Source organism: Callionymus lyra, chromosome 12 (genome assembly GCF_982586985.1).
Source record: "Callionymus lyra chromosome 12, fCalLyr1.hap1.1, whole genome shotgun sequence".
Lineage (NCBI taxonomy): Eukaryota > Metazoa > Chordata > Actinopteri > Syngnathiformes > Callionymidae > Callionymus > Callionymus lyra.
In genome coordinates, this window is record NC_141829.1 from 25,416,380 (window position 1) to 25,548,998 (window position 132,619).

At 44.8% G+C, this 132,619-nt stretch overlaps 5 protein-coding genes and 1 pseudogene across 7 annotated transcripts in view; all 6 read right to left on the bottom strand.

The window, feature by feature from the left end:
- Positions 1–1,161: 1,161 nt before the first annotated feature.
- Positions 1,162–8,730, bottom strand: chaf1b (chromatin assembly factor 1, subunit B). Its single transcript, XM_087804873.1, has 14 exons — positions 8,673–8,730; positions 6,171–6,330; positions 5,975–6,107; positions 5,793–5,913; positions 5,311–5,414; positions 5,153–5,249; positions 5,007–5,091; positions 4,737–4,830; positions 3,818–3,887; positions 3,663–3,754; positions 3,430–3,589; positions 2,682–3,194; positions 2,026–2,108; positions 1,162–1,675 (listed from the first exon to the last, which is right to left on the bottom strand). The coding sequence occupies exons 2-14, from the start codon at positions 6,288–6,290 to the stop codon at positions 1,584–1,586; spliced, it is 1,764 nt and encodes a 587-aa protein (XP_087660999.1). The 5' UTR covers positions 6,291–6,330; positions 8,673–8,730; the 3' UTR covers positions 1,162–1,583.
- A 198-nt stretch (positions 8,731–8,928) lies between these two features.
- LOC148068773 (MORC family CW-type zinc finger protein 3-like) lies at positions 8,929–26,619 on the bottom strand. 2 transcript variants are annotated; one of them, XM_087804867.1, is made up of 19 exons: positions 26,570–26,619; positions 22,987–23,059; positions 22,732–22,864; positions 22,446–22,666; positions 22,218–22,374; positions 21,883–22,030; positions 21,310–21,438; positions 21,109–21,228; positions 20,936–21,033; positions 20,769–20,876; positions 20,575–20,703; positions 20,328–20,399; positions 18,800–18,833; positions 13,702–13,740; positions 13,513–13,633; positions 13,383–13,452; positions 11,171–11,966; positions 10,950–11,086; positions 8,929–9,659 (listed from the first exon to the last, which is right to left on the bottom strand). In XM_087804867.1, exons 1-19 carry the CDS (start codon positions 26,606–26,608, stop codon positions 9,530–9,532), a joined length of 2,754 nt encoding a protein of 917 aa, XP_087660993.1. In that variant the 5' UTR covers positions 26,609–26,619; the 3' UTR covers positions 8,929–9,529. The 2 variants fall into 2 exon arrangements, with proteins under 2 accessions (XP_087660993.1, XP_087660992.1); XM_087804866.1 differs by having other exon boundaries at positions 22,218–22,377.
- Positions 26,620–31,816: 5,197 nt separating this feature from the next.
- Positions 31,817–33,876, bottom strand: LOC148068774 (chromatin assembly factor 1 subunit B-like; annotated as a pseudogene).
- A 22,950-nt stretch (positions 33,877–56,826) lies between these two features.
- Positions 56,827–79,261, bottom strand: LOC148068775 (MORC family CW-type zinc finger protein 3-like). Its single transcript, XM_087804868.1, has 18 exons — positions 79,223–79,261; positions 77,216–77,288; positions 76,915–77,047; positions 76,629–76,849; positions 76,401–76,557; positions 76,001–76,148; positions 75,432–75,560; positions 75,232–75,351; positions 75,059–75,156; positions 74,888–74,995; positions 74,694–74,822; positions 74,449–74,520; positions 72,358–72,391; positions 68,783–68,903; positions 68,653–68,722; positions 59,149–59,776; positions 58,937–59,064; positions 56,827–57,254 (listed from the first exon to the last, which is right to left on the bottom strand). The coding sequence occupies exons 1-18, from the start codon at positions 79,259–79,261 to the stop codon at positions 57,125–57,127; spliced, it is 2,538 nt and encodes an 845-aa protein (XP_087660994.1). The 3' UTR covers positions 56,827–57,124.
- A 2,327-nt stretch (positions 79,262–81,588) lies between these two features.
- Positions 81,589–95,590, bottom strand: LOC148068776 (chromatin assembly factor 1 subunit B-like). Its single transcript, XM_087803452.1, has 7 exons — positions 95,513–95,590; positions 95,164–95,290; positions 94,940–95,066; positions 82,469–82,572; positions 82,311–82,407; positions 82,165–82,249; positions 81,589–81,603 (listed from the first exon to the last, which is right to left on the bottom strand). The coding sequence occupies exons 1-7, from the start codon at positions 95,588–95,590 to the stop codon at positions 81,589–81,591; spliced, it is 633 nt and encodes a 210-aa protein (XP_087659578.1).
- A 32,279-nt stretch (positions 95,591–127,869) lies between these two features.
- The window catches only part of LOC148068777 (MORC family CW-type zinc finger protein 3-like), an 8,296-nt gene continuing 3,546 nt past the window's right edge, over positions 127,870–132,619 (bottom strand). For both annotated transcript variants that reach the window (XM_087804870.1, XM_087804869.1), the window contains exons 7-15: positions 132,587–132,619; positions 132,384–132,506; positions 132,211–132,308; positions 132,044–132,151; positions 131,850–131,978; positions 131,603–131,674; positions 129,663–130,116; positions 129,449–129,576; positions 127,870–128,342 (exon numbers count right to left, since the gene is read on the bottom strand). The exon at positions 132,587–132,619 is cut by the window's right edge and continues 96 nt beyond it. In XM_087804870.1, the coding sequence (XP_087660996.1) occupies positions 128,213–128,342; positions 129,449–129,576; positions 129,663–130,116; positions 131,603–131,674; positions 131,850–131,978; positions 132,044–132,151; positions 132,211–132,308; positions 132,384–132,506; positions 132,587–132,619 (1,275 nt within the window). In that variant the 3' untranslated portion in view covers positions 127,870–128,212. The remainder of the gene's footprint in view (positions 128,343–129,448; positions 129,577–129,662; positions 130,117–131,602; positions 131,675–131,849; positions 131,979–132,043; positions 132,152–132,210; positions 132,309–132,383; positions 132,507–132,586) is intronic.

A 132,619-nucleotide genomic window follows, 5' to 3' on the forward strand; every position in this document is an offset into this window, starting at 1 on the left:
TCTTTACAGATCTTCTCCAGTTCAGTCAGGTTTGATGGTTTCCGAGCATGGACTGCCCGCTTTAAATCACACCATAAATTTTCAATAATATTCAGGTCTGGGGACTGAGATGGCCATTCCAGAACGTTATACTTGTTGAAAGATCCAGCCCCGGCGCAACTTCAACTTTGTTACTGACTCCTGGACATTGTTCTCCAGAATCTGCTGATATTGAGAGGAATCCATGCGCCCCTCAACTTTAACAAGATTCCTTGTCCCTGCACTGGCCACACAGCCCCACAGCATGATGGAACCAACACCAAATTTCACTCTAGGCAGCAAGTTATTTTCTTGGAATCTTGTGTTCTTTTTCCGCCATGCATAACGCCCCTGGTTATGCCCAAATAACTATTTTAGTTTCATCAGTCCACAGCACCTTATTCCAAAATGAAGTTGGCTTGTCCAAATGTGCTTTAGCATACTTCAAGCAACCCCGTTTGTGGCGTGTGCAGAGAAAAGGCTTTTCCGCATTATTCTTCCATAAAGCATCTCCTTGTGTAAAGTACGCGGAATAGTTGAACGATGCACAGTGACACCATCTGCAGCAAGTTGATGTTGCAGGTCTTTGGAGCTGGTCTGTGGGTTGACTGTGACTGTTCTCACCATCCTGCGCCTGTTTATCTGAGATTTTTCTTGGTCTGCCAATCCGGGCCTTAACTAGAACTGTGCCTGTTGTCTTCCATTTCCTCACAATGTTCCTCAGAGTTGAAACTGAGAGCTTCAATCTCTGAGATAGCTTTCTATATCCTTCCCCTAAACCATGATGTTGAACAATTATTGTTTTCAGGTCATTTGAGAGTTGTTTTGAGGCTCCTATGTTGCCACTCTTCAGAGAAGATGCAAAGAGGAGAAACACTTGGCCTCCTTAAATACCATTTCTCATGATTGGACTCACCTGTGAGTGGAGTTCAAGGGTCACTGAGGTTACCAAACCAATTTTGAGTTCCAATAATTAGTGCTAAAGGTATTAAAATCAATAAGATATAAGGGTGCCTACATTTATGCAATTGCCTAATTTTGTTTAAATAATTCTTGCACACTTTCTGTAAATCATATAAACTTTATTTCACTTATCAAATATCACTGTGTTGTGTCTCCTATAAGATATATTTAACAGGATGACAACAACCAATGATTTATAAAGGAAAATCATGAAAATGTACAGGGGTGCCCAAACTTTTTCATACCACTTTATAATAAACACTACTTCCAATAAGCAATCGAAGATGGACAGACGGATAATGCCACCAAATGAAATCTCGGTCTGTAGAAATGAAAGAAAAACAAGAGACAATTCCATCACCTCTTCCTTTCAAAATATTATTTTAGTTTTGTAGCAAAAGACTGTATTCTGAGTGAGAATCAAATTAACTGTTGCATTTATCAAGACACACAGCTGCCCTCATGGCTGTTTAATAAGAATTTGAACATTACATTTATGTTTTCAACATCAAAAACTTTCCTAAAAAGATTTCCATTTTCACAATAATACATGACGGATATTGTGCATCTGAAAAGGTCACGAGGCTCAACAAGGGTTTGACTCAATCGCTGCTCTTCACGGCGGCGTCACTGGTCTTGGGTCTTTTAGACTCTGGAGGCTGGAGGACCGGGTCAGAGGGAGGAGACGGTCGCTCTGGAGGGAAAGAGAGAGTTTATCTTGGTGCAGAGTCGATCAAGGTCACGAATGTCAAGATTCAGACACCAGATGATTGTGGTGAAAGACAGAATCTGACAAGGTCAGTGGCAACAGTCCAGACATAAACATGGCTGAGCTTCTATAGAGACTATGCAGAAAAAAATTAAAGTGTCTCCGCTGTATCTATCTGTTGTTCTCAAGTCACTACAAAGCGGCAGGTGGAGTGTTTTGTCTTCTTGCTCAGCTCTTTCTTCAGAGTCTTGATGACTGAAGTGAACTGTTTTTTTTTTGTCTGCCGTCACACTCACACAAACATGTTGAAAAAAAACATGTTTTCAGTGACTGACCGTGCTTAGCCTTCTCTGTGGAGGAGGGCGTCTTGAAGAGGGACGCCACAGAGTGGGGGGCAATAGGAGTCAGAGACATTCGCCTGGAAGCGAAGACAACATTGATTAGCAGTGACAAAACATGAGCAGATGAGTTAGAGACTCAGAGGCAGGACAAAGGCTGTGCTCGTGTCACACGGATTAGTATTTAGGTGCCAGTGGGGGGTCCAACGAACGCGAAACACCAGACCAGCCTTTGTCCTGCAGCAGCAGAATTCTTAGCAGCATCTTCTCAATCACAGTGAGTGAAACTAAAGCAAAAGCTAATGTTTCAAGAAATTTACCAAACACTTAATCTGTGAATCTCTTCATGTAAAGACCCACTAAAGATGTCCAGCCAATCCACTAAAGATTGTGCCAGACGTTTTACGCTGGAGCCAATATAAACTCATCCAGCACAAAACATCGAGTTAATGCAGTAGAAGTATTTTTACTATGGCAACATTTCTCTATCAACCTCTAGTCCAGTAGTTCCCACACCATGTTATCAACATGTCATTATACAGTAAATACAAACATGTTATTTCATTATAACATTTCTTCCATATCTTTTTTAATAAGTCTAACTATGATTTATTCCGTTTTTTGTAATTTTCTACTTTACTCTGCTGCTTCACCTTGGTACTGGTCCTTTCGGCGTATTCTTGGGAGTTCTGGGTTCTGCATTACTGGAGCTGTTGTTGGGGTTTTTAGGGATTAAGGGCGTGAGAGGGGTTATCCGTGGCAGAGTTTTGTTGACGCTGTTGTTTGGTGTCAGTGACTGTGGCGTTGAGGGGGCGCTGCTGCTCTGAGCTGTGTTTTTGGGCGTGGTTGGTTTGCCCCAAGCCTCAAGGGTGTTGAGGGCAACCTTGCGAGGCTGAGGTTTAGCTTTAGAGCTCGGCGTCTTCTTCTCCTCGGGTGTCGTTATGGTGTTGACAGGGCTGGGGCGGGACGTGTTAGGGGACTGAGACAAAGACGGGGAGGTTTTGGGGCCCCTTTTGGTGCCCTTCTTCTCAACAGCAGTGGTTGATGTGAAGACCTCCAAAGTGGGAGGCTCCTTCAGTGGAGTTCCCAGCTCACCGGAGGTGAAGGACAGGAAGGAGCAATAGCCATCTGTGGACGACACCGCCAGGAAGGAGCCGTCTCCAGACCTGGAAAAGAATTGATTGGGTTAGTTTCTGCTACTAACCAGAAATAAGAGGCGTCACAAAGAAGTGCATAAACTACTGGGTACAGTAGTAAACAAGTTAATCTTTTGTTCAAAATCACATTCTCACAGACTGAAACAAATGAATTAAAATCATCTTTAATTTTCTATCAGTAACACAATCTTTGAGAGATGCGAGTTCCATAATGCAGCTTACAGTATATAGGCTGTGTACTCACCAGGTGAGGTCACTGAGTGTGTGGTAGTGGATGTTGGATACTAGGCCGAACGGAAGTGTCTGCTGAGTGTCGTAGAGAAGCACAGAGTCTTCCGAAGCCACAGCAAACACCATCCTGTACGGGAGCTGGAACACGTTGGGCAGGGGCTGGGTAGAACCGTCTGGGACGAATAAAGGTCATCAAGGAATGTGTACAATAATCAAAGAACATCAGCACTTGTGTGTTCGGCACACCTTCTCCTGTCTTGGTCCTCAGCTCGTAGTAGACAGGACAGCAGCGAACCGCCAGAGTGACTTTACTGGGACACGGCAGGTGAGCAATTGGCCTGCGAGGAGAAGAGTTAAAACAACATACTTCCTCGGAAATTACCTCACTGACCCCTCATTACCTTCTAAGGCTCTTCCTCGAGAAGACGTAAGTTGTGTTGATTATGTTCTCCCCGACCTCAACACATCCAGCTAATATGAAGATACAAAACATTTATTAACTCAATAAAAACCACTTTTAACTTTTTAAAGACCAAATTATAATCATTTGACAAGTCAGGTCCAGGTGTTTTAAGCTGCTATGGTAGGACATCCCTGAACTGAAACACAAGTAATATTATTTTGTCCCTTGTGTTGTCTCTGGGTCAAGGGGAAAAACCTCCCAGGTTTGTTTTGACCCGATGCAATGAAACTGGGGTGTACATGGAAAATAAAGGGTGACGGAGGGTTAAGATGGATCTGAGTGAGACTCAACGTGTGAACTAGTCTTTTAATTCATATAAAATCACACACTCAAAATAGGTATTGCACACACTAATTATCTCACTCCCTCTCAGCGAAATCATCACTGCAGCTGTAACGACATCATTTGAAAGCTACTGTCAGAAAGTTTTTCTTTTTTAAATGACACTGATAATTACGGATTTGACTGCCCAACTCTAGTCATGTACAGGTGATTCGGGTCTGTGTTAGTCACATGTTTCAAATGTTAAAGACTTCCTCTCCTATATGCAGTAAGTCTCTCATTATGATCATGTTTTGAAGTCATTACTTTATAGTTATAAGAAATCTCGGCGAACGAGAGGTTACGAGTGAGGAGCTAACCTCAAGTACAACAGAACCCCTAATGTAATCATTTAACTAAATGACTTATCCATTGTGGTACATGAAGCACAGAGTTCTTAGAAAGGATCAATTCACCCATTACTGGTGTTCAATCTTTTCATTTCTACATTTTGTTCATATTGTTGACGCATTGTGTCCTTTTAGATTCCGATAAACAGTTGACAATTCTAAGTGTGTGTGTGTGTGTGTCTGTACCTGGAGCGAGCAGGAAGGAACCGTCTGGTGTGAAGGAGAGACGTCGGAAAAACGAACGCATGCTGTCATCGTGGAACATCCTGTTCTGCTTGACCTGCAACGAATCACAATACTTGATTTAACTTGAGGAATCTGTCAATAAAACATGGATCGACTTCATGATTAAGAAATGATTGTATTGTATTTTTTATTGTTATCCTCGCCAGCATTGTATTCACGAGATTGTTTGGAATTTTAATTTTTATTAAAAGTGTACATGGCAGACGTTACCTCTCCCTCCGCAGGCGAGCCGGACGACAGCTTGCTGACACTGACAGCTTTCTTCTTAGTGTGAGCACTGTACACACGCATGACTCTGAGGACGACAAAGAGACCGGGTCAACAACAGAGCGTCCAATAGTCCCAACGTGCCTCACCTGTCGCAGCCGAGCGTGGCCACGTACTGTCCCAGCGGGTCCCAGCTGACACCCTGCACGTAGCTCTTGTGGTCGTTCAGGATGGACAACTTCTGTCCTGTCACACCAGCAGACAACCATCAGTCAGGTCAAAAGAATTCACTTTTTGTCTCACATACCTTTGGCAACGTCCCACAAGATGGCAGTGTTGTCTACCGAACCGGACACCATCTGGTTTCCATCCCGGCTCCAGCAGATGTCATATACATCCTCGATGTGGCCCCTGAAGAATCAAAGCCGTTTTCACAAAAACAAAAGCCAACAGACAAAGAAGAACTCTTTGGTTTCTCTAGTGATGATTGAAATAAAATAAAAAAATCAATTGTTACGCAGACACATGAATGTATAAAGAAATGTGTGTTTCTATGTACACAACGTTTGTAAACAACTGGCATAACTAGGGTATCTGCTACATAACTATATTTGGCTGCTGTGCCTAATTGTCGACAAGTTGTGGCAGTTAAATATGACACTTGGGAGGCAGAATCTCTCTTATTGTGGTCAACCAATCGGTCGCCATGCAGAGATGTGTGCCAATACTTGGGACCATGATGGTAGAAGCAGCAGCAGCAACAACAATACCCCCCCACGCCTTACTCACCTGAGCGTCTTCACTACAGTCCAGCTCTCTTTGTTCAGCTGAGAATCTTCCTCTTCCTGGAAAGCCATCGTCTGCTCCGGCTCTTTTGAGTCGTTGAGCTTCCACAGGAGAATGGCCGCATCTACATAGACCCACATTTTATTGAACACAGACGTCAGACCAGCACGGACCATGTGACATACCGTCTCCTCCCGAGGCCAGCAGCTCTCCGCTCGGGCTGAAGCGAACAACGTTGACGGCTTTGGTGTGTCGCGCCAGGTTGGACAGGAAGTCAACGGCAGCTTTTCCGTCAGACCCAACTTCCACCCGCCACATCTGCAGACACAACAGTGTTCAGTAACGAGACACACACACACAGACACACTAATTGTCACTTACCCTCACTGTGGTGTCCACACCGGCCGTGGCCAGACGACGCAGGCGTCCATCGTGTTGGAAGTCCAAGCTGTAGACAGGTTCCTTGTTGTGCCAAGCGATCTCACATGTGACCACCTTCATCTTCAGTCTTGACTGCTTCAACTCCAGATGATGGCGTGTTCTGTAAAAAAGGAGAGGGTAAGTAAGTAATTTATATTTATAGAGCGCTTTTCTAGACAAGGGTCACAAAGTGCTTAAAAAATGAAAACAAAACTCAAAAAATATACACTAAGAAGATCAAGATAACACAGAGAACAACACAGGAGTCCCAGAAAATCAGGGAAAAGCCTGCACTAATAAGTAAGTAAGTCATTTTTATTTGTATAGCGCTTTTCCAGACCAGATAAGAAAGTCGTAAGATGTTTCTTTAAGGAGTCACTAGACTCCATCAAGCGCAAAGGGAGAGGAAGATCGTTCCAAAGCTAAGGAGCAACAGCCTGGAAGGATTTCTCTCCTCTGGTCCTGAACCGTGTGCGTGGAACCATCAGTAGATTCTGATCCACAGACCTCAGATACCGAGCTGGGGTGTAAAGCTGGATGAGATCAGTGATGTAAGGAGGAGCCTGACCATGAATAGCTCTGAAAGTAAGAACCAGAATTTTAAAATGGATCCTGAAAGAAACTTGCAGCCAGTGAAGAGTTTTAAGGATCGGAGAAATGCGAGTTCTTCTACTTGAGCAGGTCAGAATTCTCGCTGCAGAGTTCTGTATCAACTGCAGGCGAGACAGCTTCTTCTTGTTAAGACATGAAAACAGACTCTTGCAATAGTCCAGGCGAGAAGACACAAATGGATTACAAGCTCCAGATCATGTTGGGACAACATTTTCTTAAGTTTAGAGATTTTTCTCAGTTAAAGGAAACAGTTTCTGGTGTGTTGAACTAGAGACATGTCCTTGTCCAATACAACACCCAGGTTTCTCAGGCTCAGTTTGACAGACTGACCTAAGTCACCCCACTACTGACTCAACCCTGGGACCTTATCATCAGGAGCAATAACCAGAGTTTCAGTTTTGTCCACATTTAGCTTCAAAGTGTTTTGCTGTGCCCAGAAAGGTATGATGAGAACCACTGTAACACAGACCCAGAACGTCCCACTTCATCCCTCAGTCTTCTCAGCAGGATCTGGTGATCAACTGTGTCAAAGGCTGAAGACAGATCCAAGAGAACCAGAACAGTGTGTTGACCCTAGTCTGCGGACATCATGATGTCACTGGACACTTTCAGTAAGGCTGTCTCAGTAGAGTGATGTTTGCGGAAGCCAAAGAGAGCAGAGCTTTGTTAAACAAACAAACCAAAATGTACTTTTTATTTCCATTAAATTAGCTAGTGGACAGGCATTTATTGTTACTGTCTGAGAAACGCACACGCACACACCCCCTTAGCAAAAGAAGTATATATTTTAGTCAATGAGTATACTTATTTCATTCTTAAATTAAAATCATATACTGGAAGTTTGCTTTTGGCACACTATACTTAAAATGAGTACACTGATGTATACTTATACTTGGGTATAATATATGAAATGTATTTTTAATATAGTTCACTTTTTTTGTTGAACAACTGTATTATTGTGGTGGTCATCCAGAAGCAAACACTTGACATGAAACATGACCAGGTCCTCGTCTCTCTCGCCTTTGAGGCATCTATTGTGACAAAAATATGTTATGCATATCAAAACACTGGAATCTACAGGTGAAATAAGTTGGCGTAGTGGTCAGACCATATGTCAGGGTAACTCAACTTGAAAGTATACTTCTGTAAACTTCCAATTTAGTCCCATAAATTAAATTAGTATACAATTAGTAAAAAAGTACACATACCTTAGTATCCTTACTATACTATACAAATATACTTGATAAAATGAATTGCAAGTTTACTACTTAAATGCTACACTAAATAAGCCTTGTTTTGCTAAAAATAATTGGAAGCAAAAACACTGACGAATATATTCACATTTACATGTAGGAGATTCGTCTGAAACAATATGCGCATTTCAAGTGGGGAACTTTTTCCAGGTCAGCTTTAGTATTCAATTTAAAAACAAGAAGCGACAGAAAGTCATGTATGGCATTTTTAATGCAATAGTCTGTTGTTTAGTGTTTCAAAGAAATAAATAAAGAAACTCTGTCGTGTGAGTTTAACGTTTATCATTTAATAGATAAAAGTTCTTCGTTTTTTTTTAGGAGAATACAACTTTAATTTAGCTCTTGCGATATTAACATGAGCACAGATATACATTATACGAAAACAACTACATATAAAATAACTAGTGTAAATATTAGACAATTCTAGAGAAGTACAGAAGAGTTTAAAGTCGCTGCCACAAAACTACGTATTAATGATAGCTGGTTATCGTCGAACACAAACACGGCTTAAGCATCTAAAGTATTGACAATGCAGTTAAAATCATCTTAAATAAATAGGTGCATCTTATATATCGTTCAAATCTTTTAGCGGTTTTACCTTCCGTGTTGTTCAGCCGGAGCCTTGAGTGGATTCCCGCGTACGACTCTGTTCAAAACTTCCGGTTGGTAACCGACGCTGATTGGTCAGAAAGTCGGAAAAGGCGGACACTTTGAAGATAGTGGTGTTACGTTCTAGTTGTTCCCGCGAAAATCAAGTGGTTTTATGATATTCAATATTTTCAATTGACACGTAGCAACTTCCAGAATGAGACAAACAACGTCCCTTTACTGCACAAACAACACGAACACACAACTATTCTACAAAAGTCTTTATTAAGGGAGATAAATATCCATTATGAAAACCAGTCTCTGATTGGTGACAGCCCCTTGCAAAGTGATCCAATAGTAAGAAAATATTATTTATTGTAAAACAGTGTAAGAACAATATAAAACACACATTTACACACATTATCTTAAGCTGCAGCAGTGAAATATTATTATTTGACTCTTACATGTTGCTCCTAAGATTTGGAACGATCTTCCTCTCTCTTTGCGCTTGATGGAGTCTACTGACTCCTTTAAGAAACATCTTACGACTTTCTTATTTGTGCATTTTGCAAGCAAGTGCTTTTCTGGGACTCCTGTGTTGTTCTCTGTGTTATCTTGATCTTCTTAGTATATATTTTTTGAGTTTTGTTTTGATTGTTTAAGCGCTTTGTGACCCTGGTCTGGAAAAGCGCTATATAAATACAAATTACTTACTTACTTACTTACATTGTTTTTGTTTCCGTCAATCATGTTTATAATAGATATGGACACACATGTATGTTTAAATAAACAATTTCAGAGTTTGTCATTTAGACGGAAAGGCACACGTTTGTCCTCAGAAGTCAGATTTATGTCCCACAGCCCACTCTATCCCAGATATTGTTCCAGGATCTCATCGATGACGTTACATTCATAGTTGACTTGGTCCAGGTCCAGGTCCAGGTCAGGCACGTGTTGGACGAGCAGACGTCCAATGTTGTGGCGAAGCTCAACCAGACTAAGAGAGCAGAGAAGACGAAACTTAAAACGGCAAGTATATACACACACTACATTAACAGATTCCTGACATTTGTCAATAAAGACTAATTAAATTAAATTGAATTTTAATCCTCAGATCTTAATATTAAATGTAAAAGTTTTATTTAAGTTTTCCAAATCCCACGGAAGACAAATAAAACATACATTAAATGTGTTGACGAAATATGGTTAGGGAACAAAACGTTTGCAGATTAAAGTACAGGGGGCTGTTCAACCAATCAATGCTTTAAAAAATGCTGTTTAAACTTCCTGAAGATGAAGAATTTAGAGGAGAATAGTAATATAGCCAAAGCTTCACCACAGATCTTTTGAAGATGCCCCGCCAACTCATCAGGAACTCTCCTTTAAAAATCGTGACTCATGAAAGATTTGAGAATCTCTCATGCTTCAAGGATGCGTAAACTAGACATGAGCTCCTTTACTTCCTTCTCTATGTTCCTATATCATGAGCTGTTTCATGTTGTTGCAGGAGACGCTGCTCTGCTACAAACTCTGCTTTATTAGGTTCATTAAAACCTTCTCTGTTCAATACACTGAGTGCAATTAAGCTTTTTAAATATCATGTTTGTTGGTTATCTTAATTATGTAGATGTTTCACTTCTTTATTTATTTGCTGTTATATTCCATATTTGCTAACGTACAGATGACAGCTGTATGCTGATTCACTCTGATGAGACAAATATCTGACTCTGAGTTATTATGATTTAGTTTGTTATCAGCATATATTTATTTAAAAGTCCTCTATAAGTCAATCATGTCAATGGAGTATGAAAATAGTCTGAGTCAGAACTTACAACTATTGTTAAACCACATTAAACTTCCTTCTGTTGTATGAAAACAGATCCATACGTGTTGTCAAATTCTGAGTATGTGTAAGTATTCCATAATAATTTATGACGATTAAAAAATTGTTTTGAAGATGTTGTTGGACCTTTCTGCTCGAGTTAGTCAGATTCTCATCTATATAGGGCTTATTTCAGTTGCAAATCTCTACAATCACATTGTTTCATTATCCACGACTCACTCCAAGAGAAAAGATCTCTAAGACACACTTGTTTTCCTTTCATCTTTACAAAGGAAGTCTAAGGAATGATTGGCAACTTCACCTGAAGACATCACATGTGTTACCAAAGATCATCAAAATATTTAAAAAATATACCAAAATTCAAATATAGCGCAAAATATATACATTTCCATAAACACCAGGCAAAACTATAATTTATATTATTTAAAAAAGTGTCTGATCAACCTCTGAAATGAGTTGGAAGGATGTGACTCTGTGGACGTGCTAGGCTTTGGACTGGATGCACAAGTCAGCTGCAGAAGGGACTCAAGCTCTTCACACTTCAGAACCAAACCAGCCTTCTCCTCCTTCAGTCGCTCCACCTGTGCGAGTAGATTCGTTAGTTATGAACACCATCTCAAGTCTAGAATTTTCATGGCAACTTTTGTCAGAGAAAAACCACTGACCTGAGCCTGCAGTTCTTCTCGCTCTGAAGTATTTTGCCGCAGCTGACGAGCCAACTGCTCGACTGAGATCCCAGTTGAGTCTGTCCTGTGAGACGTGCTGGGCTGCTCATACAGAGCCTCTGACGGCTCCACCTTCACCTTGACAGAGTCCTGCAGGTCCTGCAGCTGACACGTCACTCGGTGCAGTTCTTCTTTGTATTGGTCCCTCTCTTCTGCTGTTGCCGTCATCAGCTCGATCAGCTGGGCCTGCTGTGTATTCAGCTCTTCCACGGGATCCAAACATATAGGTTGCTTCTCATTTACATGACTGGAACCATTCAGGAGAGTCTGCTTCTCCTCTGGTCTTCTTTCTTCAACTTTAAACTCACGCCTGTCACAAGAAGTTCCAACTTCCCGTCTGGACAAACTCTCACTTACATCTGCTTGAAGCTTTCTCTCAGCTGATGTCACTTTCTTCTCAGTCTTTATTCTGGGCACCTCAGTCTGAGCAGCAGTGCTGTAGACTTGATGGGACGCGGTCTCCTTTGAGACCACGGTGCTGTTGAAGTCCACGGTAGCATCGTCACTGCAGTCCAGCTGCAGGACCGGACCTTTTTGACACGGCTCCGTCACTCTCTTCAAGCCCAAATCTTTTTTATTGACCAGGGGGCTGGATTCTTCCATTAAGAAGATGTCGTCATCAGTATCGTCATTGTCGTCCAGAGCAACGACCAGGGACAAGGATTTTGAGTCAACTCCGTTCTCTTTCAGCCTCTTTGTCTCTGGCGTTTGACCGACGTCTAGCTTTCTTTTTGGTCTGAAGACAAACCACAAAGAGACATGAAAACAGCTCAGAGCTTAAATATTCTGCTGAACGGCTTCAGCAGAACCACTTGGTACACTGAAAATCAGAAATCTAGTAATTGTTTGTCTTATCTTGACATAAACATATGAGAAATGTCTAATATGACCTAAGTCCCAAAATGGTCTTGGTGGCAAGGTCTTTTAAGATAAGAGAAAAATTAAGTTTGGATTTCATTAATGGTTACAAAATTCTTCCAAACCCCAGGTTCAAACCAAGCTGAGTTGTGGAGCCATGGATCAGAATGAATGACAACCAGGCGAGAGTGATCATTAAGTGTGGAATAAAATATATCTTTGATCAACATGATTGACCACATCTGAACACTAGGATCAGTGCAGCCGTGATTGCCCGTTTTCCATGTCCGCGGCTACACGGCATAGCATTCCATCTCTGTCTTTTGGGATTATTTTTTAATGATTGAAGGAAGGTTTACAAGCATGTATTTTTAATGGAAAGGCTTTGCTGTAATGAGATTAGGTCGGAGGTTTTTGAATGGAGACAGAAACCCCTAGTGGTTTATATACAGTGACTTGCAAAAGTATTCCTACCCGTTGAACTTTTCTACATTTTGTCACATTACACATTTAATGTAAAAGACCAACACAAAGTGTCACACAATTGTGAAGAAAATTATACATGATTTTCAAAAATCTTCACGAATAAAAAACTGATAAGTGCAGTGTGCAAAATTATTAATTTATTTTATTATTCACTAATGTAATCTAATCTCAGTACAAATGCCCTAAACATAAAGCCTACAATGGAATGGTTTAAAACAAAACATATTCATGCGTTAGAATGGCCCAGGCAAAGTCTAGACCTAAATTCAGAGAATCTGTGGCAAGATCTGAAAACTGCCGTTTACAAACACTCTCCATCTAATCTGACTGACCTTGAGCCATTTTTTAAAGAAGAATGGGCAAAAATCCCAGTCTCTAGATGTACAAAGCTGGTAGAGACATACACCAAAAGACTTGCAGCTGTAATTCCAGCAAAAGGCAGTTCCACAAAGTATTTACTCAGGGGGGCTGAATACTTTTGCACACTGCACTTTTCAAATTTTTTATTTGTGAAAAAAAATAATTAAAATCATGTATAATTTTCTTTGTACTTCACAATTGTGTGACACTTTGTAATGGTTAAGATTCTGTTACACATAAAATGGTAAACATTGACATCTCTAGTAGTTTTACTCATTGAGGTATCTGACCTTGGCTTTGTAGTTTTCAACATTTGAACAGATTTTAGAGCACCTCTAATCTAAAATAGTAAACTTTGTAGTACTTACAGGTTTAAATGTACTCTTCCTGTGATGACGGGAAAAGGTCTGTATGACACAGAATGAATTTAAACAAAAGAGCTCCTCACCTTGGTTTGCTAGACAGCGAGTAGTAGCTGGTGATAACCGGGTGGCTTTTGCTGCTGGACGGACTGCAAGCTGCATAGATGATATTAACTGTGTTATTTCACCATTTTGAACACTAAAACACTCACTTGCCTGACTGTAAAGTGGTGGGAGGAGTTTGGGGAGAGTTCTCTGCCCTCACGGAAACTACTCCTCTGAAATCAGATCTGATCCTGCTCTGCGGTGTCACTGGTGGACTTAGCATCGGACTTGTCTGTGCAGCACCAGCAAAACATTTAAAATAAACTTCCAGAGAGAGATAGTGCTTTCAGGTAAACTTACCGATTGTAGATGTTGCTGATGTATCTGAGCTATAATATGCTGCCCAAACCAAACACAAACATCACAGAAGAGTCAGAGACATCAACACACAGATAACTTTTGTATTACATTTTCTGATTCAAAATTAAATTATTAAACATGTGAGGTTACCAGGACTATATTAATATTTGACAACATAAAAAAAACTAAGGCATAAAAGTTTAAATTTAGAATATTTGTTTTGTATTTGTTTAACCAAGATCCTTAAAATAAATCTACTTCATTCATGCTCTGTCCTACAGGCTCTAAAGGCTGTTATGGATTACCAGAGAAAGATAAATGCACTTGCCACCCAGCAGGGGGAAGTAGGCTTGCCTTCCTCAAAATGGCCGCAATTCTCTATTCAGTTTAGATTAAAGGTTGTGTTGCACTGCTCGTTGAAAATCCTTGTCTTTGAAATTGATGCAGTGAACAATTTTCAAATCTTCCAGAGGACTGACATGAGGCCTCAAGCATGTCCTAGCACAGGTATATAAAGCACGATCACGGCTGATATTTTTTAGAAACCCTTATTAGTCCCGCGAGGGGAAATTCAGCCATACTGATGGGAGTAGGCTGCACACTTGCGCCAAGTTCACCATCAGGAGCAATCAGGGAAGCTGGGATTGAACCTGCAACCTTTTGGACTGCAGGCAACCACTCTACCATCTGAGCTATGTCGCCCCTTATATATATGAGTAACCTAGGATATGGCTGAACCTAGGTTACTTGGCGGTGCCGAGCATAGAACATGGAAGCTTTTTCCTGACTTTTAATTTCAGTGGAGACTTGAATTGGTGTCTGGCTTCCTTTTGGTTCCTGACGTCACCAGTAGTGGAGAGGACTGATCTAGTCAATTGTGGCATGTCCCAAGACTGTCAACCAGCTGAGCTGTTGGAAACCCAGTTTAGTGCTTGCCTGCTGTGTGAGGAGCCTGAAGGAGATCTGACACAGTTTGCTGGTGTGTTTAAAGTGCATGTTACGTAGGAAGTAGGTTGTCTTTAAAGGGCAACTAGTGTAAAAACCCAACTCTCCTGACTTACTCACATGTAATGAAATGTTGAAGTCTGCCTCTCTAAGATGCAGTAAGTCCCTCATCATGACAATGCTCTCTTTTAAAGTTATTACTTTATAAAGTTCTCCCCGAGTGAAGTCTTGCAGAACGAGAGGTTACGAGAACTGAGCCCATTATGACGTGATGCCTTTTCTCACGTTGGTTAAAGTGTGACACGCCGGCCACTGACACCGAGGTTCAATTGGTCCACACACTGGAGAATTCCCAGGCCCCCCGTCTGTGCTCTCTCCTTTAGTCCAATTGACAATATAGTTGCTGGAAGCTTGACGTCATGTGACGTCAGCAGGCGCTGTTGTGTCCCTCCTGAGGCTCATGGCAGTAGCTCACATGGCGGTGCAGCCTGGCTTGCTGCAAATGAGGAACATTTTGTATTTTAAGGTTTCACTCTTTCTGGTCCGGACATCCACGAAGAGAGCAAGTAAGCTTTGTGCTCTCCCCATTAGCCCCGAGTGTCTTTCCTTTTGAGTCGAGGAGTCATCAGTGTTATTGCGTCTGAACCCAGCATACCGTCATCCAAAGGTTCTCAAATCCTCCTTCTGTGCAACAACTCTCACACTGCGGGCCTTCTAACCGCCGCCCCACTTGGACCCGGGTCAAGATTGTTTTCACCGGTTGTCCTGTGAGGGTTTTGTCTAGCTGGGGGTACAGCTACACCTTGGGTTTAAACCAATGACGTAGAACCTGGGTTATGATCATAATCCCAGGTTCTACGAAATGGTGCGAAGCCCTCTAACCTAGCCTTTCTCGCTGAGTTTTTCAGTTGGAGGAAGTACGGCGGGTATTTCCCGCCTTTATAGGAAGTGGACTGCACCCAGCTGGGTGGCAAGTTCATTAAGCTTTCTCAGAGACAAGGCAGGGCCCCAATAGCGAAGCGGTTAGAGGGCTTTGCACCAATTCGTAGAACCTGAGATTATGATCATAACTCAGGAGTTTTATGCCCAAAGAGAAAATTTAACAACTTTTGATAGCAGGTTCTTATAATCGGGGCATGAAAGGGATACGCTTGACTTAATTGCACCACTAACAAAAAAGGCTGTTAACAGAAGTAGTCTTGCTCCCTGGTATACTCAGGAAACACGTAAATTAAAACAGGTTTGTAGACGACTAGAGAAGAAATGGCGTTCATCAAAACATAATGAATTCTACCAGGACTGGCAGGATAAGTTAAAAATATACAAGGCATCTCTTCGGAAAGCCAGAGCCAGCTACTACTCATCACTTATAGAAGCAAATAAGAATAACCCCAAGTTCTTATTCAGTACTGTAGCCAGGCTGACACGGAGCCATCAGTCCATTGAGCAGTCCATCCCTCCTCATCTCAGTAGCAATGACTTTATGAACTTTTTTAATGAAAAAATTGTAACTATTAGAGGAAAGATTCAAGACCTCCTAGATTCGTCTAATTCAACCAGTGCAGCCTCACCGGTCACAGACACTATGACTGATACATACTTTGACTCCTTTCTACCAGTGAGTCCTCGACAGCTGTCCCAGGTTGTTTCCTCCTCAAAGTCCACAACATGTCTTCTCGATCCTATTCCCACATGGCTACTTAAAGAACTGTTCCCCTTACTTAGCACTTTCATACTTGACATTATTAACCTGTCAATAACATCCGGCTATGTGCCTCAGGTTTTTAAAGTTGCAGTAATTAAACCTCTGCTTAAAAAACTCACTCTCGATCCAGAGGTCCTCACTAACTACAGGCCTATCTCTAATCTAGTATTCATTTCAAAACTTCTGGAGAAAGTGGTAACGAGTCAGCTCTGTGATTATCTCCAGGACAATGATCAATTTGAGGTGTTTCAGTCTGGTTTTAGGGAACACCACAGCACAGAGACCGCCCTGGTAAAAGTAAGTAACGATCTACTGATGGCCTCTGATCAGGGCCATGTTTCAGTTCTTGTTCTTCTAGATCTCAGTGCTGCATTTGACACTGTCGACCACCAAATCCTTCTACAGAGGCTAGAAAACCATTTAGGCATTCGTGGAACTGCTCTTAACTGGTTTAAATCTTACCTGTCGGATAGAACGCACTATGTACATGTCAACCACCTCTCATCGACACACACTAAGGTCAGCTATGGTGTCCCACAAGGTTCTGTTCTTGGTCCAATACTATTCACAATCTATATGCTCCCACTAGGGGACTTGATTAGAAGACACTCTATACATTTTCACTGTTATGCTGATGACACCCAACTTTACCTGTCCATGAAGCCAGATGAAAGAATTCAGCACAACACAATTACAGTCCTGTATCACAGATATCAAGTCATGGATGACCAAAAACTTCCTCCTACTGAACTCGGAAAAGACTGAGGTTTTACTAGTTGGTCCGCAACATCTCAGACAATTATTAACTAATGATCTAGCTTTACAAAATGGACTTGCTCCTGCTACTAGCACCACTTTAAAGAATCTGGGTGTATGCTTTGACGAGGACTTATCATTTAACTCACACATAAAACAAATCTCACGGACTGCTTATTTCCACCTTCGTAACATTTCAAAAATTAAGCTTGCGCTGGGGGCGGTGCTGGGGCTGGGGGGTTGCTGGTCCCGACGGGGTCGGCGGGTGAGCCGTCGGGGGTGGGGCTGGGGCTGGCCGGGTGTTCTGGATGACCTTCCGGCCCCGATGGCTTCGCCTGGTCTGTGGTGGGGGGCCTGTCTTGGGGTGGGTGTCTGCTGCAGCGGTGGCTGTGGTCCTCTACCCGCCCTTTGTGGCATGTGCCGTGGTCGGGGGGTTTGTCGCCCTTGGTCCTGGGGGTTCGTGGCCGGGCTGGTCGGTCTTTCGGGGGCTTCCCGGGTGGGGGGGGGGCGCATTGGGGGGACGGCGGAGGCATTCGGCGGACCCATGTTACCGTAGTGACCATGTACCGCCCATGCAAGTGCTGCTGTCCCCCTGGGTGATGCATGGTGGGTGGGGGCGGTGGCTGGGGGTCAGTACGTGTGATGGGCGGGGCCTCGGCACCTTAGAGACCGTGGACTGCCCATCGAATACTGCTGGCCCCCCAAACTTCCCTCATGGGGAGGTGGGCTGCGGCTGTTGGGGACGGTCTACAGTTCAAAGACTGGGGGCCGTTCCCGGACGGCTGCGGCCCCATTGCCCCCGCCCTGCCCGCACAACCGTGGCCCCCCTGTGACCCGGGGGACCTGGGCCGGTGCCTGGCCATTGCTCCCCCGGGCTCATGCGGTAGCACTCAACCCGGCTACTGGCCGTGTCCGCAGGGTATTGGGGGGGGTTCCGCCGCCGCTGCTGTGGTGGGTCCCCATCTCCTTGACTCGGTCCCCTGCTATGGACTTGTTGGCGGCCTGACGGTCTGGGGGTCCTCCGTCGCCCGGCCTGGCCCCGGGGCCCTATCCCCTGACTGGTTCTTCTGGCTGCCCCTCTGCCCCGGTGCCTGCGCCTGGTGCCTCCCCCTCTCTGCTTCCTCGGTCGTCCTCGCCTGTGCTCGCCCTCTCGCGCCCCCGGTGGTGGTCCGCCTTCTCGCTGGTGTTTGGGGTCGGCTCTGGTGGTTATCTCGCCTGCCGGGTCCTGGTCTCCCGCGGGTTCCTGCCGCGGCTTGGGCTCCTGTGTCTGGATCTGCTGTGCTAGGTATGTGCCCTCTGGCCTGGCTATTTCTGGCTTTTCTCTCACTATATCCTCCCTCACTCCTCTCCTTATCCATCTGTCTACCCCCCCATCCTTCCTCCCAGCCGGTCAAAGTGGCAGGCCGTCAACAATGAGTCGGGTTCCGCTCAAGGTTTCTGCCTTCTAAAAGGAAGTTTTTCCTCGCCATTGCTCACTGTACAGCTCACTGTACAGTGTTTTGTTTCTTGCTCTTTGTTGAATTGCTGGGATCTATTTTTCCTTAATCAACTGTAGTCTTATTTCAACTGTATAGTGTCTTGAGATAACTTTGTTATGATAAGACACTTTAAATAAAATTGAATTGAATTGAATTGAATTGAAAGGGTTAAATTAGTTCTACTGTCACTAGCTGAAAGAGAGAAGTGGCTCACCTGTTTCTCTTGCATCTTCTTTTCTTCTCTCTCTCTGCAAGTAAAACAAGAATTAAAGATTTTAGGAAGACAAAATCCAGTAACAACAGAAACTTTTAAGATTTAAATGTCAGATGTATAGATGTACATACTTATAGCCTGGGCTGTAAGTATGTTTGTGTATGTATGTATAATAACACAAGGAATTGATTTTATATTGACATGACTAAACTTACTTTGAAATGTTACAGAATGTTTTTGACTTTGAGTGTTCCATGAAACTGTGAGTCGACTACAGATGTACAGTATTACTCTCTTAAAATTTGAGGAAAGTATCCACTTTTCCCTTAATGGGTGTTTTTTTTCATAGAGCGAAACAAACAAAAAGAAAAATTACATAATTCAGTATGTTCAGACAGATCACTCAAATTTATTTACAGAAGTTACATTGGAATTTTAGTACATAAATACGATTAGAAATCAAACATGTTTTAAACCTTTTATAACGTTTAACACTATAAACTTCAAAAGCTGCAGATTAAACAATACTCATTTCCCTCAACACCTATTACACAGCATGATCCATTTAATGTGACTCAGTGTCAAATTTTACTTGAGAAATTTTAACCGTAACTTCTGTGTCAGAGCCTACAGCCTACAGTTTAGGGTGCCTCGGAAATCGATGTTACTATTGCATTTGCCAATGCAAAAAGGCTAGAGCTGAAGAATCATGAATTTAAAAAAACAACAAATAAAATCCGATCCACCTTGAATCTGCAGCATCTTAGAACAAAGAAGTGAATCTCTACATCCCGAGAGGGGATGGAATCTCCTTCCCAAAACCGAACATGAAAATGTATTTTTTGTTGAGTGTTTCAGACTTTTATCAAACAATAATATGAAAGGCCATAACATAAAAAATAAAATGCCTTGTAATCTGTAGAAATCACTTTTCTACATCACAACTTTTTTTTGCACATGCTGCAAGATGCCATTCCAGTTTTGCAGTCACCAGGCTTTAACCAACTCCCAAATCTTTCATACTCAACCACTTCTGCTGTTGCTCAAATTTACCCAATGTTTTTCTCTACAGCACACAAAACACTTAACTTTTTGGACAATTTGGTTATGCCTGTCAAAAATCCAAATGTTTATATAATCAGAATTAAATGTAAAAAAACAAAAACAAATTTTGTTCAATCAAATTTAAATAATTTCTAATGTCTCTGAACATTGAATTTCATGCATTTGAATTCTGTTTCATGTCTTAATTTCCACAAAACTGACTAAATTACTTTTTTATTGACCTGTGGAAACCCTGGTAGAGTCCCTACACCTGGTTTAACTTTTTTTAAAAACAAATTATGATAATGAAAGACAAAGCAATGTGTCCTTGTGTGACCAGCAAGTTAGGAGACTTGGATGGATAACCATCCAAGTCTCCTAACTTAAACTTCCCATGACCTGAACTCAGAATAGAGATAGATAGAAGCCAATGCATTCATTTATGGGTATGGAATATTTGAACTCTGCTTCCACTGAGACTTACTGTTTTCTGTAGGTCTTGATATACGATTGTTCGTCATCTGAATCTTCAAGCTCTTGTGCTACCTGACAGCTCCTGGTTTTTTGAAAAATATGAATGAAAATTAGTTTTGTTTTCTCTTCAATAAAAGCCTGTGTCACATCCAGCAGGTTGAGGACAGAGGCTGGGTGACATGGCATCAAATAATAGATTTGGTATGATTAAACATGGTAAACAGGATTGGGAAGTATTTTAAAGTCATCCACCTCACCTGTATTGGGGGTCTGGATTCATGTTGCATGACCATTTTTCAGGAAGCTTGTTGATGTCGATACCATCAGGAAGTTTACGCCAGTTCATGCAGAAGTCACACCGGACCCAGTTCTGGTCAGGACGCTTCCTATAGAGCAAGGTTCAAGATTAGAATCAACTCAGGAGTGAAGACTGCTCAACAATGTCACTCACAATGTATCTTCCAAAGGTGTTGTATTTGTGGGGTTCTCGCTTTTTTTGCGGTGTCGTATCTCATTCCAGTATTCTTCCAGTTTGACTCCCAGACTGTTCATTGTTTTCCTGGATGAACAAAGAAAGTCACGACCACACAATATAGGTAAAAGCAGGTAGGACATTACCTGTATTTGTCGTTCTCCATGAAGCTCTGCTTGTTATGTGTAGGCTCCAGGAAGTTGCACTCGATGACGCCGATGACCCCGACTCCTTTGTTGTTTGCCTGTGACAGGGGAAGACTTTGTAAGAATCAGCCAAGGAAATAGAGATCTTTTTTGGCTTCAGAAGTCAGACTCACCTTGATCTGACATCCGACACGCTCGTATGCTTTGATGAGTCGATTCTTGTGATACATCATGACGCCATACTGGTCCTTTCTTTTGGTGTTGTATCCAAATGTGACAGGGACCTTCTTTGTCTGTAATGTAAATGAAGGACTAAATTGTGACCTCTTATTTTAGAAAAGCAACTGAAAATGAATTGAAAGAGCTTTACCAACCTCACTGGCAGGCTTGTAGTGGTCTTTTTGGGTGAAAGCCAAACTCTTAGCAATGAGCTCAGATTTTACTTTCTGGCCTCTTATGACGATTTGCAATCGAGGCTTCAGGTAGAGGATGCTGCAATACGCCTGCAAATGAAAAAAAGGAAAACCAACTTAAAACATTGTAATCATTTAAAAACGTATAATGAATTCAAGATAACAAGTTTCAACTATTTGACAGAATTACAATAACAAACACACACTCCTGGCACTTTCAGGAAGAAGGTGAAATCTTTGTTGCTGCTCACACCAGCCTCACCAAAATAGGTGATGAAGTCTGAGATCCCCAACAGAAAACTCAAAACTGCATAAAATAAATTCAGCAAAACTCCATTTCACTACTATGTGATGAAAAACACTCTGCTGGGGGCGAAAGTCCTTCACTTCAACTTTTCCGTAAAATATTTCCACTTCTTGGTACATAAGTTCCTGGGTGTTTTAAGCTGTTTTGATATAAATTGAAAGAGTGAACAGTTTAATTTAAACCTCTCATATCATGTGCCATGTTTTGTTCAGTTAGACCAGTCTTACCCTCAGAGAGAACACACACTCTGGTGTGTGTGGGTTTAGGCTGTCTTGGAGTTGAGGACGGTGGTTCATTGCCTCATAGACGTCGGACGGAATTCTGATGTCGTAGCGGTCCTTCTCGAAGTCCAACTCAGTCTTGCCGTTGGACATTCTGGCGAAAAACAAGAATCAAAGAAGTCTATTTAATGAACAAAGATACCTGTTGAAGAACTTAAGCCACAGATGCCTTAAATAATTAAGAAGGATAACATTGTCAGACAAGACCTAAAACATTAGTTAGAACACTCTACCGGCTCTGAGCTAAAGACCCTAGTTAAGTCACCTGGCAGGATACACACCTTCGTAGACTCCAGATGATGATCCGAGTTCCTGTGTTTCCAGTGAACAGCGCTGAACCGATTATGTTGATCTCATTGAGCAGCTCCGACTCCGACTTGAATGGAGAAAAGCATAAAATGTCTTCCAAACTGGCTTTCTGCTCTTCCGGTACACACAGTGGTAAACAAAGTCAAGACAAATAACAAACTGGAGCTGCATCAAAAGAGCCACACTTGAGTGAAGGATATAGCTGTTGGTCTGCTTGAAGCTGATGATCGGCACTTGAATTTGCTCCGCTTGAATTCCTTTCAGGTATGTCTGAGATAGCATTCCGACACACGAAGCATTCTTGGACTTGGAGAAAACAATGGCGTCGAGGCCAATGCGCATAGATCCAGATTTGAATCCATTGCCATAGATGCCGATCGGACTAATGCCTTTCACAGCCTTCTTGTCACTGTAGCCAAAACTGAGTCCAAAAGAAAAAAGGGATCAGAAAAAGACTCAACTTCAACTAGACGCCAGTGAAGGTACCTGAGCATCTTGTGCATGGTTTCATGGTTCAGACCGTTGCCATTGTCCATAAAGCTCAGGCACTCCTGGCCGTAGACCACGGTCTTGTCGATCCAGAACTGCTTAGCACTGACATCTGGGTCATACGCATTGTCTGGAAACAAAGTCAAACACTTTAGCTCAGACGAACAACATTTCTGTCACTTCAGGTTGTAGCTGAGGGAGTAAAAATGGAAACAAACAATGTAACCACAAACACACAACTGTCTTACTCACCAATTAGCTCTGCGATGGCGCTGAAGGGCCAGGTGTGGCTGGTGGAGTTAGAATGGAGAAACTTAGGGCAAAGCTGCAATAAAATGGTAGTCTAAGTCAAACGGGGACACTTTTGTTTAAATTTCAGCACATACTTCACATAGACAGTCCCTGACAAAGTCTTGTCGCTTATCTAAGTTGTAGGAACAACAAAAAATAACTTGACCTGTAGTTGATCAATTGGAATCAGAAATGGCTTATATGAAAGGCAAAGGCCTCTAGATTATGCTCATCATACCAAAACAAGGTTTTGTATTATTCAATTGGTTTTATCATTTAATTATGGCAGAAAGGTCAGATTTTGCTTAGACAAAAGTCTTGTCGTGGCTTTAATTGATTCAACCAATCACAGATTAGAGCTTCACCTGTGACAAATACTGTAATTAACACATTCCTAGGTGTGTTTAAAAAGAGCCCCAGCACACCAGACATTCATGTGAACTGCAACGTGGCCTATGTAAAAATGCAGTTCGACAGTCCAGGGACCAGCCCTTTTGTAAATGCACAGCTGCATGAGAACTGGTCAACAGTAACTACAACAGTTTGGCGAATTCCCTCACGGAGTGGTCTCCATGGCCGCATTAGGTCTCAAAAACTAGCAATAAACAATAGACAACTAAAAATTCGTGTTGCATTTGCCAAGGCCCACAGCTTGGAGAAAGGATGGACAAGTGGCACAAGGTTGATTTTTCTGATGAATCATCCATTGAACTGCATTCCAAATGCCGCAAACATTGCAGAAGACCTGTTGGAACCCCCATGGGCCCAAGATTCACCCGGAAAACACTAAAGTTTGGTGGAGGAAAAATCATGGTATGGGGTTAAATCCAGTAAGGGGGTGTGCGAGAGATCTGTACCAAGAGATTCTTGCTGCCCATTACATTCCAAACCACAACAAGGCACAAATTCTTCAGCAGGATGGTGCTCCGTCTCATACTTCTCAGCCTCTACATCAAAGTTCCTGAAAGCGAAGAAGGTCAAGGTGCTCCATGATTGGCCAGCCCAGTCACCAGAGAGATATGAACATTATTGAGCATGCATGTATGAGAATGTATCTTAATGAAATATTTAATATCGTGTATGACCCACATGAGCTTGGAGGACTTCATTAATAAATCATTTGAGTCATTGCCGAGATGTGTGGATGCAGTCCTCCAAGCTCATGGTAGTCATACACAATGTTATTTTTCCCAAGGTACCCTGACTTTATGTTCTGATGTTATAGTAGCATTTTTGTGTATTCAAAATAAAGTAAACAAAAAGTATAAGCAAGTTTTACCATACATTATTTTTGTATGCGACAAGACTTTTGTCGAAGTAAATTCTGACCTCTCTGCCCTAATTAAATGATAAAACCAATTGAATAATAAACATTATTTTGGTATGATGAGCATAATCATGAGGCCTTTGCCTTTCATATAAGCCATTTCTGATTCCAATTGATCAACTACAGGTCAAGTTATTATTTGTTGTTCCCTACAACTTAGATAAGTGACAAGACTTAGGTCAGGGACTGTAAGTAATATGAGGGTCAGAATTACGGTTCAGAAGCGTAAATGAGAGAGAGAGAGCGAGAGAGAGAGAGAGAGAGAGCAAGTAGTAAATTTACTTTTAGATGGAAAGATACAACTTTATTGATTGAAATTCATGAATTCAATAATGAAGTATATTTCAATGTTCCAACAATAATCTGTCATAATTCAGATGTATTTTGTCTTATTTATGCATCACATGAATACCAATGCTATATATTTCAGTTCACAAACTTGTTTAAAGGTTTGGGAATATGTATCATACGCTATCTTAAGTGAAGCAGAATTATAACTTAAAGAGTAACAAATGTACTTACTCACATGTTTCAAATGTTAAAGTCTTCCTCTCCGAGATGCAGTAAGTCCCTCATCATGACCATGTTTTGAATTTATTACTTTATAAAGTTCGACTGAAATCTTGGCGAACATGAGTGGTGTCCATAATGATGTTATAATGGACCTTGGAAGTGGAGACTTCCAGGAGACTTGGCGCGTGTGTGCAGCCTACTCCCATCAGTATGTGTGAATGGCTGTCAAAGCGCTTTGTGACCCTGGTCTAGAATAGAATAGAATAGAATAGAAAAGCTTTATTCATCCCCAGAGGGGAAACACACTTTCACAACAGCGCAGTTTAAAAAAATAAAGTGCAAGGAAAAAGAAATAATAAAAGAGATAATACAAAATAAAATAAAAACGATCTTAAGAATATACAATTATTTACAAAATTAGAAATTTAACACTATTAACAAAATAAAATATAATAAGAATAAAATAAAATAGAAAAAAAAAAGAAAAAAAAAAAAAGATAAAGAAAGGCCCTATATAAATAGAGATTATTATTATTATTATTATTATTGATAACGTCCTGTGACAACCCTTAATGCTCGAACATTCACAGGAGAGTGGGAGTGGTTGGGGTAAATGAGAGTTCATCTCCAGAGAAACTAACCGTTTGACTTCAAATTTAGTGGCGTGAAAACTATTAGCTACTGTCAGATTGAAAACTGAAGTAACACTTTAAACAATGATGAGAAATCAGATCTTGGTTCAAAGACACATTTAAATTGTAATTACAAGGGAAAGGACCAGTGGAGTTTTCAGTTCTGTGTCCCAATCCTTTCTGAAACAATGATTAGATTAGATTAGATAGACTTTATTAATCCCTATGGAGAGTATTGATGTGTTAGGTTGCTATTTTATGCCCCCTCCCAACTACACAAGCTGTAAATTATTTTATTCCAAATGTTCCATACAATAACACACTTGGGAAAATTTATACCAGCGAGGTCACAGGTTTGTTCCCTAGAAGCCAGTTCCTGGCACAGAAACATCTCCCCAAATTCTTTCTTACACATCAAGCAAACAAACAACACCAGCATTAATGTAATTATAATACTGTTATATGTGGTTAAGTAAATTTGATAAACATACTTATATTCAACACTTTCCATCAGCTACATACAGTATGTGAAAGGGTAAGAAGAACATGATTTAAATATGAATTCCACATTAAATAACCTACACATTCACAAAAGGTGAAATCCTGTTGGGTGTGTGGATATGTAAATGCTATAGCAAAATGAATGATAAAATATTGAATCCAGGAGAAACAGTAAAATGACTCTTGAACTACATCAAGTGTAAATAGGGGCCTGGTGCCGCTTTAAAACATGAGGCAAAATATAGGTTGAAACACATGAAATTTATAATTGAAATACCTCCATGCTGCCATAACCACACGCATCTCAACCTCGCGGACATGCGTGTCAAACCATGGTCATGTGCAGCCTTAAAGTTCCGTCTATTCGCTTACATTGTCGAACATCCAATATGAAACCAACTTTATAGTAATCGTCGGATAGGTTGACTCCCGTCTCTATACGCGTCAATATTTCCGTTTTCGAGAACACAAGATACTATTTTATTAGAAACTTACCACAGTGCTGACATATATCAAACAAGCAGACTGTTAAGTGAATTTAATTGAGTTATTGCTCTGTTATTCTACTCACAGTGCTCACTGGAACTCCGCGTTCAGCCTGCGCAGCCATGTTTTCGCAACACTGAGTCAAAAACGAAACTCACTACGATTGGTCAAAGCTAGAGGGTTTGTCATCAAATAACATCACGTTCCTCTTTCTGATTGGCTCAAAGGACACAGGAAGAAAAATGAGCCAATCACCTCAGAGGATAGTACCTCCCTCTGACGAACCCGCTTCAATCAGGTGACAAAACAAGGAAGAGTGCGCGAAAACAAGAAAGAAACAAAAACACATGTATTATTTTTAACTATCATAAATAAACTCTCGTTCGACCCGGACAGAAAAACGATGGGAGGCGAACACTTTACAACGAATACGAAACAGTTAACGGTGAAATGTACGGAACTTCAAAACAAAAGAAAGTGAAACAAGAAAATACAACGATTAAAATTGAGTGTCACAGTCACGCAATTTTATCCATTCTCACACCACGATTTTGGTTTCTATGTTAGTATTTATTTATTTATTTTTCCCGAAGGAAATCTCCAGAGGGATTAATAAAGTCAATTTATCTATTTAGTTATTTCCTTTAAATTTCCTAGTTCATATTGTGTGCAGCTAGCGGTGTAAAGTTGCAAATCTTAATTTCAATTCCAATAAATCAGAATGGAATATGAAAACGAAAATAATAGTCTTTCAAGTCTTGCTTCTTCTTGTGTAGTGAATACATCTAGCCTGGATATTTTCTTGTGTCTGGACCTTTATCCAAATATCCAAATAATAATAATAAAAATTATAAATAAAGGAAATTTCCTTTTAATTAATTCAAAGTTAACTCTTGAAATCTTAACTCCAAATGATTAAAAAAAATACAGCAACAGTTTGTTCTGAAACAATGATTAGATTAGATTATATAGACTTTATTAATCCCTATGGAGAGTATTGATGTGTTAGGTTTCTATTTTATCCCCCCTCCCAACTACACATTATGTAAATTATTTTATTCCAAAGGTTCCATACAATAACACACTTGGATCATTTATACCATCAAGGTCGCAGGTTTGCTCCCTAGAAGCCTGTTCTGGCATAGAAACATCTCCCCAAATTCCTTTCTTACACATGGAGCAAACAAACACCAGCATTAACGTAATTATAATACTGTTATATGTGGTTAAGTAAATTTGATAAACATACTTATATTCAACACTTTCCATCAGATACATACAGTATGTGAAAGGGTATGAAGAACATGATTTAAATATGAATTCCACATTAAATAACCTACACATTCACAAAAAGTTAAATCCCTTATTTGGTTTTCGGTGGTGTGGTCAGGTGATATCCAGGTGGCTTTGTGGATGGGTTTATAGGGGAAAACAGTCCCTCCTATGACTAGATTGTTGTCAGCACATACGTCTGCAAATTTCTCTCCATTTTCGTTCATGATGCCAAGTCCATGCTTTCCCATAGCCAGTTCGTATCCATTGTTGTTATTTCCCACCTTCGCATTCATGTCGCCCATGAGTAAGAGAAGGTCTTTTTCTTTTCTGGTCTGGAGTAGATGTTGTAACTGGTTGTAGAAGTTGTCCTTTAGTTCCTCATCAGTATTGCATAGCACTGTATGATTTGAAGGTTGTTTCTTTTATGGGTGGTTTGGAATCTTGCAGTGATGATTCTTGAATTGATGGGCTCCCAGCTAATGAGGGCCCTCTGTGCTTCTTTGGAGAGCATAAATGCCACTCCCTCCGTGTGTGGTGCTTTTTCATCTGCGTGTCCAGAGTAGAGTATGGACTCAGCATTGGCCAATTTGACTTCTCCTGACTGGAGCCATCTGGTTTCGCATAGGCCGAGGATAGAAACCCTGTATCTCCTACATCTCCTCTGCAATGACTGTCGTCTTCCCTGCTGTGAACATGGTCCTGATGTTCCAGGTTGCGATGTTGGTAGGGTGCCTAGGGGATAGAAGATTCCGACGCACCTTCTCCATATGGTTTTAAGTGTGCGTCTTCATTTTCTCTTTAGCTTGCATGCCCGAAGAGTCTTCATTTCCTAGGTTGTGGGGTTTCTTTTTCTTCATTAATGTTTCTGTAATCAGTTGAATCCTCTTCACGGGTGATGGCCCATGAGTTTTACCATTGCCCTATTAGCCAGCTTTACCTGTTCCCACCTCTCAAGACGGGGACGTTAGGGTTGGGTTTTTGAGAGGTTTGAGATGTAAATGCTAGAGTGAAATTAATAATAAAAGATTGAATCCAACAGAAACAGATGCTTGAATGATAGAAGGGTTTTTCTCTTACAGCCGAAGCGCATGGCAAAACTTGTGACTGATTTTATGACTTGTGACTGATCATGCTTCACCTGAAGAGCAGGAGAAGAGAATATAGTGAAAAAATGAGTGTGACTAATAGTCACTAATTGTTATCCTCGCCAGCAGAGCCAGCCGGTTCTACTTCATATTGGTGCTCCGCCCTCTAACCGCTTCACTATTGGTTTACCCCGAGGCACCGCCTCGTCTCTGAGAAAGCTTAATGAACTCGCCACCCAGCAGGGGGCAGTCCACTTCCTATAAAGGCGGGAAACACCCACCGCACATCCTCCTGAAGTGGAATGTGATGATGGCGAATGAATATTGAAGTGAACAAATGTGTGTGCATGAAGTGCTAAGACTCCCTGAAGAGGGTAGACACACATGTCTGCTTCGTTTGCCTAGGCCCAAATCACACGATGACTGATTATGTTGCCTGCCGAGCGCTTCCCACGGCTTTTGACAGTGATGGGAAGCGTTCGAGGCTTGTCGACCCAAGCCGCCTCAGCGATCATGATTATGATCAAGACAGGTTAACGCAATGTTGTTTAAGAAAAACTAACAACATGGCAGTCCTGTGCGGTGCACTCGACAAGCTCACGTTCCAACGTGATGAGAAGAAAAAGGTTGTTGGGCCCTGATGAGTCGAGCTGAGTCGTCCCTCGATTGTGAACAGACCGCGACGAGGAGAACGACTGGCTTGCTGCATGGAGTCGGCCATGAGGTATGCAAGAGCGATCCAGGTATGCATCTCTTGCAGGCCACATTGCCCTCCTGCAGCGCACTCGACGGGTTCACCTGAGAGAGATGTTAGTAGTGTGCATGTGTTTCTGCCTGTGAGTGTGACGTATTCACAGACATCATTAGAACCTTTGGCCGCTAATGCTAAGCTAACATGCTCCGCCGTTTATAGACGGCGAGAGTTTCTTCTCAGAACACAGTTCGAAGGAGGTTTTAAACCCCTTCATCCGGGTCATGCCGAGACTGTAATAACGGAGTCTGTCTACACGAATGAGGGGCCGACTCCAACCATGTGTGTTTTATTTCCAAACGAGCAGATGTCCGCGGGGCCGGATTCAGCGGTGTTTACTTCCGCGTCAACAAGCGCTCGTGCCCGACAGAGCTTGACAGCTGATGAGGTAAGTGGAACTAGTCCGGACATGTCTATGTTGACCGGAAGTTGTTTCTTCCCCCACAGTGCTGTCAACAAGCACTGGCACCGTGGAGGACGTCACGTATGGCGGCGGAAAAAAAGAAAACGGCATGGAACTGACGCAACATGGCGCCTTTACGCGTGGGTTTTCTCGCCGTTTTGATACCAGGCGAGAGGAGCTATCCCCCCTTCTGGTCGATCATCTGGAGAGGTGCGTGGCGGTTGGATCTCACGATTGATGAGCAGGTCAGGACGGCCAGCGGAGCTTGAGAATGTACTGGACGCGGTGAGTGATGCGGTGCCGACAAATTCTAGTGAATTCAGCTCGAGTACATGCTCTGTTGATTGAAGAGATAGAGAAGCGGCTTAAGTGATGCCCTTTCGTCTACGGGCCGGAGGACAACCCAAAGTTTGTCAGGGCTGCGGTTCTGACAGAACATTATTCGGCTTGGAGTCGCCTGGTTCTACTTTGTTCCAGATGGCAGAGGGAAGTAATCAGGCGGGGCTTTGCGCTCCAATTTGCCCGTCAACCCCCTCGTTTCTCAGGGATTCTCTGGACACGCGTGGCAGAGCAGGAAAAATTATCCTGTCTAAGAAAGAAGGTCTCTACTCTGCTGCAGTAGAGCTGGTTCCTGCAGCAGAGATGATGACAGGGTTTTACTCCCGGTACTTCCTTGTGCCAAAGAAGACCGGGGGTTGGAGGCCGATACTGGACCTCAGCTATTTGAACAAATTCATAGCTACCCGCCCGTTTCGCATGTTGACGGTCAAGAAACTGCTCACAGGTGTTAGTCCAGGAGATTGGATTACATCTATCGACCTGACCGACGCGTACTTTCACATCAAAAGTACTTGCTTTTTGCCCTCGAGAATCGTGTGTTTCAATACACTCGACTCCCGTTCGGCTACTCTCTGGCACCCAGGACCTTCACCCCGGGGGCGCTCTGGTTACCAGAGCTGGTGCGCATGGCGGTCAGGGACCCGTGGGCCATCCCTTGGGCCCCCGCTGCCCTGGGCCGGCCTCTCAAAGTGTAGCTCCTGCACGGTACGAGCTGACCAGCGTGTGGAGAACGCCTGGGCCCCGTCGACACGCAGGCTTTATGCCACAAAGTGGGGGATTTTCTCCTGCTGGTGTGCAGACAGGTACTTGGACCCCAGCTCCTGTTTGGTCTCAGATCGGCCATTATCCGGGCCTACCAAGCAGCGGGTGGATCTGCTCCTATTGGACTGAGGGCACATTCCACCCGTGGGGTGGCAGCCTCAGTGGCTCTTTTGCGGGGTGTGGCAGCAGAGGACTTCTGCTCAGCTGCTTCTTGGGCGTCCATGTCAACCTTTGCTAAGGCCTATCTCCTCGACGTGACGACAGGATCAGTAGCTCATACGGTTTTGAGGGCTGCTGTGCCCCCCTCGAGGCCCACTGCTCCAGTAGACTTGGATACTGGGCTAGCTGGGCCCTAGCGATGCTGCTTCAGGAGCGGCGTCCAGCTGGGGGTACATTTATCCCGTCAGGCTTCCTCTGGGTTTAAACCAATAGCGAAGCGGTTAGAGGGCGGAGCACCAATATGAAGTAGAACCCCTGAGTTATCTATCATAATCTCAGGTTCTATGAATTGGTGCTAAGCCCTCTAACCTCGTCGCCCAGCGGCCGCCCTTCTCGAGTTTTCAGTTGGTGGAAGTGATTATGATAGATAACTCAGGGGATTTTATTTTTTAATAAAATTGTACAAGGCAGATGTCACCTCTCCCTCAGCAGGCGACCCAGACGACAGCTTGCTGACACTGACAGCTTTCTTCTTAGTGTGAGCACTGTACACACGCATTACTCTGAGGACGACAAAGAGACCGGGTCAACAACAGAGCGTCCAATAGTCACACCGTTCCTCACCTGTCCGTCCGAGCGTGGCCACGTACTGTCCCAGCGGGTCCCAGCTGACACCCTGCCAGACCCTGCTGCAGAAAAACATTTAGGGGGGAGCATTACATTTTTTCAGGGGGGCAAACTTTTAAACCTAAAAACGTATTGGCTTCAGGCTGCACAATGGCTCTGGGACTACTCGCACAGTACGGAGAAATAATTCTCCCATTACTAAAAAGTGACGGTTGATCTCAAAATCTAAAAAAAAATAACAACCAACAACAAAGTTTAGTTCTGTGTCAATTTATTAAACTAAAGCACCATAGAGCTTCACTTCTACTAAAAACATAAGCACTGAAGTCAACCTGAACACTGGATTGAACCATCAAATAAGATTTCATCTTACTGAACAAAATCATGTTAGGTGTGATGTGTGATCTGTTTGACTACTTGATGAAGCCCAGTTGCTGAAAAATATGTTTTTTAAAGTTCCCCAAATGACCAACATGACAATACAGGCTCATTCTACAGGAGCCTTGTTTTTAAAAGGTACAATAAAAACAATACTGAACTTTCACCGAGCCCAAGTTCAAGGCAGGTGTCTTGGTGAGTTTAAGTAAAGGCTTTAGCTGCAGCTACTCTCTCAGTTTGAATGTTCACTCCAGTGTTCAGGTTGACTTCAGTGCTTGTGTTTTCAGTAGACATGGATGGTGCTGCTTCCATCTCGCTCTCCTTGTTACTTTTTCTTGTCAGGGTATTACGGATGTCCATACTAAAAACCAAAACCAATTACTGACTCTATCAGCAACTGTAACCATTAATGTCAAATGACAAAAAATAACTGCAGTGGAACCTAATTACCACTTGGGTATGCTGTTCTCTTGACATTGATGGATGTGTGTTGGGAGATCGGAGAAGATAATAAACAAACATATTTTGAATCCCTGATTGCTGTTAGCGTCGTTGTGTGTTCTCACATGAAAATAACTAAAGCGTTGAAATACAACATTGTACATTTACATCACCTGTAATAGGCCAGCGTTTTGGCTTCGTTCGGCAGGGCAGAGGGTTGACCACTCTTATGTAAAAAAAAACGACCTTCCTCCCAGGGCGGGCACGGCTGACCCTGGGGGCGGGCACGGCCCCCCAATTCTCGCCCATGCCGCCGGGTCTGCAACCTGCACGTAGCTCTTTTGGTCGTTCAGGATGGACAACTTCTGTCCTGTTACACCAGCAGACAACCATCAGTCAGGTCAAAAGAATGAACTTTTTGTCTCACTTACCTTTGCCAGCGTCCCACAAGATGGCAGTGTTGTCTACCGAACCGGACACCATCAGGTTTCCATCACGGCTACAGCAGATGCCATACACATCCTCAATGTGGCCCCTGAAGAATCAAAGCCGTTTTCACAAAAACAAAAGCCAATAAACAAAGAACTCGTGTTTGGTTTCTCTTATGATGATTGGAAAAAAAAAAATTATTACACAGACACATGTATGTATAAAGAAATGTGTGTTTCTATGTGCACAATGTTTGTAAACAACTGGCATAACTAAGGTATCTTCTACATAACTATATTTGGCTGCTGTGCCTAATTGCTGACAAGTTGTGGCAGTTAAATATGACACTTGTGAGGCAGAATTTCTCTTATTGTGGTCAACCAATCGGTCGCTATGCAGAGATGTGTGCCAATACTTGGGACCATGATGGTAGAAGCAGCAGCAACAACAATACCCCCCCCCACGCCTTACTCACCTGAGCGTCTTCACTACTGTTCAGCTGAGAATCTTGCTCTTCCTGGAAAGCCATGGTCTGCTCCAGCTCTTTTGAGTCGTTCAGCCTTCACAGGAGAATGGCCGCATATAGCACTACAGACACAACTGTGCTCAATAACGACACACACACACACCACTAATTGTCACTCACTCAAATGACAAAGGAGTCCATCGATGCCGCGTTGGAAGTCAAAGCTGTAGACAGGTTCCTTGTTGTGCCAAGCAATCTAACACGTTACCACCTTCATCTTCAGTCTTGGCTGCTTCAACTCTAGATGCTGGCGTTTTCTGTAAAAACAGAGAGAGAAGAGCTTTGTCCAAACTGACATTTAAACATCAAGAAGTGACTTTCATTTAAACAAACTAACTGAAATGTACTTTTTATTTCCATTAAAGTAGCGAGTGGACAGGCTATCATTTTTTGTATGTGTCTGAGAAAAAAAAAAAATATATATATACAGGTATATACACATATACACATTGGCGGGCCGTGCATTTCACACGCGATCATTATGACTCCACGGCTATAGAAACCATCAATATTACACAGAAATGCAGTATAACAGGGCGTTGCATCACAGAAAGGTATCTCATGTAGCAAGAAAGAATGTCATTACTAAAGCAAGAAACCCAATTAGGACAATTCAACAAGTCTCTTTTCACTGTAGCCACAGCTGCCATACATACATAATCTCTAGCAGAAACATCAATATTAACCTAATTAAATGACAAAAATATTAAAACGTTTAAATAAAATGCATTACTCATCAAAACTACTGATTTTTTGTAAGCAAAGTCCATCCTCCTTTCTTTCTTCAAGAAGAGTTCGATTACTCTGTTGTACAGTTTATCTGTGCGTTTCAGCTCCAACAATAAGTCCCTTTCTATCGCCATGGAGGTTAATGCTGAAAGTCAAGTCTGTCCAGTCGTGTTTCTGGAGTAAGTTTTTATTCGCTTCAGGGCGGAGAATGTCCGCTCGACAGAAGCATTGGACACCGGGATGGTCACCGCTCGTAGTTGCTGACTTGAAAGTGGCGGACAAACCCTTTTCCCGGCTGGGACAGACTTCGCTAGCTTAGAAGTCTGCCGACCGTTCATCACAATGTCCAGTTTTTCTGGAAAAGTCTGTCTTGAAAATGGTTTTGTGACCAAATCAATTTCTTCTCCTCCGTCAGCCATTGTGGGTTGTTAAAAAAGTTATGAAATCCACTCACAAAATATTTTAGTTTGTGCCGCTATGCATAGATGCTTTGCTGGCTCTGACTAGTATTTCTCTGACCATCCAATCAAAGGACGTGAAAATGCCGACGTCACTGGACGCCTGCTAGATGGCCTCGGTGTTGCCAACTAGAAATCTGATTGGTTAAAGCAACAGCGTCATTGCCACTTACTTCTAACTACAGACGCCAGCACTATGGATTCTGAAGGCGTCAAGGCAGATTTTTGACCCTGGCAACAAATGATGGCTGAAATATGATTGTATAAAAGCTCTAACATAAACATACACTAGTGGAAGCAGCGCAACCAAGAGAAAAGCTATGAAATGAAGAGAAAGACTCTTAGATTAAAAATTATTATACACTATACGTATACGCCATACTTGAATTAATGCTAAAAGATAATCAAAATATAAAGTACAAACTACTAGCTTAATCTTAGATCTTAAACGTTTGAATACACATTCACAATCAACATTTCACTCCAGACTGATACACTGTTTCAAGCAAAGCTTGGAACAGAATTAGAGTCATGACAGCGATTACTTTAACATCTGTCCGTCTGCCCGTTTCACACCTGGGGGTGTGAAACAAAGAGCGAAGCAGGACACACCCAGGAAAGGGGGGCTGGAAGACAAAGGCATAAACCCACGCAACAGGGAAGCAAGGAAGTTACTCTCCAGGTGACCGAGACATGGACAAACTTGAAAGAACCATCTGGCGACCCCCTGGACGGAGAACTTTCCCTTAAATATAGCGATGCTCTACAATACGGGACCATCTTTCCCGGAGCTGTTGACCTGTAGAGCTGCCGGCAAAGAGTATATCCGATCGATCGTAAAAGTTTGTATCTTTGTTTGACTTGAAGACTTGAAGCGGCGAATAAACGACCCGTTACACTCTGAATTGACCCTTTTTCTCCATTAAGCAAAGTATTAAGACCCGGATGTGACGTCGTGTTGGAGCGACGGAAACAGACTCCAGTTTTACCCGTTTTAAGACTATTGGAAATAATTTAATACATAACACATGAATCCTTCTTTGGCTATGGATCGTAATACTGAGTTTTTCGGACCGCTTCTGTTCTGACGTTGTCGGCATCCTAAGTTCCTAACGTGAGTTTTTCTTGATCTTCTTTTAGTTGTCGGCCAGCCGCACACCTGCCTCCGTCCTGAGTTCCTGTGTACCTGTTTTCTATTATGGATATGTTTTTTTTTTTGACACCTGTTCTTAGGCACGTTTTGGATTTGTACCTTTTTTTGTGATTGCGTTTTCTCACTTCTTACGTACTGTATTAAATCTCTCTGGATTTCTACCTGAAATCTCTGTACTGTTTCCGCTTCTGGGTCTCTCGACTTTGAACACCGGACAGAATACTCTGGCCAAGAAATGGACCCAGCGGAACTAAAGGAGCTCCGCAGAGGTCTCGGCTCTCAAGGTACAAGATGAGATGTGTTTTCGAAATGCCTTATCGTTCTTCCGCTGTTTTTACTCGTAATTTACTTTGCCTAAAACAAGGTGATGAATCTGTTGGGCAATATTCGATAAGTTTTCTGATCTTAGCTGCCGAGATTGGATGGAATGAGCCCGCTCTCATAACTGCTTTTACCCAGGGGTTAAATAACTCTGTCAAGGATCTGCTGGCCATTCGAGATGAACCTGATGGTTTAGAGGCTGTTGTTAGCCTATCCATTAAGATAGATAATAGGCTGAGGGAACGCTGCAGGGAACAAAGATGCTTTCTCTCCTCTTCCTTTCCTCTGTAACCGACCAGTTCCTCGGATGACTCCCATGACCTCTACGCCGCCACCTGACGAGCCAATGCAACTTGGTCGAACACGCTTGACTCCGGAACAGCGTTCACACAGGCTAACAAGGGGGTTACGCCTGTACTGTGGAGAGTCTGGTCACAGACTACATTTCTGTCCTAGTCGTCCTAATGTCAGTGCTCAGCTGGGAGACACCCTCTCTTCCCCTAAACCCTTCTCACTGTATCACTCTACCTGCACTCTTGACGTTCGACATGACTTCAACTTCTGAGACTGTTCTAATAGATTCTGCCGCTGACGACAACTTTATTGAAAAGGACTTCGCTCTTTCCCTTAACTTTCCCCTGCATGAGCTTGACGTTCTCCGACTGATCAGTGCCATTTATGGCAGACCCCCGACTGACTGTTACTCACGAGACTAGGCCCCTGTCCCTCTTTATTTCAGGTAACCATTCTGAAGTGATATGTTGAAGTTAGTTCTTGGTTTGCCTTGGCTTCGTCTTCACAACCCTCACTTTGACTGGGTGAATTCTTCTGTCTTGGTTTGGAGTTCTTCCTGTCATTCTCATTGTCTTCATGCTGCACCTCTAACCTGCCCTCAGCTTCCTGTGTCTTTCTCTCCTGACCTCTCCTGTGTTCCTTCTGAGTTTCACAATTTGTGTGAGGTTTTTAGTAAAGAAAGGGCTCTCTCTCTGCCACCACACCGCCCCTATGACTGCGCTATAGACTTGCTCACTGGCTCTCCTCAACCTTTCAGTAGGCTCTACAATGTATCTCTCCTGGAGAGACAGGCTCTTGAGACTTATATAGGGGAGACACTGGCAGCTGGGTTGTTTCGACCTTACTCATCTTCCCTAGGAGACTCTCAGACCTTGATTTAACTATTGGGGACTAAATAACATTACCATCAAGAATAGGTACCCCCGTCCACTAACTGACCCTTCTTTTGATCCCTTGAACAAGGCTTGGATCTTTATGAAGCTTGATCCATGAAATGCCTATCATTTAGTCCGCATTAGTGAGGGAGACGAGTGGAAGACCGTACTCAAGACCCCCTCTCGGCCATTTTGTATTTGGTAATGTCGTTCGGTCTGACTAACGCCCCCGCTGTTTTCAAAGGACTAATTAATGATGTTCTCAGAGATTTCCTGAATGACTTTGTCTACGTGCATCTTGACGATATTCTTATCTTTTCCAGAACCTCTGAGGAACATCTCTGCCATGTCCGTCACGTTCTACAACACCTATTAGAGAAGTGCGATTTTTGTGTATTGTCTGTATGTTTTCTGGGTTTCATTCTAGAGCAGGGCCAATTAAGGCCTGATCCTAAAGAGATTGAGTCAGTTACTGGCCCGTACCGGGTTCCCGTAAGCAGATTCAACAGTTCCTTGGTTTTGCATACGGGTATGGAGGATGTCACAGCTGTCCGGCGTTGCCTTCCCAGGATCGCCTAGGCCTGTGACAATGCAATGGTGGCTAAACCTAGCCACAGCGCTGCCGAGGAAGGATCGAAAGGCGCTCCTGGATTGAACCATTATGGAGGACTCTGTTTGGTCAGCAGCGGAAAAGCGCCATGGAATCGACGCACCATGGCGCCTTTATGCGCAAGTTTTCTCGACCTTTCTGAGACCATGCGAGGGCGCAGAGTTAGCGCCCCTGCTGGTCGGTCATCTGGAGAGGTGTGTGGCGGTCAGATCTCACAAGAGGGGTCCTTGGACCCCAGCTCCTGTTTGGTCTCTGCTGTCCTGTCTTTCCTGCAAAATTTGCTGGATAATGGACTGACTGTGGCAACACTGAGAGTGTTCGCATCCAACACGTCCTCACACCCAAGGCGTCATACCGTCCGACGCCGTGCAATGTCCCCCTGGCGTCACTAGGGTGACATTACAGGGGGGACAAAAACGTCTGTTTTCGCCTACCCGGGTTACCCAGTAATATACAGATCACTCCCCGACATCGGATTCAAACGACCCGGGTTACATTTGACGCGTCGCCCACCTCTTCGTTGCCATGGTAATTTGACATGACGTGTCGCTGTTGTCCTTTGGCTACCGTAATTCTAGAACTATGAAGCGCACTTGAAATGTCTAATGTCAACACTGCGATTCTAACTGATTGTGCTTAACGACCTCAAACCACTTTAAGGAGGTACACAGTGAACATAAATCGGAAAAAATGCTTAATTTTAATTTTTGAAGCTTGGATTGTTCACGCATCGCGGAAGTCAAGAGGCTCTCGCGGATTAATACATGCTTAAAAGGTCCTGTAAAAGTGACTATATTGTATATTTGTAGGTGTTTCAACTCCATAATGTTGACATTGTTTTATGAATGAATAAAATAAAGTCTGGATGTGCTATTTTGCTTGATCCTCTTTATAATCCGGTGCGCTTTTCTATGAAAATAGAACCTTTCATTGAGATTGCATTTATGGACATGTTTTCTTTTTATTTAGCTGCGATTATGAGCGTCTACGTGACGTTTGTCAACAGTAATCGCGATCCTGCAGCGGTGACGTCACACACGCTAATAAACTGATCGTGCAGGAATGTAGAGCCGTCACACCACAGGAATAAAATTAGATATTGTGCTTGTTTGTTTAAAAGCGCCATGGAATACAATTGTAGATCTGTGCTTGTATAAAGACCGACTTAAGTTTAGTTTAAGTTTAGTGTCAGCTAAAAAGTTTTCAAACTGCCGCACACGTAACTTCCACCAAACCTCCGGATGTTGACGTCACACTTGTTGACAAAGATCGATAGCATTTTGTCCTCACGTTTGTGCAGTAACTTGACGGAACCAGGTGCGCGTCACTCGTCTATTGAGGTAAGATATAATTATTGCTTTAAGTCGACTCAGAAATAATGTTTCATTGCGTGTAACTTTCTGTGGTGCGTTAACACGTGAGCTAGTATGTTAAAACTTAGCTTTTAAACTATAATGCAACTCACACACGTATTTTGTTTGTTATTTTGAAAGGACGAAAATATATTTATATTCAAATAAAAAGTTTGCTATATCGGTGGGTCATGGTAGGCGATTTATTTTATTAATATTCAAGATATTGATTTAATTTAACACTTCCACATATTAATACAGATAACATATTTATCGTATTTAAGTATATAAGTATAAGTTTATTTGAACCCTTTTGAATGAGGGATTTGATCTTTTGTTGTTTTCTTTAAATGAAAGAATATATATATAATAATAATGAAAAGTAATTTAAATTCCAGCATAAAGAGGTAAACCAGATGGAAACACCATCAAACAATGGATGAAGGAAACATGGAGAGCTTATCAGACCAGACCTGCTTGACATGAAACCTTTCTCTCTGTGGTTCCTGACAAATGATTTCAAATGTGAAGTAAGTGAGTAAGTAATATTTGTAACATAGTTAACACAAACTTGTAAACCTACAGCATATCCCATCATGGAAATAATCTAAACTGCAATTCTATGTTCTTTTCTAGGTGAGATGGAGTGCTGCATATCAGGTGCTGGACTAACCATCGGAGGTGGAAGGGGTCAACACATGTCAAAAGCAGGTGAGCTGGTTACATTATACACACTTTGGTCAATAAAATAGTATATAATATAATATATAATATAATAATATAATGATAAATACATTTCTGTGGCAGGACGCACTGACATACTGACACGCTTATGGTCAAGGTTTTCTGGCTTCTGTTGTTGGAAACACTTGGTCGTGCCCATCAAGGTGGAAGGGGTCTTTTTCAATAGATTTTACACTTCAAATTATCAGAATCATACGACTTCATTAATACAATGTTTTCCAGGTTCTGTTGACTTTCAGACAAAGAGGATTCGACGTTGTTATGGCAGTAAGGAGACGGCAGGAAGTGAAAGATTCTTGAGAAGGAGATGAACCAACACTGGTCTCTGTCAAGTCGTTGTGATTCCCTGAAAGAGTTGTTTCGCATGGCAGCGTCACAGCAAGGTAAGAGTTTATTTAGCAAGTGAAGAACAGAACTACAGCTGATCATTCTTATTGTCTTATTCTTTTAAGATGCACCATGGGCTTGACTGGTGAGGCTTTGAAGGATCTTCAGAGCATTTTAGGAGCAGCAGCAAGTCAGCATGATGTCACTCGAACCATGACTCGGACCAGAAACTACTACACACAAGTCTTGGCTGAGGACGAGACCATCAACATTGTGCAGATTGACTCTGATGGTTACTCGTGACATTTGTGACGATCTGTGAACATTAGTTTGATATGAAACCTGTAATAAAGCACAATTTGATATCATTTTGAATAATGCTCCCATAGTATTCATCATCACTGCAGGTCATTTGTAGTGAAAATGACTATTGGTGATTTAAAAGTTAGTGGGCGGAGCACCAATGAAGTAGAACCCCTGAGTTATCTATCATAACCTCAGGTTCTACGAATTGGTGCGAAGCCCTCTAACGGCTTCGCTATTGGTTTACCCCGAGGCACCGCCTCGTCTCTGAGAAAGCTTAATGAACTCGCCACCCAGCAGGGGGCAGTCCACTTCCTATAAAGGCGGGAAACACCCGCCGCACTTCCTCCAACTGAAAACTCAGCGAGAAGGGCGGCCGCTGGGCGACGAGGTTAGAGGGCTTCGCACCAATTCGTAGAACCTGAGGTTATGATAGATAACTCAGGGGTTCTACTTCATTGGTGCTCCGCCCTCTAACGGCTTCGCTATTGGTTTAAACCCAATGCGAAGCCTGACGGGATAAATGTACCCCCAGCTGGACGCCGCTCCTGAAGCAGCATCGCTAGGGCCTTGCCAGCCCAGGATCCAAGTCTACTGGGGCCGTGGGCCTCGAGGGGGCCCAGCAGCGCTCAAAACCGTATGAGCTATTGATCCCGGCGTCACGTCGAGGAGATTAGGCGTTAGCAAGGTTGACGTGGACGCCCAAGAAGCAGCTGAGCAGATGACCTCTGCTGCCACACCCAGTGAAGAGCCACTGAGGCTGTCACACCACGGGTGGAATGTGCCCTCAGTCCGCTAGGAGCAGATCCACCCGCTGCTTGGTAGGCCCGGATAATGGCCGATCTCACCCAAAGAGAAACCTCTGGGAGGAGATCGCCTCACCCCGTCGGCATCTACTGCGGCAGATGAATAGGGCATCAGAGCGCCTAACACAGCCACCCGCAGCAATGACACCGATGACTCCTCGACGCCAAGAAAAGACTCAGGGCTAGTGGAGAGAGCACAAGCTCACTCGCTCTCTTCGTCGTTATTAGTGTCAGAAGGAGCGATACCTTGAAGACAAGATGTTCAGTGGGACTTGGTCAAGAGGCTCGAAGGTCGGGCCTGTGAGAGAGTCCAGTACAAACTGGAGATCCCACAGAGAGCTGGAAGGCCTTGCAGGAAGTCGAAGCCTGCAGGCACCCCGTAAGAAAAAGGCGCCACCAGAGGGTGGGCGCGAGCCGAAGCACCCTCAACCCGAAATGCCTTGTTGCTATGACTGATGCGAACACTCTCAGTGTTGCCAAGTCCGTCCGCTATCCAGAAAAAGTTACAGGAAGACAGGACAGCAGAGACCAACAGGAGCTTGGGTCGAAGGACCGGTCTGCACACCAGCGGGAGAAAATCCCCCACTTCGAGGCATAAGCCTGCGTGTCGACGGGGCCCAGGCGTTCTCCAGCGTGTGGAGAACGCCCGGGTCCAAGTCCCGCTCAGCTCGTCCCGTGCAGGAGCCACACTTTGAGTGGCCGGCCCAGGGCAGTGGGGGCCTAAGTGATGGCCCACGGGTCCCTCATGCGCACCAGGGAGTCTGGCGCTACCAGTGTTAAGCTCAGCCCCTCCCGCCTCGTCCTCCGAACTAAGGGGAGGAGGAGCCGCGGAGGAGGGAAGGCGAACAATAGTCCGGCCGGCCAACTCAAGTGGGCTAAAGCGTCCACGCCTAGTGGGGGCAATCTGATGCCCTGAGGGAGAACCAGAGAGGACATCTGAAGTTCTACTTGCTGGCAAAGAGGTCTGCCACCGGGTGACCGAACCAAGACCATATCTCGGCTCTCCACTGCCTCGGACAGACCCTATTCGTCGTGGACGGCCCCCACCCGACAGTCTGTCCAGGGTGGCAATATGGCTCAACACCTTCTGTGTGTGAGCGAACTTTCTGCCTCTGACCTGGCAAGGATCAGCCAGTCGTCCAGATAGGTCAAGATCCTTACCCCATTCACTCTTAATGGCTCCAGTGCCGCCTCCACACACTTGGTGAAGGTCCCGGGTGCCAGAGAGTAGCCGAACGGAAGTCGAGTGTATTGAAACACACGATCCTCAAGGGCGAAACGCAAGTACTTTCGATGTCTCTTGACTATCGGTATGTGAAAGTCCTAGTAGTATTGACCGTCAACATGCGAAACGGGCGGGTAGCTATGAATTTGTTCAAATAGCTGAGGTCCAGAATGGGCCTCCAACCCCCGGTCTTCTTTGACACAAGGAAGTACCGGGAGTAAAACCCTGTCATCTCGGCTGCAGGAACCAGTTCTACGACCTCCTTCTGCAGCAGAGTAGACACCTCGTTTCTCAAACAGGATAATTTCTCCTGCTCCGCCACACGAGTCCAGAGAATCCCTGAAAAAACGCAGGGGTTGACGGGAAAATTGGAGCGCATAGCCCCGCATATTAATCCCCCCAGCCATTTGGAATGAAGTAAAACCAGGCGACTCCAAGCCGTATAATGTTCTGTCAGAACCACAGCCCTGGCGAACTTTGGGTTGTCCTTCGGCCCACCCCCGCGAACGTCCAAGAGCGGGCCGTAGACGAAAGGGCATCACACAAGCCGCGTCTCTATCTCTTGAATCAACAGAGCATGTACTCGAGTTGGATTCACTAGAACCCCCACTCTCATACATAAAATCCGGCTCTGTGGGAGAAACGCGCAAGGGCGCGTGAGAAACCTCAGATGCGTGTCGTGCGTGTTCCCTTTCCCCCCCGGAAGTCTTCCCAACTCCCTGAGCACTTCTTAGTGTCACCGGAGCTGACAAAACCCGCAATGTGGAGGAATGTGCTGGAGAATTAAACCGGAGCTGATGTGAGTTCAGAATAGGTCGCGCGCGCGTCGGCACCGCATCACTCACCAAGTCCAGTACATTCTCAAGCTCCTCTGGCGGTCCTGACCTGCTCATCACTCGTGAGATCCGACCGCCACGCACCTCTCCAGTTGATCGACCAGAAGGGGTGAAAGCTCCTTGCCCTCGCCTGGTCTCAGAACGGCGAGAAAACTCGCGCGTAAAAGCACCATGTTGCGTCAGTTCCATGGCGTTTTCTCTTTTCCGCCGCCATACGTGACGTCCTCCACGGTGCCAGTGCTTGTTGACAGCGCTGTGGGGGAAGGAACAACCTCCGGTCAACAGACATGTCCGTACTAGTTCCACTCACCTCAGCTGTCAAGCTCTGTCGGGCACGAGCGCTGGTCGACGCGGAAGTAAACACAGCTGACTAACATACCAGCCCCTAATTGCTTATTACACAGCAATTACCAAAATCATACATCATGGAGCCATTATAACCAAATATAGGACGTCTGTCCCATGCAAATTGCATACTTTAGTCCATGTGTTAAATACTCAAGTTCATATTTGTAAATCCAGCAAGATCCTGGGGTCTGGAACTTAAAGTCTAATCCGGAACATATCCGTAACATAAAGTCATATAGCCCCTCATCCAGCAGTCAGAGGTGCACCTGAAAGAAAGAAAGAAAGAAAGAAAGAAAGAAAGGGGCTTTGGTAGACTCAGTCAGCTGACTTCAGCAGCAGACAGAGCTTTGTGATTGGTCTTTGGATGATGTTGGTCTTCGTTTGAACCAAGACACTGCGTACAAGACCCTTTGCTCCTGGAAGGGCCTTGACCACACGTCCGAGTAGCCAAGAGTTCCTCGGTGCATTGTCATCAATTATGACGACATTATCTCCCGCGGTGAAATTCCTTCGGATTTTATTCCATTTGTGCCTTTCCTGCATTAGTGGAACGTATTCCCTGGTCCATCGTTTCCAGAACAGGTCTGCCAGGTATTGTACCTGTCTCCACCTCCTGCGTGTGTATAGATCCTCTCTCTGGAACAGTCCTGGGGGGATTATTGGACATGTTTTCAATTGGAGTAAATGATTCGGAGTGAGGGGTTCTAGGTCATTCGGGTCATTTGTCACCGTTGTGATTGGTCTATCATTCATGATTGCTTCGACCTCACACAAGGCTGTCTGTAGAGCTTCATCGTCCAATGTTTGTTCCTTTAAGATGGAGTACAGAATCTTTTTGACCAATCTTATGAGTCTCTCCCACACTCCGCCGTGGTGAGGTCCTGAAGGAGGGTTAAAGGTCCAGTCAATTCCTTCCTTGAGTAATGCTCTTTGGATTTTGCCATTGTCCAATAGCTTCACAGATTCCTCCAACTCCTTTTGTGCGACAATGAAGTTAGTGCCTTGATCTGACCTGATACTTTTTATTGATCCTCTGCGACAGATGAACCGGCGGATAGCATTGATGCATGCATCTGTGTTTAGGAAACTGGCCACTTCCAGATGGATAGCACGGCTTACCAGGCAAGTAAAGATTACTCCCCATCTTTTGACCTTAGCACGGCCACGTTTAACCTCAATAGGTCCAAAATAATCCACACCTACGTGGGTGAAGGGTGGAAGATCTGGTGTTATTCGATCAAGTGGGAGATCAGCCATTTTTTGGTCTCCTGCTTTGGCCTGCAGTCGTCTACAAAACACACAGTTTTTAATGATTCTTCTTGCCAAAGAGTTTTCACCTGACAGCCAATACCGCTGATGGAGTTTAGATAGCATGTGTCCTCTTCCTGAATGACCAACATGTAGGTGGATACTGGTAAGTATTACCTTTGAAACATGAGAATGTTTAGGAAGGATTATTGGGTGTTTAACCTCAAGGGGCATAGCCATTTTACTGGTTCTTCCTCCAACTCTAAGAATACCAGTGTCAATGATTGGATCCAGTTTGCACAGAGAGCTTCCTTTATTGCACTGTTTTCCCTTCTCCAGTGTGGCAATTTCTTCCATGAAATGCAGTCTCTGCTCATGCCCAATGATGGCCTTTTCTGCACTGTCCATGTCCTCTACGGTGAGAGTAAGTGCCTGATTTGAAGGCATTTTGAGCAGAAGCATCTTGTCTTTCAATGACTTTCCATTGTCATGATCAGCTTGCGGGCAAATCCCTTTTTTCTCTGCCATCTGAAAGAGGAGTTTCTTTAACTTCATCATCCAACCTACTGCTCTTTTTAAGCTGTTCCAGGATGAATAGTACTCAATGAGCATACATGTTGGAGTTTTCTCTGTCTGACTTGCAACAATGCTGGTGACAGTCACTTCCCTCCGTACTTCCGGGTAGGATGGAGCCCAGTTCTTTTGGCATTTTAAGTTCATTTTGCTTCAGTCTCTTTCAGGAACTCTGGTCCATGAAGCCAACTTCTTGAAGTCAGGAATGGTTCAATGCTCAGTCCTCGTGATGCATCATCAGCAGGGTTTTGTTTTAGAGTTTACAAACCTCCACTGGTTTACTTTTGACAGGTTTTGTATGACTGCGATTCTGTTGGCCACAACAGTGTGAAACCTTCTGGTCCTATTTCGGATATATTTCAGAACGTTCTGGCTGTCAGTCCAAAAGGTAGACCCTTGGAGGTCCATTTGCAGCTCTGTTTGAATCATTCTGTCCATTCGTGCAGCCAGTGTAGCAGCACTAAGTTCCAATCTGGGGATAGTCATCACTTTGAGTGGCGTGACTTGAGATTTCCCCATTACAAATGCAATATGAACTTCATCTGTTTCATTTGTGATCCTAAGGTAAGTCGCAGTGCCGTAGCCTTGTTCACTAGCATCACAAAAGGTATGCAATTGTGCAGTTTTCACTTGACCAAAATTCTTGGGCTTTAGGCATCTGTCAATGTGAAATCAATCCAGCTACTCTAGATCTTTAAGCCAGGCCTGCCATTGCTTTGAGATTTCCACAGGAATTACTTCATCCCATCCATGTTCAGCTTTGTATAGCTGTTGAAGGATTTGCTAAGCTTTGAGTATGAATGGGGAGAGAAGACCAAGAGGATCATAAACAGAGCTGACGATAGAGAGTATATTCCTTCTGGTATGGGATGCTCTTTTTACAGTCACACAAAAGCCGAAGATATCGCTCTCAATGTCCCAATACATCCCTAGTGCTCTCTCATTAGGCAGCTTCTCCCTGTCCAGATCCAAGTTCTTTACTTGTTTAGCCTTGTCTTCCTCAGGGATGGATGCCAGTACAGCTCGACTGTTATTAATCCATTTAGTCAACCTGAATCCACCAAGAGAACAGATTTCTCTTAGACTTTTGACAAGATCTATTGCTTGTTCCTCTGTTGGTACCGACTTCAAACAGTCATCAACGTAGAAGTTGGACTTAACTGTGCCAGCTACGTCTTCATCAAATGCATGACTGTTGTCCTCTGCAGTTTTTCGCAGTGCCAAGTTTGCACAGGTTGGAGAGGATACAGCACCAAAGAGATGGACCTTCATTCGGTATTCCTACAGATTCCTGCTAATGTCTCCATCTGTCCACCACAGAAATCTGAGCAGATTGGTGTCTTCATTGTGAACACGAGCTTGGTGAAACATGCTCTCAATATCTGCCATAATGGCAATGGGCTCTTGGCGGAATCTGAGCAGAACTCCAATGAGCGAGTTTGTCAAGTCTGGGCCCTGAAGTAGTACATTGTTCAATGAGGTGCCTTTATAGGATGATGCACAGTCGAAAACCACACGAATAGATTTTTTACGTTTATGGTATACACCATGATGTGGTATATACCATATCTTGCCGTTTTCCAGTTGGAGATCCTCTGGAGGAACCTTTTCAGCATATCCTTTGTTGATGATGTCACTCATGAAGCCCTTATACTCAGTAGCATAAACTTGATCTCGTTGGAATTTCCTTTTCAGGTGAACTGTTCGCTGCTCAGCCATTTGGCGGTTGTTTGGCATTATGATGTTTTGGTCACGAAGAGGTAAAGGTAAGTAATAGTGACCGTCTTTGAATGCAACAGAACCTGATTCAATCTGCATGAACATTCGTTCATCAGCTGACATTTCCCTCTTTTCCTCATATCCTTTCTCCGGGAAGTCGTGTACATATGTTTCTCCAGAAGCTGCTCGAGGTGAACAATTGAGATCCGATTCACTAAGGCCACAGGATGTTCATCGTCCATGATAGGGACCCTATGTGGACCATTAACCACCCATCCTAGCAGTGTTTTTACAGCATATGGACCATCCTGTTGGGAATTAACGATTTTCCATGGTTCCTTAGCCTTGGGTGCATTTACTCCTATTTCCTTTACCTTGATCTCCTTTAGATGAGGCCACTTGTCAAGGTCCAGCTGGGTAAGTATGTTTCTCTTTGTTACAGGGATCTTGTTCTGCGTATAAACTTTTGGCAGTTTCAGATATGCATCCTCTTCAATATTGCTGACTTCTAGACCCGTTATTTCATAGCTCTTGACTGTTTTTTCTGTTCCCATGGTCTGCAGAAGGACTTCAGTTCTGCGGCCGCCCGCGTTGAGGTTCCTCATTAGGTTCTCTGTACAAAATGTGTCTGTACTGCCCGGGTCCAGGAAGGCGTAGGTAAGTATACTTTTATTTCCATTGCACAGTTTAACTTGCACTTGCACAATTGCCAGTATACAGTCTTTACCAGCCCCAGTACTTTCACCCTCTCCCAGTGAGACAAGAGCACTGCTGATAGAGGTCTCTTCAGGTTTTGGTCTCCGCTCTGCATGTTGAGGTGAAGTAACATCGGTAGGTGGTTGAGAAGATCTTTTAATGTGCAGGTCATTCTTTTCATACAGTTTCTACTCATGTGACCCACTTTCAAACATCCAAAACAAAATCCATTCTTTTTCAGAAACTCAACTTTAGTTTCATGTGGCTGTGCATCCATCTTCTTGCACTCTGATAATGGATGCTTGCCAGCACAAAATGCACATACATCATAAGGAGCAGCGGACATGTTGTATTTAACAGGTGACCTCTCTGTTGCAGTTTTTTCAGCTGTGCTGTCAGACACCATTGCTACTGTGGTAGCAAAGCTGCTTCGCTTGCTCTTAAATGTGCTTGGTTTGGATTCAGCAAATGATCTTACGGGTTTTACTTTGGGAGGATCCAGAATGTCACCAAAGAGTGGATCTTGTAATAGTTTAGCTTGCCTTTCAATATATACTACAAGGTCCTGTAGTCTTGCCCTCCTTTGGCTTCGTTCTAGAATATCACAAGCTTTTATCCTCCATCTTTCTTTTATTTTATAAGGCAGTTTTGATATGATGAGCCTTAAGTTTGAGGGCAGGTCAAGCTCCCCCATATCCCGCAGATCCTGCATTGTGTTACAACAGCCTCTTAGAAAGAGTGCATAAGAATGCAGGGCTTTTCCATCCTCTGCCTTTATGTTATCCCAGGTAAGGGCCTTTTCCATATATGCATTAGCAATCCGTAATTAATCTCCAAAGTGAACCTTTAGCAGTCTCTTAGCCTCTGCAAAACCAACATCAGCATTCATATGCAGACAGCTTCTAACCAGTTCTCTGCAGGGCCCTGAGGTGAATTGCTCCAGGTAGTATAACCTGTCCTGATTACTACTGGTCTTGTCCTCAATGCCATGCTGGAATGCCCTTATAAATATTTGGTTGTTTAAAGGATTACCATCAAAGACTGGGATCTCCCTCGCAGGAAGAGATGTCTCTTTGTGCTGAAGGACCAATAGGTTGGCAATATCATTTTGTCTTTCCATTACCGTTAATACATGGGCATTGTTGGTCGCTTCAAATCGAGTTGTTGCATGGGCATGAGGTCTAGTAATATACAAAGGTTGAGGAGGCACAGGACTTGGGCTTTGTGTTGGGCTTACATTGTCTGCATGCTCTGGTGGCCTTGATTGTTGGAGTAACAGCCTCGGGGGTGGGGTTTTGGGCATGGCTCCAATCTCAGCAAATTTAATTGGAGATGGTTCTTCAATATCAATATTACTGTCAGGATTTTCCTCATCATTTTCCAAATATTCATTCATGCCATCATGTTGTGTTTGTGGTTGAATCAATTGTGGAGTTTTTGCATCAGGCTCCCCATTTTCCAGAACTCTCAATTTTGCAGTGGATTCTGCCAGGCTCATTTCCAGTTTCAATCTCTCCATCTTAGCTTTTAATTGAGCCTCCTCCATTTCCAGTGCATGCTTTGCTTTAAGACCCTCTGCACGGGCTAGGAGAGCCGCTCGCTCTGCAGCCACTTTGGTGCGGGCTGAGGAAACTGATGAAGTGGTTGATTTTGTTTTTCCTGAGGTTTTTGATGCATTGGAAATGCTGTCATGTGGCTCAATGAGCAACTGAGGGTCCGATTTTTTCCATATTTCCACATCCTTTATGAAACTCATGAATGTGGACATTTTTGGCATATACCAGTTTATTCTTTCATGTTCCATTATTTCATCAGACAATAAGGTTTTAACGTTTGCATGCATTTCCTCAAATTCCTTCAGACACCTTTTAAATGTTGCAACACTCTCATTCACAGTCTCCACATTTCCACCAGGCACCAGCAAAGTTTTTATTTTGTTCATTTTGCGCGTGCACGCTCCGAGCTTTCCTCTCCGCGATGCACTGAGTGACTTTTATTTCTTCTCCGCCGCGACAGCGCCAACGGGAGGATTATCACTTCCATCCATATCCATGATCACTTGTTTCTCAGTTTACAACTTCAGTTGAATTAGAGTCATTCGTTTAAGAACTGATTCACTTGATTTTTTATTCCAAAGTATCCGCTCCTCATTCGTTTCCTTGTATTGATTGCATTACGCAGAAAACACATTTCCCCGTGCCATACAAGGTTCCAAAAGCATCAACATCACAGGTGTTTCCTTTTTCCTTTTATCAAACATCCAATATGCGCATGCAGGCATTTATTCCATTGATTGACAAAGAGATCCACCAGCGCTCCATTCATGAATCGCCTGTGTTTTGTTTACTCACGGCTCCGCTGTCTTCCAAAGCAGTTGTAACTCTCGCCGTCTTGAGCTTGTCCCGCAGAGTTGATGCTCCTGTAATGCGGAGTTTTTTGACTAAATGTATTGACTTATTTAGCTGTTTATTAAAATAGTCACGCTGGATCGGGATTGTGGCTTTTTTCGTTACACGCTCGCCCCTTGGGTTCCAAAAATAAAGGCTTGAGATCGTCCGTCAGCTTTTCAATATTTATTTTCCAAAAGCAAAAGAAAACATGAGAGATCAAAAACCTTTTCCAATAAATTAAACCAAAAGAGCTGTCACTGAGCGGTCAAAAAACTGTGCCGCTTCCCGTTCCTCGAATTACATTCTGGCTTCTCTTCTAAATACACACAGGTGCGCACCGTGCGCTCATCAAGCCAACTACGGCAGCCCCAGCATGTCAAAAGCAAAGAGTTAATTTCTAAATGTAAACAAACGAATAACTCAAATAACCATACTAAATTAATCTTGCATATTAACCATTAATCAAATATAACATTAACCCAAAAATGGCTCTAACAGCAGGTCTCGCGGACCTCTGCGCTTCTGTAAATAAAACACATGGTGGTTGAGTCTGCCCCTCATTCGTGTGGACAGACTCCGTTATTACAGTCTCGGCATGACCCGGACGAAGGGGTCTAAAACCTCCTTCGAACTGTCTTCTGAGAGGAAACTCACGGCGTCTATGAACGGCGGAGCATGTTAGCTTAGCATTTGCGGCGAAAGTTTCTAATGACACCTGTGAATACGTCACACTCACAGGCGGAAACACATGCACACTACTAACATCTCTCTCAGAACGAACCACAGAAACGTCATACGTTCTCTTGTTTTATTCCCGTTACATGCCCTTGAATGAATAGGGGGGAGGAGCCCCCGGCCGACGACTCCGCTGCGGCTGCTGGCTCTCCGGCTCGCGCTGCGGATCTTGGTGACGCTCACTCGTCACCCGCCGCCGCTGTTGCCGATGTTGTTGGTGCTGCTGGGGTGGCTGGTCTCTGGTGACGCTTCCCCCAGCACCAGATGATGAGGCCGACAACGGGATCTCCGTCTCCGAGCGCCGTATCCCCGTCGCGCCTCGTCATCACGCCCATGCAGGTGATGGCGGAGCTGCGACTCCTGCTGCGCCGCCTCCTGCCGGGCCATTCCTCTCCATGGTGCGTTTGTTCCACGGCGTTTCTCCGCCAAACGTGATGTCATCCATGGCGTTTCTCCGCCAAACGTTACGTCATCCATGGCGTTTCTCCGCCAAACGTTACGTCATCCATGGCGCCGGGATCTTTTGACAACGCTCATCAGCAGTCAAACCCCGTCAGCGCATGTCAACACGGAAGTGAAGTAAACACAGCTGATCAATCCGGTCTCGTGGACATTTGCTTATCTGGAAACAAACACATGGTTGAGTCTGTCCTTCATTCGTGTGGACAGACTCCGTTACTACAGTCTCGGCATGACCCGGATGAAGGGGTTGAAAACCTCCTCCGAACTGTGTTCTGAGAGGAAACTCTCGCCGTCTATGAACGGCGGAGCATGTTAGCTTAGCATTAGCATGTTAGCTTAGCATTAGCGGCGAAAGTTTCTAATGACGCCTGTGACTACGTCACACTCACAGGCGGAAACACATGCACACTAACACCTCTCTCTCAGGTGAACCTGTCGAGTGCTGCTGGAGGGCCATGTGTCTGCAAGAGATACTTACCTGATCGCTCTCGCACACCTCATGGTCGACTCCATGCAGTGAGCCAGTCGTCCTCCTCGTCGAATAGCGAAGCCGTTAGAGGGTGGAGCACCAATGAAGTAGAACCAATGACATTAGTCAAACAATAATTCTAGTCAAAACAATAATATTTCCCAACATCTCCAAAGTAAGAAAGATGAAGCATAAGCTCGTCTATACCTAACCCTTCACTACTCAATTATTAACCATCAACACCCAAAGTACATCAACAAAATACAAACATAAACAAACAAACATGCAGCAAAACACAGTGGAGATATTTAAGATATAAATAGAGATAAACCACTGCTTTCTTGAAATCACCACACTTGCAATAACTTTCATAATTTTGTCATTCCATGTGATATGGGTAAGCAGTAAAAATTGATTTAATTCATCAGTAATCATCATTGTTTAAAATAGCAACTGAAGAGCTATTTGTAAATTAGACTCAAACTATGAAATAGAAGACAGCACGTCTAAAAGCTTTGTGAGACCCACACTACATGTTTGAACTTTAAAATATACACATTTATGTTATTGATAGGTGACTCAAGACTGCTGTTATACTATCAGAAAACTACACACACCAACAACAACAAATACTGAACGACTAACAGGGTTCTTCGTTTGTAGTGGCCTGTGCTACATCAAAGGGTTAATTCTCTATCTTCAAGAGGCATGAAGGCCCTTGTAAAGCTGATATTTATATGACAAATTCAGATGTTCTCCTACTGTTATGTGAGAAGTTTGGTGTCAATGAGTCCAAAAATGAGGGAGGGGTTGTCATTCTTCTGTCAAGATGGTCTCTAAGTGTAACAGAATGATCAGACCTGAGCCTTCAGAAATTTTCTACTCAGACCTCAGAGCTGATATTTGGATATGTTATTCTAGACTCCATTCTGAGTTGAACTGTGGTGGTTTGATGTTGCTATGAACTTCCTGTGCCCCATGGTATCATGGGAAACTTGGATAAATCTGGACTTTGAAGCTCTATAAATCAACCTTTGTTAATTCAAATGATCTGAAACTTTTAGAAGTTCTTCATGTTCCATTTGTACACATATGTTTTCAAGGGCGTTTTCCTAGGTGCTTCCTGAAGCTACTTCCGGTTTGGGAGGAGTTATCATTATGGTTCCACGAGCATATGATTTAAGAGGTGTCAGAGGTCACGCAGACCAAGTTTCATATGTCTGATGGTCACAGAGGTCACATAAGAGCAAAAGAGCAACAGTCGTGAAAAACACGTTTTTGGCCCCAGTTCATTCCCAGCGGCCCCTGGGGGTCTGAAAATGAGCATGATAGTTCACACTATCAAGCCTCTGTTAATTAATGTACATGTTATTGATTACTAATGTATGATTATGTTTGTACTTATGCAATACATATTATTGATTACATGTGATTATAGATGTAATTATTCCAATAGTAGTAAACTTTTAACTTTTGACACTGGATAAGCTATTAACTCCAATATGAATATTGTACATGAGCTGCTTTTTATCAACCTGTCATAATAAAAGATATGAACTGTTATCATAAAAACTTCATTTTAATTTTTTAAGCATTCATTGGTATCAATTATAGGCATCAACAGTCAAGCCCATGGTGCATCTTAAAAGAATAAGACAATAAGAATGAGCAGCTGTACTTCTGTTCTTCACTTGCTAAATAAACTCTTACCTTGCTGTGATGCTGCCGTGCGAGACAACTCTTTCAGGGAATCACAACGACTTGACAGAGACCAGTGTTGGTTCATCTCCTTCTCAAGAATCTTTCACTTCCTGCCATCTCCTTACTGCCATAACAACGTCGAATCCTCTTTGTCTGAAAGTCAACAGAACCTGGAAAACATTGTATTAATGAAGTCGTATGATTCTGATCATTTGAAGTGTAAAATCTATTGAAAAAGACCCCTTCCACCTTGATGGGCACAACCAAGTGTTTCCAACAACAGAAGCCAGAAAACCTTGACCATAAGCGTCAATGTGTCCTGCCACAGAAATGTATTTATCATTATTACCAAACATGACTATTTTAATGACCAAAGTGTGTATGATGTAACCACCTCACCTGCTTTTGACATTTGTTGACCCCTTCCACCTCCGATGGTTAGTCCAGCACCTGATATGCAGCACTCCATCTCACCTAGAAAAGAACATAGAATTGCATTTTAGATTATTTCCATGATGGGATATGCTGTAGGTTTACAAGTTTGTGTTCACTATGTTACAAATATTACTCACTTACTTCACATTTGAAATCATTTGGCAGGAACCACAGAGAGAAAGTTTACATGTCAAGCAGGTCTGGAGTTCTGGGCAGTTCTTGCAGGTCACTTCCATGCAAAAACAAAACAAAAACATACTAGTGCTCCCTTTTAAATATAATAACTAAATAAATACAAGCAAGTATACTTGATCATTCAGAGATAAGCTCTCCATGTTTCCTTCATCCATTGTTTTATGGTGTTTCCATCTGTTTTACCTCTTTATGCTAGAATTTAAATTACTTTTCATTATTATTAAATATATATTCTTTCATTTAAAGAAAACAACAAAAGATCAAATCCCTGACACTAAACTTAAACTAAACTTAAGTCGGTCTTTATACAAGCACAGATCTACAATTGTATTTCATGGCGCTTTTAAACAAACAAGCACAATATCTAATTTTATTCCTGTGGTGTGACGGCTCTACATTCCTGCACGATCAGTTTATTAGCGTGTGTGACGTCACCGCTGCAGGATCGCGATTACTGTTGACAAACGTCACGTAGACGCTCATAATCGCAGCTAAATAAAAATAAAACATATGTCCATAAACGCAATCTCAATGAAAGGTTCTATTTTCATAGAAAAGCGCACCGGATTATAGAGGATCAAGCGAAATAGCACATCCAGACTTTATTTTACTCATTCATAAAACGATGTCAACATTATGGAGTTGAAACACCTACAAATATACAATATAGTCACTTTTACAGGACCTTTTAAGCATGTATTAATCCGCAAGAGCCTCTTGACTTCCGCGATGCGTGAACAATCCAAGCTTCAAAAAATAAAAATTAAGCATTTTTTACTGATTTATGTTCACTCTGTACGTCCTTAAAGTGGTTCGAGGTTGATAAGCACAATCGGGGGTAGAATTGCACTGTTGACATTAAACATTTCAAGTGCGCTTCATAGTTTTAGAATTACGGTAGCCAAATGACAACAGCGACACATCACGTCACGTTACCATGGCAACGAAGAGGTGGGCGACGCGTAATATGTAACCCAGGTCGTTTGAATCCGACATCGGGGAGTGCTCTGTATATTACTGGGTGACTCAGGTAGAAAACCGAAAAACCAACGTTTTTGTCCCCCCTGTAACGTCGCCCTAGTGACGCCAGGGGGAAATTGTACGGCGTCGGACGGTATGACGCCTTGGGTGTGAGGACGTGTTGTCGCATCAGCCATAGCGACGAGGCATGTCGGATTTGAGGGTGCTTCAGCTCGCACCACCCTCTGGTGGCGCGTTTCTTACGGGGTTCCTGCAGGCTTCGGCCGCCTGCAAGGCCTTTCATTCCTCAGTGGGATCTCCAGCTGGTACTGGACTTTCTCACAGGCCCGACCTTCGAGCCTCTTGACCAAGTCCCACTGGATATCTTGTCTTTCAAGGTCGCTCCGACCAGGAAGAGAGAGAGTGAGCTAAGAGGTGAGATCGGCCATTAGCCCGGCCTACCAAGCAGCAGGTGGATCTACTCCTAGGTTTCTGAGGGCACATTCCACCCGTGGACATGGGCCTCAGTGGCTCTTTTGTGGGGTGTGGCAGCAGAGAACGTCTGCTCAGCCGCTTCTTGAGCGTCCACATCAACCTTTGCTAGAGCCTATCTCCTAGACTTGACGTTGGGATAAGTAGCTCATAACGCTTTGAGTGCTGCTGTGCCCCCCACGAGGCCTGAGGCTCCAGTATACTTGGACCCTGGACCGGCGGGGCCCTAGCAATGCTGCTTCAGGAACGGCGTACAGCTGGGGGTACATATACCGTACATACATAACCGTTGGGTTTAAACCAATAGCGAAGCGATTAGAGGGTGGAGCACCAAATGACGTAGAACCCCTGAGTTATGATCATAATCGTAGGTTCTACAAATTGTTACGAAGCCCTCGTCACCCAGCAGCCGCCTTCTCGCTGAGTTGGAAGAAGTGCAGTGGGTATTTCACGCCTTTATAGGAAGTAGACTGCACCCAGCTTGGTGGCGAGTTCATTAAGCTTTCTCAAAGACGAGGCAGTGCTTTGGGGGTAAACCAATAGTGAAGCGGTAAGAGGGCTTCGCACCAATTCGTAGTGATTATGATCATAACTCAAAGGGTTTTATTGAAACGTAGCAACTTCCAGAATGAAGAACAACGTCCCCTTTACTGCACAAACGACAGGAACACACAAATATTCTACACAAGTCTTTATTAAGGGAGATTAATATACATAAAGAAAACCTGATTGGTGACAGCTCCTTGCACAGTGATCCAATACTAAGAAAATATTATTTATTGTAAAGACAGTGTAGGAACAATATAAAAGACACATTAACACACATTATCTAAAGCTGCAGCAGTGAAATATTATCATTAGACTCTCACACATTATTGTTTCCTTCAATCATGTTTATAATGGATATGGACACACATGTATGTTTAAATAAAAAATGTCAGAGTTTGTCATTTAGACGGAATGGCACACGTTTGTCCTCAGAAGTCAGATTGAAGTCCCACAGCCCAGTTTATCCCAGATATTGTTCCAGGATCTCATCGATGACATTACATTCATAGTTGACTTGGTCCAGGTCCAGGTCCAGGCCAGGCACATGTTGGACGAGCAGACGTCCAATGTTGTGGCGAAGCTCAACCAGACTAAGAGAGCAGAGAAGACGAAACTTAAAACGGCAAGTATATACACACACACTATATTAAGAGATTCCTGACATTTGTTAATAAATACTAATTAAATTAAATTAAATTTTAATCCCCTAATTTTAAATGTTAAAGTTTTTCAAGTTTTCCAATTCCAACCGACAAGACAAATAAAACATACATTAAATGTGTTGACGAAATATGGTTAGGGAACAAAATGTTTGAAGATTTAAGTACAGGGGGCTGTTCAACCAATCAATGCCTTAAAAAATGCTGTTTAAACTTCATGAAGATGAAGAATTTAGAGGAGAATAGAAAAAGGGTGGTCTTTGTAATGTAACCAAAGCTTCACTACAGGTTTTTTACGACGCCCGGCAAATTCATCAGGAACTCTCCTTTAAAAATTGTTTCACGTTGTTGCAGGAGACGCTACTCTGCTATAAAGATCCATATCCATACGTGTTGTCAACTGCCAAGTGTGTAAGGTAAGGTAAGGTAAAACTTTATTGATCCCTCAGGAGGTCTCCTTCGGGTAATTTTTTTTTTTCCAATAGCCAGCAATTTTTCATAAACAATAAAAAATAATAAATAAAAATAAAATAAGAAGAAGAAAATAAAGAGAAAGAACAAGATGACACAATCTAAGTCTAGAGATAAAGACAAAGAACATAGGTCAAAGAAAAACAACAAAGACAAAGGATACAAAGACTAACATAGAACAGAACATCCAGATACTCTCACTCCACTCCTGCCCCCAAACTCAGAATTGTACAATTTAATAGCCCGAGGAATGAATGAGTCCCTGAGTCTATTTGTTTTGCACCTGGGTAGGAGCATTCGTGCACTCATTCTGCTTCTCTGCTCACTGATGACAGTGTTCAGAGGATGACTGTCATCATCCATGATGGACAGTAGTTTGTTCAATGATCTCCTCTCAGCAACTGTCACCAGTGAGTCCAGCTTCATTCCAACCACAGAGCCAGCCCTCCTGATCAACCTGTCCAACCTGTTGACACTCCTCTTGGACACATTTCCACCCCAACATACCACAGCATAGAACATGACACCGGCCACCACAGACTGGTAGAACATGCAGAGGAGCTTCTTGCAGATGTTAAATGATCGAAGCCTCCTCAGAAAGTACTGTCTACTCTAAGTATTCCATAATAATTTATATATATATATATTATATTTACGATTAAAAAATTGTTTTGAAGATGTTGTTGGACATTTCTATTGAGTTAGTCAGATTCTCATCTATATAGGGCTTATTTCAGTTGCAATTTCATTATCCACGACTCACTCAAGAGAAAAAATCTCTAAGACACATACTTGTTTTCCTTTAATTTTTACAAAGGAAGTCAAAGGAATGATTGGCAACTTCACCTTAAGACATCACATGTGTAATCGAGATCATCTAAACATTTTAAAAATGTACCAAGATTCAAATATAGCGCAAAATATATATATTTCCATAAACACCAGGCAAAACTATAATTTACATTATTTTAAACCAATAAATTATCCAAAAAGTAGGTTCCTTCTCTGTATCAATTGATTGACAGCCCCTCAAACCAGTCAGTTTACCTTATGGCTCCTCTGAAAAGTTGTTTATACTTCATTTTATACTTGAATCAGCTTCCTAAACATTAATTTTTTAACAGAAAAAGTGTCTGATCAACCTGTTGGAAGGATGTGACTCTGTGGACGTGCTAGGCTTTGGACTGGATGTACAAGTCAGCTGCAGAAGGGACTCGAGCTCTTCACACTTCAGAACCAAACCAGCCTTCTCCTCCTTCAGACGCTCCACCTGTGCGAGTAGATTCTTTAGTTATGAACACCATCTCAAGTCCAGAATTTTCATGGCAACTTATGTCAGAGAAAAACCACTGACCTGAGCCTGCAGTTCTTCTCGTTCTGAAGTATTTTGCTGCAGCTGACGAGCCAACTGCTCGACTGAGATCCCAGTTGAGTCTTTCCTGTGAGACGTGCTGGGCTGCTCATACAGAGCCTCTGACGGCTCCACCTTCACCTTGACAGAGTCCTGCAGGTTTTGCAGGTCCTGCAGGTCCTTCAGCTGACACGTCACTCGGTTCAGTTCTTCTTTGTACTGGTCCCTCTCTTCTGCTGTTGCCGTCATCAGCTCCATCAGCTGGGCCTGCTGTGTATTCAGCTCTTCCACAGGATCCAAACATATAGGTTGCATTTCATTTACATGACTGAAACCATTCTGGAGAGTCTGCTCAGCAGTGCTGAAGACTTGATGGGACGCGGTCTCCTCTGAGGTCACAGTGTTGCTGAAATCCAGGGTAGCCATGTTGCTGTAGTCCAGCAGCAGGAAAGGACAAGGATCCTTCACTCTCTTCAAGTTCCGATCTTTTTTATTGACCGGGGGGCTGGATTCTTCCATTAAGAAGTTGTCGCCATTGTTGTCCAGAGCAATGACCTGGGACCTGGATTTTTGGTCGACTCTGTTCGTCTTTGTCTTTGGCGTTTGACCGACGTCTAGCTTTCTTTTTGGTCTGAAGACAAACCAGAAACAGACAAGACAACAGCTCAGAGCTTAAAGATTCTGCTGAACTTCACCAGTACAGAATTTCTTAAACAACAAACTACCTGGAGGCTGTGTAGCAGAACCACTTGCTACACTGAAAATCAGAAATCTAGTAATAGTTTGTCTAGTGAATAGTTGAGTGTAATCATACAACTAGGGCATTCAAATTCATGTTCTCATTGATCTGATATTGGATGCTTTATCAAACTTCCACCCTTTCTTTTTATCCTGGTTGACCTGAAAATTTCAAAGATTGTATTTGATAACCAGTCAGTTTCCCTAATCAGTCATGGTCAACAATAATCCAGTTGGTTAGGTGTAGTTAAATAGGCCTTGCAGGATAATAGCTTCTTTAACTTTTCATAGAAGCCATTTTAAAAATAATTAATAGTCATTTAATTAATATATAATGAAATAGACATTTTTTGATTTGCATTTTGTACGAGTGGCACATTCAGTACTTTTAGTTTTTGTTTAATCAGGGAAAAATCACAGAGAGATTAAAAACCTCTTACAGACTTAGTCAGCTTCTAGTCTCTTTGCAGCATAGAACGAGCGTCTCCCTTAGAGATAGGGTGAGAAGTTCTGTCACTTGGAAGAGACTCGGAGTAGAGTCGCTGCTTCTCCGCGTGGAAAGGAGTCAAATGAGGTGTTTCGGGAATCTCTTGTGGATGCCCCCTTTGGAGGTGTTCCAGGAGCGTCCAGCTGGGAGGAGACCAAGGGGTCGACCCAGGACCAGGTGGAGAGATTTTATCTCTTCACTGGCATGGGAGCTTCTTGGGATCCCTCAGTCAGAGCTGGCGATGGATGGATGGGTTTCCAGGCGTGTCTTGATTCATGGAGCATATTACATGTATATTCTCTCCACACCAAATCAATCTGTGATTAATATTTTATTTCAATATAAAAAAGTAGTTTATAACAAATGTAATATGCTAAGTATAACATGATGATAACTTCGCAGCGGAATTGCTAATGGGTTAGTATTGTTGTTATTAGCAGGTGATTTATTGATCGTAGAACTTGTGGCCAGCGCTCGGAGAGAAAAAAGTCGATAGAGCGTTGGATCTCAGAAGAGAGAGAGAGGTCGAAGTGCCGACTCGGGAACAAGCGAGTCATCATTACGGGCACGCGATGTTTAGAAGCAACATTGTATTTTATGCCCCACAAAACCCCTGAGTTATCTATTATAACCTCAGGTTCTACGAGTTGGTGCGAAGCCCTCCAACGGCTTCGCTATGGGTTTACCCCGAGGCACCGCCTCGTCTCTGAGAAAGCTTAATGAACTCGCCACCCAGCAGGGGGCAGTACCTTCCTATAAAGGCGGGCAGCACCCGCCGCACTTTCTCCAACTGAAAACTCAGCGAGAAGGGCGGCCGCTGGGCGACGAGGTTGGAGGGCTTCGCACCAACTCGTAGAACCTGAGGTTATAATAGATAACTCAGGGGTTCTACGTCATTGGTGCTCCGCCCTCCAACGGCTTCGCTATGGGTTTACCCAAAAGGCGAAGCCTGACGGGATAAATGTACCCCCAGCTGGACGCCGCTCCTGGAGCAGCATCACTAGGGCCCCGCCGGCCCAGGGTCCAAACCCACTTGAGCCGTGGGCCCTGAGGGGGGCACAACAGCGCTCAAGACAGTATGAGCTACTGATCCCGCCGTTACGTCGAGGAGATAGGCCTTAGCGAAGGTAGACGTGGACGCCCAAGAGGCAGCAGAGCAGATATCCTCTGCTGCCACACCCCGCAAAAGAGCCACTGAGGCTGCCACGCCACGGGTGGAATGTGCCCTCAGACCGCTAGGAGCGGATCCACCCGCTGCTCGGTAGGCCCGGATAATGGCCGATCTCACCCAATGAGAGAACCTCTGGGGGGAGACCGCCTCTCCCCGCCGGCATCTACCGTGGCAGACAAAAAGGGCATCAGAGCGCCTAAACTCGTAACAGGCCAACGCCCTCACTGGACACAACAGGTGGAGACGCTCCTGACCCGGGTCCGAGTGAGGCGGCGGGTGAAAGGCCCGCAGCGTGAAGGTCGTCGCCCGGAACAAGGAACTCAGAATCTTCGGGCGGAACGCTGGGTTAGGACGCAAAGACACCGAAGACTCCTCGACGCCAAAGGAAAGACACTCAGGGCTAATGGAGAGGGCACAAAGCTCACTTGCTCTCTTCGTGGTTGTTAGTGCCAGAAGGAGCGATACCTTGAAAGACAAGATATCCAGTGGGACTTGGTCAAGAGGCTCGAAGGTCGGGCCTGTGAGAGAGTCCAGTACCAACTGGAGATCCCACTGAGGGCTGGAAGGCCTTGCAGGAGGTCGAAGCCTGCAGGCACCCCGCAGGAAACGCGCCACCAAGGGGTGGGCGCGAACTGAAGCACCCTCAAACCCGACATGCCTCGTCGCTATGGCTGATGCGAACACTCTCAGTGTCGCCACAGTCCGCCCGTTATCCAGCAAATGTTGCAGGAAAGACAGGATAGCGGAGACCAAACAAGAGCTGGGGTCCAAGGACCTGTCTGAACACAAGAGGGAGAATATCCCCCACTTTGAGGCATAAAGCCTACATATTGATGGGGCCCGGGCGTTCTCCAGCGTGTGGAGAACGTCCGGGTCCAAGGTCCCGATCAGCTCGTCCCGTGCAGGAGCCACACCTTGAGAGGCCGGCCCAGCACCGGGGGCGCTGTCAGTGTCCCCCCCGCCTGACACAGGGCAGCGGGGCCCCAAGGGATGGCCCACGGGGCCCCGACCGCCATGCGCACCAGCTCTGGGAACCAGAGCGCCCCCGGGGAGTCTGGTGCCACTAGAATTAACCTCAGCCCCCCCCGCCTCGTCCTCCGAATCAAGGGGAGAAGGAGCCGCGGAGGAGGGAAGGCGAACAGCAGACCGACCGGCCACCTCGAATGGGCTAAAGCGTCCACGCCTAGTGGGGGGCGGTCCGAAGCCCTGAGGGAGAACCAAAGAGGGCATTTGAAGTTCTCCTTGCTGGCGAAGAGGTCTGCAACCGGGTGACTGAATCGAGACCAGATCTCGCTTGCCACTGCCTTGGACAGACCCCATTCGTCCTGGACGGCCCCCCTCGACAGTCTGTCCGCTACTGCATTCAGCTCGCCCGGGACGTGCTGGGCTCTGAGCGAAAGCAGGTGACAGTCCGCCCACAGCCAAATCTTCCTTGCCACACACAGAAGGGCTGGGGATCTGACTCCACCTTGGCGATTTACGTACGCCACGGCGGTGGAGCTGTCTGAAAATACTAGGACGTTGGACTGTGACAGTTGGGGAGAGAGGTGAAGCAGGACATTGTGAATCGCCTTCAGCTCTAGCCAGTTTATGTGTCTGAGCACCGGACTGCTCCAGACCCCACTGGCATAGGCCTGACCCGAGGTGCCTCCCCAACCTGTCAGGGAAGCGTCTGTGAACACTTGAGTGTAACGAAGGACGCAACCCAATGGAACTCTCCGCCTGAGGTTGGCGTGAGAGTTCCAGAACTGGATGTCCTGCAAAACCCGAGCGGGAAGGCGCACTTTCTGACCTCTTTCCCGCTTGAGGTCTAGCTTGAGACGACCAAACCATCTCTGAAGCTCCCTCATGTGCAGCAAGCCCAGCCGAACAACCGTGTGGGCTGCCGCCATGAGCCCCAGGAGGGACATAACAGTGCCTGCTGTTGTCACGTGACACCGAGCTTCCAGCAACTGTGTTGTCAGTCGGAGAATGGGCTGGATACGCACGTCCGGGAGGCGCGCGTATCCTTCCTCCGAGTTCAACAGTACCCCCAGGTAAACTAACTGTTGAACTGGAGTCAGAGCGCTCTTGCTGAGGTTCACTGTGAACCCCAGGGTGGCAATATGGCTCAACACCTTCTGTGTGTGAGCGTAACTTTCTGCCTCTGACCTGGCAAGGATCAACCAGTCGTCCAGATAGGTCAAGATCCTTACCCCACTCACTCTCAAAGGCTCCACTGCCGCTTCCACACACTTGGTGAAGGTCCTGGGTGCCAGAGAGTAGCCGAACGGAAGTCGAGTGTACTGAAACACCCGACCCTCGAGGGCGAAACGCAAGTACTTTCGATGTCTCTTGACTATCGGTATGTGAAAGTACGCGTCGGTCAGGTCGATAGATGTCATCCAATCTCCTGGACATACACCTGAAAGCAGTTTCTTGACCGTCAACATGCGAAACGGGCGGGTAGCTATGAACTTGTTCAAATAGCTGAGGTCCAAAATGGGCCTCCAACCCCCGGTCTTCTTCGCCACGAGGAAGTACCGGGAGTAAAACCCTGTCATCATCTCGGCTGCAGGGACCAGTTCTACGACCTCCTTCTGCAGCAGAGTAGACACCTCGTTTCTCAAACAGGATAGTTTCTCCTGCTCCGCCATACGCGTCCAGAGAATCCCTGAAAAACGCGGGGGTTGACGGGCAAACTGTAGCGCATAGCCCCGCCTGATTACTCCCCCCAGCCAAGTGGGTCCTAGAAGTAAAACCAGGCGACTCCAAGCCGAATAATGTTCTGTCAGAACCGCAGCCCTGGCGAACCTTGGGTAGTCCTCCGGCCCGCCCCCCATGGACGGGCCGTAGACGAAAGGGCATCACACAAGCCGCGTCTCTATCTCTTGAATCCACAGAGCATGTACTCGAGTTGGATTCACTAGAACCCCCACTCTCATACATAAAAGCCGGCTCTGTGGGAGAAGCGCGCAAGTGCGCGTGAGACACCTCAGATGCGCGTCGTGCGTGTTCCCTTCCCCCCCCGGAAGTCTTCCCAACTCCCTGAGCACTTCTTAGTGTCACCGGAGCTGACAAAACCCGCGATGTGGAGGAAAGCGCTGGAGAATTAACCCGGAGCTGAAGTGAGTTAGGTCGCGCGCGCGTCGGCACCGCATCACTCACCCGGTCCCGTACATTCTCCAGCCCCGCTGGCGGTCCCGACCTGTTCGTCACTCGTGAGATCCGACCGCCATGCACCTCTCCAGTTGATCGACCAGACGGGACGGAAGTTCCTCGCCCTCGCCTGGTCTCAGAACGGCGAAAAAACTTGCGCGTAAAAACACCAGGTTGCGTCAGTTCCATGGCGCTTCTCCGCCGCCAAACGTGACGTCCTCCACGGTGCCAGTGTTTGTAGACAGCGCTGTGGGGGAAGGAACAACCTCCGGTTAACATAGACATGTCCGGACAAGTTCCACTCACCTCATCAGCTGTCACGCTCTGTCGGGCACGAGCGCTGGTCGACGCGGAAGTAAACACAGCTGATTCAGCCGGTCTCGCGGACCTCTGCTCGTCTGTAAACAAAACACATGTGGTTGGAGTCTGCCCCTCATTCGTGTGGACAGACTCCGTTATTGCAGTCTCGGTATGACCCGGACGAAGGGGTTTAAAACCTCCTTCGGACTGTGTTTTGAGAGGAAAATCACGCCGTCTATGACCGGCGGAGCATGTTAGCTTAGCATTAGCGGCGAAAGTTTCTAATGACGCCTGTGAATACGTCACACTCACAGGCGGAAACACATGCACGCTACCAACATCTCTCTCAGAACGAACCACAGAAACGTTATACGTTCTCTTGTTTTTATTTACATAAAGCCCTTTGAAAGAGTAAGGGGGAGGAGGGCTCCCCCGAGACGAAGCCTCGACGCCCCTGCGTCCTCGCCGCTGCGGGTCCCTCCTCCGCTGGCTCCGCTGCGGCTGCTGGCTCCGCTGCGGCTGCTGGCTCCGCTGCTGGCTCCCCGGCTCCTGCTGCGGAACCCGGCGACGCTCGCTCGTCGCCCGCCGCGGCTGTTGCCGTTGCTGCTGGTGCTGCTGGGGCGGCTGGCTCTGGTGACGCTTCCCCCCCGCACCAGCTGATGGGGCCGACGAACGGGCTCTCCGTCTCCGAGCGCCGGACCCCCGTCGCGCCTCGTCCTCACGCCCATGCAGGTGATGGCGGAGCTGCGCCGACTCCTGCTGCGCTGCCTCCTGCCGGGCCACGACGTTCCGGAGCTCCGGACCGAACAGCGAGTCCTCCGTAATTGGTCCGTCCAGGAGGAGCCTCCGGTCTCTCTCCGGCAGCGCTGTGGCCAGGTCTAGCCACAGGTGCCGGTGGCCTAGCTGTCCAGCGTCGCGTAGACCCCCTCCCAGGATCGCGTACGCCTGCGACATCCGGAGGAGCGCAGCCACCGAGTCCTTGACTTCCTCCAACTCCGAAGGTCCAAGGTCGTCTCGGTCCACGGTGAGCCTGTCGAGCGCACCGCACAGGAGAGCCATGTTGTTCGCGAGGGAGACCACCTGCGTCCCCCCCTTGTAGGATCGGTTGAACAACATTGCCGTCAACCTGTCTTCAGCTCTAGGCAGAGCTACAGGGCGGCCTGGCCACAGTCGAGCCCCCGGGTCGAGGGCGGCACGTACCGTATCCGAGGGCTCCGGGACACCGCGCCGCCAGTCCACCCCGTCCACACGGCAATAGGGTCCGTAGGATCCTACGGGAGGCCCTGAAGCCATGGGAGAGGCAGACCCTCGCCGCGCGTAGCCCCAGATTTCGTCCAGCTTAGGACAAATAACCCCCGGAACAGCAGGCCTGCGCGCTTCGTTCCGCCCGACCTTCACTCCGCATGTAAACGGTGGTGGCGCGAGTGGAGGCACGGGGGGGAGCTCGACCTCCATGCGGTTTGCCGAGGCGGTGAATATGCGCGGCAGGGCGTCAAGCGGGTAGCGAGGAGCCGGCCCGGCTCCCCCGACCGCTTCGACGTCCCCCGGCTCGGAACCGAACAGGGTGCTCGGATCCGCCTCATAACACCGCCGGTCGTCCTCCTCGTCGTAGTCGGCCCACGACCTGGCTGGAGGACGCGGCGTGCGCCGACGGGCCTCGTATGCTCCCCGTCTCTTCCGGACCTCCTCGGGAAGCATACGGCAGGCCCCACAATCCGCAAACGCGTTATCTGGGCCTAGACAGACGAAGCAGAGAGCGTGTGTGTCCCCCCTCCCCAGGGGGGTGTCACACGTTAAACACAAAGACACATCAACGTCCACGCTCATGCTCACGTTCGCCATGCTGTATCCAGGAGCTTTCTTGCTGAGTTGAAAATGGAGAAAGTGCGGCGGGTGCTGCCCGCCTTTATAGGAAGGTACTGCCCCCTGCTGGGTGGCGAGTTCATTAAGCTTTCTCAGAGACGAGGCAGTGCCTCGGGGTAAACCCATAGCGAAGCCGTTGGAGGGCGGAGCACCAATGACGTAGAACCGTTTTTGTGCTCACTGTTTGTGTTTCTGCGCCACAAGTTCACTGTGTGTGCGCCTTCATACAATTGTCCCGATTGTGACACCATAAAGCACCCGCCCACATATGACACGTGACTAAATGATTCTTGATATAACTTCATATCTTTGGGATTTTTTTTAAGGATTGGATACTAGTTTAGCACTTAGCGTCTGATAAGTTTGAATTGATTTTCATGAGGTGCTGTCGCACAGTGCTTGGTTTGAGTCTGGGGTTAGTTTAATTTTAACAAACTTAAATTAAGACAAAATGTCTTAATACAAAAAACTAAATGGGTTTTCTAGTGTTTATTGAATGTGAATTAGTTACTAAAGTAGTTGAGTTAAAAGACTACCACATTTTTTCAACTATAAAACCTACTGGATTATATTATTTGATATTATATAGATTTGAGCACTGTGTACCACATAAATCAGTTTGAGGTCATCAAATACAAGAAGAATGAATACGTAAAATACGTAGGGCGCAAAATATGGCTATAATAAGCCTCTATTTGAAGTAGGTTTACAAGCATTTATTTTTACTGGAAAGGCGTTGCTGTTATGGTATTAGGTCGAAGGTGTTTGAATGGAGACAGAATCCTCTAGTGGTTTATATACAGTGACTTGCAAAAGTATTCATTTTACATATTTTGTCACATTACACGCCACAAACATAAATATATCTTATTAGAATTTAATGTGAAAGACCAACACAAAGTGTTACACAATTGTAAAGTAAAAAGAAAATTTACATGATTTAAAAAAAAAAAAAAAAATCACAAATAAAAAACCAAGTGCAGTGTGTACAATTATTCAGCCCAACTAATTGCCTTCAGGATTTTTCATCAAGACTGCTTAATGATTGAATGTTGACCCAATGACTAAATAGATCCACCTGTGTGTAATCTAATCACAATACAAATACAGCTGTTCTGTGACGGCCTCAGAGGTTTGTTAAGAGAATATTAGGGAGCGTACAGGACCATGAAGTCCAAGGAACACACCAGACGTGTGGAGAAGTTTAAAGCAGGGTTAGGCTATAAAAAGATTTCCCAAGCTTTAAACATCTGAAGGAGCACTGTTCAATCCATTATCCGGAAATGGAAAGAGTATGGCACAACTGCAAACCTACCAAGACGCGGCCGTCCACCTATACTTACAGGCTGAACAAGAAGAGCACTGACAAGATCTCAGTCTCTAGATGGGCAAAGCTGATTGAGACATACACCAAAAGACTTCTAGCTGTAATTGCAGCAAAAGGTGGTTCCAAAAAGTATTGACTAAGGGGGGCTGAATACTTTTGCACACTGCACTTTTCAGTTTTTTATTTGTGAATCTCTTTTTTAAATCATGTATAATTTTCTTTGTACTTCACAAATGTGTGACACTTTGTCACTGTTAAGATTCTGTTACACATAAAATGGTAAATGTTGACATCTCAAGTAGTTTTACTCATTGAGGTATCTGACCTTGGCTTTGTAGTTTTTAACATTTTAATAGATTTTAGAGCCCCTCTAATCTAAAATGGTAAACTTTGTAGTACATAAAGGATTAAATGTACTCTTCCTGTGATGACGGGAAAAGGTCTGTATGACACAGACTGAATTTAAACAAAAGAGCTCCTCACCTTTGTTTGCTAGACAGCGAGTAGTAGTTGGTGTTAAACAGGTGGCTGTTGCTGCTGGACGGACTGCAAGCTGCATAGATGATATTAACTGTGTTATTTTACCATTTTGTACACAAACACACTCACTTGCCTGACTGTGAAGTGGTGGGAGGGGTTTGGGGAGAGTTCTCTGCCCTCGGGGAAAATACTGCTCTGAAATTAGATCTGATCCTGCTCTGCGGTGTCACTGGTGGACTTGGCATCGGACTTGTCTGTGCAGCACCAGCAAAACATTTAAAATAAACTTCCAGAGAGAGATAGTGCTTTCAGGTAAACTTTTGTATATTTTGCTGATTTCTATGAGCTATAATATGCTGCCCGAACCAAACACAAACATCACAGAAGAGTCAGAGACATCAACACACAGATATTAGACCGATATTAACCCTTTCATGCACAGGAGGTTGGAAATTAAACAAACTGGTGAGTCATGTGACGACGGAGCGACAAGGTATTACATTTTCTGATTCCTTCTTCACTGTTGTGGATACAATGTGAGGTTACCAGGACTATTTAAATCTTTGACAACATCAAAAAACTAAGGCATAAAAAGTTTAAATTTGGAATATTTGTTTTGTATTTATTTAACCAAGATCCTTAAAATAAATCTACATCATTCATGCTCTGTCCTACAGGCTCTAAAGGATGTCGTTATGGATTACCTGAGAAAGATAAATGCACTCGCCACCCAGCAGGGGGCAGTAGGCTTGCCTTCCTCAAGATGGCCGCAATTCTCTACTCAGTTTTGATGAAAGGTTGTGTTGCACTGCTTGTCGAAAATCCTTGTCTTTGAAATTGATCTATTGAACAATCTTCAAATCTTCCAAAGGACTGACATGAGGCCTCCAGCATGTCCTAGCACAGGTATATAAAGGAGGATCAAGGCTGATATGAGGCTGATCCTCGGTCACTCATCGACTTTTTCCTGACTTTTAATTTCAGTGGAATTGGTGTCTGGCTTCCTCCTGGTTCCTGACTTCACCGGTAGTGGAGAGGACTGATCCAGTCAACTGTGGCATCTCCCAAAACTGTCAACCAGCGGAGCTGTCGGAAACCCAGTTGAGTGGGACACGACTAGACCATCCTCTGCAGCAACTCCTTTTGAACGGTCTTTTAGAGTACATGGTTGGAAGAAGGGAGTTCTTCCCCCGGAAGCAGAAGACCAGCTGTGCCTAAAATTGTGGTCGATCCTTTGGTGGATCCAAGTCAGTGCTAACAAGCTATGTCTTTGTCCATCAATCCTGATTCCTCCCATTGGTGTTGTGGAATCTCCGGGAATGCTCCGTTTCAAATCCATTTTCTGCAAACGGACTTCCTCCTTGAGTTTTTCACCATCAAGTCCCCCTAACGCTTTTTCAGTTGAGGGACGTTCTCCGGCCGCTGCAATGCAAGTGCTTGCCTGCTGTGTGAGGAGCCTAAAGTAGATCTGACACACAGTTGGCTGGTGTGTTTAAAGTGCGTGTTATGTGGGAAGTATGTTGTCTTTAAAGGGCAACTAGTGTGAAAACCCAACTCTCCTGACTTACTCACATGTTTGAAATGTTCTCTCCAAGATGCAGTAAGTCCCTCATCATGACAATGCTCTGTTTTAAAGTTATAACTTTATAAAGTTCCCTCCGCGTGAAGCCTTTCGGAATGAGAGGTTACGAGTACTATTTGTTCAGAGCCTATTATGACGAGATAATGGGTTTCACTCCTGCAGCTGCGAAGAGGGTGCTGCTTCTTTCTGTATACACAGTACCTTTGAGGCAAAGACTTCCTGCTGGACTAACCACAAAAGAGTGGGCATGGTTATGTAGAACAGGATTTTAGCTCGAAGACCAAGTCTTTTTATTTGGCGGTGCTTATGCGCATTTTCTAATGCTAATGCTCCTGTCTACACGTAGGCTTTATACCTCAAAATAGGGGATGTTCTCTCGCTGGTGTGACAGATCCCTAGACGACAGCTCCTGATTTGTCTCTGCTGTCCTGTCTTTCCTGCAACATTGCTGGATAACGGACGGACTGTGGCAACACTAAGAGTGTTCGCATCAGCCATAACAACAAGGCACGTCGGGTGCTTCGGCTTGTACCCACCCTCTGGTGGTGCGTTTCTTAGGGGGGCTTACAGGCTTCGACCTCCTGTGAGGCCTTCCAGCCCTAAGTGGGAGTTCCAGCTAGTGCTGGATTCTCTCACAGACCTGACATGAACCTCTTGACAAAGTCCCACTGGACATTTTGTTTGAGGTCTCGCTCCTTCTGGTACAGACATCAACGAAGAGAGCGAGCGATCTTTGTGCTCTCTCCTTTAGTCGTCGACAACACAGTTGCTGGCGCTGTTGTGTCCCTCCTGATTCTCATGGCAGCAGCTCACACGGCTGTGCAGCTTGGCTTGCTGCGAATGAGTTACATTTTATCTTTTAAGGTTTCACTCCTTCTGGTCCGGACATCCTCGAAGAGAGCAAGTAAGCTTTGTGCCCTCCACATTAGCCCTGAGTGTCTTTCCTTTTGAGTCGAGGAGTCATCAGTCTTATTGCGTCCGAACCCAGCATACCGTCGTCCGAAAGTTCTCAACTCCTCCTTCCTGTCCTGTAAGGTTTTTGTTTACTGGCGCCTGGCCTCATTCAGACGCTTTGATGCCTTATTCATCTGCCACGGTAGATGTTGGCTGGGTGAGAGGTCCCCCTCAGAGGTCTCTCATTATCATTATCCAGGCCTACCAGTCAGCAGGTAGATCTGCTCCTAGCAAGTTAGGGGCACATTTCACCCGTGGTGAGGTAGCTTCAGTCGCCCTTTCGCGCGGTGTTGCAGCAGAAGACATCTGCTCAGTCGCTTCTTGGGCGTCAACCTCCACCTTCGCTAGAGCCTATCTCCTCTACGTGGCGACAGGATCAGTAGCTCATACTGTTTATGAGCGATTTCATCCCCCCCCGAAAGCGCCAGTGGATTTGGATCCTGGGCCGGCGGGCCCCTAGTGATGCTGCTGTTCGGAGCGGTGTCTAGTTGGGGGTAAAGCTTCGCCTTGGGTTTAAACCAATAGCGAAGTGGTTAGAGGTTAGAGGAGCAACAAATGACGTAGAACCCCTGAGATATGATCATAATCTCAGGTTCTACAAATTGGTGCAAAGCGCTATAACCTTGTCACCCAGCAGTTTTTTTGTTTTTTTTTGGTGGGAGGAAGTACAGCGGGTACAACTTTCTCAGAGAAATGACAGGGCCCCAATATCGAAGCAGTTAGAGGGATTAGCACGGTTCAGGACCAGAGGAGAAAAATCTTTTCAGGCTGTTGCTCCTAAGCTTTGGAACAATCTTCCTCTCTCTTTGCGGTTGATGGATCTACTGACTCCTTTAAGAAACATCTTAAGGCGTTTCTATTTGTTCAGGCTTTGCCTTGATTTTCTGGAACTCCTGTTGTGTTATCAGTTTGTTCTTGATCTTTAAAATATATACTTTATTGAATATTGTTTTGATAGTTTAAGCGCTTTGTGACCCTGGTCTGGAAAAGCGCTATACAAATAACTTACTTACTTACCTACAATTCGTAGAACCTGAGAGTATGATCTTAACTCAGGGGTTTTATGCCCAAAGAGAAACATTAACAACTTTTGAAAGCAGGTTCTTATAATCGTGGCATGAAAGGGTTAAATGAGTTCTACTGTCACCAGCTGGAAGAGAGAAGTGGCTCACCTGTTTCTCTTGCATCTTCTTTTCTTCTCTCTCTCTGCAAGTAAAACAAGAATTTAAGATTTTAGGAAGACAAAATCCAGTAACATAAGAAACTTGATTTAAATGTCAGATGTATAGATGTACATACTTATAGCCTGGGCTGTAAGTATGTTTGTGTATGTACTGTATGTATAATAACACAAGGAATTGATTTTATTTGATGAAACATGACAAAACTTACTTTGAAATGTTACAGAATGTTTTTGACTTTGAGTGTTCCATGAAACTATGATGTAATGTATCTCCAGCACTAAGGCCAGTTCGATATGCATTTAAGGTAAGGTAAGGTAAGGTAAAACTTTATTGATCCCTCAGGAGGTCTCCTTTGGGAAATTGTTTTTTACCAATAGCCAGCAATTTTTCATAAACAATAAAAAATAATACATAAAAAATAAAATAAGAAGAACATAAAGAGGAAGAACAAGATGACACAATCTAAGTCTAAAGACAAAGACAAAGGACATAGGTCAAGGAAAGAAAAACAACAAAGACAAAGATACAAAGACTAACATGGAACAGAACATCCAGATACTTTCACTCCACTCCTGCCCCCGAACTCAGAATTGTACAATTTAATAGCCCGAGGGATGAATGAGTCCCTGAGTCTATTTGTTTTGCACCTGGGTAGGAGCATTCGTGCACTCATTCTGCTTCTCTGCTCACTGATGACAGTGTTCAGAGGATGACTGTCATCATCCATGATGGACAGTAGTTTGTTCAATGATATCCGCTCAGCAACTGTCACCAGTGAGTCCAGCTTCATTCCAACCACAGAACCAGCCCTCCTGATCAACCTGTCCAACCTGTTGACACTCCTCTTGGACACATTTCCACCCCAACACACCACAGCATAGAACAGGACACTGGCCACCACAGACTGGTAGAACATCTGTTTCATTTCAATACACTGCCAGTCATACGATACAATACAATACACTGAAATCCCGGACAATACGATGCGATTAAAACAAACCTCTTTACGTTATGATCCATTAAAAAATATTTGCTCACAATATGACTTAATCATAAGAGAGTTGAGTTTGATATGTGATCATTCGATACAGGTAGTTGGGGTTTGGGAATGTAATAGTCTACTCAGCTTCCATACCTTTAAAGCACAATTCTGTTTTACTCTCTTACAATTTGAGGAAAGTATCCACTGTACCCTTAACAAAAAAAATTAAGAAAATTACATAATTCAGTATTTTCAGACAGATCACTCAAATTCATTTACACCAGTAACATTGGAATTTTAGTACATAAATAAGATTAGACATCAAACACGTAAATGTAAAAAAAATGTTTTAGCCCTTTATAACGTTTAACAAAATAAACTTCAAAAACTACAGATTAAACAATACTCATTTCCCTCAACACCTAATACAAAGCATGATCCATTTAATGTGACTCCTACAGTTTAGGGTGCCTCGAAAATCGATGTTACTATTGCATTTGCCAATGCAAAAAGGCTAGCACCGAAGCATCATGAATTTTTACAAAACAAATAAAATTCGATCCACCTTGAATCTACCGATGCATACCGCATCTTAGAACAAAGAAGTGAATCTCCGTCCCAAAACCGAACATGGAAATTTATTTTTTGTTGAGTGGTTCAGACTTTTATCAAACAATAATATGAAAAGCCATAACATAAAATAGAAAATGCCTTTTAATCTGTAGAAATCACTTTTCTACATCACGACTCTGACTGGATCTGCGATTTCAGTGCATTGACACCTAGTGTGCAATCCTTGAGGGTTTTTTTTCAAAAATTCAGATGTTTACACAATCAGAATAAATTTAAAAAAGATTATTTATTTATCCTGACTTGTAGAAACCCTGGTAGAGTCATGTGGTTTAAAGTTTTTTTCAAAAAAAATTATGATTATGAAAGACAAACAATGTGTCCTTTTGTGACCAGCATGTGTTAATCCATCCAACTAAGTCTAACTTAAACTTCCCATGACCTGACCTCAGAATAGAGGAACATAGAACCCAATGCTTTAATTTAAGGGTATGGAATATTTGAACTCTGCTTCCACTGAGACTTACTGTTTTCTGTAGGTCTTGGTATACGATTGTTCCTTATCTGAATCTTCAAGCTCTTCTGCTACCTGACAGCTCCTATATTTGAAAAATATGAATGAAAATTAGTTTTTTTTTCTCTTCAATAAAAGCCTGTTTCACATCCAGCAGGTTGAGGACAGAGGCTGGGTGACATGGCATCAAATAATAGATTTGGTATGATTAAACATGGTAAACAGGATTGGGTAGTATTTTAAAGTCATCCACCTCACCTGTACTGGGGGTCTGGATTCATGTTGCATGACCATTTTTCAGGAAGCTTTTTGATGTCGATACCATCAGGAAGTTTACGCCAGTTCATGCAGACATCACACTGGACCCAGTTCTGGTCAGGACGCTTCCTATAGAGCAAGGTTTAAAATTATAATCAACTCAGGACTGAAGACTGCTCAACAATGTCACTCACAATGTATCTTCCACTGGTGTTGTATTTTTGGGGTTCTCGCTTTTTTTGCGGTGTTGCATCTCTTTCCAGTATTCTTCCAGTTTAAATCCCAGACTGTAAAACGTATTCCTGGATGAACAAAGAAAGTCATGACCACACAATACACAACAGAGAAGCAAGCAGAACCATTACCTGAATTTGTCATTCTCCATGAAGCTCTGCTTGTTATGTGTAGGCTCCAGGAAGTTACACTCGATGACGCCGATGACCCCGACTCCTTTGTTGTTTGCCTGTGACAGTGGAAGACTTTGTAAGAATAAGCCAAGGAAATGGAGATCTTTTTTGGCTTCAGAAGTCAGACTCACCTTGATCTGACATCCGACACGCTCGTATGCTTTGATGAGTCGATTCTTGTGATACATCATGACACCATACTGGTCCTTTCTTTTGGTGTTGTATCCAAATGTGATAGGGACCTTCTTGGTCTGTAATGTAAATTAATGACTAATTTGTGACCTCTTCTTTTAGGAAAGCAGCTGAAAATGAATCTAAGAACTTTACCAACCTCACCGGCAGGCTTGTAGTGGTCTTTTTGGGTGAAAGCCAAACTCTTAGCAATGAGCTCAGATTTTACTTTCTGGCCTCTTATGACTATTTGCAATCGAGGCTTCAGGTAGAGGATGCTGCAATACGCCTGCAAATGCAAAAAAGAAAACCAACTTAAAGCATTGTAGTAATTTAAAAACGTATAATGATTTCAAGTGAGATAATAAGTTTGATCTATTTGACAGAATTTCTATTACTATTAATAACAAACACACACTCCTGGCACTTTCAGGAAGCAGGTGAAATCTTTGTTGCTTTTATCACCAGCCTCACCAAAATAGGTGATGAAATCTGAGATCCACAGCAGAAAACTCAAAACTGCATAAAAAAATTCAGCACAACTGCATTTCACTACCATGTGATGAAAAAAAACTCTGATTGGGGCGGGAGTCCTTCACTTCAACTTTGCCTTAAAAATGTTCCCCTCTAGGTATTTAAAGCTGTTTTGGTATAACTTGAAAGAGTGGACAGTTTAATCTAAATATCTCATATCATGTGCTATGTTTTATTCAGTGTGAACAGTCTTACCCTCAGAGAGAACACACACTCTGGTGTGTGTGGGTTTAGGCTGTCTTGGAGTTGAGGACGGTGGTTCATTGCCTCATAAACGTTGGACGGAATTCTGATGTCGTAGTGGTCCTTCTCAAAGTCCAACTCAGTCTTGCCGTTGGACATTCTGGTGAAAAACAAGAATCAAAGAAATCTATTTAATGAACGAATATACCTGTCGAAGAACAACAGATGCTTTAAATAATTAAGAAAGATAACATTGTTAGACAAGAAACCACATAAATATTAATCATTAGATTATTTTAGAGATCACGTTTAAAAGAAAATGTCAGGCTTCTATACATCATCCACATTAGTTCCAACACTCTACCGGCTCTGAGCTAAAGACCCTAGTTAAGTCACCTGGCAGGATACACACCTTCGTAGATTCCAGATGATGATCCGAGTTCCTGTGTTTCCAGTGAACAGCGCTGAACCGATTATGTTGATCTCATTGAGCAGCTCCGACTCTGACTTGAATGGAGAAAAGCGTAAAATGTCTTCCAAACTGGCTTTCTGCTCTTGTGGTACACACAGTGGTAAACAAAGTCAAGACAAATAACAAACTGGAGCTGCATCAAAAGAGCCACACTTGAGTGAAGGATATAGCTGTTGGTCTGCTTAAAGCTGATGATCGGCACTTGGATTTGCTCCGCTTGAATTCCTTTCAGGTATGTCTGAGATAGCATTCCGACACACGAAGCATTCTTGGACTTGGAGAAAACAATGGCATCATTGCCAATGCGCATAGATCCAGATTTGAATCCATTGCCATAGACGCCGATCGGACTAATGCCTTTCACAGCCTTCTTGTCACTGTAGCCAAAACTGGGTCAAAAAGAAAAATGGGATCAGAAAAATACTCAACTTCAACTAGACGCCAGTGAAGGTACCTGAGCATCTTGTGCATGGTTTCATGGTTCAGACCGTTGCCATTGTCCATAAAGCTCAGGCACTCCTGGCCGTAGACCACGGTCTTGTCGATCCAGAACTGCTTAGCGCTGACATCGGGGTCATACGCATTGTCTGGAAACAAAGTCAAAGAACTACATTTCTATCACTTTAGGTTTTTAGCTGAGGGAGGAAAAATGGAAACAAACAATGTAACCACAAACACACAAAGAGCAATCGTCATCAAAAGCACGGACAGGGTGTGGTTAGTTTCACGAGCGTCACCTGCCACTATTTACTCACCAATTAGCTCTGCGATGGCGCTGAAGGGCCAGGTGTGGCTGGTGGAGTTAGAATGAAGAAACTTAGGGCAAAGCTGCAAGAAAATAGTAATCTAATTTAAACAGGGACACTTTCGTTTATATTTTGAGAGAGAGAGAGAGTCTGTGCGTCAGCAAGTATGTTGTTTAATAGTTAAACACCTGCAGATACGAAACTGAAGAGGTTAAAATAAAAAAATAAAAAAGATGTTTAATCGTACCATGATAATACTTACCTCTTCTAATGTTTACTTTTAGATGGAAAGATGGAACTTTATTGATCCCTTGGAAAAATTGGCATCAAATTCTTTGGGAAAACTATAATCTGTCATAATTCAGACGTATTTTCTCTTATGTATGCATCACATGACTACCAATGTTATATATTTCAGTTCACAAACTTTTTTAAAGGTTTGGGAATATGTATCATACACTATCTTAAGTGAAGCAGAATTATAACTTAAAGGGCAACAAATGTACTTACTCACGTTTCAAATTTTAAAGTCTTCCTTCCTCTCCGAGATGCAGTAAGTCCCTCATCATGACCATGTTTTGAACTTATTACTTTATAAAGTTTGTTTTAAATATTTGCAAGAGAGTGGAGTCCATTATGACATAATGGGCTTCACTCCTGCGCCAACCAACTGTAATCACGCCCAGCTTTGTTTAAACAATAAGTTCCAGACCAGGGTCACAAAGCGCTTAAACAATCAAATCAATACCCAATAAAGTGGAGACTTCCAGGATTGATGACATCCTGTGACAAACCTTGATGCTCGACCATTCAAAGGATGTGGTTGGGGTAAATGAGAGTTCATCTCCAGAAAAACGAACCGTTTTAAGTGATAATATTTCAGTAAAAAGAGTTAACAAAGACACATATTACATGAGTAAAATGACTTCAAATTTAGTGGCGTGAAAGATATTAGCTACTGTCAGGAAAATAATAGTCTTTCAAGTCTTGCTTCTTCTTGTGCAGTGAATAAATCCAGCCTGGATGTTTTCTCTTGTCTGGACCTTTATCCTAATATCCAAATAATGATCTATATCATTTACTGTCGTGATAACCTGTATAAAAAATGTTCAATGAGACCAAATTTTCACAGGTTGATCCTGAGCGCTTTTGAGAATCATCATGTTCTTCAAATTTGGAATTATCTTTTAAAAATGAATGAACTAAAGGAAATTTCCTTTTAATTAATTCAAAGTTAACTCTTAAAATCTAAACTCCAAATAACAATCATTAAAAAATACACCAACATTTGAGGAAGCAACAACCAAGGGCTAAAAAGGAGTTCATTTAAAAACACACTTTTAATATACAAATTAACAGGGACCTGTTTGACTTTAAGTTTTGCATTGTTCTCTCTAGCCTGCACTAAATCACACAGCTTTTGATTCACTTTCTATTTCCATTCTAAGGCATCTTCACTCTATAAACTTAAAAAAAAAAGTTTTCAATGTTTGTTAGGATGAATGAATGTCATGACGTCCTGTGACAAACCTTGATGAATTTGATAAACATACTTATATTCAACACTTTTCCATGAGCAACATTCAGTACGTGATAGGGTAAGAAGAAAATGATTTAAAGACAAATTCCACATGAAATAATCTACACATTAACAAAAATTGAAATCCTGTTGCGTGTGTGGAGATGTAAAAGCTTGAACTACATCAAGTGTAAATAGGGGCCTGGTACCGCTTTAAAACATGAAGCAAAATGTAGGTTGAAACACATGAAATTTATAATTGAAACACCTCCATGCTGCCATAACCACAGCCTTAAAGTTCCGTCTATTCGCTTACATTGTCGAACATCCAATATGAAACCAACTATATAGTAATCGTCAAATAGGTTGACTCCCGTCTCTATATGTGTCAATATTTCAGTTTTCGCAAACACAAGGTCCGCAGTGCTGATATATATATCAAACTAGCAGACTGTTAAGTGCATTTAATTTGGTTATTGCTCTATTATTCTACTCACAGTGCTCACTGGAACTCCGCGTTCAGCCTGCGCAGCCATGTTTACACAATACTGAGTCAAAAACGAAACTCATTAGGATTGGTGAAAGCAAAAGGGTTCTACGCCATTTGGTGCTCCGCCCTCTAACCGCTTCACTATTGGTTTATCCTCGAGGCCCTGCCTTGGCTTTGAGAAAGCTTAAAGAACTCACCACCCTGCTGGGTGCAGTCAATTTACTATAAAGGCGGGAAATACCCGCCCCACTCCCTTTCCTTTTCAACTCAGCAGAAACCGCCTTACAGTGGAATGTAATGATGGCGAATGAATATTGAATTGGACAAATATGTGTGCATGAAATGCTGAGACTCCCTGGAGAGGCCCATGGCTCTTGACAGCGACAGGAAGCGTTCGAGGCTTGTCGACCCACACTGCCTCAGAGATCATGATTATGATTGAGACAGGTTAACGCAATGCTGTTTAATAAGTTCCCTCGCAAACAACACGGCATTCCTGTGCTGTACACTCGACAAGCACACGTTCCAACGTGATGAGAAGAAGAAGGTTGTTGATGATGAGTCGAGCTGATTTGTCCCTCGATCGTGAACAGACCGCGACAAGGACGGCAGGTGTTTAACAACGCGGCTTGCTGTTGTTAGATTAATATAATTATATACGTACATGCCATACTTAAATTAATGCTAAAAGATCATCAAAATATAAATGATAAATTACTCGCTGGATCTAAAAGTGGGAACGTTTGACTACACATTCACAATCAACATTTCCCTTGGAAAAATTGGCATCAAATCCTTTGGGAAAACTATAATCTGTCATAATTCAGACGTATTTTCTCTTATTTATGCATCACATGACTCACATGGCAAAGCTGAAAGAAAATAGTAGTCTGAGACTTTGATGCTCAACCATTCACAGGAGAGTGGGTGTGGTTGGGGTAAATGAGAGTTCATCTCCAGAGAAACGATCCATTTTAAGTGATAATATTTTGGTTAAAAGAGTTAACAAAGACACATATTAAATGAGTTAAATGACTTCAAATTTAGTGGCGTGAAAAGTATTAGCTACTGTTAGATTCAAAACTGAAGTAACACTTTAAACAATGATGAGAAATCAGATCTTGGTTCACAGACACATTTAAATTGTAATTACAAGAGAAAGGACCAGTCGAGTTTTAAGTTCTGTGTCCCAATCCTTTCTGAAACAATGATTAGATTCGATTATATAGACTTTATTAATCCCTATGGAAAGTATTGATGTGTTAGGTTGCTATTTTATGCCCCCTCCCAACTACACAAGCTGTAAATCATTTTATTCTAAAGGTATTCTAAAGGTTCCAAATAATAACACACTTGGAAAATTTATACAATCGAGGTCACAGGTTTGCTCCCTATAAGCCAGTTCTGGCACAGAAACATCTCCCTGAATTCCTTCCCCACACAAACAATAATAAAAACAAAAACATATGAATTATTTTCAAGTATCTGAATAAACTCTCGTTCGAGCCGAACAGAAAAACGATGGGAGGCGAACACTAAAACGAATACGAAACAGTTAACGGTGAAATGTACAGAACTTAAAAACAAAAGAAAGTGAAACAAGAAAATAAAACAATCAAAATTGAGTGTCACAGTCATGCAATTTGACCCATTCTCACACCAGGTTTTTTGTTTCTATGTTAGCATTTATTTTATTTCTATCCCGAAGGAAATCTCCAGAGGGATTAATAAAGTCAATTTATCTATTTAGTTATTTCCTTTAAATTCCCTAGTTGATATTGTGTGCAGGTAGCGGTGTAAAGTTGCAAATCTTCATTTCAATTTCAATAAATCAGAATGGAAAATGAAAATGAAAATAATATTCTTTCAAGTCTTGCTTCTTCTTGTGTAGTGAATACATCTAGCCTGGCTATTTTCTTGTGTCTGGACCTTTATCCTAATATCCAAATAATGATCTATATGTATTAAAAATGTTCAATGAGACCAAATTTTGTGAAGTGAGTGCCGCAGGTAGCTTGTGATCCTGAGCACTTTTGAGAATCATCATATTCTTCCAATTTGGAATTATTAAAAAAAAATGAATGAACTAAAGTAAATTTCCTTTTAATGAATTCAAAGTTAACTCTTAAAATCCTAGCTCCAAATAACAATGATTAAAAATACACCAACAGCTGAGGAAGCAACAACCAAGGGCTAAAAAGGAGTTCATTTAAAGACATTAAACAACACTTTTAATATTCAAATAAAAAGGGAACTGTTTGAACTGAAGTTTTGCATTGTTCCCTCTAGTCTGCACTAATTCACTTTCTATTTCCAAGCTAACACATCTTCCCTTTATAAACTTAAAAAAAAAAAAAATTTATACCATCGAGGTCACAGGTTTGCTCCCTGGATGCCAGTTCCTGGCACAGAGACATCTCTCCAAATTTCTTTCTCACACATGAAGCAAACAAACAACAACAGCATTAATGTAATTATAATACTGTTATATGTGGTTAAGTAAATTTGATAAACATACTTATATTCAACACTTTCCATCAGATACATACAGTATGTGATAGGGAAAGAAGAACATGATTTAAATATGAATTCCACATTAAATAATCTACACATTCACAAAAAGTTAAATCCTGTTGCGTGTGTGGAGATGTAAATGCTAGAGAAAAATGTATAATAAAAGATTGAATCCAACAGAAACAGATGTTTGAATGATAGAAGGGTTTTTCTCTTACAGCCGGAGCACATGGCAAAACTGGAGACTGATTTTATGACTTGTGACTGATCATGCTTCACCTGAAGAGCAGGAGAAGAGAATAAAGTGATTGTGAAAAAATGAGTGTGACTAATTGTCACTAATTGTTCTCCTTGCCAGCAGAGCCATCCGGATTTGTACTCACGAGATTGTTTGGAATTTTAATTTTTAATAAAAGTGTACATGGCAGACGTTACCTCTCCCTCGGCAGGCGAGCCGGACGACAGCTTGCTGACACTGACAGCTTTCTTCTTAGTGTGAGCACTGTACACACGCATGACTCTGAGGACGACAAAGAGACCGGGTCAACAACAGAGCGTCCAATAGTCACACCGTGCCTCACCTGTCGCAGCCGAGCGTGGCCACGTACTGTCCCAGCGTTTCCCAGCTGACACCCTGCACATAGCTCTTGTGGTCGTTCAGGATGGACAACTTCTGTCCTGTCACACCAGCAGTCAACCATCAGTCAGGTCAAAAGAATTCACTTTTTGTCTCACATACCTTTGGCAACGTCCCACAAGATGGCAGTGTTGTCTACCGAACCGGACACCATCAGGTTTCCATCACGGCTCCAGCAGATGTCGTACACATCCTCGATGTGGCCCCTGAAGAATCAAAGCCGTTTTCACAAAAACAACACCAACAGACAAAGAAGAACTCGTGTTTGGTTTCTCTAGTTTTGAAAAAAAAAATCAATTGTTACACACACACACACACACATACATATGTATATATATGTATGTAACCGGATGGTTCTGCTTCATTGGTGCTCCGCCCTCCAACGGCTTCGCTATGGGTTTACCCCGAGGCACCGCCTCGTCTCTGAGAAAGCTTAATGAACTCGCCACCCAGCAGGGGGCAGTACCTTCCTATAAAGGCGGGCAGCACCCGCCGCACTTTCTCCTTTTTCAACTCAGCGAGAAAGCTCCTGACAGTGGAATGTAATGATGGCGAATGAATATTGAAGTGAACCATGTGTGCACGAAGACTCCCTGAAGAGGAGACACACATGTCTGCTTCGTTTTGCCTAGAGGCCCAAATCACACGGGATGATTATGTGGCCTTCCGAGCGCTTCCCACGGCTTTTGACAGTGTTGGGAAGCGTTCGAGGCTTGTCGACCCACGCCGCCTCAGATCATGATTATGATCAACACAGGACTGCCGTGTTGTTTAAAATAACAACACGGCAGTCCTGTGCGCTGCACTCGACAAGCTCACGCTCCAACGTGTTGGGCCCTGATGAGTCGAGCTGAGTCGTCCATCGATCATGAACAGATGTCGACGAGGAGGACGACTGGCTCGCTGCATGGAGTCGACCATGGGGTATGCGAGAGCGATCAGGTGAGTATCTCTTGCAGGTCTCATGGCCCTCCTGCAGCGCACTCGACGGGTTCACTTGAGAGGTATTAGTGTGCATGTGGCTCCGCCTGTGAGTGTGACGTATTCACAGGCGTCATTAGAGACTTTCGCCGCTAATGCTAAGCTAACATGCTCCGCCGTTCATAGACGGCGAGAGTTTCCTCTCAGAACACAGTTCGGAGGAGGTTTTAAACCCCTTCGTCCGGGTCATACCGAGACTGTAATAACGGAGTCTGTCCACACGAATGAAGGGCAGACTCAACCATGTGCTTTGTTTCCAGATAAGCAAATGTCCACGAGACCGGCTTGATCAGCTGTGTTTACTTCACTTCCGTGTTGACATGCGCTGACGGGGTTTGACCGCCGATGAGCGTTGTCAAAAAAATCCCGGCGCCATGGATGACGTCACGTTTGGCGGAGAAACGTCATGGATGACGTCACGTTGGCGGAGAAACGTCATGGATGACGTCACGTTCGGCGGAGAAACGCCATGGAACGGACGCACCATTGAGAGGAATGGCCCGGCAGGAGGCGGCGCAGCTCCGCCATCACCTGCATGGGCGTGATGACGAGGCGCGACGAGGATACGCGGAGAAGATCCCGTTCGTCGGCCTGATAAGCAAATGTCCACGAGACCGGCTTGATCAGCTGTGTTTACTTCCGTGTTGACATGCGCTGACGGGGTTTGACCGCCGATGAGCGTTGTCAAGAAAATCCCGGCGCCATGGATGACGTCACGTTTGGCGGAGAAACGTCATGGATGACGTCACGTTTGGCGTGATGACGATGCGCGACGGGGATTCGCGGAGACGGAGATCCCGTTCGTCGGCATCATCATCTGGTGCTGGGGGGGAGCGTCACCAGAGACCAGCCACCCCAGCAGCACCAACAACATCGGCAACAGCGGCGGCGTGCGACGAGTGAGCGTCGCCAAGATCCGCAGCGCGAGCCGGGGAGCCAGCAGCCGCAGCAGAGTCGACGGCCGAGGGCTCCTCCTCCACCCTATTCATTCAAGGGAATGTGTCGGGAATAAAACAAGAGAACGTATGACGTTTTCTGTGGTTCGTTCTGAGAGAGATGTTGGTAGCGTGCATGTGTTTCCGCCTGTGAGTGTGACGTATTCACAGGCGTCATTAGAAACTTTCGCCGCTAATGCTAAGCTAACATGCTCCGCCGGTCATAGACGGCGTGATTTTCCTCTCATAACACAGTCCGAAGGAGGTTTTAAACCCCTTCGTCCGGGTCATACCGAGACTGCAATAACGGAGTCTGTCCACACGAATGAGGGGCAGACTCCAACCACATGTGTTTTGTTTACAGACGAGCAGAGGTCCGCGAGACCGGCTGAATCAGCTGTGTTTACTTCCGCGTCGACCAGCGCTCGTGCCCGACAGAGCGTGACAGCTGATGAGGTGAGTGGAACTTGTCCGGACATGTCTGTTAACCGGAGGTTGTTCCTTTCCCCACAGCGCTGTCTACAAACACTGGCACCGTGGAGGACGTCACGTTGGCGGCGGAGAAGCGCCATGGAACTGACGCAACCTGGTGTTTTTACGCGCGAGTTTTTTCGCCGTTCTGAGACCAGGCGAGGGCGAGGAACTTCCGTCCCGTCTGGTCGATCAACTGGAGAGGTGCGTGGCGGTCGGATCTCACGAGTGACGAACAGATCGGGACCGCCAGCGGGGCTTGAGAATGTACGGGACCGGGTGAGTGATGCGGTGCCGACGCGCGCGCGACCTAACTCACTTCAGCTCCGGGTTAATTCTCCAGCGCTTTCCTCCACATCGCGGGTTTTGTCAGCTCCGGTGACACTAAGAAGTGCTCAGGGAGTTGGGAAGACTTCCGGGGGGGGAAGGAAACACGCACGACGCGCATCTGAGGTGTCTCACGCGCACTTGCGCGCTTCTCCCACAGAGCCGGCTTTTATGTATGAGAGTGGGGGTTCTAGTGAATCCAACTCGAGTACATGCTCTGTGGATTCAAGAGATAGAGACGCGGCTTGTGTGATGCCCTTTCGTCTACGGCCCGTCCATGGGGGGCGGGCCGGAGGACTACCCAAGGTTCGCCAGGGCTGCGGTTCTGACAGAACATTATTCGGCTTGGAGTCGCCTGGTTTTACTTCTAGGACCCACTTGGCTGGGGGGAGTAATCAGGCGGGGCTATGCGCTACAGTTTGCCCGTCAACCCCCGCGTTTTTCAGGGATTCTCTGGACGCGTATGGTGGAGCAGGAGAAACTATCCTGTCTGAGAAACGAGGTGTCTACTCTGCTGCAGAAGGAGGTCGTAGAACTGGTCCCTGCAGCCGAGATGATGTCAGGGTGTTACTCCCGGTACTTGCTCGTGGCGAAGAAGACCGGGGGTTGGAGGCCCATTCTGGACCTCAGCTATTTGAACAAGTTCATAGCTACCCGCCCGTTTCGCATGTTGACGGTCAAGAAACTGCTTCAGGTGTATGTCCAGGAGATTGGATGACATCTATCGACCTGACCGACGCGTACTTTCACATACCGATAGTCAAGAGACATCGAAAGTACTTGCGTTTCGCCCTCGAGGGTCGGGTGTTTCAGTACACTCGACTTCCGTTCGGCTACTCTCTGGCACCCAGGACCTTCACCAAGTGTGTGGAAGCGGCAGTGGAGCCTTTGAGAGTGAGTGGGGTAAGGATCTTGACCTATCTGGACGACTGGTTGATCCTTGCCAGGTCAGAGGCAGAAAGTTACGCTCACACACAGAAGGTGTTGAGCCATATTGCCACCCTGGGGTTCACAGTGAACCTCAGCAAGAGCGCTCTGACTCCAGCTCAACAGTTAGTTTACCTGAGGGTACTGTTGAACTCGGAGGAAGGATACGCGCGCCTCCCGGACGTGCGTATCCAGCCCATTCTCCGACTGACAACACAGTTGCTGGAAGCTCGGTGTCACGTGACAACAGCAGGCACTGTTATGTCCCTCCTGGGGCTCATGGCGGCAGCCCACACGGTTGTTCGGCTGGGCTTGCTGCACATGAGGGAGCTTCAGAGATGGTTTGGTCGTCTCAAGCTAGACCTCAAGCGGGAAAGAGGTCGGAAAGTGCGCCTTCCCGCTCGGGTTTTGCAGGACATCCAGTTCTGGAACTCTCACGCCAACCTCAGGCGGAGAGTTCCATTGGGTTGCGTCCTTCGTTACACTCAAGTGTTCACAGACGCTTCCCTGACAGGTTGGGGAGGCACCTCGGGTCAGGCCTATGCCAGTGGGGTCTGGAGCAGTCCGGTGCTCAGACACATAAACTGGCTAGAGCTGAAGGCAATTCACAATGTCCTGCTTCACCTCTCTCCCCAACTGTCACAGTCCAACGTCCTAGTATTTTCAGACAGCTCCACCGCCGTGGCGTACGTAAATCGCCAAGGTGGAGTCAGATCCCCAGCCCTTCTGTGTGTGGCAAGGAAGATTTGGCTGTGGGCGGACTGTCACCTGCTTTCGCTCAGAGCCCAGCACGTCCCGGGCGAGCTGAATGCAGTAGCGGACAGACTGTCGAGGGGGGCCGTCCAGGACGAATGGGGTCTGTCCGAGGCAGTGGCAAGCGAGATCTGGTCTCGATTCGGTCACCCGGTTGCAGACCTCTTCGCCAGCAAGGAGAACTTCAAATGCCCTCTTTGGTTCTCCCTCAGGGCTTCGGACCGCCCCCCACTAGGCGTGGACGCTTTAGCCCATTCGAGGTGGCCGGTCGGTCTGCTGTTCGCCTTCCCTCCTCCGCGGCTCCTTCTCCCCCTGATTCGGAGGACGAGGCGGGGGGGGCTGAGGTTAATTCTAGTGGCACCAGACTCCCCGGGGGCGCTCTGGTTCCCAGAGCTGGTGCGCATGGCGGTCGGGGCCCCGTGGGCCATCCCTTGGGGCCCCGCTGCCCTGTGTCAGGCGGGGGGGACACTGACAGCGCCCCCGGTGCTGGGCCGGCCTCTCAAGGTGTGGCTCCTGCACGGGACGAGCTGATCGGGACCCTGGACCCGGACGTTCTCCACACGCTGGAGAACGCCCGGGCCCCATCAACACGTAGGCTTTATGCCTCAAAGTGGGGGATATTCTCCCGCTGGTGTTCAGACAGGTCCTTGGACCCCAGCTCTTGTTTGGTCTCCGCTATCCTGTCTTTCCTGCAACATTTGCTGGATAACGGGCGGACTGTGGCGACACTGAGAGTGTTCGCATCAGCCATAGCGACGAGGCATGTCGGTTTTGAGGGTGCTTCGGTTCGCGCCCACCCTTTGGTGGCGCGTTTCCTGCGGGGTGCCTGCAGGCTTCGACCTCCTGCAAGGCCTTCCAGCCCTCAGTGGGATCTCCAGTTGGTACTGGACTCTCTCACAGGGCCGACCTTCGAGCCTCTTGACCAAGTCCCATTGGATATCTTGTCTTTCAAGGTATCGCTCCTTCTGGCACTAACAACCACGAAGAGAGCAAGTGAGCTTTGTGCCCTCTCCATTAGCCCTGAGTGTCTTTCCTTTGGCGTCGAGGAGTCTTCGGTGTCTTTGCGTCCTAACCCAGCGTTCCGCCCGAAGATTCTGAGTTCCTTGTTCCGGGCGACGACCTTCACGCTGCGGGCCTTTCACCCGCCGCCTCACTCGGACCCGGGTCAGGAGCGTCTCCACCTGTTGTGTCCAGTGAGGGCGTTGGCCTGTTACTTGCGGCGGGTGGCCGAGTTTAGGCGCTCTGATGCCCTTTTTGTCTGCCACGGTAGATGCCGGCGGGGAGAGGCTCTCCCCCCAGAGGTTCTCTCATTGGGTGAGATCGGCCATTATCCGTACCTACCGAGCAGCGGGTGGATCCGCTCCTAGCGGTCTGAGGGCACATTCCACCCGTGGCGTGGCAGCCTCAGTGGCTCTTTTGCGGGGTGTGGCAGCAGAGGATATCTGCTCTGCTGCCTCTTGGGCGTCCACGTCTACCTTCGCTAAGGCCTATCTCCTCGACGTAACGGCGGGATCAGTAGCTCATACTGTCTTGAGCGCTGTTGTGCCCCCCTCAGGGCCCACGGCTCAAGTGGGATTGGACCCTGGGCCGGCGGGGCCCTAGTGATGCTGCTCCAGGAGCGGCGTCCAGCTGGGGGTACATTTATCCCGTCAGGCTTCGCCTTTTGGGTAAACCCATAGCGAAGCCGTTGGAGGGCGGAGCACCAATGAAGCAGAACCCCTGAGTTATCTATTATAACCTCAGGTTCTGCGAGTTGGTGCGAAGCCCTCCAACCTCGTCGCCCAGCGGCCGCCCTTCTCGCTGAGTTTTCAGTTGGAGAAAGTGCGGCGGGTGCTGCCCGCCTTTATAGGAAGGTACTGCCCCCTGCTGGGTGGCGAGTTCATTAAGCTTTCTCAGAGACGAGGCGGTGCCTCGGGGTAAACCCATAGCGAAGCCGTTGGAGGGCTTCGCACCAACTCGCAGAACCTGAGGTTATAATAGATAACTCAGGGGTTATTTTTAGTTGGTTATTCAGACGATTGTTTACATTCTCTTGGTTAAAGCATGCCCTCTCATTAACTAATTGGCCTCACCTGCTTATGGAGGGGAGACTATAAAGGGATGCGTCACTCAGTCTTCCCCTCTCCTGTGTCGTGACGGTCGGCTGGTCTGGTGCCTAAGTCGGGCGGACAGCGTTCTGGGACGTGCGCGGTCCTGTTTCCTGATATTTGGTATGTTATTCCATTGACTCCTAAAGTCAGGCACAGCGACCCAAATTAGTTATTTTATCTTTTCTTCACAATTTGATTCTTTCTTTTGTTTTAGGGATGTGCAGAAACTATGCCCTGCCTTGCCTCGTTGTCTTTAGTTTGGTTTAGTGATTCTGTTCGCCATAAAGTTATTTAGGTAGTTTTGGTTTGGTTCAACTTTGGTGAGACTTGTATATTGTGTTAATATTGTGTTTATTTCCTGTGGTTCTTTTGTTTAGGTTTCGCACTTTTCGGAGCAGCGATATTGTTTTCAACTGAAGTAGTGTTTAAAATTGTCATTTCTGTCAAGTCAATGTGTGGTTCTACATCATATTGGTGCGAAGCCCTCTAACGGCTTCGCTATTGGTTTACCCCGAGGCACCGCCTCGTCTCTGAGAAAGGTTAATGAACTCGCCACCCAGCAGGGGGCAGTCCACTTCCTATAAAGGCGGGAAACACCCGCCGCACTTCCTCCTTTACAACTCAGCGAGAAAGCTCCTGACAGTGGAATGTAATGATGGCGAATGAATATTGAAGTGAACCATGTGTACACGAAGACTCCCTGAAGAGGAGACACACATGTCTGCTTTGTTTGCCTAGGCCCAAATCACACGTGATGATTATGTGGCCTTCCGAGCGCTTCCCACAGCTTTTGACAGTGACAGGAAGCGTTCGAGGCTTGTCGACCCACGCCGCCTCAGAGATCATGATTATGATCAACACAGGTTAATGCCATGTTGTTTAAGAAAAACAAACAACATGGCAGTCCTGTGCGGTGCACTTGACAAGCTCACGTTCCAACGTGTTGGGCCCTGATGAGTCGAGGTGAGTCGTCCCTCGATCATGAACAGACCGCGACGAGGAGGACGACTGGCTCACTGCATGGAGTCGACCATGAGGTATGCGAGAGCGATCAGGTAAGTATCTCTTGCAGGCCACATGGCCCTCCAGCAGCAGCAGCAGACGGGTTCACCTGAGAGAGATGTTAGTAGTGCGCATGTGTTTCCGCCTGCGAGTGTGACGTATTCACAGGCGTCATTAGAAACTAGGTAACCGCTAATGCTAAGCTAACATGCTCCGCCGTTCATAGACGGCGAGAGTTTCCTCTCAGAACACAGTTCGGAGGAGGTTTTAAACCCCTTCGTCCGGGTCATGCCGAGACTGTAATAACGTGTAAAACACGAATGAGGGGCAGACTCAACCACATGTGTTTTATTTACAGAAGCGCAGAGGTCCGCGAGTCCTGCTGAGTCAGCTGTGTTTACTTCCGCGTCGACCAGCGCTCGTGCCCGACAGGGCTTGACAGCTGAGGTGAGTGGAACTAGTCCGGACATCTCTGTTGACCGGAGGTTGTTCCTTCCCCCACAGCGCTGTCAACAAGCACTGGCACCGTGGAGGACGTCACGTATGGCGGCGGAAAAGAGGAAACGCCATGGAACTGACGCAACATGGTGCTTTTACGCGCAAGTTTTCTCGCCGTTCTGAGACCAGGCGAGGGCGAGGTGCGTGGCGGTCGGATCTCACGAGTGATGAGCAGGTCAGGACCGCCAGCTTGAGAATGTACGGTGAGTGATGCGGTGCCGACGCGCGCGCGACCTATTCTGAACTCACATCAGCTCTGGTTTAATTCTCCAGCACATTCCTCCACATCGCGGGTTTTGTCAGCTCCGGTGACACCAAGAAGTGCTCAGGGAGTTGGGAAGACTTCCGGGGGGGAAAGGGAACACGCACGACACGCTTCTGAGGTTTCTCACGCGCACTTGCGCGTTTCTCCCACAGAGCCGTTTTTTTTATGTATGAGAGTGGGGGTTCTAGTGAATCCAACTCGAGTACATGCTCTGTTGATTCAAGAGATAGAGACGCCTACGGCCCACTCTTGGACCTTCGCGGGGGCGGGCCGGAGGACAACCCAAAGTTCGCCAGGGCTGCGGTTCTGATAGAACATTTTCGGCTTGGAGTCGCCTGGTTTTACTTCATTCCAAATGGCTGCGGGGAGTAATCAGGCGGGGCTATGCGCTCCAATTTGCCCGTCAACCCCCGCGTTTTTCAGGGATTCTCTGGACTCGTGTGGCGGAGCAGGAGAAATTATCCTGTTTGAGAAACGAGGTGTCTACTCTGCGGCAAAAGGAGGTCGTAGAACTGGTTCCTGCAGCCGAGATGATGACAGGGTTTTACTCCCGGTACTTCCTCGTGCCGAAGAAGACCGGGGGTTGGAGGTACACTCTGGACCTCAGCTAATTGAACAAATTCATAGCTACCCGCCCGTTTCGCATGTTGACGGTCAAGAAACTGCTCTCAGGTGTAAGTCCAGGAGATCGGATGACATCTATTGACCTGACCGACGCGTACTTTCACATACCGATAATCAAGAGACATCGAAAGTACTTGCGTTTTGCCCTCGAGGATCGTGTGTTTCAATACACTCGACTTCCGTTCGGCTACTCTCTGGCACCCAGGACCTCCACCAAGTGTGTGGAAGCGGCACTGGAGCCATTAAGAGTGAGTGGGGTAAGGATCTTGACCTATCTGGACGACTGGTTGATCCTTGCCAGGTCAGAGGCAGAAAGTTACGCTCACACACAGAAGGTGTTGAGCCATATTGCCACCCTGGGGTTCACGGAGAACCTCAGCAAGAGCGCTCTGACTCCAGTTCAACAGTTGGTTTACCTGGGGGTACTGTTGAACTTGGAGGAGGGATACGCGCGCCTCCCGGACGTGCGTATCCAGCCCATTATCCGACTGACAACACAGTTGCTGGAAGCTCGGTGTCATGTGACAACAGCAGGCACTGTTATGTCCCTCCTGGGGCTCATGGCAGCAGCTCATATGGTAGTTCGGCTGGGCTTGCTGCATATGAGGGAGCTTCAGAGATGGTTTGGTCGTCTCAAGCTAGACCTCAAGCGGGAACGAGGTCGGAAAGTGCGCCTTCCCGCTTGGGTTTTGCAGGACATCCAGTTTTGGAACTCTCTAGCCAACCTCAGACGGAGAGTTCCATTGGGTTGCGTCCTTCCTTACACTCAGGTGTTCACAGACGCTTCTCTGACAGGTTGGGGAGGCACCTCGGGTCAGGCCTACGCCAGCGGGTAGACCAGTGTACAGTCACACTATCTGGCTAGAGCTAAAGGCAATTACAACGTCCTGCTTCACCTCTCTCCCCATCTGTCACGGTCCAACGTTCTAGTACTATCCGACAGCTCCACCGCCGTGGTGTACATTAATCGCCAAGGTGGAGCCAGATCCCCAGCCCTTCTGCGTGTGGCAAAGAAGTTGGCTGTGGGCAGACCGTCACTTGCTTTCTCTCAGAGCTCAGCATGTACCGGGCGAGCTGAATGCAGTAGCGGACACCCGGTGGCAGACCTCTTTGCCAGCAAGGAGAACTTCAGATGTCCTCTCTGGTTCTCCCTCAGGGCATCGGATTTCCCCCAGTAGGCATGGATGCTTTAGCCCACTTGAGTTGGCCGGCCAGACTACTGTTTGCCTTCCCTCCTCCGCGGCTCCTCCTCCCCTTAGTTCGGAGGACGAGGCGGGAGGGGCTGAGGTTAACACTGGTAGCGCCAGACTCCCTGGTGCGCATGACGGTCAGGGACCCGTGGGCCATCACTTAGGCCCCCGTTGCCCTGGGCCGGCCTCTCAAAGTGTGGTTCCTGCACGGAACGTGCTGAGCGGGACTTGGACCCGGGCGTTCTCCACACGCTGGACACGCAGGCTTATGCCTTGAAGTGGGGGATTTTCTCCCGCTGGTGTGCAGACAGGTCCTTGGACCCCAGCTCCTGTTTGGTCTCTGCTGTCTTGTCTTTCCTGCAACTTTTGCTGGATAGCGGACGGACTTGGCGTCACTGAGAGTGTTCGCATCAGCCATAGCTACGAGGCATGTTGGGTTGAGGGTGCTTCGGCTCGCGCCCACCCTCTGGTGGCGCGTTTTTCTTATGAGGTGCCTGCAGGCTTCGACCTCCTGCAAGGCCTTCCAGCCCTCAGTGGGATCTCCAGTTGTACTGGACTCTCTCAAAGGCCCGACCTTCGAGCCTCTTGACCAAGTCCCACTGGATATCTTGTCTTCAAGGTATCGCTCCTTGCCATCCCTTGGGCCCCCACTGCCCTGGGCCGGCCTCTCAAAGCGTGGCTCCTGCACGGGACGTGCTGAGCAGGACTTTGGACCCGGGCGTTCTCCAGCGCAGGCCTTATGCCTCAAAGTGGGGGATTTTCTCCCGCTGGTGTGCAGACCGGCCCTTCGACCCCAGCTCTTGTTTGGTCTCTGCTATCCTGTCTTCCTGCAACTTTTGCTGGAAAGCGGACGGACTTGGCAACACTGAGAGTGTTCGCATCAGTCATAGCAACGAGGCATGTCGGGTTGAGGGTGCTTCGGCTCCCGCCCAGCCTCTGGTGGCGCCTTTTTCTTACGGGGTGCCTGCAGGCTTCGACTTCCTGCAAGGCCTTCCAGCCCTCAGTGGGATCTCCAGTTTGTACTGGACTCTCTCACAGGCCCGACCTTCGAGCCTCTTGACCAAGTCCCACTGGACATCTTGTCTTCAAGGTATCGCTCCTTCTGACACTAACAACCACGCAGAGAGCGAGTGAGCTTGTGCTCTCTCCACTAGCCCTGAGTCTTTGTTGGCGTCGAGGAGTCTTCGGTGTCATTGCTGCGGGTGGCTGTGTTAGGCGCTCTGTTGCCCTATTTATCTGCCGCAGTAGATGCCGACGGGGTGAGGCGATCTCCTCCCAGAGGTTTCTCATTGGGTGAGATCGGCCATTATCCGGGCCTACCAAACAGCGGGTGGATCTGCTCCTAGTGGACTGAGGGCACATTCCACCCGTGGTGTGACAGCCTCAGTGGCTCTTCACTGGGTGTGGCAGCAGAGGTCATCTGCTCAGCTGCTTCTTGGGCGTCCACGTCAACCTTGCTAACGCCTATCTCCTCGACGTGACGGCGGGATCAGTAGCTCATACGGTTTTGAACACTGCTGTGCCCCCCCTCCAGGCCTACGGCTCCAGTAGACTTGGATCCTGGGCCGGCGGGGCCCTAGCGATGCTGCTTCAGGAGCGGCGTCCAGCTGGGGGTACATTTATCCCGCCAGGCTTCGCCTTTGGGTTAAACCAATAGCGAAGCCGTTAGAGGGCGGAGCACCAATATGAAGTAGAACCCCTGAGTTATCTATCATTACCTCAGGTTCTACGAATTGGTGCGAAGCCCTCTAACCTTGTCGCCCAGCGGTCGCCCTTCTCGCTGAGTTTTCAGTTGGAGGAAGTGCGGCGGGTGTTTCCGGCCTTCATAGGAAGTGGACTGCCCCCTGCTGGGTGGCGAGTTCATTAAGCTTTCTCAGAGACGAGGCGGTGCCTCGGGGTAAACCAATAGCGAAGCCGCTAGAGGGCTTCGCACCAATTCGTAGAACCTGAGGTTATGATAGATAACTCAGGGGTTTTGTTGAGTACTACTCTGTTTTTGTTTTCCCTTTATTTCTGTTATAATTACTAACTGTGTTTTGTCGATTTCAATTATTTATAGACTACGTCAGTTGTCAAGTGATTCGATGCATTGTCTGGCTAAGAAATAAATAATATTTTCTGGTGTTTGTGCCTGTATTCATTTGCTGGAGGTTTCTACGCGCAGGGTCGTGGGTTTACATCTTTAGGTGCAAGGCCTAAAGTGGCTTTGTTGGGTACTGATTAACACCAGTCCACCGTTACTCCCCGGGCTAGTGTTTAGAATCGGTTACATGTATAAAGAAATGTGTGTTTCTATGTGCACAAAGTTTGTAAACAAATCTTCTACATAACTTTATTTGGCTGCTGTGCCTAATTGCCGACAAGTTGTGGCTGTGAAATATGACACTTGTGAGGCAGAATCTCTCTTATTGTGGTCAACCAAACGGTCGCCATGCAGAGATGTGTGCCAGTACTTGGGACCATGATGGTAGAAGCAGCAGCAACAACAATACCCCCCCACACTTACTCACCTGAGCGTCTTCACTACAGTCCAGCTCTCTTTGTTCAGCTGCGAATCTTCCTCATCCTGGAAAGCCATGGTCTGCCCCGGCTCTTTTGAGTCGTTCAGCTTCCACAGGAGAATGGCCACATATAGCCCTACAGACACAACAGTGCTCAGTAACAACACACACACACGCGTGCGCGCACACACCACTAATTGTCACTCATCCTCACTGTGGTGTCCACTCCGGACGTGGCCAAATGACAAAGGCCTCCGTCGCTGCTGCGTTGGAAGTCAATGCTTGTTGTGCCAAACGATCTAATACGTGACCGCCTTCATCTTCAGTCTTGGCTGCTTCAACTCCAGATGATGGCGATTTCTGTAAAAACGGAGAGCAGAGCTTTGTCCAAACTGACATTTAAACATTAAGAAGTGACTCATTTAAACAAACAAACTGAAATGTACTTTTTATTTCCATTAAAGTAGCTAGTGGACAGGCTATATTTTTTTTGTATGTGTCTGAGAAAAAAAATATATATATATATACATACTGTATATATAACTGTCATGTTGACCATGTGATGCTCTTGTTTTTGTTTACTTTCTGTGACAGGCGCAGGCAGGTGTGCACGGTCTTCGGCTGATTGTTTGGCAGGTTCTTCCCATTCTTAAGGAGCATCTCGTCCCAGAAGAATCCACCAGAGTATTTTGTCTCCTGACATTCCAGGTTTGAATCCTTTATTGGCTCTGGATCGTAATACTGAGTTGTTCGGACCGCTTCTGGTCTGAAGTTGTCGGCATCCTAACGCAAGTTTTTCTTGATCTTCTTTTAGTTGTCGGCCAGCCGCACACCTGCCTCCGTCCTGAGTTCCTGTGTACCCGTTTTCTATTATGAATATGTTTTTGTTTTTGACACCTGTTCTTGGCCACGTTTTGGATTTGTACCTTTTTTTGTGATTGCGTTTTTGCACTTCTTACGGACTGTATTAAATCTCTGTACTGTTTCGGCATCTGGGTCTCTCGACTTTCAACACCTGACAGAATACTCTGGCCAAGAAATGGACCCAGTGGAACTAAAGGAGCTCCGCCGAGCTCTCTGCTCTAAAGGTACAAGATGAGATGTGTTTTCGAAATGCCTTATCGTTCTTCCGCTGTTTTTACTCGTAAATTACTTTGCCTAAAACAAGGTGATGAATCTGTTGGGCAATATTCGATTTATAATATTCGAATATCCGAAGTTTTCGGATCTTAGCTGCCGAGGGTAGATAATGAGCCCGCTCTCATAACTGCTTTTACCCAGGGGTTATATAACTCTGTCAAGGATCTGCTGGCCAATGGAGATGAACCTGAGGGTTTAGAGGCTGTTGTTAGCCTATCCATTAAGATAGATAATAGGCTGAAGAAACGCTGCAGGGAACTTGGCAAAGATGCTTTCTCTCCTCTTCCCTCTGTAACCGACCAGTTCCTCAGATGACTCCCATGACCTTTACGCCGCCACCTGATGAGCCAATGCAACTTGGTCGAACACGCTTGACTCCGGAACAGCGTTCACACATGCTAACAAGGGGGTTGTGCCTGTACTGTGGAGAGTCTGGTCACAGACTACGTTTCTGTCCTAGTCGTCCTAAGGTCACTGCTCAGGTGGGATGACACCCTCTCTTCCCCTGACCCTTCTCACTGTATCACTCTACCTGCACTCTTGACGTTCGACATGACTTTGACTTCTGAGTCTATTCTAATAGATTATGGCGCTGACAACAACTTTATTGACAAGGACGCTCTTTCCCTTAACTTTCCCCTGGTTGAACTTGATGTTCCCCGACCGATTAGTGCCATTTATGGCAGACCCCTGACTGACGTTACTCACGAGACTATGCCCCTAGTAATTTCCTCTCCCTCCTCTCTGTTAGTTCTTGGTCTGCCTTGGCTCCGTCTTCACAACCCTCACTTTGACTGGGTGAATTCTTCTGTCTTGGGTTGGAGTTCTTCCTGTCACTCTCAGTGTCTTCATGCTGCTCCTGTAACCTGCCCTCAGCTTCCTGTGTCTTCCTCTCCTGTGTTCCTCCAGAGTATCACAATCTTTGTGAGGTTTTTAGTAAAGAAAGGGCTCTATCTCTGCCACCACACCGCCCCTATGAGGTGCTGACGGAGAGGGAACAATGGCGAGGAATTCAGTACACAAATGTGAGTATTCTCGCTTTAAAACTAGTGTGCCTTCATAAAATTCATGTGAAAGCATTCTTTTTGCTGATATTCCATGTTGATAAAATATAAACACACGGTGAAGATGCTAACGTTAGCAATTGTTTGTTCGTAAACTCTTGAGTATGAATTATTTCGACGATATTTCATGCTAATACACTTTTAAGAGTAACAGTGAAGATGCTATTGTTTGTGTATTTCATGTGAAAAGTATTATTTATTGCATATAAAAACAATGTTTAATTCAACGCTAATTAACCATTGTTTTCAACGACATTTAATGCTAATACACAACAGTGAAGATGGTATTGTTTGTGTATTTAATTAAAGCCAAGTATTTGTATGTAAATCATGTGTATTTGTGAAGACAACACTTGTCTTAACAGTTTACCACACATCACTCATAAAAGCAACACAATTGATAATTTCAACATTATTTGAATGTCTGGATTATGTTATTTTTGCCATGTTCTCCAGGATGATGCAGAATGCCCCGAACCAGGTCCAGCACTTCGGGAGCTCCAACACCCATCACTTGCCCCAGGTCCCAGCACGTCTGGTCTCCCAGCTTCAAGCCCTGCAACACCCTTACGGTACTTGGAGGAGGCAGCAATGAAGGCATGAAGAGCAACAAAAAATTCTGTCTTAGAAAATTGTGGAAAATGTAGATGGACTTTCTTTCTTGAGTCTTTGTTCTTCTATATATTTAAGCATTATTTTGTTTAAGCACTATTGTTGTTGCACTTTATTTTAGTTCTGCATAAGTGTGTCATATTGTTTGTCGAATACAAGATTTGTTTTTACAAGTTCTAGTGTTGTCATTCCTAAATACATATTTACATTCATATTGGTACAATAAATACAAATAAAGGTTAAATTATAAACATTTTAATAAAACAAACACTTGGCGAAAATCCTGCTGTAGCTCAGTGTCCACGTTGAACCATAACCACAGTATGGGCAAGTTGAAGTTGGTTCTGCAGTACACTGAGAGAAAACCAGTCTGAGGAGGAAAATTCACACATTAGAAATGAGCATTCAAAAATAATAGTTTGAGTAAAAGTTACTCTAACTATTGTAACGTTTGGTCCTCCACACAATGACCAGATGGTTGTCTTGCACAGATATTGTTTCTTTATTTGTGGTACTCACAGAGAGCTTATTGTTTCGGCCACAACCAACGCCGCTTCTCACTTTCTTAAAGTGCCCGCAACATTAATGAACAGAACAAACAGGATCGTTACACTGCCCCCCAACAGTTCATTTCTCGACCCCGTGGAAATGAAGTCTCTAAAGCGAGGAGGCAGCTGACGATGCCTTCTAGGCCGATTGGAACTGGCCGCGGGACTAGGACTCTCAACAGCCTGGAGGTCCGAGCTGCTCTGGGTAACAGTTGGTTCCCTCTGGGGCCCGCTATCCACAGCAGCAGGTAATGCCACTGAACGTTCCCCCTGAAAGGAGGGCTGCAACTGTCCCCTGTATGGAGCCAGTCGGTCTCTGTGTAGGACCACCTTTCTGCCTTTAGGGGGTAACTGCACTCGAAAGACCACCTCCCCCATCCTCTCTAATACTCTGCAAGGACCAACCCAGTGACTGTCCAATTTGGGGCACTGACCCTTCTTTCTTCTGGGACTGAAAACCCACACCAGCCCGTCAGAACAGAAATGTCTCCCTTTAGTGGTCAGGTCATAGTTCCTCTTTTGGCGTATTCCCGCCTTCTCCAACTGGTTCCTTGCGAACGTATGAGCCGTCTCCATACGGTCCTGTAGTTTCCGGGCGTAGTCAGGACAGGGTGCTGCAACTGGTGTTTCTGGTGGCACCCCGAATGCCAGTTCTGCCGGTGTCCTCAGCTCTCGACCCAGCATCAGCAGTGCCGGTGTGCAAGCTGTGGAATCCTGTACAGCAGAACGGTAGGCTAACAGGACGAGAGGTAGGTGCACATCCCAGTCACGCTGATGCTCCGCAGTAAGAATGGCCAGCTGCTGAGCCAGAGTCCTGTTGAACCTTTCCACAAGGCCATCACTCTGGGGGTGCAGGGGTGTAGTACGAGTTTTTTGTATCCCCAGGCGTTCGCACATGGCACCAAATGCCTGAGACTCGAAATTTCTACCCCGATCACTGTGCAACGTGGCCGCAGTCCCAAATCGGCTAAAAATGCCTTCTACCAAGGCATCCGCCACTGTCTCTGCCTCTTGGTCTGGGATGGCGTATGCCTCCGGCCACTTGGTGAAATAGTCCATCGCTGCTAGGAGGTAGCGGTTGCCTCGTTCTGAGCGAGGAAAGGGGCCCATGATGTCTACTGCTACCCTTTCCATCGGTGCACCTGCCAGTTGTTGCTGGAGCTGCGCATGTGACCTGTCTAGAGGCCCCTTGTGTGAGGAGCAGGCATCACAGCTACGACAGAAGTCCTCTACACCCCTCTTTGCAAACCCCAGTAGTAGCTCTGGCGCAGGCGACGGAGAGTCTTGGAGACGCCAAAATGTCCTGACCCTGTGCCCCCATGGCAGGCCTCAAGCACATCTTTTCTAAGTGATTTTGGAACTACCACTTGCCACCTTTCCTCCCCCCAAGATGGGTCCTTCCATGCCCGCTGTAAAACTCCATCTTTCAGCCGCAACGAGTCAAACTTAGACCACAGTCCTTTCGTGGCAGTAGAGAGCCCAGATATATCATCCCATGACGGCTTCTGACTGACCGTGCACCACTGAAGCACTGGCTGTAAATCTGGATCTTCTTCCTGCCTTGTTCTCCACTCAAGTGCTTCAACAACTTGCAGGGCCCTGCATGAGAATTGTCCAGTGCTCTCTGCCTGTGTAAGCTCCCTCTCTTTCACCTCTCGCTTATCACAGTAGCGACAGCCTTCTGAGGCACATGGTCGACGGGACAGTCCATCTGCATTTGAGTGTTGTGTACCTGCCCTGTGTGCTACCGTAAAGTCGAAGGTCTGCAGCTCATCCAACCAACGAGCAACCTGTCCCTCGGGCTCCCTGAACGACATCAACCACTGTAGAGCAGCATGATCAGTTCGAACGACAAATGGTGTTCCACAGAGGTAATATTTGAAGTGTTTTACAGCCATCACAGCAGCCAACAGTTCTCGTCGAGTCACACAGTAGCGGCGCTCGCTTTTGTTGAGTATCCGACTGAAGTACGCCACTACTTTCTCTCCGTCCGGTCCAACCTGAGCCGGCACAGCTCCTACTCCAACATTACTGGCATCTGTATCCAGAACAAAGACACAGCAGGATCAGGTGGGGCGAGAACCGGCGATTCAGTCAGGGCCTTCCTCAGGTTGTCAAATGCATGCTGGCATTCCTGGTTCCAAGAGAAAACAGTCTTTCTGTAGCAGTTGAAACAGTGGGGCTGCAATGGAAGAAAATCCCCGAACAAACTTCCTGTAATAAGAAGCCAAGCCAAGGAAGCTCTTCAGATCAGTCTGATCCACAGGGATTGGCCAGTCTTTAATGGCAGCGACCTTCTCCTCCAGCGTCCCTATGCCCTCACAGTCCAGTTTGTGTCCTAGGAACTCTACCTCTCGCCTTAAGAAGTGACACTTGTCAGGGTGCAGCTTCTAACCCGCAGCAGCCACTCTGCTCAGCACTAGTCGTAGGGAGTTAAGAGCTTCTTCACACGATGCCCCATGAATTTGGTCATCTAAATACACAAGGCACTGTTGAAGCGGGACACCAGCTAGCATGCCATCCATTAGTCTCTCAAAGGTGGCTGGGGCATTACAGAGGCCAAAACTAAGGACCTTGAATTGCCACAAACCCCTGCTTGTATAGAATGCAGTCTTTTGCTTGGACTCTGGTGACAACGGCACTTGCCAATATCCACTCTGAAGGTCCAGAGAGCAGAACCAGGAAGACCCTGCTACCAGGTCCAGTGTCTTGTCGATTCTGGGAAGCGGATACGAGTCCTTTCGGGGGACCTTGTTTAGGGGTCTATAGTCCACACAAAACTGCATTCGTGTACTGTTCTTTTTAGGGACCATCAGACCCATGGGCTATCAGAAGGTTCAATAATCCCAGCCTCCAGCATCTGCTCCAACTCCTTGTCAGCAGCTTCCTGGTGGGCCAAAGGAAGTCGTCGCGGTCGCACCTTGATGGGTCTTGCATCCCCTGTGTCGATATAGTGCTCTACCAAGTGTGTCAACCCGACCTCACTGTCATTTAGAGCAAAAATGTCTTTAAATTCGAAAAACCTGCCACAGTCTATCCTGCTGAACTTTGGACAAACCCTCGCAGTTCAATGCCTAGATTTTCCTCACTGCCGTGATCCGCTCATCGTCCTCTCCGACCAAATGGGGTTCTTCACTAATTTCAGCAGAGACGGCAGTGTTGGCTGTGGGTACAGGTGCTCTCGAATGCATGGGAAGGGATGTTAACGGTAAACATTGTCCTCCCGGAAAAGCCAGGGAACTATTCCCCAAGTTCAGGATGCATCCCACCGTGCGTAAGAAGTCCAACCCGAGGATGCAGGCATCTTGTATATCAGCCACCCACGCTGTAAAAGGAACAGTCAGGTCCCCCACCTTGAACTGGAACTCACACTTTCCCTTCATTGGAGCCAAGTCACCAGTCACTGTCCTCAGACACACCGTCGCTGCCTCCAGTGAAGCCCCTGCAGGGACTATGTCGGGTCGCACCAGCGTTGCGTTAGACCCGGTGTCCACCAGGGCCGTGCAGGATGTTCCCTGTGTCACTTGCAAGGATTGGGAGGGGTTCACCAGGTTGTCTGCGTCGGTTATGAAACTCCGAACGCAGGAGGACTGACTGTCCATGTTATCCAAACCGCCTCTGTAGCGGCCCCACTAGGGCACAGTAGTCGCCTCTCCTCACGACTCAGCAGCAGCAGACATGAAGCAGCATCCTCCGTCAGACACAAGGCAAGCTGAAGTGCTCTGTGTTCAATGTTCCACCCAGCAGTGTCAGCAAGCAGTTCAAACTGGGCTTTGAACACCTCCCATGGTGTTTTCCCATTAAATTTAGGCGTTTTGACGTTTATCGGAGACGTTTGAAATGGAGCAGCGTCTCTCATGTTGAAATCACGTGACATACCGGGTCCACATGGAGAAGAACTTGTCACGTTTCTTGCCGAGCCTGGAGAAAAACCAGCTTCTTCTGAGAGTTGTAATACAGCGTCTCTTAACTGTTGAGTATGGTCCCGTCGTCTCGCACCAATGTCCATCTCCTCTCTCTCGCTCTTCACTTTCCAGTACATACCGGCGGCGTTCAATGTTCGTTAGCAAAGTTCGTTGCTAATAGCCGTTAGCTTCGCCTCAGGAGCAGGTTCGAAAAAGTCGCTTCTGACACCAATGTAACGTTTGGTCCTCCACACAATGACCAGACGGTTGTCTTGCACAGATATTGTTTCTTTATTTGTGGTACTCACAGAGAGGTTGTTGTTTCGGCCACAACCAACGCCGCTCGTTCTTCACACCACAAGTTGAACGTGAACTCTCTCTAACAACATCTGTGCATGCGCACAGACTCACCTTCTTAAAGTGCCCGCAACATTAATGAAGAGAACAAACAGGATCGTTACACCATGTTCAAATAACTTCAGGTTTATGTAAGCGGGATGGTAAACATATTAACGATTGATAAACACATGTACAATACGCTCTAAACATAGTTTACTTCTGTTTTTATTATTTTAGAAAAACAAACAGGTTAATGGAGGGCTTGTATTGACCATTGTTATCTTGTAAATGCAGTCTAAAAAATGCATACACATTAATTTACATCACAATAAGCTCCAAACTTTCTCTACCATTTGCATCGTTTTAGAAAACAACAACAAAGAAACATGTAAATAGATCGCTTTTATTGACCATTGCTAGTACGTTTAGCATTCCGCTTACAACTGTGCTCGTAAAAAGTTCATAAACCTCAAAATACATCGATCAACACAACCACAATAAGCTCCAAATTTAGTTCAATACCGTTTGCATACTTTAAAAAACAAAACAAAGAAACACATACATCGCAGGTATCGTTAGCGCGTACAAAACTTATTTTCAAGGAAGAAGGTGAAATTTTCTAACAGCACTTGGATGTTTCGATGATATCTTCTTCTCTGGATAGGTCGGCGATTTGTTGTAGAAAGACAATATATAACGGTATAACGCCAGGAGCAAAACCAGTGTTGCTGTTGCAAGCAGATTACCAGTCGCTTCGGCAACGATAGATGACGTAACGGAGGGTAGGCCGTGCCCAAATCTGAATGGTGACGCGAAGGGCCTACCAGGTGGCGAAGTGGTAGTGCTAGTGGTAGTGGTAGTGTTAGTGGTAGGGCTCAAACTAAGAATCGGAATCGAGCCTAAATAACATTACCATCAAGAATAGGTACCCCCTTCCACTAATTGACCCTTCTTTTGATCCCTTGAACAAGGCTAGGATCTTTACGAAGAGCAGGGCCAATTAAGGCCTGATCTTAAAAAGACTGAGGCAGTTACTCAGTGGCCGGTAACGGGTTCCCGTAAGCAACTTCAATAGTTCCTGGGTTTTGCAAATTTTTACAAAGAGTTCATCAGTCGTTCTAGATGACCTACGGGTATGGAGGATGTCGCAGGCCTATGCGATCCTGGGAGGGCGACGCCGGACTGCTGGGACATCTGCAATGGTGGCTAAACCTAGCCACGCGCTGCCGGAGAAGGATCAAAAGGCGCTCGTGGATGTATCCTTTATGGAGGACTCCGCTGTTTGGTCAGCGGCGGAAAAACGCCATGGAACCGATGCACCATGGCGCCTTTATGCGCAAGTTTTCTCACCGTTCTGAGACCAGGCGAGGGCGTGGAGTTAGCGCCCGTGCTGGTGGGTCACCTGGAGAGGTGTGTGGCGATCGGATCTCACAAGAGTGGTCCTTGGACCCCAGCTCCTGTTTGGTCTCTGCTGTCCTGTCTTTCCTGCAAAAATTGCTGGATAACGGACTGACTGTGGCAACACTGAGAGTGTCCGCATCAGCCATAGCGACGAGGCATGTCGGATTCGAGGGTGCTTCGGCTCGTGCCAATGTTCCCTCTAATTTTTTTTGCATCCGAGCAAACACACCATCTCCCTGAGCGGACCCTTGTACCACTGTGAGTAACATCAGACGTACTGTCATCAGGCCAGTATCGCATCCATTCAATATTAACTTGGGATAATATAATTGAATTATATAATAACCATGTCATCTTTGACAATTAATATTATGCTTCCTAGCTACAATATTATAATTTAATTATCAATTTCTCTAAATTCTCCATTCAAATGGTATAATATTTTGTGGACTCTTCAAGAATAGATCAATGTAGTCCATGATTGTTACCCATGAAAAGTATTTATCATAATCTTGAATTTTCCATTCAAATGATCTAAAATAGGGGTGCCCACACTTTTTCGGTTTGCGAGCTACTTTTATAATGATCAAGTCCACAAGATCTACCTTCATCAAATTTGCTCAACATAAGTACATACTTCACTCAGATGACTTGCACTGAATGAAATGAATGGACTGATAATCAGCCATGATGGAAGGATGTGTGGATTTAATCATCTTCATAAAAATACTGTACTGACTAACATGAATAACTAGATTCAAATAGTGCAGTCCGTGAGGAGCATATTTCCTCATAAGAAGATACTATTCCTCTGAGAGTAACTTCCAAAAATGTCCATGAGACATTGTCTTAAACTCAGTGTCAGCCTGTATTAAATCTCATCCTCCACTGCAGACTCAAGTTCAGACTCGTATAGACTAAGAATTGCATTGATTTCCAACTAAAAATGGTCATTCATTCGAACCCAAATGGTGCACAAAAAATATTAAGATGTAAGAATCTGTGCGTGACACGAATTCGATCCCTTTTCCATTCAGATGGGTTCATCCCTTTCCATGCCTCCATTTCAATATGTCCATCATGTTTAAATGAAGCACAAGACTTAAATTTCTCCATTTCTGTGATCATGAAAAAACAAAAACAAATGAAAACCTGAATTTAAACTAACAGTTTACAATTGCTAATTTTAAACATGTCTGACATGAATCACAATATTGTAAATGAGTTCAGATGTGGTTCGGTGTAAATGTTTATATTTTACATACATGCTTATTAACAAGAATACTGCATTTAAAGAGGCGAGCAGTGGATTATTTACATTTTAATAAAACGCGCATTATTTTGTTCGATATATTATTAAAAAAAACCAAAGCTTATAATTCTATATCGTTTTTCTGAACTGCATAAAATGACTGTCGGGAAGTCTGCACGTTTTGCTCTTTTTATTCTCGATTCATATTAACTTTGCCGTGCGTACTCTGGAAGAGGCGGGAGCTCAGATTGGCTGCTGTGCATGTCAATCAAATTGACAACCAATCGGCGCATTCTTGTTAGCAAGCTAACCTGCACAGTGCCACAGCGTGTATGGGTGGGCACATACACAAGCGCTGTGTGCTATGATTGGCTGCTTAGCGTAAGTAAACCGTATCATATCATTGGCTGGACACCTGTCACTCACTGAGGTGCGCTGCAGAGATGTTTTTGTGCGCTGAGTATCTTCGAGTGGTGCGCAATTGCGCAGGCGCGCAGTTTAGAGGGAACGTTGGCTCGTGCCCACCCTCTGGTGGCGCGTTTCTTACGGGGTTCCTGCAGGCATCGGCCTCCTGCAAGGCCTTTCATTCCTCAGTGGGATCTCCAGCTGGTACTGGACTTTCTCACAGGCCCGACCTTCGAGCCTCTTGACCAAGTCCCACTGGATATCTTGTTTTTCAAGGTGTCGTTCCGACCAGGAAGAGAGCGAGTGAGATTTGTACTCTCCATTAGCCCTACTTGGACCAGGGGTCAGGAACGTCTTTACCTGTTGTGTCCAGTGAGGGCTTTTGCCTATTACTCGCGGGGTGAGGTGATCTCCCCCCAGAGGCTTTCTTATTGGGTGAGATCGGCCATTAGCCGGGCCTACCAACCAGCGGGTGGATCTACTCCTAGGTTTCTGAGGGCACATTCCACCCGTGGTGTGGCAGCCTCAGTGGCTCTTTTGCGGGGTGTGGCAGCAGAGAACGTCTGCTCAGCAGCTTCTTTGGTGTCCACATCAACCTTTGCCAGAGCCTATCTCCTCGACGTGACGTTGGGATCAGTAGCTCATACGGTTTTGAGCACTGCTGTCCCCCCACGAGGCCCGAGGTTCCAGTATACTTGGATCTTGGACCGCGGCGCCCTAGCAATGCTGCTTCAGAACGGGGTCCAGCTGGGGGTACATATATCCCGTCGGATAACCAGTGGGGTTTAACCAATAGCGTGGCTCAGATTAGAGGGTGGAGCACTTAATGATGTAGAACCCCTGAGTTATGATCATAATCTCAGGTTCTACAAATTGTTGCAAAGCCCTAGTCACCCAGCAGCCGCCTTCTCGCTGAGTTTTCACTTGGAGGAAGTGCGGCGGGTATTTCTTGCCTTTATTGGAAGTGGACTGCACCCAGCTGGGTGGTGAGTTCATTAAGCGTTCTCAGGGGGTAAACCAATAGCGAAGCGGTTAGAGGGCTTCGCACCTATTCGTAGTGATTATGATCATAACTCAGGGGTTTTATTGACACGTAGCAACTTCCAGAATGAAGTCCCCTTTACTGCACAAACGACAGGAACACACAAATATTCTACACAAGTCTTTATTAAGGGAGATTAATATACATAAAGAAAACCTGATTGGTGACAGCTCCTTGCACAGTGATCCAATAGTAAGAAAATATTATTTCTTGTAAAGACAGTGTAAAAACTATATAAAAGACACATTAACACACATTATCTGAAGCTGCAGCAGTGAAATATTATCATTAGACTCTCACACATTGTTTTTGTTTTCTTCAATCATGTTTATAATATATATAATATATATACACATGTATGTTTAAATAAAAAATGTCAGAGTTTGTCATTTAGACAGAATGGCACACGTTTGTCCTTAGAAGTCAGAATGAAGTCCCACAGCCCAGTCTAACCCAGATATTGTTCCAGGATCTCATCGATGACGTTACATTCCTAGTTGACTTGGTCCAGGTCCAGGTCCAGGCCAGGCACGTGTTTGACGAGCAGACGTCCAATGTTTTGGCGAAGCTCAACCAGACTAAGAGAGCAGAGAAGACGAAACTTAAAACGGCAAGTATATACACACACACTATATTAAGAGATTCCTGACATTTGTTAACAAATACTAATTAAATTAAATGAAATTTTAATCCTCAGATCTTAATTTTAAATGTAAAAGTTTTTCAAGTTTTCCAAATCCCTTGGAATGTGTGTGTAAGTATTCCATAATAACTTATTGTTGAAATTGTTTTGAAGATGTTGTTGGATATTTCTGCTCGAGTTAGTCAGATTCTCATCTATATAGGGCTTATTTCAGTCGCAAATCTCTACAATCACATTGTTTCATTATCCACGACTCACTCCAAGAGAAAAAATCTCTAAGACACACACTTGTTTTCCTTTCATTTTTACAAAGGAAGTCAAAGGAATGATTGGCAACTTCACCCGATGACATCACATGTGTAACCAAAGATCATCAAAACATTTTAAAAATGTACCAAAATTCAAATATAGCGCAAAATATATATATTTCCATAAACACCAGGCAAACTACAATTTACATTATTTTAAACCAATAAATTATCCAAAAAGTAGATTCCTTCTGTGTATCAATTTATTGACAGCCCCTCAAACCAGTCAGTTTACCATATGGCTCCTCTGAAAAGTTTTTTATACTTTATACTTTATACTATCGAGCTCTTCACACTTCAGAACCAAACCAGCCTTCTCCTCCTTCAAAAGTTCCAACTGTGCGAGTAGATTCGTTAGTTCTGAAAACACCATCTCAAGTCTAGAGTTTCCATGGCAATTTCTGTCAGAGAGAAACCACTGACCTGAGCCTGCAGGTCCTGCAGTTCTTCTTTGTACTGGTCCCTCTCTTCTGCTGTTGTCGTCATCAGCTCGATCGGCTGGGCCTGCTGTGTATTCAGCTCTTCCACAGGATCATGAGATATAGGTTGCATCTCATTTACATGACTGGAACCACTCTGGAGAGTCTGCTCAGCAGTGCTGCAGACTTGATGGGACGCGGTCTCCTCTGAGGTCACAGTGTTGTTGAAGTCCAGGTTAGCCTCTTTGCTGTTTTGACGCTGCAGGACCGGACCTTTTGGACACAGCTCCTTCACTCTCTTCAAGCTCCGATCTTTTTTATTGACCGGGGGGCTGGATTCTTCCATTAAGAAGTTGTCGTCATTGTTGTCCGGAGTAACGAACAGGGACGAGGATTTTGGGTCTACTCTGTTCCTCTTTGGCGTTTGACCGACTAGCTTTCTTTTTTGTCTGAAGGCAAACCAGAAACAGACAAGACAACAGCTCAGAGCTTAAAGATTCTGCTGAACTTCACCAGTACAGGATTTCTTAAACAACTAACAAACTACCTTGAGGCCGTGTATCAGAACCACATGGTACACTGAAAATCAGAAATCTAGTAATTGTTTGTCTTATCTTGACATAAACATAAGAGAAATGTCTAATATGACTTAAGTCCCAAAAGGGTCTTGGTGGCAAGGTCTTTTAAAATAAGAGAAAAATTAAGTTTGGATTTCATTATTGGTTACAAAATTCTTCCAAATCCTGGGTTCAAACCAAGTTGAGTTGTGGAGCCATGGATCAGAATGAATGACAACCAGGCGTGAGTAATCATTAAGTGTGGAATAAAACGAAAGTTACATATGTAACTACGGTTCTATGAGTCCCGGATGACCGCCAGAGGCGGTGCTTCAAGCACTGAATGTATCCATCTTGCGCATGCGCAGTTCGAGTTTAATACCAACAAAGTCACCTGTGACCCCTGATGACCCGGAAGGGTATATCTTCCGGTGACATCAGAGGATCTGTTCCTGCAGAATCTTCTCGCGAAATCACAAGGATTCTGAGTGACAGAACGCTCTGGCGGTCATCCGGGACTCATAGAACCGTAGTTACATATGTAACTTTTGTTCTATTTCGTCCCTACTGACCGCCAGAGGCGGTGCTTCAAGCACTGGATGACCCATAACAACAAGGTCACAAAGAATCCTAGTACATACACCTCATTGAGGGGAAGCAACAGAGTCGGGCAACCGGACCACACCTCATGGATGAGGAGTGGCGACGTTCACCCGATAGAACCTGAAAAAAGTGCTTGGTGAGGCCCATGATGCTGCCTCACAGATGTCCCCTAGGGGTACCCCGCGTAGGGCTGCCCATGACGTAGACATCGCTCTGGGAGAGTGGCACCTCACCCCGAATGGCAGGGGGTGACCACTTCCTTTATATGCGTGGGTAAACACATCCACGATCCAGTGAGAGTCGCTGTTTGGAAAGAGCACAGCCTTTCCTAGGGCCACCATAGCAAATGAAGAGCTGGTCCGACCGTCATATACTTGCGGTTGCAGCTACATAGGTTCTTAGAGCCCGCACAGGGCACAGCAGTCCAAACGCGTCTTCCCCTTCCGGGGGAATAAATTGTGCCACTTGAATGGGACGGTTGAGGTTTGATAATGACAGAACCTTTGGAAGAAAAGCCATATTTGGCCAGAGGGTAACCCCTGAGCAGTCTGAGCTCCACCGCAGACATGACTCACTCACAGACAGGGCATGTAGTTCCCCAATACGCTTCGCTGAAGCAATGGCAAGGAGAAAAGCAGTCTTAGCAGAAACCCACTTCAGCTCTGCCTGAGCCAGGGGTTCAAAGGGAGGCAGACACAAAGCATCGAGCACCAGGTGCAAATCCCATGCTGGGGCACGCTGTGTGCGTGGGGGGCGTAATCGCCACGCGCCCTTTAGAAAGGGGGACACTAGTCTGTGGGACCCCACTGTGTTATCATCTACCCGAACATGTCGAGAGGAAATGGCTGCCGCGTATACTCTCAGTGTAGCAGGAGACCGGCCACTGTCCAATAGTGACTGGAGACAGAATCTTTGGGACTGAACAGTGCACAGGGTCCTCACCCCTGTCTGAACACCATGCAGTTAACAGTTGCCATCTATTTGAGTACTGCAGCCGTGTAGAAGGCGCCCTGGCGTTTAGTATAGTGTCGCAGACAGCATCTGAACACTGCGTCAGAAGCGGGTTGGGCCCTGCAGCGGCCAGACCCAGGTTGCAGGTGAAGAGGGTCGGGACGCCAAATCTGGCCCTCTAGCTGAGACAGGAGATCCTTCCTGTCGGGGAGGCGCCATGGTGAACTGCGGCAGAGCCTGCGCAGCAGTGGAAACCATGTTCTCCCTGGCCAGAAGGGGGCTACCAACAGCAGCCTGTGACCCTGATGGAGGACCCCCTGTAGTGTTAAGAATATCAGAGGGATTGTAGGGAAAGCATAGAGGAGACCTTCTGGCCAGTCGTGCGCAAGAGCATCCTGGTTCAGAGGACTGCTTTCCTCTTTCAGGGAGAACCAGAGGGGGCAATGGGTCGACTGCTCTGTGGCAAACAGATCTACCTCTGCTCTGCCGAAGATGTGCCAGATATTGAGCACCACCTCTGGATGAAGCCGCCACTCCAATGGAGGCTTGCCTCGAGAGAGCAGGTCTGCGACCTGACTCTGGTCCCCGGGCAAAAAACATTGCTCTCAGGCTGGCCAGGCGTGGAGCCGCAGCTTGCAACAGCTGTGCAGACCTGGTGCCCCCCCTGGTAGTTTATATGCGATACGGTCGACACATGTATGACCGCACAAGCACATGTTGCCCTCTCAGTAAGGGAAGAAAGTACTGCAGGGCCATAAACATAGCTCGTAGCTCTAGTACATTTGATGTGCTCCGAGCAATCTCGAGCAGACCACAGCCCCTGGGCTGTATGGTTTGACAAACTGCACCCCACCCTGAGGGGAGGCGTCTGTTGTGATGGCCTCTCGACGGAATGCAACCGAACCCATCTGCACGCCTTGGAGGAGAAAGGTCTCTCTCCACGGAGCCAGAGCAAGGAGGCAACGGTGTGACACCTTGAGTCTCCTGTGCCGGTGCCACCTGGCATCCAAGTGAAAGTTGTTCAGCCTACTCTGAAGGGGGCGTAGCAACAACAGCCCCAAAGGGACCACGGTGGCGGCAGCCGTCAGTTTGCCTAGGAGTCGCAGAAACTCCACGTAATGCAGCCCCATGCCCCTGCAGAAGAGGGAAGGAGGCGGAGGATGTCGTCCACCCGCTGTGGTGAAGGGCAGGCCTTCATTGAGACTGTATCGAGTGTCATCCCGAGAAAAAATGTGCTCTGCTAGACTAGGCAACTCCTTGAAGAGTTGACCCTGAGAGCTAGTCGAGACACATGGGAAAGAAGGCTTGTGGTGTCCAGGGTCACCCGAGACCGGGACAGAGCACAGATAAGCCAATCATCTAGGTAGGGCAGAATCTTCATGCCCTGCGACTGCAGGGGCGAGAGGGTTGCCATCACAACCCTGGTTAGGAACCCGCGGCGAAAGGGAGAGGCCGAACGGGAGCACCCTGAACTGAAAATGACGTCCCTGAAAGGCGAACCTCAGGGACCGTCTGTGGTGTTGTGCTATGGGCACATGAAGTAAGCGTCCTTCAGGTCTACTGAACTAAGCCACTCCTCTCTGGAAACAGCTCGCAGAACCTCTGCAGGGCTGAGCATGTGGAATTTCAAGACCTTCAGGAACTTGTTGAGTCCCCTCAAGTTGAGGATAGGACGGAGTCCGCCATCTTTCTTGTTACCAGAAAGTAAGTCGAGTAGACCCCTCCTGGTTGTAACAGGGGATCTATCTGCTCGATTGCACCCTTGTCCAGGAGGACGGACACCTCCTGGTTGAGGGTTTGGGCTTTGCCGGGTCGCGTATGATGGTCATCTTGACCAGGCCAACGGTTGGGGGCCGGCGTCAGAACTGAAGTTGTACCCATTGGTCAACTGCTGAGCAGGCTGTGGACCTGTTGAGTTTGTCTGGCTTGGACAGTTCTCTCAAGTGCCTCTAGCGCGGCAGGTCCAAAGAGTTCCCCCCGGTTCCACTGGAACACTGCGGAGGGTTCTCCCGCATGCCTATGCAAATTATGGACGAAGCATCCAGTGGAGTCTCCTGTAGGGATGCTGATAAGGCAAGCACCAGGTGGGGCATAGAGTTACCTATGTGTCGCTGCCTCATAGGCTTTGGAGAGCAGCTATTGTTGGCTCAACCGCTGGAATGCGGCCCAATCCAAACTTGGGTGCATGCTGCCTGGCTGCCCGGCTCCGGCCGTCTGAAGTTGCACGAGAGAAGGCTCTGCAACTCCCTCAAATATTCGTCAGACGGAGGCACAGTAAAGTTGGCGGGAGCTGATCCGCGCCTGAAGAGCACTGGCCGAAGCTGGCTGAGCCTGCGGTATATCTAACTGCAGGCGAGCCAGGGCCGTACGAATGACAGCCCCGTTGAGCCGTCTTCAGAACCAGCAGTAGAACTGTGGGCTGAAATACGGGAACCTGCCACGGAGACGTGGGAGGCTACATGCCGTGGGACCACCTCCTCTCCATATTTGGCGAAGTCAGTGGCTGAAGCTGCCATGGGGATTACATCTTCCTCCGGTACCAAGATGGCTGGAGGAGGAGCAGGATCACCCAACTCTCTTTCCCCGGGCATGAAGCTGCAGTTCATACAGGGATCTTCTGACAGACCTTCCCTCAGATGCTCGAGACCAAGGCATGAGGGACACATATCATGGCCATCCTCAGGTTGCAGGGAAGCCAACAGACTGAGCAAGAGTGGCCGCCAAGCATGTTAGCAACGAGCAAAAGGCCACACAGAGAAAAAACAACAAACGCTGGGAGCGGGAGCGAAAACACAGCCTTCACCAACGAGTGTTACACATATGAGATAGAATTATCACAAACGCTGGGAGCGGGAGCGAAAACAGCCTTCACCAACGAGTGTTACACATATGAGATAGAAGTATCACAGATGCTGGGAGAGGAAGCGAATACGCAGTCGTCACCAACAAGTGTTACACATATGAGATAGAAGTATCACAGATGCTGGGAGAGGAAGCGAATACGCAGTCGTCACCAACAAGTGTTACACATATGAGATAAAAGTATCACAGATGCTGGGAGAGGAAGCGAATACGCAGTCGTCACCAACAAGTGTTACACATATGAGATAAAAGTATCACAGATGCTGGGAGAGGAAGCGAACACACAGCCGTCACCAACAAGTGTTACACATATGAGATAGAATTATCACAAACGCTGGGAGAGGGAGCGAAAACCCAGCCTTCACCAACGAGTGTTACACATATGAGATGGAAGTATCACGGATGCCGGGAGAGGAAGCGAATACGCAGTCTTCACCAACAAGTGTTACACATATGAGATAGAAGTATCACAGATGCTGGGAGAGGAAGCGAACACGCAGTCGTCACCAACAAGTGTTACACATATGAGATAGAAGTATCACAGATGCTGGGAGAGGAAGCGAATACGCAGTCGTCACCAACAAGTGTTACACATATGAGATAAAAGTATCACAGATGCTGGGAGAGGAAGCGAAATACGCAGTCGTCACCTACAAATATAAAAGAATCTACTTCAGTAGCTGAAAAAACAGCAATATAAATGTCGGGAGAGGGAGCGAAAACACTGCCGTCACCAAGAGAAATCAAAATACAACCAAAAGCGATTACAACAGGTTGTACCGATATATAAATATTTAGTGTACAATGTTGGGAGAGGGAGCGAAAACACTGCCGTCACCAAGAAATCAAAAGTACAACCAAAGTGAGTACTACAGGTTGTACTGGTATTCATTGAATATAAATATAGAGTATGATGTCGGGAGAGGGAGCGAGTACACTTCCGTTCACCGAAATAATCAAAATACAACCAAAAGCGAGTACAACAGGTTGTACTTATATTCAATGATATATAAATATAGAGTACAATGTCGGGAGAGGGAGCGAGTACGCTTCCGTTCACCGAAATAAATCAAAATACAACCAAAAGCGAGCACAACAGGTTGTACTTATATTCAATGATATATAAATATAGAGTACAATGTCGGGAGAGGGAGCGAATACACTTCCGTTCACCGAAATAAATCAAAATACAACCAAAAGCGAGCACAACAGGTTGTACTTATATTCAATGATATATAAATATAGAGTACAATGTCGGGAGAGGGAGCGAATACACTTCCGTTCACCGAAATAAATCAAAATACAACCAAAAGCGAGCACAACAGGTTGTACTTATATTCAATGATATATAAATATAGAGTACAATGTCGGGAGAGGGAGCGAGTACGCTTCCGTTCACCGAAATAAATCAAAATACAACCAAAAGCGAGTACAACAGGTTGTACTGATATTCAATGATATATAAATATAGAGTACAATGTCGGGAGAGGGAGCGAGTACGCTTCCTTTCACCGAAATAAATCAAATACAACCAAGCGAGTACAACAGGTTGTACTGATATTCAACGATAAGAAAATTGGTACTCAGCCAAACGATGACGATCTCCGGAAGTGTCCACGGCAAGCCGCTACAATTTCTCCGCGTCAAAAGTTCGAAAGAGCTAGTCCTTGAGCTAGCTCGGTGACATGCTACTTGCGCAGCGAGAAGATGAAAAGGAACAGATCCTCTGATGTCACCGGAAGATATACCCTTCCGGGTCATCAGGGGTCACAGGTGACTTTGTTGGTATTAAAATCGAACTGCTCATGCGCAAGATGGATACATTCAGTGCTTGAAGCACCGCCTCTGGCGGTCAGTAGGGACGAAATAGAATATATCTTTGATCAACATGACTGACTGAACACTAGGATCAGTGCTCCCGTGATTGCGCGTCTTCCATGTCCGCGGCTACACGGCATATCATCTCGTCTTTTTATGGAGTTCTTGGAACGGTTTTCTTTGATTTAAGTTACTCATTTTTTGCAGGGCCACATTGTTACTTCAATCAATTAAAATATTGTGTTTAAATCAAAGTGAAAAAAGTATTTTTTTTTTTTATTGAAGTGAAACAAGTTTAGTAATGTTTTTTTGTTTTTTTTATTGAAGTAAAAAGGGTTTTGAAGTCGTTTTTTGAAAAAACTAATGTATTTACGTGTCGTATGTGAGCGTGTGCTTTAACCGGGACAATTGTAAGAGAGCGCGCACACAGTGAACTCGCGGCGCAGAAACACAAACAGCAAGCACAAGACAGGAGAAGTTATCCTGTCAAAGAAACAAGGTCTTTACCCTGCTGCAGAAGGAGATACTAGAGACAGTTCCAGCAGCAGAGATGATGAGCGGGTTTTACTCCGGGTACTTCCTTATGCCGGGGGTCCAGTGTGGGCCTCCATCCATCGGTCTTCTTGTGGATGGGAGCCCATACTGGACCCCAGCTATTTGAACAAGTTTATAGCTACCCGCCCGTTCCGGATGTTGACGGTAAAACGACTGCTGACAGGTGTTAGTCCAGGATATTGGAAGACATCTGACGCGTACTTTCACATACCGATAGTCAAGAGACATCGGAAGTACTTTTGCCCTTGAGGATCAAGTGTTTCAATACACTCGACTCCCGTTCGGCTACGACGACTGGTTGATCGAAGGTGTTGAGCCATATTGCCACCCTGGGGTTCATGGTGAACCTGAGCAAGGTACTGCTGAACACGGAAGAAGGATATGCCTCCCGGACACGCGTATCCAGCCCGTTCTCTGACAGACACTCCAACGGCCTAGTGCTATAAGACAGCTCCACCGCCGTGGCGTACGTATCCTACACATGGTTTAAGGTTTTCTTTTAAATTATGATAATGAAACACAAAGCAATCCTTGTATGACCAGCAAGTGTTAATCCATCCAAGTCTCCTAACTTAAACTTCCCATGACCTGACCTCAGAATAGAAATAGATAGAAGCCAATGCTTTAATATAAGGGTATGGAATATTTGAACTCTGCTTCCACTGAGACTTACTGTTTCTTGTAGGTCTTGATATATGATTCCCCGTCATCTGAATCTTCAACCTCTTCTGCTACCTGATAGCTCCTGGTTTTTGAAAAATATGAATGAAAATGAGTTTTGTTTACTCTTCAATAAAAGCCTGTTTCACATCTAGCAGGTTGAGGAGAGAGGCTGAGTGACATGGCATCAAATAATAGATTTGGTATGATTAAACATGTTAAACAAGATTGGGAAGTATTTTAAAGTCATCCACCTCACCTGTACTGGGGGTCTGGATTCATGTTGCATGACCATTTTTCAGGAAGCTTGTTGATGTCGATACCATGAGGAAGTTTACGCCACTTCCTGCAATCGTCACACTGGACCCAGTTCTGGTCAGCACGCTTCCTATACAGCACTGTTTAAAATTAGAATCAACTCAGGAGTGAAGACTGCTCAACAATGTCAATCACAATGTATCTTCCATGGGTGTTGTATTTGTGGGGTTCTCACTTTTTTTTACGGTGTTGCATCTCATTCCCAGTATTCTTCCAGTTTGACTCCCAGACTGTAAATCGTATTCCTGGGTGAACAAAGAGAGTCAAGACCACACAATATAGGTAAAAGCAGGTAGGACATTACCTGTATTTGTCGTTCTCCATGAAGCTCTGCTTGTTGTGTGTAGGCTCCAGGAAGTTGCACTCGATGACACCGATGCCCCCGACTCCTTTGTTGTTTGCCTGTGACAGTGGAAGACTTTGTAAGAATCAGCCAAGGAAATAGAGATCTTTTTTGGCTTCAGAAGTCAGACTCACCTTGATCTGACATCCGACACGCTCGTATGCTTTGATGAGTCGATTCTTGTGGTACATAATGACGCCATACTGGTCCTTTCTTTTGGTGTTGTATCCAAATGTGATAGGGACCTTCTTGGTCTGTAATGTAAATGAAGGACTAATTTGTGACCTCTTATTTTAGAAAAGCAACTGAAAATGAATCTAAGAGCTTTACTGTTTACTCACCAATTAGCTCTGCGATGGCGCTGAAGGGCCAGGTGTGGCTGGTGGAGTTAGAATGGAGAAACTTAGGGCAAAGCTGCAAGAAAATAGTAGTCTAATTTAAACGGAGACACTTTCGTTTATATTTCAAGAGAGAGACTGTGCGTCAGCAAGTATGTTGTTTAATAGTTAAACACCTGCAGATACGAAACTGAAGAGGTTAAAATAAAAAAATTAAAATAGATGTTTAATCGTACCATGATAATACTTACCTCTTCTAATGTTTACTTTTAGATGGGAAGATATAACTTTATTGATCCCTTGGAAAAATTGGCATCAAATTCTTTGGGAAAACTATAATCTGTCATAATTCAGACGTATTTTCTCTTATTTATGCATCACATGACTACCAATGTTATATATTTCACTTCACAAACTTGTTTAAAGGTTTGGGAATATGTATCATACGCTATCTTTAGTGAAGCAGAATTATAACTTAAAGGGCAACAAATGTACTTACTCACATGTTTCAAATTTTAAAGTCTTCCTTCCTCTCCGAGATGCAGTAAGTCCCTCATCATGACCATGTTTTGAACTTATTACTTTATAAAGTTTGTTTTAAATCTTGGCGAGAGAGTGGAGTCCATTATGACATAATAATGAGCTCCACTCCTGTGCCAACCAACTGTAATCACGCCCAGCTTTGTTTAAACAATAAGTTCCAGACCAGGGTCACAAAGCGCTTAAACAATCAAAAATCAATACCCAATAAAGTGGAGACTTCCAGGATTGATTACATCCTGTGACAAACCTTGATGCTCGACCATTCAAAGGAGAGTGTGTTGGGGTGTGGTTGGGGTAAATGAGAGTTTATCTCCAGAGAAACAAACCGTTTTAAGTGATAATATTTCAGTTAAAAGAGTTAACAAAGACACATATTACATGAGTAAAATGACTTCAAATTTAGTGGCGTGAAAGATATTAGCTACTGTCAGGAAAATAATAGTCTTTCAAGTCTTGCTTCTTCTTGTGCAGTGAATAAATCCAGCCTGGATGTTTTCTCTTGTCTGGACCTTTATCCTAATATCCAAATAATGATCTATATTATTTACCGTCATGATAACTTGTATAAAAAATGTTTAATGAGACCAAATTTTGTGAAGTGAGTGTCGCAGGTAGCTTTCGATCCTGAGCACTTTTGAGAATCATCATGTTCTTCAAATGTGGAATTATCTTTTAATAATGAATGAACTAAAGGAAATTTCCTTTTAATTAATTCAAAGTTAACTCTTAAAATCTAAACTCCAAATAACAATCGTTAAAAAATACACCAACAGTTGAGGAAGCGACAACCAAGGGCTAAAAAGGAGTTCATTTAAAAACACGCCCAGTTTTAATATACAAATAAACAGGGACCTGTTTGACTTTAAGTTTTGCATTGTTCTCTCTAGTCTGCACTAAATCACACAGCTTTTGATTCACTTTCTATTTCCATTCTAAGGCATCTTCACTCTATAAACTTAAAAAAAAAAGTGTTCAATGTTTGTTAGGATGAATGAATGTCATGACATCCTGTGATAATCCTTGAGGAATTTGATAAACATACTTATATTCAACATTTTTCCATGAGCAACATACAGTATGTGATAGGGTAAGAAGAAAATGATTTAAAGACAAATTCCACATTAAATAATCTACACAGTTACAAAAATTGAAATCCTATTGCGTGCAGAATTTTATAAGAATTTTTTACACAAATTCGCTCCAACCCTGGTCGACATGTTTAACGAATCATACGAGTCACTTAAACTACCCCAAACTCTTACACAGGCCTCTTTTTCCCTCATTCTGAAAAAGAACAAAGACCCTCTGTCATGTGCTTCTTACCGCCCAATCAGCCTCTTGAATGTTGACTTTAAACTATTATCCAAACTTCTAGCTTTACGTCTTGAATCGTCACTCCCGGTAATTATTTCTCCTGATCAAACAGGCTTCATTAAAAATAGACAATCTTTTTTTTAACTTGAGAAGGTTAGTCAACATAATCTATACCTCATCCAGTCACATAACTGCTGAAGCTGTTATATCTCTTGACGCAGAAAAAGCCTTTGACCGGGTAGAGTGGCCATACCTTTTTTACACTCTTGACAGATTTGGATACAGCAAGAGATTTATTAACTGGATTAGATTGTTATACTCCTCACCTCAAGCCTCTGTACGTACAAACAACAGTAATTCAGAACACTTTTCGCTCTTCAGATCCACCAGACAAGGTTGCCCTTTGAGTCCACTGCTGTTTGCTATTGCAGTCGAACCTCTGGCTGTAGCCCTCCGTTCTAATCCTGAAATCACTGGCATAACAAGAAATGGCGTGGAGCACAAAGTCTCACTTTATGCAGATGACCTCTTATTATAGATTTCTAACTTATGCACGACAGTACCGGAAACACTCCTTGAAATATTCAGCTTTATATCGGGCTATAAGATAAATGTAAGTAAAAGTGAATTATTTCCAGTTAACACCCTAGCAACTCAATATCAATTACATAGTTTACCCTTTAAAGTAGCACATGCAAGTTTTGTTTATCTAGGAATTACAATTACACGCAAATATGAAGGACTTTTCAAGGCAAACTTTCAGCCCTGCTTGGAACGAATGCAAAAGGATTTTGAGCGCTGGTCACTACTACCTCTTAATCTTGCTGCAAGAGTAAATTCTGTTAAAATGAACATTTTACCCAAATTCTCATATCTCTTTCAATCCATACCAGTATTTCTCCCACAGCTTTTTTTTTCGAAAAATAGACACATCAATTTTGGAATTTATTTGGAATAAAAAGAACCCAAGGATACGTAAAGAACTTAGGCAAAGGTCAAAGTCACATGGAGGATTGGCTTTACCCAATCTAAAACACTATTATTGGGCCACAAACATCCGTATTGTTGAGTACTGGATCAACTTTGAGGGGTCTCACAATCCCCCATCTTGGATAGCTATGGAAGCTGCATCTTCCAAACCAGTTTCACTGTCTGCCCTGGCTCATTCTTCTGTTAACTGTCCCACTTATGCTCCTATTAAGAATACATGTATTATAATCAAAAACACCTTAAAGATTTGGACTCAGTTTAAACGTCATTTCAATCTGCAGTCAATCCCCATCACTGCTCCCATAATTAAAAACCACATATTTGCCCCCTCATTAGTAGATGATGCATTCTTGACCTGGTCAAGATGTGGGATCAACACTTTTAAAGATCTATTCAAGGACAACACATTTGCGACCTTTGAAGAATTATCAGAATCACACTCTCTTCCTAAACAACACTTCTTCAGATATTTACAAATCCGTACTTTTGTCCAAAAAACATTTGATCAATTTCCAAATTTGCCTGAAAAAACTCTGTTGGATATATTTCTTTCACAAAATCCAGTGATGTAGAGCTTAATAACACATAACTATAATAGAATCCAAAATCTCACTTCAACATCTCTGGATGGGATCAAGGCTCTCTCGGAGGAGGAGATCGGGGAGATCATTTCTGTGGACCAATGGGACGGAGTTCTGAAGCGTGTTCATACTTCAAGTATTTGCGCCAGACATGGACTGATCCAATGCAAGATTGTTCACCGCACACACTGGACTAAACTGAAACTCTCTAAAATATACGACCACGTTGATGCAGTTTGTGAGAGGTGCCATAATGGAACAGCTAACCATCTACACATGTAGATGGTTACACACTCTGGCCATCTTTTGGGTAAACATCTTTAGGACATTGTCAGAGGTCACTGAGCCCAATATAGAACCTAACACTTTAACTGCTTTATTTGGTATTTCTGATCTACCTCTAACCAAGCTCCAAAAAGATGTAGTAGCCTTTGCAACATTACTGGCCCGACGCCTCATCTTGATGAGATGGAAATCACCAGCACCTCCATCACACACATCATGGCTGAAAGAAGTTCTCAGCAACTAAAAATTGGAAAAAATACGCCATACTTTAAGAGAGTCCAGCACCAGGTTCAAGAGGATGTGGGGACCTTTTCTGGTATATGCAAGGACAATGCACTTGACTGTCACTTCATGAACATCTTTCCTTTTATATCTTGTTTATTTTAAATGCTTGTTTAGATTGACAATGTTATTATCTACGGGAGGTGGGGTGTGTGTATGTGCGGACCAGGCATGTTTTGTTTTGTTTGTGTTTTTTATTAAATTTTATTATTATTATTTTTTCTTTCTTTTGTTGTGTTGTTTTTATTTATTTATTTTGTTTTGTTTTAGTTCTTTTTATCTTTTCTGTTAATTATACAAGTATGTATCTTTACATCTTTTCATATTTTTTTTTTATGAATATACTGTATATGTTTTAGTGTGTGTGGATTTATATGTATACTTTTATTTGTACAGCGGCAAAAATGTTATTTCCCTTCTTCTGATGGACATTTTCTTCTTTCATATTTTTTAAATCTATTTTCTATGTATCATTCCATTTACGCTGTTGAGCTGCACTGGTTGTTTTATGTAAAAAAATCAATAAACAAATATCTTAAAAAAAAATAAAAATTAAAGAGTTAACAAAGACAAATATTAAATGAGTTAAATGACTTCAAATTTAGTGGCGTGAAAAGTATTAGCTACTGTCAGATTAAAAACTGAAGTAACACTTTTAAACAATGATGTGAAATCAGATCTTGGTTCAAAGACACATTTAAATTGTAATCACAAGAGAAAGGACCAGTGGAGTTGGATATTTTGTCTGGACCTTTATCCTATTATTCAAATAATGATCTATATGTATTAAAAATGTTCAATGAGACCAAATTTTGTGAAGCGAGTGTCGTAGGTAGCTTGTGATCCTGAGCACGTTTGAGAATCATCATATTCTTCCAATTTGGAATTATTTTAACTATTTCTAACTCCAAATAACAATGATTAAAAATACACAGTTGAGGAAGCAACCACCAAGGGCTAAAAAGGAGTTCATTTAAAGACATTAAACAACACTTTTAATATTCAAATAAAAAGGGAACTGTTTGAACTGAAGTTTTGCATTGTTCTCTCTAGTCTGCACTAATTCACTTTCTATTTCCAAGCTAACACAGCTTCACTTTATAAACTTTAAAAAAATACAAATTTATACCAGTGAGGTCACAGGTTTGCTCCCTGGATGCCAGTTCCTGGCACAGAGACATCTCTCTAAATTTCTTTCTCACACATGAAGCAAACAAACAACACCAGCATTAATGTAATTATAATACTGTTATATGTGGTTAAGTAAATTTGATAAACATACTTATATTCAACACTTTCCATCAGATACATACAGTATGTGAAAGGGTAAGAAGAACATGATTTAAATATGAATTCCACATTAAATAATCTACACATTCACAAAAAGTTAAATCCTGTTGCGTGTGTGGATATGTAAATGCTAGAGAAAAATTAATAATAAGGATAAAGATTGAATCCAACAGAAACAGATGCTTGATAGAAGGGTTTTTCTCTTACAGCCGGAGCACATGGCAAAACTGGAGACTGATTTTATGTATATATTTCTGTATAAAGAAATGTGTGTTTCTATGTGCACAAAGTTTGTAAACAAATCTTCTACATTTATTTGGCTGCTGTGCCTAATTGCCGACAAGTTGTGGCAGTTAAATATGACCCTTGGGAATCAGAATCTTTTTTATTGTGGTCAACCAATCGGTCGCCATGCAGAGATGTGTACCAATACTTGGGACCATGATGGGGGAAGCAGCAGCAACAACAATACCCCCCCACGCCTTACTCACCTGAGCGTATTCACTACAGTCCAGCTCTCTTTGTTCAGCTGAGAATCTTCCTCTTCCTGGAAAGCCATCGTCTGCTCCGGTGTTTTTGAGTCGTTCAGCTTCCACAGGAGAATGGCCACATATAGCCCTACAGACACAACAGTGCTCAGTAACAACACACACACACGTGCGCGCACACATTACTAATTGTCACTCATCCTCACAGTGGTGTCCACTCCAGCCGTGGCCAAATGACAAAGGCGTCCTGAAATGTACTTTTTATTTCCATTAAAGTAGCTAGTGGACAGGCTATCATTTTTTGTATGTGTCTGAGAAAAAAATAAATATATAGATATACATACAGTATATATAACTGTCATGTTGACCATGTGATGCCCTTGTTTTTGTTTACTTTCTGTGACAGGCGCAGGCAGGTGTGCACGGTCTTCGGCTGATTGTTTGGCAGGTTCTTCCCATTCTTAAGGAGCATCTCGTCCCAGAAGAATCCGCCAGAGTATTTTGTCTCCTGACATTTCAGGTTTGAATCCTTCGTTGGCTCTGGATCGTAATCGAGTTTTTCGGACCGCTTCTGGTCTAACGTTGTCGGCATCCTAACGCAAATGTTTCTTGATCTTCTTTTAGTTGTCGGCCAGCCGCACATCTGCCTCCGTCCTGAGTTCCTGTGTACCCGTTTTCTATTATGGATACGTTTTTGTTTTTGACACCCTTTCTTGGGCACATTTTGGATTTGTACCTTTTTTTGTGATTGCGTTTTTGCACTTCTTACGGACTGTATTAAATCTCTCTGGATTTCTACCTGAAATCTGTGTACTGTTTCCGCATCTGGGTCTCTCGACTTTGAACACCGGACAGAATACTCTGGCCAAGAAATGGACGCGGCGGAACTAAAGGAGCTCCGCCGAGCTCTCTGCCCTCAAGGTACAAGATGAGATGTGTTTTCGTAATGCCTTATCGCTCTTTCGCTGTTTTTACTGTAAATTACTTTGCCTAAAACAAGGTGATGAATCTTTTGGGCAATATTCGATAAGTTTTCGGATGTTAGCTGCCGGGAGTGGATGGAATGATATATGTGAATGATCATAACTGCTTTTACCCAGGGGTTAAATAACTCTGTCAAGGATCTGCTGGCCATTCGAGATGAACCTGACGGTTTAGAGGCTCTTGTTAGCCTATCCATTAAGATAGATAATAGGGTGAGGAAACGCTGCAGGGATTTGGCAAAGATGCTTTCTCTCCTCTTCCCTCTGTAACCGACCAGTTCCACAGATGACTCCCATGACCTCTACGCCACCACCTGACAAGCCAATGCAACTTGGTCGAACACGCTTGACTCCTGAACAGCGTTCACACATGCTAACAAGGGGGTTGTGCCTGTACTGTGGAGAGTCTGGTCACTGACCCTTCTCACTGTATCACTCTACCTGCACTCTTGACGTTTGACATGACTTCGACTTCTGAGTCTATTCTAATAGATTCTGGCGCTGACGACAACTTTATTGACAACGACGCTCTTTCCCTTAACTTTTCCCTGGTTGAGCTTGACGTTCCCCGACCGATCAGTGCCATTTATGGCAGACCCCTGACTGACGTTACTCACAAGACTAGGCCCCTGTCCCTCAGTATTTCAGGTAACCATTCTGAAGTGATTTGTTTCCTTGTAATTTCCTCTCCCTCCTCTCTGTTAGTTCTTGGTCTGCCTTGGCTCCGTCATCACAACCCTCACTTTGACTGGATGAATTCTTCTGTCTTGGGTTGGAGTTCTTCCTGTCACTCTCAGTGTCTTCATGCTGCTCCTGTAACCTGCCCTCAGCTTCCTGTGTCTTCCTCTCCTGTGTTCCTCCTGAGTATCACAATCTGTGTGAGGTTTTTAGTAAAGAAAGGGCTCTATCTCTGCCACCACACCGCCCCTATGACTGCGCTATAGACACCCATCACTTGCCCCAGGTCCCAGCACGTCTGGATTCTGTCACCGGTCTTTCAGCTTCAAGCCCTGCAACACCCTTACGGTACTTGGAGGAGGCAGCAAAAAGGCATGAAGAGCAACAAAAAATTCTGTCTTAGAAAAATGTGGAAAATGTAGATGGACTTTCTTTTTTGAGTGTTTGTTCTTCTTTATATTTAAGCAGTATTTAGTTCTAGTGTTGTCATTCCTAAATACATATTTACATTCATATTGGTACAATGAATACAAATAAAAAAGGTTAAATTATAAACATTTTAATAAAACAAACACTTGGCGAAAATCCTGCTGTAGCTCAGTCTCCACGTTGAACCATAACCACAGTATGGGCAAGCTGAAGTTGGTTCTGCAGTACAATATTAGAAATGAGCATTCAAAAAGAATACTTTGAGTAAAAGTTACTCAAAATATGTTCAAATAACTTCAGGTTTATGTAAGCGAGATGGTAAACATTACAACTGTGGTCGTAAAAAGTTCATAAACCTCAAGATACATCGATCAACACAACCACAATATGCTCTAAATTTAGTTCAATACCGTTTGCATACTTTAAAAAACAAAACAAAGAAACAGATACATCGCTTGTATCGTTAGCGCGTACAAAATTTATTTTCAAGGAAGAAGGTGAAATTTTCTAACAGCACTTGGATCTTTCGATGATATCTTCTTCTCCGGATAGGTCAGCGATTTGTTGTAGAAAGACAATATATAACGATATAACGCCAGGAGCAAAGCCAGTGTTGCTGTTGCAAGCAGGTTACCAGTCGCTTCTGCTGACGTCAGCGGCAACGATTGATGACGTAACGTAGGGTAGGCCGTGCCCTAATCTGAATGGTGACACGAAGGGCCTACCGGGTGGTGAAGTGGTAGTGGTAGTGGTAGTGGTAGTGGTAGGGCTCAAACTAAGAATCGGAATCGAGCCTAAATAACATTACCATCAAGAATAGGTACCCCCTTCCACTAATTGACCCTGATCTAAAATAGGGGTGCCCACACTTTTTCGGTTTGCTAGCTACTTTTATAATGATCAAGTCCACATGATCTACCTTCATCAAATTTGCTCAACATAAGTAAGTACATACTTCACTCAGATGACTTACACTGAATGAAATGAATGGACTGATAATCAGCCATGATGGTAGGATGTGTGGATTTAATCATCTTCATAAAAATACTGACTAACATAAATAACTAGATTCAAATAGTGCAGTCCGTGAGGAGCATATTTCCTCATAAGAAGATACTTTTCCTCTGAGAGTAACTTCCAAAAATGTCCATGAGACCTGGTCTTAAGCTCAGTGTCAGCCTGTGTTAAATCTCATCCTCCACTGCAGACAAGTTCAGACTTGTATATACTAAGAATTGCATTGATTTCCAACTAAAAATGGTCATTAATTCGAACCCAAATGTTGCACAAAAAATATTCAGATGTAAGAATCTGTGCGTGACACGAATTCGAGCCTTTTTCCTTTGTTCATCAAAATCAACAAAGAATTCAGATGGGTTTATCCCTTTCCATGCCTCCATTTCAATATGTCCATCATGTTTAAATGAAGCACAAGACTTAAATTTCTCCATTTCTGTGATCATGAAAAAACAAAAACAAATGAAAACATGAATTTAATTTGAACAGTTTACAATTGCTAATTTTAAACATGTCTGACATGAATCACAATATTGTAAATGAGTTCAGATGTGCTTCTGTGTAAATGTTTATATTTTACATACACGCTTATTAACAAGAATACTGCATTTACAGAGGCGAGCAGTGGATTATTTACATTTGAATAAAACACGCATTATTTTGTTCGATATATTATTTAAAAAAAAGCTTATAATTCTATATCGTTTTTCTGAACTGCATAAAATGACTGTCGGGAAGTCTGCACGTTTTGCTCTTTTTATTCTCGATTCATGTTAACTTTATCGTGCGTACTCTGGAAGAGGCGGGAGCTCAGATTGGCTGCTGTGCATGTCAATCAAATTGACAACCAATCGGCGCACTGTTGTTAGCAAGCTAACCCGCACGGTGCCACAGCGTGTATGGGTGGGCACATACACAAGCGCTGTGTGCTATGATTGGCTGCTTAGCGTAAGTAAACCGTATCGTATCATTGGCTGGACACCTGTCACTCACTGAGGTGCGCTGCAGAGATGTTTTTGTGCGCTGAGTATCTTCGAGCGGTGCGCGATTGCGCAGGCGCACAGCTTAGAGGGAACCCTGGCTCGCGCCCCTTTCATTCCTCAGTGCTAGTCCTAACCAAAGGTTCTCAGTTCCTCCTTCCGGGCGACGACCCTCATGCTGCGGGCCTTTTATCCACGGCCCCACTTGGACCCGGGTCTGGAACGTCTTTACCTGTTGTGTCCAGTGAGGGCAATCTCCCCCCAGAGGCTTTCTTATTGGGTGAGATCGGCCATTAGCCGGGCCTACCAAGCAGTGGGTGGATCTACTCCTAGGTTTCTGAGGGCACATTCCACCCGTGGTGTGGCAGCCTCAGTGGCTCTTTTGCGGGGTGTGGCAGCAGAGAACGTCTGCTCAGCCGCTTCTTGGGCGTCCACATCAACCTTTGCTAGAGCCTATCTCCTCGACGTGACGTTGGGATCAGTAGCTCATACGGTTTTGAGCGCTGCTGTCCCCCCACGACGCCCGAGGCTCCAGTATACTTGGATCTTGGACCGCGGGGCCCTAGCAATACTGCTTCAGAACGGGGTCCAGCTGGGGGTACATATATCCCGTCGGATAACCGTTGGGTTTAAACCAATAGCGAAGCGATTAGAGGGCGGAGCACTTAATGACGTAGAACCCCTGAGTTATGATCATAATCTCAGGTTCTACAAATTGTTGCGAAGCCATCGTCACCCAGCAGCCACCTTCTCGCTGAGTTTTCACTTGGAGGAAGTGCGGCAGGTATTTCCCGCCTGTATAGGAAGTGGACTGCACCCAGCTGGGTGGCGAGTTCATTAAGCTTTCTCAGGGGGTAAACCAATAGCGAAGCGGTTAGAGGGCTTCGCACCTATTCGTAGTGATTATGATCATACTGTAACTCAGGGGTCTTATTGACACGTAGCAACTTCCAGAATGAAGTCCCCTTTACTGCACAAACGACAGGAACACACAAATATTCTACACAAGTATTTATTAAGGGAGCTTAATAAAAATAAAGAAAACCTGATTGGAGCTCCTTGCACAGTGATCCAATAGTAAGAAAATATTATTTCTTGTAAAGACAGTGTAAAAACTATATAAAAGACACATTAACACACATTATCTGAAGCTGCAGCAGTGAAATATTATCATTAGACTCTCACACATTGTTTTTGTTTCCTTCAATCATGTTTGTAATAGATATAATTTAGATATTGACACACATGTATGTTTAAATAAAAAATGTCATAGTTTGTCATTTAGACGGAATGGCACACATTTGTCCTCAGAAGTCAGATTGAAGTCCCACAGCCCAGTCTAACCCAGATATTGTTCCAGGATCTCATCAATGACATTACATTCATAGTTGACTTGGTCCAGGTCCAGGTCCAGGCCAGGCACGTGTTTGACGAGCAGACGTCCAATGTTGTGGCGAAGCTCAACCAGACTAAGAGAGCAGAGAAGACGAAACTTAAAACGGCAAGTATATACACACACACTATATTAATAGATTCCTGACATTTGTTAATAAATACTAATTCAATTAAATTAAATTTTAATCCTCAGATCCTAATTTTAAATGTAAAAGTTTTTCAAGTTTTCCAAATCCCACGGAAGACAAATAAAACATACATTAAATGTGTTGACGAAATATGGTTAGGGAACAAAACGTTTGCAGATTAAAGTACAGGGGGCTGTTCAACCAATCAATGCCTTAAAAAATGCTGTAAATTTCATGAAGATGAAGAATTTAGAGGAGAATAGAAAAGGGGTTGTCTTTGTAATGTAACCAAAGCTTCACCACAGGTTTTTTGACGACGCCCCACAAATTCATCAGGAACTCTCCTTTAAAAATCGTGACTCATGAAAGATTTGAGAATCTCTCATCCTTCAAGGATGCGTTAACTAGACATGAGCTCCTTTACTTCCTTCTCTATGTTCATATATCATTAGCTGTTTCACGTTGTTGCAGGAGACGCTACTCTGCTATAAAGATCCATATCCATATGTGTTGTCAACTTCCGAGTGTGTGTAAGTATTCCATAATAATTTATTGTTGAAATTGTTTTGAAGATGTTGTTGGACATTTCTGCTCGAGGTCAGATTCTCATCTATATAGGGCTTATTTCAGTTGCAAATCTCTACAATCACAATGTTTCATTATCCACGACTCACTCCAAGAGAAAAAATCTCTAAGACACATACTTGTTTTCCTTTAATTTTTACAAAGGAAGTCAAAGGAATGTTTGGCAACTTCACCTGATGACATCACATGTGTAACCAAAACATCAAAACATTTTAAAAATGTACCAAAATTCAAATATAGCGCAAAATATATATATTTCCATAAACACCAGTCGAAATTATAATTTACATTAATTTAAACCAATAACTTATCCAAAAAGTAGATTCCTTCTGTGTATCAATTTATTGACAGCCCCTCAAACCAGTCAGTTTACCATATGGCTCCTCTGAAAAGTTTTTAGACTTCATTTTATACATGAATCAGCTTCCTAAACATGAATTTTTCAACATAAAAAGTGTCTGATCAACCTGTTGGAAGGATGTGACTCTGTGGACGTGCTAGGCTTTGGATTGGATGCACAAGTCAGCTGCAGACGGGACTCAAGCTCTTCACACTTCAGAACCAAACCAGCCTTCTCCTCCTTCAGAAGATCCACCTGTGCGGGTAGATTCGTTAGTTCTGAAAACACCATCTCAAGTCTAGAGTTTCCATGGCAACTTTTGTCAGAGAGAAACCACTGACCTGAGCCTGCAGGTCCTGCAGTTCTTCTTTGTACTGGTCCCTCTCTTCTGCTGTTGTTGTCATCAGCTCGATCAGCTGGGCCTGCTGTGTATTCAGCTCTTCCACAGGATCCAAACATATAGGTTGCATCTCATTTACATGACTGTAACCACTCTGGAGAGTCTGCTCAGCAGTGCTGCAGACTTGATGGGACGCGGTCTCCTCTGAGGTCACAGTGTTGTTGAAGTCCAGCTTAGCCTTTTTGCTGTTTTGACGCTGCAGGACCGGACCTTTTGGACACAGCTCCTTCACTCTCTTCAAGCTCTGATCTTTGTTATTGACTGGGGGGCTGGATTCTTCCATTAGGAAGTTGTCCTCATTGTTGTCCAGAGCAACGACCAGGGACAAGGATTTTGGGTTGACTCTGTTCCTCTTTGTCTTTGGCGTTTGACCGGCGTCTAGCTTTCTTTTTGGTCTGAAGACAAACCAGAAACAGACAAGACAACAGCTCAGAGCTTAAAGATTCTGCTGAACTTCACCAGAACAGGATTTCTTAAACAACAAACAAACTACCTTGAGGCCGCTTCAGCAGAACCACTTGGTACACTGAAAATCAGAAATCTAGTAATTGTTTGTCTTATCTTGACATAAACTTATGAGAAATGTCTAATATGACTTAAGTCCCAAAAGGGTCTTGGTGGCAAGGTATTTTAAGATAAGAGAAAAATTAAGTTTGGATTTCATTATTGGTTACAAAATTCTTCCAAATCCCAGGTTCAAACCAAGTTGAGTTGTGGAGCCATGGATCAGAATGAATGACAACCAGGCGTGAGTAATCATTAAGTGTGGAATAAAATATATCTTTGATCAACATGATTGACCACATCTGAACACTAGGATCAGTGCTGCCTTGATTGCGCGTCTTCCATGTCCGCGGCTACACGGCATATCATCTCTGTCTTTTTATGGAGTTAGATTTGTTTCTGAACGTTTTTCTTTGATTTAAGTTACTCTTTTTTAGCAGGGCCACATTGTTACTTCAATCAATTGAAATATTGTGTTTAAGTCAAAGTGAAAAAAGTATTTATATTTTTGATTGAAGTTTTGAAATGTTTTTTTATTAAAGTGACCTTTTTTTTGATTAAAGTGAAAAAAGTTTAGAAATTAAATTTTTTTTTTTTACTAAGTGAAAAGGGTTTTGAAGTCGTTTTTTGAATCACGTGTCATATGTGGGCGTGTGCTTTAACCGGGACAATTGTATGAGAGCGCGCACACAGTGAATTTGTGGCGCAGAAACACAAACAGCAAGCACAAAAACTGTATTGTGGGGCATAAAACACGATGTTGGGGCGACTAAACATGATCAACGAGCGTGCACGTAATGATGACTCGCTTGTTCCCGAGTCGGCAGTTTCGACTTTTTTCTCTCAGAGCGCTCGCCACAAGACAGGAGAAGTTATCCTGTCAAACAAACAAGGTCTTTACCCTGCTGCAGAAGGAGATAATAGAGACGGTTCCAGCAGCAGAGATGATGAGCGGGTTTTACTCCGGGTACTTCCTTATGCCGGGGGTCCGGTTTGGGCCTCCATCCATCGGTTTTCTTGTGGATTGGAGCCCATACTGGACCCCAGCTATTTGAACAAGTTTATAGCTACCCGCCCGTTTCGGATGTTGACGGTAAAACGACTGCTGACAGGTGTTAGTCCAGGATATTGGAAGACATCTATCGGCCTGACTGACGCATACTTTCACGTACCGATAGTCAAGAGACATCGGAAGTACTTGCGTTTTACCCATGAGGATCAAGTGTTTCAATACACTTGACTCCCGTTTTAAGGTTTTCTTCTAAATTATGATAATGAAACACAAAGCAAAGCTGACCTCAGAATAGAGATAGATAGAAGCCAATGCTTTAATATAAGGGTATGGAATAGTTGTACTCTGCTTCTACTGAGACTTACTGTATCTTGTAGGTCTTGATATACGGCTGCTCGTCATCTGAATCTTCAACCTCTTGTGCTACCTGACAGCTCCTGTTTTTTGAAAAAATATGAATGAAAATTAGTTTTGTTTACTCTTCAATAAAAGCCTGTTTCACATCTAGCAGGTTGAGGACAGAGGCTGGGTGACATGGCATCAAATAATAGATTTGGTATGATTAAACATGTTAAACAGGATTGGGAAGTATTTTAAAGTCATCCACCTCACCTGTACTGGGGGTCTGGATTCATGTTGCATGACCATTTTTCAGGAAGCTTGTTGATGTCGATACCATCAGGAAGTTTACGCCACTTCATGCAATCGTCACACTGGATCCAGTTCTGGTCAGGACGCTTCCTATAGAGCAATGTTTGAAATTAGAATCAACTCAGGAGTGAAGACTGCTCAACAACGTCACTCACAATGTATCTTCCAAGGGTGTTGTATTTCTGGGGTTCTTCCTTTTTTTGCGGTGTTGCATCTCTTCCCAGTATTCTTCCAGTTTGACTCCCAGACGGTTAATCATATTCCTGGATGAACAAAGAAAGTCACGACCACACAATATAGGTAAAAGCAGGTAGGACATTACCTGTATTTGTCGTTCTCCATGAAGCTCTGCTTGTTATGTGTAGGCTCCAGGAAGTTGCACTCGATGACGCCGATGACCCCGACTCCTTTGTAGTTTGCCTGTGACAGTGGAAGACTTTGTAAGAATCAGCCAAGGAAATAGAGATCTTTTTTGGCTTCAGAAGTCAGACTCACCTTGACCTGACATCCGACACGCTCATATGCTTTGATGAGTCGATTCTTGTGGTACATCATGACGCCATACTGGTCCTTTCTTTTGGTGTTGTATCCAAATGTGATAGAGAACTTCTTGGTTCTCTGTAATGTAAACAAAGGACTAATTTGTGACCTCTTCTTTTAGAAAAGCAACTGAAAATGAATCTAAGAGCTTTACCAACCTCACTGGCAGGCTTGTAGTGGTCTCTTTGGGT

What these genes read in the sequence shown, in the direction of transcription:
- LOC148068773 (XM_087804866.1), bottom strand. Translation starts at nt 26,608, where the DNA reads ATGGCTGCGCAGGCTGAACGCGGAGTTCCAGTGAGCACT. An exon ending in CGCCATCGCAGAGCTAATTG is followed by an intron (nt 22,865 to 22,986) that starts GTGAGTAAGACA and finishes CTTTGTTTCCAG; the next exon opens with ACAATGCGTATGACCCAGAT. An exon ending in ACTACAAGCCTGCCAGTGAG is followed by an intron (nt 21,229 to 21,309) that starts GTTGGTAAAGCT and finishes TTTACATTACAG; the next exon opens with ACAAAGAAGGTCCCTGTCAC.
- LOC148068776 (XM_087803452.1), bottom strand. Translation starts at nt 95,590, where the DNA reads ATGCTCCTTAAGAATGGGAAGAACCTGCCAAACAATCAGCCGAAGACC. An exon ending in GCCTGCGCCTGTCACAGAAA is followed by an intron (nt 95,291 to 95,512) that starts GTAAACAAAAAC and finishes CCGTTTTTACAG; the next exon opens with AAATCGCCATCATCTGGAGT. An exon ending in GGCCTTTGTCATTTGGCCAC is followed by an intron (nt 95,067 to 95,163) that starts GTCCGGAGTGGA and finishes TTGTGTCTGTAG; the next exon opens with GGCTATATGTGGCCATTCTC.
- LOC148068775 (XM_087804868.1), bottom strand. Translation starts at nt 79,261, where the DNA reads ATGGCTGCGCAGGCTGAACGCGGAGTTCCAGTGAGCACT. An exon ending in GCGGAGTTCCAGTGAGCACT is followed by an intron (nt 77,289 to 79,222) that starts GTGAGTAGAATA and finishes ATTTTCTTGCAG; the next exon opens with CTTTGCCCTAAGTTTCTTCA. An exon ending in GAGAAGAACTGCAGGCTCAG is followed by an intron (nt 59,065 to 59,148) that starts GTCAGTGGTTTT and finishes CTACTCGCACAG; the next exon opens with GTGGAGCGTCTGAAGGAGGA.
- chaf1b (XM_087804873.1), bottom strand. Translation starts at nt 6,290, where the DNA reads ATGAAGGTGGTCACATGTGAGATCGCTTGGCACAACAAGGAACCTGTC. An exon ending in GCTGGCCTCGGGAGGAGACG is followed by an intron (nt 5,914 to 5,974) that starts GTATGTCACATG and finishes GGGTCTATGTAG; the next exon opens with ATGCGGCCATTCTCCTGTGG. An exon ending in TCGAGGAAGAGCCTTAGAAG is followed by an intron (nt 3,755 to 3,817) that starts GTAATGAGGGGT and finishes TTCTCCTCGCAG; the next exon opens with GCCAATTGCTCACCTGCCGT.